General features: G+C 40.2%; 6 protein-coding genes, 1 long non-coding RNA gene and 1 pseudogene across 7 annotated transcripts in view; 2 read left to right on the forward strand and 6 right to left on the reverse strand.

Moving 5' to 3' along the window:
• The window catches only part of pick1 (protein interacting with prkca 1), a 17070-nt gene extending 11589 nt beyond the window's left edge, over positions 1 to 5481 (reverse strand). The window contains exons 1-4 of the mRNA XM_062990939.1: positions 5326 to 5481; positions 3315 to 3393; positions 2385 to 2496; positions 2164 to 2292 (exon numbers count right to left, since the gene is read on the reverse strand). Of these exons, the coding sequence (XP_062847009.1) occupies positions 2164 to 2292; positions 2385 to 2496; positions 3315 to 3343 (270 nt within the window). The 5' untranslated portion in view covers positions 3344 to 3393; positions 5326 to 5481. The remainder of the gene's footprint in view (positions 1 to 2163; positions 2293 to 2384; positions 2497 to 3314; positions 3394 to 5325) is intronic.
• Positions 5482 to 10859: 5378 nt separating this feature from the next.
• On the reverse strand, positions 10860 to 19574 carry LOC134335810 (interferon-induced very large GTPase 1-like). Its single transcript, XM_063018413.1, has 4 exons — positions 19513 to 19574; positions 18821 to 19432; positions 17961 to 18019; positions 10860 to 16245 (listed from the first exon to the last, which is right to left on the reverse strand). Exons 1-4 carry the CDS (start codon positions 19514 to 19516, stop codon positions 11584 to 11586), a joined length of 5337 nt encoding a protein of 1778 aa, XP_062874483.1. The 5' UTR covers positions 19517 to 19574; the 3' UTR covers positions 10860 to 11583.
• Positions 19575 to 24228: 4654 nt separating this feature from the next.
• On the reverse strand, positions 24229 to 30288 carry LOC134335883 (zinc finger protein 883-like). Its single transcript, XM_063018507.1, has 4 exons — positions 30262 to 30288; positions 28281 to 28390; positions 26223 to 26348; positions 24229 to 25808 (listed from the first exon to the last, which is right to left on the reverse strand). The coding sequence occupies exons 2-4, from the start codon at positions 28378 to 28380 to the stop codon at positions 24499 to 24501; spliced, it is 1536 nt and encodes a 511-aa protein (XP_062874577.1). The 5' UTR covers positions 28381 to 28390; positions 30262 to 30288; the 3' UTR covers positions 24229 to 24498.
• Positions 30289 to 41039: 10751 nt separating this feature from the next.
• On the reverse strand, positions 41040 to 83732 carry LOC134302761 (uncharacterized; the record flags this gene model as incomplete). The annotated part of the gene is made up of 15 exons (XM_062987964.1): positions 41040 to 41300; positions 41593 to 41817; positions 42273 to 42434; positions 45010 to 45062; positions 45161 to 45258; positions 45444 to 45750; positions 50397 to 50488; positions 55466 to 55594; positions 60566 to 61558; positions 61664 to 61759; positions 68461 to 68583; positions 73320 to 73413; positions 75168 to 76275; positions 76656 to 76763; positions 82081 to 83732. Coding segments are annotated over 15 exons (5400 nt in total), but the record flags the coding sequence as incomplete, so codon positions are not given.
• Positions 83733 to 89918: 6186 nt separating this feature from the next.
• Positions 89919 to 97348, forward strand: LOC134302771 (serine/threonine-protein kinase PRP4 homolog). Its single transcript, XM_062987976.1, has 20 exons — positions 89919 to 90166; positions 90417 to 90468; positions 91408 to 91505; positions 91729 to 92167; positions 92360 to 92767; positions 92958 to 93150; positions 93299 to 93379; positions 93479 to 93568; positions 93721 to 93891; positions 94080 to 94169; positions 94295 to 94348; positions 94449 to 94543; positions 94656 to 94706; positions 95200 to 95572; positions 95658 to 95834; positions 95923 to 96035; positions 96159 to 96190; positions 96409 to 96637; positions 96802 to 96909; positions 97018 to 97348. Exons 1-16 carry the CDS (start codon positions 89940 to 89942, stop codon positions 96027 to 96029), a joined length of 2706 nt encoding a protein of 901 aa, XP_062844046.1. The 5' UTR covers positions 89919 to 89939; the 3' UTR covers positions 96030 to 96035; positions 96159 to 96190; positions 96409 to 96637; positions 96802 to 96909; positions 97018 to 97348.
• On the forward strand, positions 93315 to 93762 carry LOC134336270 (uncharacterized). Its single transcript, XR_010015707.1, has 3 exons — positions 93315 to 93379; positions 93479 to 93568; positions 93721 to 93762. It is a non-coding gene; the product is annotated as an uncharacterized LOC134336270 (long non-coding RNA).
• A 1900-nt stretch (positions 97349 to 99248) lies between the features above and the next one.
• LOC134302779 (interferon-induced very large GTPase 1-like) lies at positions 99249 to 109872 on the reverse strand. Its single transcript, XM_062987988.1, has 3 exons — positions 108948 to 109872; positions 107309 to 107364; positions 99249 to 105620 (listed from the first exon to the last, which is right to left on the reverse strand). Exons 1-3 carry the CDS (start codon positions 109870 to 109872, stop codon positions 100770 to 100772), a joined length of 5832 nt encoding a protein of 1943 aa, XP_062844058.1. The 3' UTR covers positions 99249 to 100769.
• Positions 109873 to 112029: 2157 nt separating this feature from the next.
• Positions 112030 to 121537, reverse strand: LOC134302787 (golgin subfamily A member 6-like protein 22; annotated as a pseudogene).
• Between the last annotated feature and the right edge of the window lie 359 nt (positions 121538 to 121896).

Raw genomic sequence — 121896 nt, forward strand, 5'->3', positions numbered from 1 at the left:
GTACACACCTGTACACACACACTGACCTGTACACACACTCACACTGACCTGTACACACTCACACACACACCCGTACACACTCACACTTACCTGTACACACCTGTACACACACACTGACCTGTACACACTCACACACACCCGTACACACACACACACACACACCCGTACACACTCACACACACACCCGTACACACTCACACACACACCTGTACACACCTGTACACACACACTGACCTGTACACACACTCACACTGACCTGTACACACTCACACACACACCCGTACACACTCACACTGACCTGTACACACCTGTACACACACACTGACCTGTACACACTCACACACACCCGTACACACACACACACACACACACCCGTACACACTCACACACACACCCGTACACACTCACACACACACCTGTACACACCTGTACACACACACTGACCTGTACACACACTCACACTGACCTGTACACACTCACACACACACCCGTACACACTCACACTTACCTGTACACACCTGTACACACACACTGACCTGTACACACTCACACACACCCGTACACACACACACACACACACCCGTACACACTCACACACACACCCGTACACACTCACACACACACCTGTACACACCTGTACACACACACTGACCTGTACACACACTCACACTGACCTGTACACACTCACACACACACCCGTACACACTCACACTTACCTGTACACACCTGTACACACACACTGACCTGTACACACTCACACACACCCGTACACACACACACACACACACACCGTACACACTCACACACACACCCGTACACACTCACACACACACCTGTACACACACACTGACCTGTACACACTCACACACACCCGTACACACACACACACACACACCCGTACACACTCACACACACACCCGTACACACTCACACACACACCTGTACACACCTGTACACACACACTGACCTGTACACACACTCACACTGACCTGTACACACTCACACACACACCCGTACACACTCACACACACACCCGTACACACTCACACACACACCTGTACACACACACACACACACACCCGTACACACTCACACACACACCTGTACACACCTGTACACACACACTGACCTGTACACACTCACACACACACCCGTACACACTCACACACACACCCGTACACACTCACACACACACCTGTACACACACACACACACACCCGTACACACTCACACACACACCTGTACACACCTGTACACACACACACACCTGTACACACACACTGACCTGTACACACTCACACCCGTACACACCTGTACACACACACTTACCTGTACACACACACTGACCTGTACACACACTCACACTGACCTGTACACACTCACACACACACCCGTACACACTCACACACACACCCGTACACACACACACACCTGTACACACACACTGACCTGTACACACACACACACCTGTACACACTCACACACACACCCATACACACTCACACACACACACCTGTACACACACACTGACCTGTACACACACACACACCTGTACACACTCACACACACACCCGTACACACTCACACTTACCTGTACACACCTGTACACACGTACACACCTGTACACACACACACACACCTGTACATACACACACTGACCTGTACATACACACACTGACCTGTACACACACACACACCTGTACACACTCACACACACACCCATACACACTCACACACACACCCGTACACACACACCTCTGTACACACACTCACACCTGTATGCACACACTTACCTGTACACACACACACCTGTACATACACACACTGACCTGTACACACACTCACACTGACCTGTACACACTCACACACACACCCGTACACACCTGTACACACACACCTCTGTACACACACTCACACCTGTATGCACACACTTACCTGTACACACACACACACCTGTACATACACACACTGACCTGTACACACACTCACACTGACCTGTACACACTCACACACACACCCATACACACTCACACACACACCTCTGTACACACACTCACACCTGTATGCACACACTCACCTGTGTACACACACACACACTCACCTGTACACACACACTCACACTCACCTGTACACACACACACACCTGTACATACACACACTGACCTGTACAGCCTGGATCATTTTCGCCACCTCCACTTTAGTTTTTCCCTTCACGGCTTTTCCGTTCACCCCCGTGATCTCGTCTCCTGCTGCTAGTGTTCCATCCAGCGCTGCAGGTGTGTTATCAAACACCTACAACACACACACACACACACACACACACACATCAGTTCTGTTCGGTAATAATGAAGTAATAATGAGTGATGTTAGGGGGGGCGTTGTACCTGCACTATGTAGAGACAGGGGCAGTACTGAGCTCCTCCACCTATACTGATCCCAATCAGGTTCTGAGCATCTTTCTTCAGCGTCACTGTTCCAGGAACTGTAGGAATACCACTGCAACACACACACACACACACATGAGTACCATAACTACGACTTCTTTATAACACGATTCTGGGAAGATGGGACGGGGCAATTTCAGACTTGAACGGGGGTATAAAAAAGGCACCCAGAAAAGATCCAGTCCTGAATGAGCAGAGACGGACTTTATCTCCACCACTGTAAAACGCTCCGCCCTGGTTTTGGTTCCTAGATAATAACAGACACAGCGACTACAAAGAACAAACACCGTGGCTGGAACGTGTCTGATTTGCGGTCAGGTTGTTTTTTCTATATGTTCTGTAGCTACTTAGGCGTCAGTTAAACCATGCCAACCAAATGCCCACAGATAATGATGACGATGACACTTCTGGCGTAAACACGGGTAGTGTTAGCACCTCTGTGCTTTCCTGATAGCAGAGGAGTTTGGCATGTAGGAAAGGAGCAGGAGTGGATGGTGGCTTGTTGTTCCCGCTGCTTTCAGGTCATCCTGCAAGTCTTTTTGCGGGACTGCTGGTTCTTTCTGAGCTTCCTGATCATGAGCCTGAGAGCTAAATGAGATTGTGTGCTGCTCCTGTCTGGTGAAGATTTATGGTTCCATGATCTTTCTACTTTCTTCACCTTCATCATGACTGATCCTCACTGTGTGAAACACTCTCAACCAATCACAGCGACTTTTAGAATCAAACCCGGGAGCACATTCGTACCAGAACATCTTACTGAAGGGTATTTTTGTGATTATAAGTAATAACGTTTATATTTAGAGTGAGGACGTTTTTACTGGAATGACTGGAACTGGTTTCTGTATGAATGAAACGTTCGAGTGTACTCACAGTTTATCTTCCTCCAGCTCGTAATCCATCGTGGTACTGATTCTTATACCAGCATCTGATCTTCAGGACCTCTGTGGACCTGGAATCACACATCAACATCATAAACAACCTCCACATCTACATCTACATCATCACTAGTGCTGAGTACATTCGGTATCCGTCTTTGATTCCTCATACCGGATGGATTATTCAAATACTGTCATTATTATTAATACAACGGCTGTAGCTTTAACAGGCAGCAAATCGTATAATAACATCGTTCGCCACTAAAAGATTAGATACAGCTCACGTGTCAGCATGACGGTGTTAACAGATGAAAGAGGTTTACTCGATATGGTGACAGAAATAAACAAAAACAGATGGAGGATGAAGAGAGGAGGACCAAATACGCACCGGGCGAACCTGCCAAAGAAATAAGGCAGACTGTCGAGTCACGGCTGTTACAAGCATCGACATTACGAACGCAGTAACGATCCACACACACAAGGACACGATTCCTCTCCAGACTTTCAGAGCAATAATTACAACTCTGGATTCCGAATTTGTCTTACAGGGCGAAAATACTTCAGGTCAGTCGATCAACCAGCGTTATAAGTGACCTGGAAGCGGAGAGATTTTCTATAACAGACCTGTGGTCAGGTTGTACGGTGGAGTTTGCAAACGTCGTGTTGTTGGTTAAAGCGAGAGCTGAGGGTAATTGTACAATACTTAAGAATTAAATAAGCAATAAACATCGTATTTATTGCACCTGTTTCACGTGTACTGATTCCATCATATATTGTGTCATGTCGTGGTGCCGAGCAAAGCTTATAGTCCTCAAAACCTTCCCTATATACATGCTGAAATTTAAACTCTTTATATTCTATGTACTCGTGAGAGTAAAATCAGCCACAGACGTATAAAAAGTCCCAGTCATACAAAAAATAAAACATACCATGATCAACTTTAACATCCACTGCGTCAACATTAACGTTCACATCAGCATCATCATCAGCCTCCCAAGTAACATCAAGATCAGCAGCATCAGCATCAGCCTTCACATTATCATGATCAACCTTACCAACATCATCAACATTATTAACATCATCGATAACATTAACATCCACCACATCATTAATCTCCATATCAACATCATCAGCATCATTTACGTGTTCAGCATTTAGCAGACGCTTTTATCCAAAGCAGCTTACAGTAGTGTGACAGTATGCAATCTAAACAATTTAGGGTTAAGGGCCTTGCTCAAGGGCCCAACAGCAGCAACCTGGCACTGGTGGGGCTTGAACCAGCGACCTTCTGATTACTGGTCCAGTACCTTGGTACCACAGGCTCATCTCAAATTTCCAAAGTACATCTAGATGACCCCCCCCCCCCCAAGACTTTTGAGTACTACAATATTATATATAAAGACGTGGGTCCTGTTACATCTGGTACAAAGCTAACACTGCATTCCACAATAAGAACATCCTGAAACATGTGGTAGTGTGATTGTAAGGGGCTGCTTTGCTTCTACAGGACCCTCTGGTCTAATACTAGTTGGTTAGAGGTGCATCCTACACACAGTACCTCCAGGATGTATATTAGAACCACCATGGAAGACATGAGCGTTATCTTAACTTAACATCCAGCAGGTGTGTTGGGGTGACCTGGACAGAAGTGAGAATTCAAAGCAGCCTACAAGTGCGGCATATTTATAGGAACCTTTATAACCATTAAGACATGAATCTGTAAAGCTAGGGGGTGTCCATTAACTTTTGACCCTTATATAGAACAGAACAAAAGCTCTCAGTATCTAAACTGAGCGGTTTTTTCATCAGAACCTGCTATAGCGCGGATGTAATACAAATTAATTTGTGTACACTACCCTGGTGCACTACCCTGTACTGTTTATACGCGGCTGTGCGCACTAGTTCTAGTGCACTAGATTACCGTAGAGACCGTGAATGAGACACAACCCGATAGCTTAGCATAGATTCATCCTACTCTGCTGATATAGCGATATAAATCATCTTACCGCGGTTATATTTCCTCTGTATAGCTGGACTGATACACCGATTCCGCTTTATTCACATCCATATACCGACAACCGTTGCATTTATGTATTTATTTGTATTATAAGAGTTTATACGCGTTAACAGCTGTTCACTTTCCTCCTCCTCCTGTCTGACTCTCTTCCGCCACACAACCGGATCTTACACTGTCACCATGGTAACGCTCATACTAGCTTATTACGTCGTAATGTGTACAATGAATATATTATTTATATTTTATTATATTATATTAATATTTATTTTTCATTTGCATGGATTTTAATTTAGATTTTGGTAGTTTATTTTATTATTTATTATATTTACATTTTTATCACTTTATCCAAAGCGACTTACAGTACAGTGACTGTATACAGTCTAAGCAATTAAGGGTTAAGGGCCTCGCTCAAGGGCCCAACAGTGGCAACCCTGCAGTGGAGGGGCTCGATCCAACGACCTTTTGATTACTAGTCCAGTATCTTAATCACTAGGCTACAAACTGCACTGCATTGCACTGAAAAATACCCAGCAGTGAGGCTACAGCACTAGTCACTGTGCCAACCCTGCTATATTTATACTTAAACATGTATTTGTTAGCTCGGTGGCTCGGTGGGTAGCACTGTCACCTCACAGCATGAAGGTCCTGGGTTTGATTCCCAGGTGGAGCGGTCCGAGTCCTTTCTGTGTGGGTTTCCTCCCACAGTACATACTCAAGACATGTAGTGTGTAGCCTCCCACAGTCCAAAGACCTGCAGTCAAGTTGACTGGAGATACAGAACTGCCCAAAAAGGAGGACATCAGACCCCAAAAAGGAGGAACATCAGACCTTAAAAAGGAGAACATCAGAACTTAAAAAGAAAGACATCAGACCCCAAAAAGGAGAACATCAGACCCCAAAAAGAAGGAAATCAGACTCCAAAAAGGAGGAACATCAGACACCAAAAAGGAGGAACATCAGGTCCCAAAAAGGAGGACATTAGACCCCAAAAAGGAGGAACATCAGACACCAAAAAGGAGGAACATCAGGTCCCAAAAAGGAGGACATTAGACCCCAAAAAGGAGGACATCAGGTCCCAAAAAGGAGGAACATCAGGTCCCAAAAAGGAGGACATCAGACCCCAAAAAGGAGGAACATCAGGTCCCAAAAAGGAGGAACATCAGGTCCCAAAAAGGAGGACATTAGACCCCAAAAAGGAGGACATCAGACCCCAAAAAGGAGGACATCAGACCCCAAAAAGGAGGAACATCAGACACCAAAAAGGAGGAACATCAGGTCCCAAAAAGGAGGACATTAGACCCCAAAAAGGAGGACATCAGACCCCAAAAAGGAGGACATTAGACCCCAAAAAGGAGGAACATCAGACCCCAAAAAGGAGGAACATCAGGTCCCAAAAAGGAGAACATCATACCCCAAAAAGGAGGATATCATACCCCAAAAAGGACTTTAGACCTCAAAAAGGAGAACATCAGAACCCAAAATGAAGGAAATCAGACTCCAAAAAGGAGGACATTAGACCCCAAAATGGAGGATATCAGACCCCAAAAAGAAGGACATCAGACCCCAAAAAGGACTTTAGACCCCAAAAAGGAGAACATCAGAACCCAAAATGAAGGAACATCTTACCCCAAAAAGGAGGACATCAGATCCCAAAAAGGACTTCAGACCCCAAAAAGGAGGACATCAGATCCCAAAAAGGACTTTAGACCCCAAAAAGGAGACCATCAGACCCCAAGAAGGAGAACATCAGATCCCCAAAAGGAGAACATCAGAACCCAAAATGAAGGAACATCAGATCCCAAAAAGGAGGACATCAAACCCCAAAAAGGACTTTAGACCCCAAAAAGGAGGACATCAGACCCCAAAAAGGAGAACATCAGACCCCAAAAAGTAGGACATCAGATCCCAAAAAGGACTTCAGACCCCAAAAAGGAGGACATCAGATCCCAAAAAGGAGGACATCAGACCTCAAAAGGGACTTTAGACCCCAAAAAGAAGGACATCAGACCCCAAAAAGGACTTTAGACCCCAAAAAGGAGAACATCAGAACCCAAAATGAAGGAACATCTTACCCCAAAAAGGAGGACATCAGATCCCAAAAAGGACTTCAGACCCCAAAAAGGAGGACATCAGATCCCAAAAAGGACTTTAGACCCCAAAAAGGAGACCATCAGACCCCAAGAAGGAGAACATCAGATCCCCAAAAGGAGAACATCAGAACCCAAAATGAAGGAACATCAGGTCCCAAAAAGGACTTTAGACCCCAAAAAGGAGGACATCAGACCCCAAAAAGGAGAACATCAGACCCCAAGAAGGAGAACATCAGATCCCCAAAAGGAGAACATCAGAACCCAAAATGAAGGAACATCAAACCCCAAAAAGGACTTTAGACCCCAAAAAGGAGGACATCAGACCCCAAAAAGGAGAACATCAGACCCCAAAAAGTAGGACATCAGATCCCAAAAAGGACTTCAGACCCCAAAAAGGAGGACATCAGATCCCAAAAAGGAGGACATCAGACCTCAAAAGGGACTTTAGACCCCAAAAAGGAGGACATCAGACCCCAAAAAGGACTTTAGACCCCAAAAAGGAGGACATCAGAACCCAAAATGAAGGAACATCAGACCCCAAAAAGGACTTTAGACCCCAAAAAGGAGGACATCAGATCCCAAAAAGGACTTTAGACCCCAAAAAGGAGAACATCAGAACCCAAAATGAAGGAACATCAGACCCCAAAAAGGAGGATATCAGACCCCAAAAAGGACTTTAGACCCCAAAAAGGAGGACATCAGACCCCAAAAAGGAGGACATCAGAACCCAAAATGAAGGAACATCAGACCCCAAAAAGGAGAACATCAGAACCCGAAATGAAGGAACATCAGACCCCAAAAAGGACTTTAGACCCCAAAAAGGAGGACATCAGACCCCAAAAAGGAGAACATCAGACCCCAAAAAGGAGGACATCAGACCCCAAAAAGGACTTTAGACCCCAAAAAGGAGGACATCAGAACCCAAAATGAAGGAACATCAGACCCCAAAAAGGAGAACATCAGAACCCAAAATGAAGGAACATCAGACCCCAAAAAGGACTTTAGACCACAAAAAGGAGGACATCAGACCCCAAACAGGAGAACATCAGACCCCAAAAAGGAGGACATCAGACCCCAAAAAGGACTTCAGACTCCAAAAAGGAGGACATCAGACCCCAAAAAGGAGGAACATCAGATCCCAAAAAGGACTTCAGACCCCAAAAAGGAGGACATCAGAACCCAAAATGAAGGAACATCAGATCCCAAAAAGGACTTCAGACCCCAAAAAGGAGGACATCAGACCCCAAAAAGGAGGACATCAGACCCCAAAAAGGACTTCAGACCCCAAAAAGGACTTTAGACCCCAAAAAGGAGGACATCAGAACCCAAAATGACCTCTTTTTTTATTTGAATGTCATTATATTGTATTCCTTTGGGCATCAACCTTTTTGTTTCATAAAGACGTGGCTTACAGGCTTTTAGAAATGTGTTTATTAATATTTCAACGTCACTATCAGTAAATACCTTGCTGAGCAACAATAGCCGCATGACTTCTGCTTTCACGTCAGGATCTGTTGCAGGTTGAAGCTGAACTCTGCTGGTTTTGTGTTCAAATCACAACAAAAGCTGGATGGTGACCAACAAAAAACAGCAGCTGTTGTGATTTATGTTGGTTTATGTTGTGTGTGGTGGGACTCATGACAAGGTGAATGAGGAACTCAAGTCTGCTTGCCTTCAGTGTTACCTGTGGGGCTTTAGGACCCAGCAGGCTGCTCTCAGGTAATGTACTGGAGGAGAAGGTACACAGATCATTCAGTCATTGTGGTCGTTCTGTGGTTTAGTGAAGGTGACAGGTCTTAGCTGGCATTTATTTCTGCTATTTACCTGTAAGACTCCATATGAGACGACTGCTGATGGTTGGAAAAAGCTCCAGTGTGAACATCGAGTTAGATAAATGAAACAAACGACCAAAAATGAATTCCCACAGTTGTAGTCTTTTTATTCTGTCATGTTTCATAACACCAACACCAGGTAGCATTGAATTATTAGCATGCATGTTTATAGTGGCGTATTTTCTATTAATCACATTTATATTTTTGGCATTTAGCAGATGCTCTTATCCAGAGTGACTTACAGAAGAGCTTCCATAGTGAACCTTTTCCTAATCTAGTTGCACTGTCACCTCACTGGTTGATCAGATGGGGGGGTTGTGTTTCTTGGACTGTGGGAGGAAACCGGAGTAAACCCACGTGTGGGTTTACTCCGGTTTCCTCCCACAGTCCAAAAACATGCAAGTGAGGTGAATTAGAGACACTAAATTGTCCCTGACTGTGTTTGATATAACCTTGTGAACTGATGAATCTTGTGTAATGAGTAACTACCGTTCCTGTCATGAATGTAACCAAAGTGTAAAACATGATGTTACATAAACAAACAAACAAACAAACTCTAGTTGAAGTACATGTTAGTTCTCAGCTTAATTGCTTAGTAAAATAATAATAATAATAATCCATTTTATTTATGGCGCCTTTCAAAACACTCAAGGACACCTTACAAAAGCAAGAAAGTAACAGACATCAATAAACCATTAAAATCTAATAGAAAAATCAATAAAGATAAATACAATAAACAGTCAAATGTAATCACTGTTAAACAAATACTGGGAGTAGTAGTACCAATCAAGTTCGAAAGATTAGTAGTAGGCTAGCTTGAAGAGGTGAGTTGGGATTTAAAAGTAGAGAAACAATGGATAGTACAGCTATGGATTGGGAGGGTGTTCCAGAGAGAGCACGCCCATAGTCGACAGGTGGACAGAAGGAATAGAAAGCTGGAAGGATGAGGAAGACCTTGGAGTGCGACTGGGATTGTAGACTTGGAGTAAATGTAACAGGGTGCTAGACCATGTAGAGCTTTGAATGTGAATAATAAGATCTTGAAGTGTATGTGATAATTTACGGGGAGCCAGTGAAGCTCTCTGAGAACTGGAGTGATGTGATTAGTTGAGGGTGACCCAGAGATAATCCGTGCAGCGTAGTTTTGGACTAGTTGTTGTTTTTGTAATGATTTTTGAGGTGATGTTACCAGCGCATGGACGAGAATGGCAGTACTTGTTTGACTGAGGAACGGGCGTAGGCGGTTGATATTCCTTAAGTGGAAGTACTCAGATCGTGTAATGTTATTGATGTGTGCTTTGAAAGAAAGATGACTGTCAAGAACAACACCCAGGCTTTTAACCTGGGAAGAAGGCGAAACGACGGGGTTTTCAACAATTGGGTTTTGGCGAGAGTGGTCTTAGTTAAATTTAGGAGAATTTGGGTTTTATCTATATAAAGCTTCAGGAAGTTTTTAGAGAACCGGTTTTTAGTTTCGCTTAAGCAGTCAGATCGGGTAGAAGATGGGAGGACAGCATTAGGTTTAGTGGATAAGTATAGTTGGGTGTTGTTATATCGGCAGTACTGGATAAATGATAAATAATGAGAGAGAGACCGAGATGTACCGTTGGCACAACAGGTGCATGTTTACTAACGTTTTCCACCGTTTTACAACCGCTCAGGAGGAGGGAACAACATATCCCAGCATTCAGTGCATTACTACAACTACAGTATAACAGAAAGGTCAAAATACATCACAGGTGTCATCAGCCTAACAGTGGAATTGGATTTTATGATGGAATATTTAACCAACAGGTAGAAGGTAAATTATAAATAAGAAAGGTCCTAGAACAGAGCCCTGCGGGACACCACAAACAACTTCAGATGGGTGAGACGACGTTGAGTTGAACGAACTGGCTACGACCATTGATATGTGAGAGACTTAGATGTTCGGACAGACAAGGGAAGCTCGTTCCACCACTTGGGTGCAAGTACAGAAAAGAGCCTTGATGCTCGTCTTCCTTGAGTTTTGGGAGGAAAATCAGGAGGTTGCGTGGTACAGAGTGGGGTTTGATTAGACCTCGAAGGTAGCTTGGGGCTGCTCCATTTTGGCTCACAGCTACAGGAGGCCAGTGAAAAGACCAGCAGTGGGGTGATGTGGCAGCGTTTAGGTTGATTGAAAACCAATGATGGTTTATAGGTCCATGATCTCAGACAGAAACACCAGAAACAGCAGACAAGCTCCCAGCCATTGTACAAGTCACTTTTGTTCTCAGTACATCTGAACATGTTGTTTTATCCATGTAGATGTTTGTAACATTTAGTGCAGCAGCTTAATTCTGACCTCTACAACTCACGTAAGCTCTTGATAGCTTTATCTTTGGTAGTTAGTCTCCATTCTGGAGGAATCTGACCACGTCCAGCGAACTGTTTCTCGTAATGCTTTTCCAGGTTCTCCTGAAACCTACAAACGAACCACTTCCAGTACGGCATCTCGGAGTCATCACGGCAAATGTTCCACTTGGCATATTCTCCACCTGCTTCTCTGTAATCTTTATACTTCAACACTTTACCTTCTGTATAAAAATTTAAATCATCATCTGAAACAGCGGTCGTGCAGCATTCGAGTCCCAGATTATTATAAATCGTAAACGACCACCCATTGATTCCACAGTTACGATGGAAACGGACATCATGATCTCCAGTATGACCTTCTAATGTGTTGGTGCAGATGGCACTGCAGAATGGACACTGTGCCCAGCAGCACTGACAAAGCTGCTCAATCATGGTCTCGTTCGGTTTCTTTCTGAACATTTCCAGTCTGAGGTCGGAGCCCTGCTGAAAGTTGGCACATAACTTTGACCCGACAGCATCCAGATGTTTATTCATGGCATCCTGAAGAAAATGAAGGTCTGTGATTTCCTTCTGTTCAGGATACGATTCTTCTTTAAACTGAAGTTCATCCTTTAGCTCTGTGGATAAAAGCTGCAGCCATGTGTTGACGTCTCCATTACGGTTATTGGCTTCTTCAGTGACTTTTTTGACAGAATCCATCACAAACTTTGCTGTAGACTTGATGTTACTCTTGAGAGTTTTCAGAACTATGTCTGTAGTTTTTTCCTCTAAAAGATACTTCTTGACTTCCTTTGTAATGAAACTAGCAAAGTATTCTCTGGGTTTGTGAATGTAAGCTATGTAGTCCTCAAAGTTTTCCTCCAGTGCTAGTGATGTCAGAATGTGCTTCTCCAGATTCGATCTGTTCCCACGAAACGCTGAAACGTCACATTTCATTTTCTCAGTCACATCGAGGGCGGTTTTATCATAAGCAGCCTGTAGGATAGAAGGTTCGAGCTTATCCACCATGAGTTTACCAAACACTGTAGCCAAGGTGGTACCAGCGCACAAGTCCTTAAAGATGTTGAAGTATTGAGGCTTCTGTTTCTCCAGGTACATCCTGATATCATTGGCCTCCTTGAATTGTTCATGTAGTTCACCGAATCGTTCAGCAGTGAATGTACACACATGGAGACAAAGATCTAATGTGAATTCCTTCTTGAGTGAATATGTGGAGGTCTGGGATTGATGTGCTTTGACTTTATCTTTGATTAAGGTTATAATCTCTGGAATGTAGTTCTGACTGTATCCATGTTCTGCGATTGGTTTGCTCCTTATTAACTCCTCAGCATCTTTGATAATACCGTCAATAAGGTTTCTTAATGACTTGTTATCCTCTGAGGTTAATCCACTAGATCTGCTCTTTTCTTCAGATGGACTGCACACGCCACCTTCAACCAGTTCACCATGGCTATCATCATCATCCTCTGTGGAGCGTAGATCTCTCTGACCCGGCTCTTCTCTCTTGTTAGAGATGATGTACTCCGAATAATTTCCTAACGTATCAAGTTGTTCATAAGCAGCTTGGTTCTGGCGTTCAGAAATGAGATTGAGCTCATAACCTTCCATCAAGATCTTTGTCACATCACCCCAGATATTGATGTCTGATATCAATGCAACTGAGAGTGAATCTTGGTTCAGGTCATTGACACATTGAGACCAGATACCGTCAAAGTTCTCCTTCAGTGCGTCTTCGCTGATTTCTTTACCTTTCAAATCTAAAGCGAGGATCTTGCTTCGGTTGTACAGCTCATTTCTTCTCCTTGTCTTCTCACGGTCGACTTTTTCTCTAGCAGCTTTCAGACGAACAACCTCATACAATTTTCTTTTGGTTCCTTCCACAAGGTCATTGTAAATATTCTTAATTTTTACCTCAAACCTTTCTCGCCACTGGATCAAAATTTCCTTGTCTTGGTCCTCATCGAAGAAGCTCTGGACTGATTTATCCACTTTGAGCTTTGTGTCTTCCATGGCATCCGTGATGTCCTTTATATCTACTTTAGAAGACGTGTCATTGCTGACTCTGTTGTACAGTTTGTTCTCAGTTGCTAACATGGCGCTCCTCAGGCTCCAGGTCCATGTACAGTATTTATTCTCTAGTCTTCTGTATGCTGCGATCTCCAACGTGTTCTTAAAGCTGAACACAAAGTTCTCGTTCAGAAGTGCCGTCCATACATTTGTGAAATGGGATTTGAATTGAGAGAGATTCATGAGACGCTTTTCGGATACTTTAGAGAGAATGATTTCTCTCAGGTCATGAACGTTTTCACTGTATAAGTTGTAAAGCTGTGCAAAGTACCTGACATCACTCTGTATGTCAAATTCAATGATGTGGCTAAAGCACTCGGCATCACATTCTTCCTCCTTAGCAGCGAGCCTGGTCATCTCGTCCAGTTTCTCCAGCAAGCGCCTTCTCCCTTCCATGGTTTTCTCCCCTGCACTGATGTCTCCGACATTCTGATGCACGAACATGCAGCTGGGACTCAGTCTGACCTTCTTCATCCTCAGCATGGCTTGGACAACAATCTGAAGGATGTCCTGCATCTCAGCAGGGTTCTCGCCGAAGATGTTGATGAGCGTTAGGTTTCCAAGTCCTACAACGAATGTTGCGAGTTCATTATCATGACGTGTAGTCGTCTTTCCAGCCAGCTCTAAAGCTCGGAGACCTTCAGTGTCAACGACTAGAACATAGTCAAACTTCAGCTCATCCTTCTTCTCCTTTGATACTCTGACCAGCTGCATGAAGGCTCCTCGGGTGCACCTTCCAGCGCTGACTGCAAACTGGAGACCGAACATGGCGTTCAGCATGGTGGACTTTCCAGAACTCTGGAGTCCCAGAATCGAAAGCACAAAGACTCTCTGGTCTCCCACTTTCTTTATGAGTTCGTCTATAACTGCTGAAACCCAGATCAGAGGAACATGAGCAGCATCACCATCCATCAGCTCCAGCGGGTATCCAAGGAGCATGATCTGTGCCGCAAGTTCCGGAAGGGATGATACGTCTTCTTCTGCAGATTGTAGACATATAAAGGACTCGTATATCTGGCTCATCTCTCTGAGAATGTGTTCCAAACCAAAGACTGTAGAAGCATTGGCTTGTTTGGACTCCCCAACACTTGAGTCTTCATGGGATGTGTGATCTTTGGTGGAGTTGTCGAGCAGAATTGTAAGCCACCTGAGAAAGTATCTCTTTCTACTTTCATCTGATGAATCCAGCGTACGAATGAACAGCTTCATCAGCTTGGTGATCCCACACTTACGCTGCTCCTCACGGATCTTGTTCATGTCGGCTCGTATTTCACCCCTTCGTGTCTCTATGTCTGTCCCTTGAAGTCGATGCAGCTCCTTGTTCTTTTGGGACCACTTATGCCACGGTGTTCCCTGACAGGGCAAATGTGTTTCTTTCATTTTGGGCAGATCCTGTGTGCTCAACATATCCATCATCTGAACAGCCACGGCTTTTCCTATCTGGCACTCCTCATCCTTCTCGTCTACTGTAATCCCCCTGATTTCACCCACGTTTTCGAGTCTGAATGTTGATGGAGATTTAAGAAAACACTTTTTGATGCTATTTCTGAGATCATTAGATACATCTGCCTGATTTCTTTTCTTGAGCCCAATTCTAAACTTCATCTTCTTCCTGGTAACACCTTCTTTACTATTACAGAGCAGACAAATGAGTGGTTTTGGGCTTTTACACAGATTCTGCAGTATACCATTATTTTTTATACTCTTCTGATCAGGTAAGAGAGCCACATTCACAGTGGACATTTTTGTCAGAATCTCCATTTGCTTAGGATTGTCTTCAGCATCACCGTGGAGGTTGCAGAACGCAACACACTCAGGAAAACGATCATCGGCATTCCCAGACGGATAGTACCAAGCGATCTCCACCATACTGTCCACCAGAAGACGCTCTGTGCTGCTCCCTGGGCTGTTCCGGTGAAAGAATGTGTCATGCTTCTCATTGATCAAGCTGCTGATCAGCTGAGACTTGGATGAAGATATGGCGCCATACCTGAAGAACGCCACCATTGGGGTTTCGGCTTCAGAAATTGGCATGGTTCTGCTGGTACTTTTACCCGAGACCACCCAGCTCCTTTTGATTTGGCGGAAGCACCACAGGGGGAACTCGATTTCTCTGGTGAAGGGATTCGGCACTAGCAGAGGCAAAGCAAACTGACACTGTGAAAGCTTAGTCATTAATGTCTGCTTTAGGAAGCTATCAGACTGGTGGAACACCGTCATCTGGACGTCCATGGGGTGATCACGGAATGTGCTGTCTGCAGAATTAAAAGTGGATAGGGGAATCTCATCAAGAAAAAATGAAAAACTCTCCTCCTCAGCTTCCTCTGTACTGGGTGAAATGTCCTCCTGCTTCCCGGTGACACAAATCTCTCTTGCTTTGTAATTTACCATCATCAGTTTCTGTAAGAACGTTGCTGCTGAATCTGAGCGAGGCTCTCGGCTCTGCAACAACTGAGATGTTATCTGAAGAACGTCGTCCAGTGTTATTTTCTGGTCCAGATTTCCCAGTAGTCTTGTGAAGAGTTTCTTGTATTGATCACACTGGTCTGGTAGGTCAGCTGATGCTTCAGATCCTGGTGTTGTGACCTGTTAAATGAAGACAGCTGCTATTATAAATTACAAACATTTACAGTGCTATGAGAAATGAATTACCTGATTTACTCCATGATGTACTATGATATTATGCAAAGAAGAGATCAAAAAAACACATTCTGTTGAACAAAGTTACCCAACATGCCTATCACCATTGTAAACATCTTTTTATTTCAGCAGCCCAGTAAAATATACACACCGAGCAGGTATAACATTATGAGCACTGACAGGTGAAGTGAATAACACTGATTATCTCTTCATCACGGCACCTGTTAGTGGGGGGGATATATTAGACAGCGAGTGAACATTTTATCCTCAAAGTTGATGTTAGAAGCAGGAAAAATGGGCGAGCGTGAGGATCTGAGGGTCATGGGCGGCCAAGGCTCATTGATGCACGTGTGGTCCGATCCAACAGACGAGCTCCTGTGGCTCAAACTGCTGAAGAAGTTCATGCTGGTTCTGATAGAAAGGTGTCAGATACACAGAGCATCACAGTTTGTTGCGTATGGGGCTGCAGACCAGTCAGGGTGCCCATGCTGACCCCTGTCCACCACCAACAATGGACATGTGAGCACCGGAACTGGACCACGGAGCAATAGAAGGTGGCCTGGTCTGATGAATTACGTGGATGGTCGGGTGAGTGTGCAGCGCTTATGCACTATGGGAAGAAGGAAGGCGAGCCGGCGGAGGCGGTGTGGATGTTACTCTGACACGTAGCTCCTACCTAAGCATCGTTACAGGCCATGTTCGCCCTTTCATGAAGACGCTTCCCTGATATCTGTGGCCTCATTCAGCAGGATGATGCTCCCAGACACAAAAGGTTTGAGGAGCACAACAACCCGTTTGGCCTCCAGATTCCTCAGATCTCAATCCGGTTGAGCATCTGTTGGACGTGCTGGACAAACGAGTCAGATCCATGGAGGCTCCACCTCACATCTTACAGGAGTTAAAGGATCTGCTGCTGACATCTTGGTGCCAGATACCACAGCACATCTTCTGGGGTCTAATGAAGTCAATGCCTCATACACAATATTAGGAATGTGGTCATAATGTTATGCCTGATCGGTGTATATCCCAGTCTCAAACCTTACAAAGTCAAGCAACATCTTTGCGAGAGCACTATGCAGTGATCTAAATATTCTACCAGTCCAAAAGAGCAGAGAAGAGTTGAAATATGTCAAGGTTACGCGCTTACCACAGTAAACGTCTACAGGACTCCAGCAAACCACAGTAAAAACCAATCTCAACACATTTAAGAAACTTGTAACAGAGTTACACAGAAGTGGGCAACGTGTTCCCTCACATCTTGGTGGCATCTCATCCAGAAACTATTTATTTGGACAACTCAAGGCATCTCATTGTAAGAAGATTACAATAACATCCAATTTGTAGTATGGTACAAAATATTCTTGGTGAGAACGCCACATCATCTGTCCTGTCACTGGATTATGCAGCAGGACGAAAATCCGAGTTTTAAAAATCATGTTTAAATCTGAATAGAAAGAGAGTTCAGTTTTTGGAGTGGCCCAGTCCAGGTCCTGACTGGAACCCAGTAGAGATGCAGCAGTGTGTCAGCTCTGGAGATTCCCGCACAGTGATGTGATGATTCTGATCACATTATAGAAACTGCTGATGAATTGTTTTTACACCACAGTAACTCCCCTGTTTCCCTTTTCTAGATGTTCTAGGTTGATTGTGGAACCACATACCTTTAGTTCCTTTGGTGGATCCTCATTAATGTCCGGCACTTTTTGTTGACGACCATAACCTACAAGTGATAAAATACAGCGGATTCAGACAGTGTTCAGACCTGCTGATTGTTTGCTCACTTTATTGTGTTGTGAATCAGATTTTAAACGGATATAATTGAATATCTGTTCTTAACATGGCTTACACTGATCAGCCATAACATTAAAACCACCTCCTTGTTTCTACACTCACTGTCCATTTTATCAGCTCCACTTACCATATAGAAGCACTTTGTAGTTCTACAATTACTGACTGTAGTCCATCTGTTTCTCTACATGCTTTGTTAGCTCCTTTCATGCTGTTCTTCAATGGTCAGGACCCCACAGGACCACCACAGAGCAGGTATTATTTAGGTGGTGGATCATTCTCAGCACTGCAGTGACACTGACATGGTGGTAGTCTCACTGTCACTGCTGGACTGAGAATAGTCCACCAACCAAAAACATCCAGCCGACAGCGCCCCGTGGGCAGCCTCCTGTGACCACTGATGAAGGTCTAGAAGATGAGCGACTCAAACAGCAGCAATAGATGAGCGATCGTCTCTGACTTTACATCTACAAGGTGGACCAACTAGGTAGGAGTGTCTAATAGAGTGGACAGTGAGTGGACACGGTGTTTGATTCACTCATACAGACTACAGTCAGTAATTGTAGAACTACAAAGTGCTTCTATATGGTAAGTGGAGCTGATAAAATGGACAGTGAGTGTAGAAACAAGGAGGTGGTTTTAATGTTATGGCTGATCAGTGTATATCTCAATACAAATAGATGGGTGGAACAACAACAATGGCACGCTGCCCTGCCCTGTAATACACACATACCTCTGTCCTGACTGTGCAGAACATCTCGGCTCTTCAGTGCCATGTTGTACATCTCAGCAGAGTAGCTGGATGCACCGTTTTCCGAGACCATGATGTCGATCTTCTCCAGCAATATTCCTAATTCTGATTGGTTGTTCATGCTCTTGCTGCATGTGTGGTACCAGCCTCCACATTTCTTCATCAGCTGGTCTAGAACCGGGTTTTTCTTCAGGTCGTCTACGATGGTGTCACACTTCTCCTGGCTCTTATAGGTGAAGAGCATCATAGCACGAGAGAGAGCATCTTTTCCAAACGTTCTCACCAGCCACTCCAACCCCACTTTATCATCATCTGTTAACTGACACAGTACGAAGATAAACGCCTGGATTTCATTTTTATTGACGAGTTCACTGAAGAACCGGTCCACAGTGTGTTGGGGGAGGTCGGACTCTCGCAGGCCGAGCAGGTTGATCACAGAGACGCTGCGTCTTGCTACAATCCTCGATACGGGAACGATTTGAGAGATATCAACACTTCCTGAAACTGGTTCATCTCGTCCAAGAAGAATATTTTCAGGTCCAAACTGGACTGCAGAGGCATTTCCAAACAGCACAACTGTGAGATTCTGATGGGCTGGAATAAAATAACACAGTTATAAAGCACAAATAATAAAGTCATGTAAGAAACTAAGAATCAGTTCAGTTAATTCTTACCCATCTGCTTGACTGATGGTTCCAGTCACTCCTTATTCCATTCGTAAAGTCTGATGTTCTCAGTGACCTAAAACGAATGCATTTCCTTATTAGTTATAGCTGAGTATGGGAACTTTAGTACTGGAGTTCTTGTTTAAGGGTTCCACACTTTTGTCATTTTGATTTTTAGATTCATGTCTAAAAATCTTTTTACAACCCCAAATCAGAAAAAGTTGGGACAGTATGGAAAATGTAGATAAAATAAAAACACATTTGATGTCAGACAGGATGAACCTGAGATATTTCATCTTCTGCTCGACTTTCATCTTCTGCTCGACTTCCTTTCATTTATTAATAAACATCCATTCCTGCATTTCAGGCCTGCAACACATTCCAATAAAAGTTGGGACAGTAAAGCATTTACCACTTTGTAATGTTGTCGTTCCTTTTCACCACTTAAAAGAGGTTTTGGCGCCGAGGAGACCGAGTGATTTAGTGTTTCAGCTTAAGATGTGTAACAGTACGGGGGGTCATCGGGATCGACCACAATACACATTTCCACTGTGTGATGGTCCATCCTAGATGCCTCCGAGCCCAGAGAAGTCGACGCCGCTTCTGGACGTGGTTAACATAAAGCTTATTTTTTGCACAGTAAAGTGTTAAGTATGATTAGTGCAGTAACTCTGTATTGTAGAGCTGATAAAGGTTTGATAAACTAATCCCTCACCCATGTGGTTATATCAGCTAGTGTTGAGTGGAGGATCTTGATGTGGCGCCGTCTGAGGGATGGAAGATCACGAGCGTTCAGATTAAGCTCGCACCCTCCACCTTTACACACTGAAATTCCTCCCGATTCCTTGAATGGTTTCATGATATTCTGCACTGTAGAGGGAGAACATGCAAATCCCTTCCAATCTTTCTTTGAGGTTCATTGTTTTTAAACATTTCAATCATTTTCTCACACATTTGTGGACAAACTGGATCCTCTGATCATCTTTACTCATCAGAGACTCTCAGCCTTTCCTGGATGCTGCTTTTGTACCAAACCATGATCACAATCACCTGTTTAGAATCACATCATTATTTAGTGTTTTCACCTCATTATTAGCCCTAAATTACCCCCGTCCCAACTTTTTTTGGAATTAATTGCAGGCCTGAAATGCAGGAATGGATGTTTATTAATAAATAAAATGAAGTTGAGCAGATAAAAGATGAAATATCTCAGGTTCATCCTGTCTGACATCAAATAAAAGTCAAAGTCAATGTAGGGAACTCTGTGTTTTTATTATTATTTGCATTTTCCATCCTGTCCCAACTTCCTGTGATTTGGGGTTGTAATATTATTAATAATAATTATTAAATAATTTGTATTGTTATATTAACAACAATAATAATACTGACAATATGATGATAGTATACACTGATCAGCCATAACATTAAAACCACCTCCTTGTTTCTACACTCACCGTCCATTATATCAGCTCCACTTACCACATAGAAGCACTTTGTAGTTCTACAATTACTGACTGTAGTCCATCTGTTTCTCTGCATGCTATGTTTACCCCCCTTCAATGCTGTTCTTCAATAATCAGGACCCCCACAGAGCAGCTATTATTTAGGTGGTGGATCATTCTCAGCACTGCAGTGACACTGACATGGTGGTGGTGTGTTAGTGTGTGTTGTGCTGGTGTTAGAGGAGGTTGTAAATACCGTGTCCACTCACTGTCCACTCTATTAGACACTCCTACCTAGTCGGTCCACCTTGTAGATGTAAAGTCAGAGACGATCGCTCATCTATTGCTGCTGTTTGAGTCGCTCATCTTCTAGACCTTCATCAGTGGTCACAGGACGCTGCCCACGGGGCGCTGTCGGCTGGATGTTTTTGGTTGGTGGACTATTCTCAGTCCAGCAGTGACAGTGAGGTGTTTAGATCCACTCATGCCAGCACAACACACACTAACACACCAGCACCATGTCAGTGTCACTGCAGTGCTGAGAATCATCCACCACCTAAATAATACCTGCTCTGTCGGGGTCCTGTGGGGGTCCTGACCATTGAAGAACAGGATGAAAGGGGGTAACAAAGCATGTAGAGAAACAGATGGACTACAGTCAGTAATTGTAGAACTACAAAGTGCTTCTATATGGTAAGTGGAGCTGATAAAATAGAAACAAGGAGGTGGTTTTAATGTTATGGCTGATCGGTGTATAATAACAATTCATATTATTACATTGACAATAATAAAAATAATAATGATGGTAATAAATAATAATGACAACAATAACAACAAAAACACTATCAACAATAAAAAATAATACAATTATTATTATTAATAATAATAAAAATAATGAAGGAGCAGCATATGGTTATTGATTAATGGTTATTGATTTACCAGTTCTTTCATTTAGATAAATATTGTATCACATACATTAATGACACAAAAAGTTTAACATCTCACTGTAGTGTAACACTGCAGCTTTAACTGATTTATTCCTCATATAATATTGTTTATTTTAATCTACATTATACATGAATGGTGTTTTACTGTAATCAAACGAAGCATTATAAAGAAATGATGTCTGTAAGTATCGATTACTAACAGCACTAACAATCATTATAAATAATAAGAAGAATAAGAAGAATAAATAAGAAGAATATTTATAGTAAACAGAGATTCAGCAGGTTTTGGTTGAAGCACTTTATAAACACTGATCACTTCCTCAAACACAAGAATCAGAAGTTCAGTCTGATAATCTAATCTAAACTTATATTAGAAGGTAAATGTATATTAATATTATTAATATAATAAATAATAAATAAATAAAGTTACCAGGATGTTTCTTCTGTTTCTGCTGCTGCTGCTGCTGGAGTTTTATCAGCTTTAGTTTGTTCCTCTGTAAAGTGAAAGTATTTCGTAGGCTCCCTGAAATCACGTGATACACACACACACACACACACACACACACACACACACACACACACACTCACACACTCACTCACCCGAGCGCTTATCGCTGTTTCGAAACAGCGAGTATTGAAAACAAAACAAACCCAACAATTAGAACGTGCATGCCGATCATTCTGAGTAATCGAAGCATTGATTGAAAGGGGGTTGTTCAAAATAATAGCAGTGAGGAGTTCAATTGGTGAAGTCATTCATTCTGCAGAAGAACGGGTGTCAGTTTTGTTATTTAAGGTAGGAGGGGGGCAAATGTTGCACAGGTTGGTCATAGCACATTTCCTTCTGAAATACTGGGTAAAATGGGTTGTTCCAGACATTGTTCTGACGAACAGCGTACTTTTATTAAAAAGTTGATAGTAGAAGGAAAAAACATACAGAGAAGTGCAGCAAATTATGGGCTGCTCAGCTAAAATGATCTCAAATGCCTTGAAGTGACAACCAAAACCTGAAAGATACGGAAGGAAGTGTGGAACTACTGTTCAAATGGATCAAATAATAGCCAGAATGGCAAATACTCAGTCAATGATCACCTCCAGAAAGATCAAGGAACATGTGAAGTTACCAGTGAGTATAGAAGATGATTAAATGAAGCCAATTTACCAGCAAGAACTCCTGCAAAGTCCCGTTGTTAAGATAAAGACGTCCTGAATGGGTTCAAATCTGCCAAGGAACACATTGACTGGTCCAAAGAGAAATGGCTCAACATTTTGTGGACTGGTGAAAGCAAAATTGTTCTTTTTGGGTCTAGTGGTCGTAGACAGTATGTCAGACGACCCTCGAGCACTGAATTCAAGCCAAAGTTCACTGTGAAGACAGTAAAGCATGGTGGTACAAAATGATGATATGGGATGTTTCTATTACGTCTATTTATCACATACGAGGGATCATGGATCAGTTTAAATATATCAGAATACTTGAGATCATCATGTTGCCCTATGTCGAAGAAGAAATGCCCTTAAAATGAGTGTTTCAACATGACAATGACCCAAATCATCTTGGTTACAGACAAACAAGATTGAGGTAATAGAGTGACCAGCACAATCCCCTGACTTCAATCCCATAGAGAACTTGTGGGCTGAAATCTGAAACACGTTTTTTTGAGGCAAAACCCAAAATTGCAGAAGAACTGTGGAATGTCGTCTAATCATCCTGGACTGGATACCTGTTCAGAGGAGCCAGAAGTTGGTCGACTCCATGCAACACAGATCTCGGAAACAATTGTTATGCCACCAAATATTCGTTCAGTAATTTAAACTAAAGTGAAACCTCAAACATTTTTAGTTTATAAATACATTTTTTGAGTTTTTAAAGAAAAATGCTGCACTGCTATTTTTTTGAACAGCCTAATATTCATTTTTCTTAACTTTCTGTAAAGGATGAACACAAACTGACTAAATTTAGTTAATGTTTTGATTTAGAATTGAAAGTGTAGTATTTTCAGTGCATTTGCATTTATGGAAATAAAAGTTATTATAATGATTTTGTGCTTTATTCCATTTTTTAAAATCACTGCTATTTTTTTGAAGACTACTGTACATACTGGGTTGTTTGCTAGCGTCCTCTTAAAAGGCTGTCGTATCAATAACAGTAAAACCTTCACAGATAGAACATAATGACTTTTAAATAGCTGACCACTGTAGTGACCACCATGCATGAAATGGTTAATCTGACGGCATGGTGACACTGCTTCAGTAGTAACACTGTTAAAGAATCATTTTAAGGAAAAGTATCACCTGTATTTACCTCATTTCTTTTATTAAATACAAAAACAAGCTGAAAAACAAAAATACACAATCACATTTTCATTTTATTTATTGAACAAAATGTATCCACTAGTAACTGGTCAGCAGTGGTTAAAACAGAAAGTCACTGGCTTGTGAAACTTTATTTACATTTTCGACATTTAGCAGATGCTTTTACCCAAAGTGACTTACAGTAGAGTTACAGCATAAAGTCTAAGCAATTCAGGGTTAAGGGACTTGCTCAAGGGCCCAACATTGGCAACCTGACAGTGGTAGGGTTTGAACCAGCAACCTTTTGATTACTAGTCCAGTACCTTAACCACTAGGCTATTATTTAAACCACTATTTGATGGTTCTGCCTCACACGTGTGTCTCCTGAGTGTGGAGAAATAAGCAAAGCAGTGTCCACACTTGGAGCAACAATACAGTTTTTCTCTAGTGTGAATGCGCTGGTGGTGTTTAAGATGACCGCCCGTACTGAAACCCCTCCCACACTGCGCGCACTTGTGTGATTTCTCTCCGGTGTGAATGCGCTGGTGTCTTTTAAGGTTACTCTGGTGAGTAAAGCTCTTCCCACACTGTAAGCAGCGGTGCGGTTTCTCTCCGGTGTGAATGCACTGGTGACTTTTAAAATGATCATGCGAGTTAAAGCTCTTCCCGCACTGCGAGCACTGATAGGGTTTCTCTCCGGTGTGAATGCGCTGGTGGAGCTTTAGATGAGTGTGTGTATTAAAGCTCTTCCCACACTCTGAGCACCGATAGGGTTTCTCTCCGGTGTGAATGCGCTGGTGTCTTTTGAAACTACTCTGCTGCTTAAAACTCCTCCCACACTGTGAACAGCAATACGGTTTCTCCCCAGTGTGAACGCGCTGGTGTATCTTAAGGCGATTGTGTGTATTAAAGCTCTTCCCACACAGTGAACAACAGTAGGGCTTCTCTCCGGTGTGAACGCTCTGGTGGATTTTGAGATTACTGTGTGAATTGAAGCTCTTCCCGCACTGCGAGCACTGATACGGCTTCTCTCCGGTGTGAATGCGCTGGTGTATTTTCAGATTACTCTGCTCAATAAAACTCTTCCCACACTGCGAGCACTGGTACGGCTTTTCTCCAGTGTGAATGCGCTGGTGTCTCTTGAGACTGGTCAGCTGACTAAAGCTCTTCCCACACTCCGAGCACTGATACGGTCTCTCTCCGGTGTGAACGCGCTGGTGGATTTTCAGAACACACTGATCGATAAAACTCTTTTCACACTCCGAGCACTGGTGCGGTTTCTCTCCGGTGTGAATGCGCTGGTGGAGTTTAAGATGGGTGTGTGTGTTAAAGCTCTTCCCACACTGCGAGCACTGATACGCTCTCTCTCCAGCGTGAACGCGCTGGTGTTCTTTGAGAGAGTGCCGAGAGCTGAGAGCGTTAACCCCGTCGGTACCAGAGGACGTTTGCTGATTACCGGAGCCTCTGGTGGGCGCCAGATCCTCACGTTCGGTCTTGATGACGATCCCCAGGGTCTCGAATCGGTCAGTATGGCACGTCTGGGTTTGAGTGTGGAGGTGATTTGGGGTGGTACAGGACAGTGGACACGAGGAGCAGGAGGAACCGTCGTTCAGTTCTACAGCTGAAAATATAAGCACATAAAGATTATATTATATACTGGGTCAGAGCATCTCCAAACCTGCAGCTCTTGTGGGGTGTGTCCCGGTCTGCAGTGGTCAGTGTCTATCAGAAGTGCTCCAAGGAAGGAACAGTGGTGAACCGGCGACAGGATCATCGGCGGCCAAGGCTTAGTCATTTTTTTGTAATGAATAATTACATGTGGTTGCACAGAAGTTACGTGACTAAAGACATTTTGGGCATCTGCGACTTAAATCCTACTTAAGTTGGGCAACAACCTTCTAAACATCTGTAACTTTCCATGATATTATTATTGTTGTTATTATTGTTGGTGTAGTTGGTACTATCATGACTACTAATGATTCCTCATTAACTAAAATGTTATTTTGCTTTGTTATTAAGACAAAAAACGTCTTACCGGGTTCATCTTCTTCATCTTCCTGCTTCTTTACAGGCGTCATCTGGAAACCTTCACTCTGCTGGTCCTCTGGGGTGAGATGTTCCTCAGAGGTGACGTGTTCCACAGGGATTAAGCTTCCTTCACCTGAAATTCCATCAATATGTGAAGAAGAGACTCAACAGCTGGAGGGAATTTAAATTTGTGTTTGTTGTTCCAATCACAAATCGTAGTAGACTAAAAGCTTCAGCACAGGACAGTACGGTACAGTACAGGTTCGCTCCCTACTCCCTACACAGTTTAAAGTTCACTTCATTTGAACGTTCTCGTTACCTTTGGATCCGAATCTCACTTAAAATGGTGGAATACCCTACGTAGTGCACTTCACAGGAACGACCGGGGTGAATGGAACGCTCCTACAGAATCGGCGCTAATGGTTGAAAGACGCTTTCTGAACCAATCAGAGCTTCTGATTGTAATTGTTAGTAAGAAATGCTGTTATTTGCATTTATTCAGTTTGCGTCACACAGATGACGCGGTAATGAAACGCTCGATCGGCTTTCTAACCACTTCCTGTTTTACTTCACAACCGGGAAAAGTTTGGAGGTTTTTAATTATAAGCACATTTACAAAATAACGGATTCTGTTCCTAATGGGACGCACGCTTATAAATGTAATAGCATCTGGAAGAACAGAAGCTAAGGTAAGCAGCGGTCATGATTGTTTTTGCTGTGTTTGGGATTTTGGCCGCTGTGCCGTGATTTATCGAGCGCTTTTGTTCTGTAATGAAAACAAAATGTATCAGTTGAAGCTTTTAACTGGAACCTTCTTGTTACAGAAATTACATTCATTTACACCAGTGGTTCCCAAACTTTTTCTGTCACGCCCCCCTTTGGAAGATGAAAATCCGTCACCCCCCATCCCCCTCCCCAACAAAATGCTGACAAAAATAGGCCGATTTTGACTTTGTTGATATAACTTCAAAGATCATGAATGTTCCTTTCACCTTTATATCAGTCATTTCTGTTGTACTTGACTTCATCGAACCACTTTTTGACATCACTGAACTGCTCCTTCAATCAGTCAACAAAAAACACTTTGCAAAAAAGATAAAGTTCAATCTGTGCCAATTTGTGAGAGTTCAAGTCTTATCAGTGTATTAGTGGCTGTTTTTCTTTTTTATCCCTGTCAAATACCTCTCCATTCTGTACATCTAGACCAGGAGTTTACACACTTTCATGGCTTGAGATCTACTGTTTCAGTCTACAGGTCATCACCATCTACTTTTTACAGTCCCCTCATCATTTTTCAAAAAAGCTTTGAATCTGTTTAAAATGCGCTTCAGTTCCTGTATTGATATTCAGATTTACAGAGCAAGTGACTGATAAATCACACTGACCTTATTCTGATGATTTGCTCTGAATGGTATCAGTCAGGTTTATGTATCTGGACAGGAGCTGCTGATGCTCAAGTAGTTTTTCAGGTGTTTATCAGTAAGGATGGACCCATATTTAGGGAAAAGGCTGATTCACACATGTAGGTTGAGCTGACACAGCTGTCAATCATGCGGAGTCCCGCTGATCTGTTTAAATAAAGCTGATTTACCAGCTACTGTGTGATAGATGTATTGGGCTCCTCTGATCTAGACTCTCTGTTAGAATGAATCCTGACACACCTGAAAACACGGTTTGTTTATCGTCCACCGTAAAAAAAAATTCCGACGTTAAATCATTGGTTCCGCGCTTCATTTCAGTCAGACGTGCCCCCCTGTCGTGCTTCTGGACCCCCACACTTTGGGAACCACTGATTTACACAATGAGGAGGAAAGTAAAGACACGAAGTAAAACGGCTAAATACACTCGCTAATCTGTTGTTGTTTTTATCTGAACTTACAGATTATTTCTTTATTTCTACACTACATATATGTTTTGTGTTTATTATATTGACTCGTGACTCGACTCGAACTCTAGCCTGAAGACCCGTGACTCGATTCGGACTCGTATTTTATGACTTGTGAACATCTCTGACTGTAGCACACTGTCTGGTGATAAAGAGGCATCATGCTCCACATTTACTTACAGTAGTAATCGTCATCTTCATCTTCTTCCTTTATTATCGTCTTCTGGAATCCATTCTGTAGATCCATTGGGGCGACGTGTCCCTCTTCTTCTGACTGCATTATTAAACATCTAATAGACAGACAGACAGATAGACGTTCAATTATTTATTTGACGCTGGATGATTTTATAGACACAAGGATTACAGAACTCCATCATCCTCGAAGAGAAGTTTGTTGTACAGTCAGCAGATTTAACTGAAAACATCAGACAAACCATAATCTAATACTGAACAATAGATCTAACATTATGACCTCTCTGTGTGGAACGCAGAACCAGTGGACCAGGGGTGCCCACACTATCGTGGCTTGAGACCTACTACTTCAATCGACAGGTCATCACAATCTACTTTTTAAGGTCGGCCTCATCAGTTTCTTATATTGATATTCAGCGAGTGATAAATGATTATTTTTATACTGATTCTCAAGCAGCTTCCAAGTGTTCATCAGTAAGTGTGGAGCGATATTTAGACTTTATGTAGGAACAGGTGGATTTATACAGGTAGGCTGATCCAAAAGATGCTGGTAGTCAAGTATGTGGCTCATTTTCTAATGTTTGGATATTTTACCTCAGCCAGCAAGTTCCTAAACTGTCCAGCAGAGGCGCTTGAGTTCATATGAATGTCAGATTGTAAAAAAGGTTAAAATCTCTCCGTCAGCTTCTTCCACGTATGAATGAAACCGCGTCTCTGCAGCATCTCTGCGCCGCTCTCATCTTCACTAACAGTGGAGGCTACAAATGGAAAAATGCAAAAATGGCGCAAACTGGCTACTGACGAATGAAAACTTTCTAGTTTTATGTGCTAGGAGGTGGAGTGACAACACACAGATAAAACAGAGTATAAAAATATCACCACCAGTGCCATCAGGACCGAGACTTTTACAGTACTGTGACCATACACCGATCAGCCATAACATTAAAACCACCTCCTTGTTTCTACACTCACTGTCCATTTTATCAGCTCCACTTACCGTATAGAAGCACTTTGTAGTTCTACAATTACTGACTGTAGTCCATCTGTTTCTCTACATGCTTTGTTACCCCCTTTCATGCTGTTCGTCAATGGCTCGTCTATTGCTGCTGTTTGAGTCGCTCATCTTCTAGACCTTCATCAGTGGGCACAGGACGCTGCCCACGGGGCGCTGTCGGCTGGATATTTTTGTTTGGTGGACGATTCTAGGTCCAGCAGTCACAGTGAGGTGTTTAGATCCACTCATACCAGCACAACACACACTAACGTCCTGTGGGGGTCCTGACCATTGAAGAACAGGGTGAAAGGGGGTAATAAAGCATGCAGAGAGACAGATGGACTACAGTCAGTAATTGTAGAACTACAAAGTGCTTCTATATGGACAGTGAGTGTAGAAACAAGGAGGTGGTCATAATGTTATGGCTGATCAGTGTATATTGTCTAACCTTTCGATTACTAGTCCAGTACCTTAACTGCTAGGCTACAACTTAACGTTTTATGACATGTTTCAGGACTTGATGAGCAGCCTGATTAAATAAACATTAAAACTATTACAAAATAAGAATAAAGAATAAAGAATAAAGCTCGTTATTGAGGGAGACTGGACATTTCGGACTGCACTTCCAGTATTAAACACACTGGATAAAAAGTATTTCCTCCACTTATTCTGTTATATATTTTATAGATCTGGTTCACTTATTTACTTAGATAATCCAAATACGTTTAATATTAGACACAGAAATCAGTTCGGATCAATTGATTCATTTAGCTGATTTGGTTCAAATGAATCGGTTGATCAGTACTGAATCATACACGATGCTATCAGCTGGCAGTTTGTGCGTTAGCGAGTTAAAGCTCCTTAAATCCTCAGATTAAACTTTAATTATGAACTTTAAACTCTACTTGTATTATTAATCAGAATGAAGTTAAATCATTTAAATGCATTAAATACATAAATACATATTTTACCTACAGATGATTCTGTAGCACCAGCAGTAACCGTGCTGAATCCGCTTCTTCTTCTTCTTCTTCTTCTTCTTCTACTCCTGCTGGTGGATCTACAGCGTTCAGGTTTATTAGCGCCGCTGCTGGACTGTAGTGTCAGTGCAGATATCGACATTCATTCATTCATTCCTTACTTCGTTCAGTCAGTCATTCATTCATTCCTTACTTTATTCATTCATTCCTTACTTTATTCATTTATTCATTCATTCCTTACTTCATTACTTTATTCATTCTTTCATTTATTCCTTACTTTATTCATTCATTCATTCATTCCTTACTTCCTTACTTTATTCATTCATTCATTCATTCCTTACTTCCTTACTTTATTCATTCATTCATTCCTTACTTCCTTACTTTATTCATTCCTTACTTCCTTACTTTATTCATTCATTCATTTATTCATTTCTTACTTACTTCATTTAGTCATTTATTCATTCATTCAGTTATTCATTCATTCCTTACTTCATTCATTCCTTCATTCAATCAGTCATTCATTCCTTACTTCATTTCTTACTTCATTCCTTCATTCAGTCATTCATTCCTTACTTCATTCCTTCATGCAGTCATTCATTTCTTACTTATTTCATTCATTCAGTCATTCATTTATCTATTCCTTCATTCAGTCATTCATTTAGTCCTTCATTCATCCAGCCATTCATTCCTTACTTCATTCATTCCTTCATTCAGTCAGTCATTCATTCCTTCATTCAGTCAGTCATTCATTCCTTCATTCAGTCAGTCATTCATTCCTTCATTTATTCATTCCTTTATTCAGTCAGTCATTCATTCCTTCATTTATTCATTCCTTCTTTAATTCATTCAGTCATACATTCCTTTATTCATTCAGTCAGTCATTCATTCATTTAGTCATTAGTTCATTCCTTCATTCATTCCTCCATTTAGTCATTCATTCCGTCATTCATTCCTTTATTCCTTCATTTATTCCTTCATTCATTCATTTCTTCTTTAATTCATTCAGTCAGTCATTAATTCATTCATCCCTTCATCCATTCCTTCATTCAGTCATTGATTCCTTCATTCAGTCATTCATTTATTAATTAATTCCTTCATTCAGTCATTCCTTTATTCATTCCTTCATTCAGTCATAAATTCAGTCAGTCATTAATTCATCCCTTCATCCATTCCTTCATTCATTCCTTCATTCAGTCATTCATTTATTAATTAATTCCTTCAGTCATTCATTCCTTTATTCAGTCATTCATTCAGTCAGTCATTAATTCATTCATCCCTTCATCCATTCCTTCATTCATTCCTTCATTCAGTCATTCATTTATTAATTAATTCCTTCATTTAGTCATTCCTTTATTCATTCCTTCATTCAGTCATAAATTCATTCCTTCATTTATTCATTAATTCAGTCATTCATTCCTTCTTTAATTCATTCAGTCATTCATTAATTCCTTTATTCAGTCAGTCATTCATTCATTTAGTCATTAGTTCATTCCTTCATTCATTCAGTCATTCATTCCTTTATTTATTCCTTCATTCAGTCATTAATTTCTTCTTTAATTCATTCAGTCATTAATTCATTCATCCCTTCATCCATTCCTTCATTCAGTCATTCATTCCTTCATTCAGTCATTCCTTTATTCATTCCTTCATAAATTCATTCCTTTATTTATTCATTAATTCAGTCATTCATTCCTTTATTCAGTCATTCATTCAGTCAGTCATTAATTCATTCATCCCTTCATCCATTCCTTCATTCAGTCATTCATTCCTTCATTCAGTCATTCATTTATTAATTAATTCCTTCATTTAGTCATTCCTTTATTCATTCCTTCATTCAGTCATAAATTCATTCCTTCATTTATTCATTAATTCAGTCATTCATTCCTTCTTTAATTCATTCATTCCTTCATTCATGCAGTCATTTAATTAGCTTCAATAAGCCATCAGTGTATCAGAATCTAAACATAATTCAGCCCTGTATTCCTTATATTACTGAATATATTGTTGTGTTGATGCTGTGAGCTTCATCATGTAACAACCTGAACAGGAAGAAGATATTTCATGATCTGTTGCTGCATTTTGAACCAAATCAGCCTGCTTGTTTTAGAGCGAGTGTGTAGTCATTATACCATAAAGGAGGTTTTTATCTCCTGTCCAGAAATACATGGGAGGAGCTTGTCAATGATCTCAAGGGAGCTGGGAGCAGAGAAATGCTGGATATGACCCCAAGAACACCATCCCCACTGGGCATTTCTTTGCCTCCAAACACGGCGAGTGGAGTTGATGCCAAAGAGCTCAATTTTGGTCTCATCTGACCATATCACATTCTCCCAAGCTTTCTCTGAATCATTCAGGTGTTCATTGGCAAACTTCAGACGGGCCTGTACATGAGCCTTCTTGAGCAGAGGGACTTTGCGGGCACTGCAGGATCTCAATCCATTACGGCGAAGTGTGTTACTAATGGTTTTCTTGGTGACTCTGCTCCCAGCTCCCTTGAGATCATTGACAAGCTCCTCCCGTGTAATTCTGGACTGACCTCACCTTTCTCAGAATCATTCTTACCCCACCAGGTGAGATCTTGCATGGAGCTCCAGAGTGAGGGTGATTGACTGTGATCTTGTATTTCTTCCATTTTCGAATGATCGCACCAACAGTGATCTCTTTCTCACCAAGCTTCTTGCTGATGGTCTTGTAGCCCATTCCAGCCTTGTGCAGGTCTACAATCTTGTCCCTGACGTCCTTTGATAGCTCTTTGGTCTTGCCCATGGTGGTCGAGAGATTTAAACGGAAGAAACTGATTCTGTGACAGGAGTCTTTTATACAGGGACAGGACTAATTAACTAATAACCGGTCTGTGGGGGTCAGAATTCTTGCTGGTTGGTAGGGGATCAAATACTTATTTCCCTTAATTAAATACAAATTAATTTATAACTTTTATTTAATGTTTTTTTTCTGGATTTTTTGTTGATATTCTGTCTCTCTCTGTTAAAATAAACCTTCCATAAAAATTATAGACTGTTCAAGTCTTTGTAAGGGGGTAAACTTACAAAATCAGCAGGGGATCAAATACTTATTTCCCCCACTGTATATACAGTGTATCACAAAAGTGAGTACACCCCTCACATTTCTGCAAATATTTCATTATATCTTTTCATGGGACAACACTATAGACATGAAACTTGGATATAACTTAGAGTAGTCAGTGTACAGCTTGTATAGCAGTGTAGATGTACTGTCTTCTGAAAATAACTCAACACACAGCCATTAATGTCTAAATAGCTGCAACATAAGTGAGTACACCCCACAGTGAACATGTCCAAATTGTGCCCAAATGTGTCGTTGTCCCTCCCTGGTGTCATGTGTCAAGGTCCCAGGTGTAAATGGGGAGCAGGGCTGTTAAATTTGGTGTTTTGGGTACAATTCTCTCATACTGGCCACTGGATATTCAACATGGCACCTCATGGCAAAGAACTCTCTGAGGATGTGAGAAATACAATTGTTGCTCTCCACAAAGATGGCCTGGGCTATAAGAAGATTGCTAACACCCTGAAACTGAGCTACAGCATGGTGGCCAAGGTCATACAGCGGTTTTCCAGGACAGGTTCCACTCGGAACAGGCTTCGCCAGGGTCGACCAAAGAAGTTGAGTCCACGTGTTCGGCGTCATATCCAGAGGTTGGCTTTAAAAAATAGACACATGAGTGCTGCCAGCATTGCTGCAGAGGTTGAAGACGTGGGAGGTCAGCCTGCCAGTGCTCAGACCATACGCCGCACACTGCATCAACTCGGTCTGCATGGTCGTCATCCCAGAAGGAAGCTGACGCACAAGAAAGCTCACAAACAGTTTGCTGAAGACAAGCAGTCCAAGAACATGGATTACTGGAATGCCCTGTGGTCTGACGAGACCAAGATAAACTTGTTTGGCTCAGATGGTGTCCAGCATGTGTGGCGGCGCCCTGGTGAGAAGTACCAAGACAACTGTATCTTGCCTACAGTCAAGCATGGTGGTGGTAGCATCATGGTCTTGGGCTGCATGAGTGTTGCTGGCACTGGGGAGCTGCGGTTCATTGAGGGAAACATGAATTCCAACATGTACTGTGACATTCTGAAACAGAGCATGATCCCCTCCCTTCGAAAACTCCTCAAGTGGAAGGTGGAGGAGTTCAAGGTGTCTAACATCCACCAGCTCCGTGATGTCATCATGGAGGAGTGGAAGAGGATTCCAGTAGCAACCTGTGCAGCTCTGGTGAATTCCATGCCCAGGAGGGTTATTTATTTATTTATTTATTAGGATTTTAACGTCATGTTTTTACACTCTTTGGTTACATTCATGACAGACACACGGTAGTTAATCGTTACACAAGTTTCATCACTTTTCAAGTTTATATCGAACACAGTCATGGACAATTTTGTATCGCCAATTCACCTCACTTGCATGTCTTTGGACTGTGGGAGGAAACCGGAGCATCCGGAGTAAACCCACGCAGACACGGGGAGAACATGCAAACTCCACACAGAAAGGACCCGGACCGCCCCACCTGGGGTTCGAACCCAGGACCTTCTTGCTGTGAGGCGACAGTGCTACCCACTTAGCCACCGTGCCGCCCCCCAGGAGGGTTAAGGCAGTGCTGGATAATAATGGTGGTCACACAAAATATTGACACATTTGGGCACAATTTGGACATGTTCACTGTGGGGTGTACTCACTTATGTTGCAGCTATTTAGACATTAATGGCTGTGTGTTGAGTTATTTTCAGAAGACAGTAAATCTACACTGCTATACAAGCTGTACACTGACTACTCTAAGTTATATCCAAGTTTCATGTGTATAGTGTTGTCCCATGAAAAGATATAATGAAATATTTGCAAAAATGTGAGGGGTGTACTCACTTTTGTGATACACTGTATATATATATATACAGTGTATCACAAAAGTGAGTACACCCCTCACATTTCTGCAAATATTTTATTATATCTTTTCATGGGACAACACTATAGAACTAAAACTTGGATATAACTTAGAGTAGTCAGTGTACAACTTGTATAGCAGTGTAGATTTACTGTCTTCTGAAAATAACTCAACACACAGCCATTAATGTCTAAATGGCTGGCAACATAAGTGAGTACACCCCACAGTGAACATGTCCAAATTGTGCCCAAAGTGTCAATAGTGTGTGACCACCATTATTATCCAGCACTGCCTTAACCCTCCTGGGCATGGAATTCACCAGAGCTGCACAGGTTGCTACTGGAATCCTCTTCCACTCCTCCATGATGACATCACGGAGCTGGTGGATGTTAGACACCTTGAACTCCTCCACCTTCCACTTGAGGATGCGCCACAGGTGCTCAATTGGGTTTAGTCCATCACCTTTACCTTCAGCTTCCTCAGCAAGGCAGTTGTCATCTTGGAGGTTGTGTTTGGGGTCGTTATCCTGTTGGAAACTCCAGTTTTCGAAGGGAGGGGATCATGCTCTGTTTCAGAATGTCACAGTACATGTTGAAATTCATGTTTCCCTCAATGAACTGCAGCTCCCCAGTGCCAGCAACACTCATGCAGCCCAAGACCATGATGCTACCACCACCATGCTTGACTGTAGGCAAGATACAGTTGTCTTGGTACTTCTCACCAGGGCGCCGCCACACATGCTGGACACCATCTGAGCCAAACAAGTTTATCTTGGTCTCGTCAGACCACAGGGCATTCCAGTAATCCATGTTCTTGGACTGCTTGTCTTCAGCAAACTGTTTGCTGGCTTTCTTGTGCGTCAGCTTCCTTCTGGGATGATGACCATGCAGACCGAGTTGATGCAGTGTGCGGCGTATGGTCTGAGCACTGACAGGCTGACCTCCCACGTCTTCAACCTCTGCAGCAATGCTGGCAGCACTCATGTGTCTATTTTTTAAAGCCAACCTCTGGATATGACGCCGAACACGTGGACTCAACTTCTTTGGTCGACCCTGGCGAAGCCTGTTCCGAGTGGAACCTGTCCTGGAAAACCGCTGTATGACCTTGGCCACCATGCTGTAGCTCAGTTTCAGGGTGTTAGCAATCTTCTTATAGCCCAGGCCATCTTTGTGGAGAGCAACAATTCTATTTCTCACATCCTCAGAGAGTTCTTTGCCATGAGGTGCCATGTTGAATATCCAGTGGCCAGTATGAGAGAATTGTACCCAAAACACCAAATTTAACAGCCCTGCTCCCCATTTACACCTGGGACCTTGACACATGACACCAGGGAGGGACAACGACACATTTGGGCACAATTTGGACATGTTCACTGTGGGGTGTACTCACTTATGTTGCCAGCTATTTAGACATTAATGGCTGTGTGTTGAGTTATTTTCAGAAGACAGTAAATCTACACTGCTATACAAGCTGTACACTGACTACTCTAAGTTATATCCAAGTTTCATGTCTATAGTGTTGTCCCATGAAAAGATATAATGAAATATTTGCAGAAATGTGAGGGGTGTACTCACTTTTGTGATACACTGTATATATAATATAAAATATCTATATCTTCTATATGTATCTTATTTTCTCATTTCTATTTACTGTTTATTGTTTACCACTTTGGCAATAGTATATACATATACAGTGGGGCCAAAAAGTGTTTAGTCAGCCACTGATTGTGCAGGTTGTCCTACTTAGAAAGATGAGAGAGGTCTGTAATTTTCATCATAGGTACACTTCAACTATGAGAGACAAAATGAGAAAAAAAAATCCAGGAAATCACATTGTAGGATTTTTAAAGAATTTATTTGTAAATTATGGTGGAAAATAAGTATTTGGTCACCCACAAACAAGCAAGATTTCTGGCTCTCACAGACCTGTAACTTCTTCTTTAAGAAGCTCTTCTGTCCTCCACTCGTTACCTGTATTAATGGCACCTGTTTGACCTCGTTATCTGTATAAAAGACACCTGTCCACAGCCTCAAACAGTCAGACTCCAAACTCAACCATGGCCAAGACCAAAGAGCTGTCGAGAGACACCAGGAAGAAAATTGTAGACCTGCACCAGGCTGGGAAGAGTGAATCTACAATAGGCAGCAGGTTGGTGTGAATAAATCAACTGTGGGAGCAATTGTAAGAAAATGGAAGACCATTGATAATCTCCCTCGATCTGGGGCCCCAGGCAAGATCTCATCCCGTGGGGTCAAAATGATCATGAGAACGGTGAGCAAAAATCCCAGAACTACACGGAGGGACCTGATGAATGACCTGCAGAGAGCTGGGACCAAAGTAACAAAGGCTACCATCAGTAACACACTACGCCGAGAGGGACTCAAATCCTGCAGTGCCAGGCGTGTCCCCCTGCTTAAGCCAGTACATGTCCAGGCCCGTCTGAAGTTTGCCAGAGAGCATATGGATGATCCAGAAGAGGATTGGGAGAATATCATGTGGTCAGATGAAACCAAAATGGAACTTTTTGGTAAAAACTCAACTCGTCGTGTTTGGAGGAAGAAGAATGCTGAGTTGCATCCCAAGAACACCATACCTACTGTGAAGCATGGGGGTGGAAACATCATGCTTTGGGGCTGTTTTTCTGCAAAGGGGACAGGACGACTGATCCGTGTTAAGGGAAGAATGAACGGGGCCATGTATCGTAAGTTTTTAAGCCAAAACCTCCTTCCATCAGTGAGAGCATTGAAGATGGAACGTGGCTGGGTCTTCCAGCATGACAATGATCCCAAACACACCGCTCGGGCAACGAAGGAGTGGCTCCGTAAAAAGCATTTCAAGGTCCTGGAGTGGCCTAGTCTCCAGACCTCAACCCCATAGAAAATTTGTGGAGGGAGTTGAAAGTCCGTGTTGCCCAGCGACAGCCCCAAAACATCACTGCTCTAGAGGAGATCTGCATGGAGGAATGGGCCAAAATACCAGCTACAATGTGTGCAAACCTGGTGAAGACTTACAGGAAACGTTTCACCTCTGTCATTGCCAACAAAGGTTATGTTACAAAGTATTGAGTTGAACTTTTGTTATTGACCAAATACTTATTTTCCACCATAATTTACAAATAAATTCTTTACAAATCCTACAATGTGATTTCCTGGATTTTTTTTTCTCATTTTGTCTCTCATAGTTGAAGTGTAGCTATGATGAAAATTACAGACCTCTCTCATCTTTCTAAGTAGGAGAACTTGCACAATCAGTGGCTAACTAAATACTTTTTGGCCCCACTGTACAGTGTATCACAAAAGTGAGTACACCCCTCACATTTCTGCAGATATTTAAGTTTATCTTTTCATGGGACAACACTGACAAAATGACACTTTGACACAATGAAAAGTAGTCTGTGTGCAGCTTATATAACAGTGTAAATTTATTCTTCCCTCAAAATAACTCAATATACAGCCATTAATGTCTAAACCACCGGCAACAAAAGTGAGTACACCCCTTAGTGAAAGTTCCTGAAGTGTCAATATTTTGTGTGGCCACCATTATTTCCCAGAACTGCCTTAACTCTCCTGGGCATGGAGTTTACCAGAGCTTCACAGGTTGCCACTGGAATGCTTTTCCACTCCTCCATGACGACATCACGGAGCTGGCGGATATTCGAGACTTTGCGCTCCTCCACCTTCCGCTTGAGGATGCCCCAAAGATGTTCTATTGGGTTTAGGTCTGGAGACATGCTTGGCCAGTCCATCACCTTTACCCTCAGCCTCTTTAATAAAGCAGTGGTCGTCTTAGAGGTGTGTTTGGGGTCATTATCATGCTGGAACACTGCCCTGCGACCCAGTTTCCGGAGGGAGGGGATCATGCTCTGCTTCAGTATTTCACAGTACATATTGGAGTTCATGTGTCCCTCAATGAAATGTAACTCCCCAACACCTGCTGCACTCATGCAGCCCCAGACCATGGCATTCCCACCACCATGCTTGACTGTAGGCATGACACACTTATCTTTGTACTCCTCACCTGATTGCCGCCACACATGCTTGAGACCATCTGAACCAAACAAATTAATCTTGGTCTCATCAGACCATAGGACATGGTTCCAGTAATCCATGTCCTTTGTTGACATGTCTTCAGCAAACCGTTTGCGGGCTTTCTTGTGTAGAGACTTCAGAAGAAGCTTCCTTCTGGGGCGACAGCCATGCAGACCAATTTGATGTAGTGTGCGGCGTATGGTCCGAGCACTGACAGGCTGACCCCCCACCTTTTCAATCTCTGCAGCAATGCTGACAGCACTCCTGCGCCTATCTTTCAAAGACAGCGGTTGGATGTGACGCTGAGCACGTGCACTCAGCTTCTTTGGACGACCAACGCTAGGTCTGTTCTGAGTGGACCCTGCTCTTTTAAAACGCTGGATGATCTTGGCCACTGTGCTGCAGCTCAGTTTCAGGGTGTTGGCAATCTTCTTGTAGCCTTGGCCATCTTCATGTAGCGCAACAATTCGTCTTTTAAGATCCTCAGAGAGTTCTTTGCCATGAGGTGCCATGTTGGAACTTTCAGTGACCAGTATGAGAGAGTGTGAGAGCTGTACTACTAAATTGAACACACCTGCTCCCTATGCACACCTGAGACCTAGTAACACTAACGAGTCACATGACATTTTGGAGGGAAAATGACAAGCAGTGCTCAATTTGGACATTTAGGGGTGTAGTCTCTTAGGGGTGTACTCACTTTTGTTGCCGGTGGTTTAGACATTAATGGCTGTATATTGAGTTATTTTGAGGGAAGAATAAATTTACACTGTTATATAAGCTGCACACAGACTACTTTTCATTGTGTCAAAGTGTCATTTTGTCAGTGTTGTCCCATGAAAAGATATACTTAAATATCTGCAGAAGTGTGAGGGGTGTACTCACTTTTGTGATACACTGTATATACAGTGAGCGAACATTCGAACAGCGGACGGTGTTTTTCAGGTGTTTTCAATATTAAAATGACCCCAAATAAGGTGCAGAGAGAGCGCAGAGCATTTGTTGTGTTGTATAATTACTCCTGCCAGTAGGTGTCACTGTGTATCAGACAGAAAGGACAGTGAGTGAGAGAGAAGAAGGAATTTGGCTCAGTAAAGTATTCTTTCTTTCGTACAATTACACCTACAAAATACAACACTACTGAAATAAAGGATATGTATTATGTATTTATATAAAAGAAGGAAATGTATTATGGTGTATGGTGCAGCACAGGTACTGTACTGAAATGTGATGTGTGTTTATGTACAGTACGACTGTGTATTGTTGTTTATTATTGTTTATTACAGTAATGTCTATTCTATTATTAAAGATTTAAGGGAAAATTTACTCGTATTTATAACAAAAAAAAGAGCATTTAAGACATTAGAGAGGTTAGGGGTAAGGGGGGGTTTGGGAGGTCCGGCACGGATTAATTCTGTTTACATTATTTCTTACGGGAAAAATAGGTTTAACTAACAAACATTTTGACTTAAGAACAAACAGCCCTTCAGAACCAGTTACATCCGTAAGTCAAGGGTCGACTGTATTAAGCTCTCCAACTATGAATGTCTCATTAGTTGATAGGACTAATCTGAAAAGAAAATCTTGAAGAAACTCAGAATTAAAGACCAGAGGGCTGGTAAATACAAACCTTATTTCTGAAAGAGTTGGGACATCGTGTAAAATGCGGTAAGATGAGGTAGTATAATGTGGTGTATATAGGTAAATTTTAAAAGTTCGAGCTTTGTAAAGATTAGATGGTGGTTAGAAGTTTTCTGTTTACATTTTTGAAATGTGTCTCTTTGGTGCAAATAACTGAAACAATAAATGATGAATTACTTTTTTCTACAGTGCCATGCCATGTTTTATTTTAATTCATCAGCTTTGAAATGTAAAAAATAATTCATTTTGGCATGACAAATAAAACATGAAACAATAAAATATAGTTGTGGTTCCTTTTTTCATGGCAATCTGAAACCTGTATATGGTAATCCTTGTTCATCTGGAAATGTTTCCCTTATGCAGTTGACAACACAGGAGGGGATTGGTATTCTGTTGTGTCTTCCTAGGTATCCCCAGTTCCAGCGGAGAAATTGTCTGTAAGCAGTGTACCTAAATTTTCTGGAAAAGAGGTCAAATATTACTTATATACAATAAAAAAAATCGCATTCTTATTTTCTATGCCAGTGTTTCTGAACCCTGGTCCTGGAGGAACACTGCCCTGCACATTTGAGTGGTTTCTCTACTTTAAACACACCAACTGCAGCTCTGAAAGGACTTGTTAATTAACTGATTAGTGGAATTGGGTATGTTGGATGAACGGAAAGCAATAAATGTGCAGGGCGGCTGGACCATTCTCAACCAGGACCATGGTTGAGAAACACTGGTCTACACTACCGTAGCCTACACTTACTCGTGTTGTGTATGCAATTGTTGTGCATCCTCCATGTAGTCTTGTCTATAAGCATAGTATGCTGTTCTTAGTACATGTACATCCAGACAGACCATGGGAAATCCAGGATGCGCGGTAATGCACGGCACGCTGGCTTCCTCACGAGTCTGAAGGGTCTGGTCGTAGTCGCTGCAGCAGACACTTTCGTCAGCTGTTAACATGGGAATACACGACGAGCAGGCACACCTAGGGCGAGTGGGGGTAGGCAGATGAAACTATTAGAACAGATTCTTCAATTGTGTGTTCCATTGTGGAGATAGCATTCGTCATAGATATACCGTTCTCAATCTGAGTCAACATCCGCTTGTAAACAACAACACGTGTACGGATGTTTTGCGTTTACATTTTTAATTTGGTCATGAGTTATTACTCAGCCGATTTTAAGCAAATTAGGACGTCTTATTTACGTGATCCAAATGCGGCGCCTACTGTAAGTATGAAAACCTTAAATGAGGGAGAATTTAATGGAGAACGTGCCCCAGTAAAAGTACAAGCTAGTAAAATGAGAAATATAACCAGTAACTATCCAGCTAATCAAACACCCCTGCTATAATTAATAGTTAAGAGAGAAGATTGTTTTTAGTAATACTTTTCACTTTTAGGATTAGTTTTCAGTAGAACGTATAACAAAAGGTTCTTACCAGTCGGAATTCCCAATTCTGACGACTGGGTCAGGTTGTTCTTCGCTCTTTGGTGCAGTTTCTTCTGTCTCTGGCTCAAATCGAAATGGTTGAATTTCCCTGTTATGGTATACAGGCACCCCCACTGTCACTGCAGATTCATCCTCTTCAGTAAATTCAGCACTGGAAAATTCGCAGTCCAAGTCAGTCATAATGGTGTTCAATCGCGACGTAGTTCACTGGAATTTCCGGAGCGACCTCGGGGGTTTTTCCGTCAATTTACTTGAAATCGTCAATTTTTAAGTGAATTAAACAAGTTACAGTGGAACCTTGACTTACGAGTGACCCAACTTACGAATTTTCCGAGATACGAGCCGTCACTTGGTCGATTTTTTGCTTTGTGATACGAGCCGGGATCTGAGTTACGAGCTCAGCTGAGTTCAGTTTTCGCAATTATGTTTAGCGATAAAGTGTAGCATAGTGTGTACGTTAAATTTAGCAATATATTGTAGCATTAAGTGTGTAGCGAGTAAGTTAAGTGATAGAGCACGAAATGAAACACTCCCCCCAACTTCCTCCGCCAATCTCCACCTGATCTTCGTCTGATTTTTAAGGTAAACACACTTAATAAAACAAGTTTATTTCTTTACATTCTCTTTTATTATGTATTATTATTTTTTTATACATTGTTATTTATAAAGTACATTTTTCTTATTTAAAAACACGTAACAAAAAAATCGGTGTGGTTTTTGGGGGGCTGGAACGGATTAATAGCGTTTCAATTCATTTTAATGGGAAAATTTGATTTGATATACGAGAAAATTGAGTTACGAGCTCGTAAGTCAAGGTTCCACTGTATTTACATTTTAATTCACATTTATGGTTTTTAAGTACCTAAAATATTGTGAAATCTTTAGAGAGGTCCATTAGGTGGTACAAAGAAAATAGTAGTTAATCTATGGAAAGATAGTAGACACCACACCTCATGATGAACAAAATATGGAAGGAGTCGGTACTTTAAATGGTTTTATCTTGATTCATTCGAAGTACATTCTTAAATAAGAAAAGTAAAAAGTAGTAAAAAATTTACAGGAAGAAGTGAAATAATAAGCTAATAAAGTCAGGAAGTGTGCTGTACCAAGTACAGTGGGGCCAAAAAGTATTTAGTCAGCCACTGATTGTGCAGGTTGTCCTACTTAGAAAGATGAGAGAGGTCTGTAATTTTCATCATAGCTACACTTCAACTATGAGAGACAAAATGAGAAAAAAAAATCCAGGAAATCACATTGTAGGATTTTTAAAGAATTTATTTGTAAATTATGGTGGAAAATAAGTATTTGGTCACCCACAAACAAGCAAGATTTCTGGCTCTCACAGACCTGTAACTTCTTCTTTAAGAAGCTCTTCTGTCCTCCACTCGTTACCTGTATTAATGGCACCTGTTTGACCTCGTTATCTGTATAAAAGACACCTGTCCACAGCCTCAAACAGTCAGACTCCAAACTCAACCATGGCCAAGACCAAAGAGCTGTCGAAGGACACCAGGAAGAAAACTGTAGACCTGCACCAGGCTGGGAGGAGTGAATCTACAATAGGCAAGCAGGTTGGTGTGAATAAATCAACTGTGGGAGCAATTGTAAGAAAATGGAAGACATACAAGACCATTGATAATCTCCCTCGATCTGGGGCCCCACGCAAGATCTCATCCCGTGGGGTCAAAATGATCATGAGAACGGTGAGCAAAAATCCCAGAACTACATGGAGGGACCTGATGAATGACCTGCAGAGAGCTGGGACCAAAGTAACAAAGGCTACCATCAGTAACACACTACGCCGAGAGGGACTCAAATCCTGCAGTGCCAGGCGTGTCCCCCTGCTTAAGCCAGTACATGTCCAGGCCCGTCTGAAGTTTGCCAGAGAGCATATGGATGATCCAGAAGAGGATTGGGAGAATATCATGTGGTCAGATGAAACCAAAATGGAACTTTTTGGTAAAAACTCAACTCGTCGTGTTTGGAGGAAGAAGAAGAACCCAAGAACACCATACCTACTGTGAAGCATGGGGGTGGAAACATCATGCTTTGGGGCTGATTTTCTGCAAAGGAGACAGGACGACTGATCCGTGTTAAGGGAAGAATGAACGGGGCCATGTATCGTGAGATTTTAAGCCAAAACCTCCTTCCATCAGTGAGAGCATTGAAGATGGAACGTGGCTGGGTCTTCCAGCATGACGATGATCCCAAACACACCGCTCGGGCAACGAAGGAGTGGCTCCGTAAAAAGCATTTCAAGGTCCTGGAGTGGCCTAGCCAGTCTCCAGACCTCAACCCCATAGAAAATGTGTGGAGTCCGTGTTGCCCAGCGACAGCCCCAAAACATCACTGCTCTAGAGGAGATCTGCATGGAGGAATGGGCCAAAATACCAGCTACAGTGTGTGCAAACCTGGTGAAGACTTACAGGAAACGTTTCACCTCTGTCATTGCCAACAAAGGTTACGTTACAAAGTATTGAGTTGAACTTTTGTTATTGACCAAATACTTATTTTCCACCATAATTTACAAATAAATTCTTTAAAAATCCTACAATGTGATTTCCTGGATGTTTTTTCTCATTTTGTCTCTCATAGTTGAAGTGTAGCTATGATGAAAATTACAGACCTCTCTCATCTTTCTAAGTAGGAGAACTTGCACAATCAGTGGCTGACTAAATACTTTTTGGCCCCACTGTACATAAATTTTTTGCAAGGTTGTATTTTACCTCTTTGCACTTTCAGCGCATGGAGTGCTTGACTTATCCGGACCTTCCCAAGGCTATGGAAAAAGCAAACATAACGATAAATAATTATTTACTATTATTATTTTATTATGAATTCAGACAATTTAAGTGGGTGATACAGACTAGTACATACCAGGGTGTCGTGAAGTGAACTATGTTCAGAAGGTTTGGACATTGTTCGTACATAGACTTCTGAGTCATCTTCTGAACATGAAGAATCTCCACTGTATTCTTAAAAAAAAGGTTAATAATTATTACATTTTTGAGATTATTTCTGGTTAGACTTGATTGTGCCATTTGTTCAGATTAACCTGTTCTATCAATATAGTTAAATCTGTAATTTAAATAGTCAGAAACTGGTTTCAAACTAATGTTATCACAGGCTGGTCATATTGTGAAATGAGATGATATATTACTGTTTAAAAAGTCTTCAGCTCTGCAGATGTACAGCGTAATCCGTTGATATGCTTTTCCCGAAGCCTCTTTGTATCGCTTGATTGTGAAAGACCTGTCTGTTCCTGGAATATTTTTTATTTCTTTGCCATCAGGATATAACATGTTGAACGGGCCATGTTTCAAGTCCGGGATAAAATCTTTTAGCTTTTTTACAGATGTAGCAAGAAGCTGTTCTGAAGACCAACTTGGCTCAACAGGAAGGGACATGGTCTTCCCTCTTACAGGTTTTAAAACATCATCCGCTCTTCGCATAACTCCAACATTAATCTGAAGTAAAATTATAATAAAAGGGCAATAAGCAGCAATATGATAAAATAATATATATATATATATATATATATTTATATATACAGTATATACAGTGTATCACAAAAGTGAGTACACCCCTCACATTTCTGCAGATATTTAAGTATATCTTTTCATGGGACAACACTGACAAAATGACACTTTGACACAATGAAAAGTAGTCTGTGTGCAGCTTATATAACAGTGTAAATTTATTCTTCCCTCAAAATAACTCAATATACAGCCATTAATGTCTAAACCACCGGCAACAAAAGTGAGTACACCCCTAAGAGACTACACCCCTAAATGTCCAAATTGAGCACTGCTTGTCATTTTCCCTCCAAAATGTCATGTGATTTGTTAGTGTTACTAGGTCTCAGGTGTGCATAGGGAGCAGGTGTGTTCAATTTAGTAGTACAGCTCTCACACTCTCTCATACTGGTCACTGAAAGTTCCAACATGGCACCTCATGGCAAAGAACTCTCTGAGGATCTTAAAAGACGAATTGTTGCGCTACATGAAGATGGCCAAGGCTACAAGAAGATGCCAACACCCTGAAACTGAGCTGCAGCACAGTGGCCAAGATCATCCAGCGTTTTAAAAGAGCAGGGTCCACTCAGAACAGACCTCGCGTCGGTCGTCCAAAGAAGCTGAGTGCCCGTGCTCAGCGTCACATCCAACTGCTGTCTTTGAAAGATAGGCGCAGGAGTGCTGTCAGCATTGCTGCAGAGATTGAAAAGGTGGGGGGTCAGCCTGTCAGTGCTCAGACCATACGCCGCACACTACATCAAATTGGTCTGCATGGCTGTCACCCCAGAAGGAAGCCTCTTCTGAAGTCTCTACACAAGAAAGCCTGCAAACAGTTTGCTGAAGACATGTCAACAAAGGACATGGATTACTGGAACCATGTCCTATGGTCTGATGAGACCAAGATTAATTTGTTTGGTTCAGATGGTCTCGAGCATGTGTGGCGGCAATCAGGTGAGGAGTACAAAGATAAGTGTGTCATGCCTACAGTCAAGCATGGTGGTGGGAATGCCATGGTCTGGGGCTGCATGAGTGCAGCAGGTGTTGGGGAGTTACATTTCATTGAGGGACACATGAACTCCAATATGTACTGTGAAATACTGAAGCAGAGCATGATCCCCTCCCTCCGGAAACTGGGTCGCAGGGCAGTGTTCCAGCATGATAATGACCCCAAACACACCTCTAAGACGACCACTGCTTTATTGAAGAGGCTGAGGGTAAAGGTGATGGACTGGCCAAGCATGTCTCCAGACCTAAACCCAATAGAACATCTTTGGGGCATCCTCAAGCGGAAGGTGGAGGAGCGCAAAGTCTCGAATATCCGCCAGCTCCATGATGTCGTCATGGAGGAGTGGAAAAGCATTCCAGTGGCAACCTGTGAAGCTCTGGTAAACTCCATGCCCAGGAGAGTTAAGGCAGTTCTGGGAAATAATGGTGGCCACACAAAATATTGACACTTCAGGAACTTTCACTAAGGGGTGTACTCACTTTTGTTGCCGGTGGTTTAGACATTAATGGCTGTATATTGAGTTATTTTGAGGGAAGAATAAATTTACACTGTTATATAAGCTGCACACAGACTACTTTTCATTGTGTCAAAGTGTCATTTTGTCAGTGTTGTCCCATGAAAAGATATACTTAAATATCTGCAGAAATGTGAGGGGTGTACTCACTTTTGTGATACACTGTATATATATATATATATATATATATATATATATATATATATATATTAGGGCTGTCAAAGTTAACGCGATAATAACGCATTAACGCAATCTCAATTTAACGCGATTAAAAAAAATAGTGCCGTTAACGCAAATTCTAGTTCATGTTGAGACTTGACTGGTAGAACCAACGTTTTAATGTCGGACTTGCCACCGTTGTTCATTTGCGGTTTGTTAAAATAATATAACTGAGCGTCGTAGGGATGCACTTGCATAATAAAGAAATAAATACACGGTATATTCACAAGTTGTCGGGAGCAAAACACTTCATTAACTTAATCTGTTACGGCACTGAATACCGGAGTCAAGCACGCTAGTCCATGAACTATGGAAGCCCCAAAAGGGTCAAAACACACTCACTTCGTGTAGAAACGTCCACTTTTCACATTTCACTTAAAAAACCTTGTTTTCTATAACATTTACACAGATTTTATTTAATGCGATTAATCGCGATTAACTATATGAAAAATCGCGATGAAATCGCGATTAATCGCATTTTTTAAAAAAAAAGAAGAAAACAAGGATTTTTAAGTGAAATGTTACAGTTAAAATGGTGAACAGATTTGATGCTAAATGTACTTATGTTAAAAACTGCTGGGACAAGAGAAAACTGTAAGGGAGTTTTATTCACTCACATACTAGGCAGTAATACTATCCAGCAGAGACCCTCGACTTCGTATATACAGTGTATCACAAAAGTGAGTACACCCCTCACATTTCTGCAGATATTTAAGTATATCTTTTCATGGGACAACACTGACAAAATGACACTTTGACACAATGAAAAGTAGTCTGTGTGCAGCTTATATAACAGTGTAAATTTATTCTTCCCTCAAAATAACTCAATATACAGCCATTAATGTCTAAACCACCGGCAACAAAAGTGAGTACACCCCTTAGTGAAAGTTCCTGAAGTGTCAATATTTTGTGTGGCCATCATTATTTCCCAGAACTGCCTTAACTCTCCTGGGCATGGAGTTTACCAGAGCTTCACAGGTTGCCACTGGAATGCTTTTCCACTCCTCCATGACGACATCACGGAGCTGGCGGATATTCGAGACTTTGCGCTCCTCCACCTTCCGCTTGAGGATGCCCCAAAGATGTTCTATTGGGTTTAGGTTTGGAGACATGCTTGGCCAGTCCATCACCTTTACCCTCAGCCTCTTCAATAAAGCAGTGGTCGTCTTAGAGGTGTGTTTGGGGTCATTATCATGCTGGAACACTGCCCTGCGACCCAGTTTCCGGAGGGAGGGGATCATGCTCTGCTTCAGTATTTCACAGTACATATTGGAGTTCATGTGTCCCTCAATGAAATGTAACTCCCCAACACCTGCTGCACTCATGCAGCCCCAGACCATGGCATTCCCACCACCATGCTTGACTGTAGGCATGACACACTTATCTTTGTACTCCTCACCTGATTGCCGCCACACATGCTTGAGACCATCTGAACCAAACAAATTAATCTTGGTCTCATCAGACCATAGGACATGGTTCCAGTAATCTATGTCCTTTGTTGACATGTCTTCAGCAAACTGTTTGCGGGCTTTCTTGTGTAGAGACTTCAGAAGAGGCTTCCTTCTGGGGTGACAGCCATGCAGACCAATTTGATGTAGTGTGCGGCGTATGGTCTGAGCACTGACAGGCTGACCCCCCACCTTTTCAATCTCTGCAGCAATGCTGACAGCACTCCTGCGCCTATCTTTCAAAGATGTGACGCTGAGCACGTGCACTCAGCTTCTTTGGACGACCAACTCGAGGTCTGTTCTGAGTGGACCCTGCTCTTTTAAAACGCTGGATGATCTTGGCCACTGTGCTGCAGCCCAGTTTCAGGGTGTTGGCAATCTTCTTGTAGCCTTGGCCATCTTCATGTAGCGCAACAATTCGTCTTTTAGGATCCTCAGAGAGTTCTTTGCCATGAGGTGCCATGTTGGAACTTTCAGTGACCAGTATGAGAGAGTGTGAGAGCTGTACTACTAAATTGAACACACCTGCTCCCTATGCACACCTGAGACCTAGTAACACTAACAAATCACATGACATTTTGGAGGGAAAATGACAAGCAGTGCTCAATTTGGACATTTAGGGGTGTAGTCTCTTAGGGGTGTACTCACTTTTGTTGCCGGTGGTTTAGACATTAATGGCTGTATATTGAGTTATTTTAAGGGAAGAATAAATTTACACTGTTATATAAGCTGCACACAGACTACTTTTCATTGTGTCAAAGTGTCATTTTGTCAATGTTGTCCCATGAAAAGATATACTTAAATATCTGCAGAAATGTGAGGGGTGTACTCACTTTTGTGATACACTGTATGTCAGATTGTAGGTAAAAATTTCTCCATCAGCAAACATTGTAGATCAGTGGTGCTTCAGGTGGGATAAGGCGTAATTATTGTAACAGACTTTTCTGTGGTTGTATCGTGACGATGGTTTGATTGACGTTTCTACACGAAGTGAGTGTGTTTTGACCCTTTGGGGCTTCCATAGTTCATGTAATTAGCATGCTCGGCTAACGCGCTGACTCTAGCTGTGCGCTATTCGGTACCGTAACAGAAGGAGTCAATAAAGTGTTAAATGCTCCCGATAATTAGTGAATATAGCGTGTATTTATTTCTTTATTAAGCGAGTGCATCACTACCACGCTCGGTTACATTATGTTAACAAACCGCAAATGAAAAACGGTGGCAAGTCTCAACATGAACTACGGATGACTCGCAGGGCCAAATAGAATTTGCGTTAACGGCACTATTTTTTTTAATCGCGTTAAATTGAGATCGCGTTAATGCGTTATTATCGCGTTAACTTCGACAGCCCTAATATATATATACATAGAAAGAAACTTTGTAATAATGAAAATACATAAACAAAGGCTACCTTTACTGTTGTTTTGAAGAATGGTTTTCTGTCCTTCTCTTTTAAATCTCTAAATTTAAGGAATGCATCAAGGGCGGTTTCTCCCGATGTTCCTGACAGAACATATGTAATGTAAACAGTATATACAAATTATTTTGATAAAAACACACACACACACACACAGTATCTTCCTTCATTTGTACCTGCACTGGTGCTGGCCTGACATTCAGAGATCTTTCCTGCTGCCTCTTTCAAAAAAACGATGTTTTTGCCACATGCACTGCAAAATGTATAGCTTTGGCTCTCTATCTTGTACCCACAAAAGGGACAATACATGTTCATCTATAACACCAGTGAATTAAGTAGCATTAATTTATCTTTATATGTGACAAGTTTCACTGACTGTCTATGACTGTCTATGCCACAGGTGTCAAACTCACGGCCCGCGGGCCAGATCCGGCCCGCCACGTCATTTTATGTGGCCCGCGAGAGCTTAAACGACTGTACGATTGTTGTGATGGTTCGAGTCGTTACAGAGACGCGCTTATAATTTAATGGGAGTCCTGCGCCTTTAAATGGCAACCGGTGACATCGTAGCTTTAACCTTCGCTAAGAAGCCATGTGACTTTTACTGCAAAAGAACGCGGGGTAGCGTAGTCAGTAACGTAAACAATAATAAATAAATACAGATAATTATCTTGCAGTATAATACCCAAGCATCGTCTGTAAGTAGTGGCGTTTATATTCTCAGTTGTTAGTAAATGTTTAGTGAGTAAATCACAGCGTTTTAGTTACAAATTTACCGTAATTAAATACAATTGTTACCGTTACCATAGCAATTAGTATCTTTACACAAAATGCTAACTGGTAAGCGCTATTTTACGTTTGGTTAAATCTTATATTGTACCAGATGTAACACTTGACTACAGCTGTGTGCTTTTACTGTATTAAGTTCTTTATTGTTTTTATTGTTTGTATTTTTACTTCATTCTGGTGCACACAGTGTATCACACAGCTGAGAAGCAAATAAACCGACTGTATTCTGAAGGGAGCTGTCTGTCTGTCTGTCTGTCTGTCTAGCTGAGAAAGGGGGATAAACTATTAGTGAGAGCAGAATGATTGTCTTAAAATACACTGTAAAATCCTACATTAACTGCATCTCTCAAAATGCAGGCTGATTTTGTGACCTGCAAAGTGACACATCCCACCAGTAGATGATGATAATAAATATTTACACTTAATCCCAAAATGTACAAGAAGATAAGTAAGAAAATTAAGCAGAAGGAGGAAATTTAATGAAAGTGAAAACAAGTTTGTGCTTCAGGAAGAGAAACCGGTGGGTCTCTTGTGTTATGAGGCCGTGTCTGTGGTAAAGTAGGACAATATAAATGCAGAATTCAGCCTCCAAGAAAAACAACAGATTGAAATCACAGCAGGATACGTTACAACCTCGGCCCTTTGAGGGCCACAATAATGCTGATGTGGCCCTCGGTGAAAATGAGTTTGACACCCCTGATCTATGCTAACACTACAGATATAGTTACGACCAAAATTAATTATACCCATGCCCAGTTTGGATTAAAAGTATTTTCCCTAAGAATTTCATTTGATAAATAGGTTCCTTCTGGCTGAAAGTAACAATTGACATAAATTGTAAGATATTGTGCTGGAGATATTAGTGAAAAAATGTACTTACATTTCAGTAAAATTGCTGTGTCTAAATTTATTTATAACCTTTCTCAGTCATCAATGGCAAAGCCTATATATGCAATCACAGAAATCAAAGAGTTCATATAATTGCTTTATGCATGTCTCTACTGTGAGTAACCTGGGGCAGTGGTAGCCTAGTGGGTAGAGCTGTAGGTTACCAACTAGAAGGTTGTGGGTTTGAATCACGGCTCTGCCACTGTTTTTTCCCTGTGCTTTGACCCCAGCTTCCATACAAGCAGGAATACGTGGAAACAAAAACATGTACTTGGACTTTACATGTGTAATTGTATATACAGGTGCTGGTCATAAAATTAGAATATCATGAAAAAGTTGATTTATTTCAGTAATTACATTCAAAAAGTGAAACTTGTATATTATATTCATTCATTACACACAGACCGATATATTTCAAATGTTTATTTCTTTTAATGTTGATGATTATAACTGACAACTAATGAAAACCCCAAATTCAGTATCTCAGAAAATTAGAATATTACTTAAGACCAATACAAAAAAAGGATTTTTAGAAATGTTGGCCAACTGAAAAGTATGAAGATGAAAAGTATGAGCATGTACAGCACTCAATACTTAGTTGGAGCTCCTTTTACCTGGATTACTGCAGCAATGCGGCGTGGCATGGAGTCCATCAGTCTGTGGCACTGCTCAGGTGTTATGAGAGCCCAGGTTGCTCTGATAGTGGCCTTCAGCTCTTCTGAATTGTTGGGTCTGGTGTATCGCATCTTCCTCTTCACAATACCTCATAGATTTTCTATGGGTTTAAGGTCAGGCGAGTTTGCTGGCCAATTAAGAACAGGGATACCGTGGTCCTTAAACCAGGTACTGGTAGCTTTGGCACTGTGTGCAGGTGCCAAGTCCTGTTGGAAAATGAAATCTGCATCTCCATAAAGTTGGTCAGCAGCAGGAAGCATGAAGTGCTCTAAAACTTCCTGGTAGATGGCTGCGTTGACCTTGGACCTCAGAAAACACAGTGGACCAACACCAGCAGATGACATGGCACTCCAAACCATCACTGACTGTGGAAACTTTACACTGGACCTCAAGCAACGTGGATTCTGTGCCTCTCCTCTCTTCCTCCAGACTCTGGGACCTTGATTTCCAAAGGTAATGCAAAATTTACTTTCATCAGAGAACATAACTTTGGACCACTCAGCAGTTCTTTTTGTCTTTAGCCCAGGCGAGACGCTTCTGACGCTGTCTCTTGTTCAAGAGTGGCTTGACACAAGGAATGCGACAGCTGAAACCCATGTCTTGCATACATCTGTGCGTGGTGGTTCTTGAAGCACTGACTCCAGCTGCAGTCCACTCTTTGTGAATCTCCCCCACATTTTTGAATGGGTTTTGTTTCACAATCCTCTCCAGGGTGCGGTTATCCCTATTGCTTGTACACTTTTTTCTACCACATCTTTTCCTTCCCTTCGCCTCTCTATTAATGTGCTTGGACACAGAGCTCTGTGAACAGCCAGCCTCTTTAGCAATGACCTTTTGTGTCTTGCCCTCCTTGTGCAAGGTGTCAATGGTCGTCTTTTGGACAACTGTCAAGTCAGCAGTCTTCCCCATGATTGTGTAGCCTACAGAACTAGACTGAGAGACCATTTAAAGGCCTTTGCAGGTGTTTTGAGTTAATTAGCTGATTAGAGTGTGGCACCAGGTGTCTTCAATATTGTACCTCGTCACAATATTCTAATTTTCTGAGATACTGAATTTGGGGTTTTCATTAGTTGTCAGTTATAATCATCAACATTAAAAGAAATAAACATTTGAAATATATCGGTCTGTGTGTAATGAATGAATATAATATACAAGTTTCACTTTTTGAACTTTTTCAACTTTTTCATGATATTTTATGACCAGCACCTGTATGATAAATGCATTCCATATACCCTAAATTATCCTTAAAACACCATGACCATTTTAAAAAAATACTTTTTATAGGGTTTTTGAGTCAAAAGGCATGAATATCTCTGCATTTTTTTGTAAAACTGTAAAAGAACAACATAAAAACTGCTCACACTTGTCATTGACATCTTTAGCTCAATGTATTTTGCTGTTTTTAATCATGTTTATGTAATTTTCAGCCAGAAGAAATCTTTGGGTCAAATAAAATAGAATGGATTATGATAACTAGCTAATACATTATAAATACACTGTTAAATGGCTTAATATATTTTGCTATTATATTAGCAATTTGGCAAGCTAGTCAACACTGATACTGATAAATATTCATTCATTAAGGAAGGTAAATCTGGATGTATGAAGAAATAAAACCAGTGAAAACTAACATACGCATCGTGTCCACCTACCTTAACCTTTTTCTACAAAAAAAAAAAACGGGAAAAGGGGTGAATTAGCTAGCACCGCACGAGGCAGATTTAGTGTGCTAAATCTTTTCACATCCACTCAGCAATTCCACAAAAATACACAACATAGCCTTAAAACATCCAGTCAACAAATTCTAATAACAAATCGCTTCATATTTAATTATTTTCATAACTTTTTACATGGTATAATGTTTTAATTACTCTTCTATAACGTGAAATATAAAAATATACAAATAAAACCTGTTACATTTACACAGTTAAACATCCTACACTACAAAAAACTTACTTTTGATTCGAATTATTTTACTGAACGTTAACTTATCTCCATTCCTCTTAATTTTGCGTCTTCAGTGTGTGATTCTTGCTTCTTCTGGTGCAATAGTCATAAAGATAAAAAATTAAAAAGCGTCCCTAAAGGTCGGGAGCATTTCCGTTGTGGCAATGTCGTTGTGTTGTGGTTATTAAATTCAATAGTTACTCAATTGTTGGTACCCAAGAGTCAAAGAAAATCACTCTTCAGTGGGGTTCACAATGACCCCACACAGAGGGGTACACAAAATCATCCCACTACCCACATTGTGTCGTGCCAAATCTGCCAGCTTGTAAAGCGTTTAGGCACCTCAAAGGAACGTTTGCACCCTTTACTATTCATTAAGATCTCTTTTGACATGGATCTTTTCAGGCCATTGGACTGATCTGAATGGACGGACTCATTCCAGACTCATTATTGCTGACGAACGATGTACACCGGTATCCTGAAGCAGCACTGGTGCAAAGAAAGTGTTTGAATCTGACAGGAGGGAAGGTTCCTAAGTCCTAAAGATATACAGGATGGTAAGAGGTCAGTGAGGCTCAGGACTCTGTGGAAACAAGCTACTGGATGCTGCTTGTCAATAACAAGTTCAACCCTTTAACATTCATGACTTCTTATGATGATGATGATTTTAGTGTAATGGTAGTAATTGTGAATTTAGAAGTGATACATTATAATAATACATAATTAATATTACTAAAAGCTAAGAAATAAAAAAAATATCTTACTGAGTTCGTCTTTATCTTCAGGTTCTTCCTTCTTCACACACTTCATCTGGAAACCTTCATTCTGTTGATCCAGTGAAGCGAGGCGTTCCTCAGAGGTGACGTGTTCCTCAGGGATTAAGGTTCCTTCACCTGAAATTCCATCAAAATTTCAGAATCAAAATTTTAGTTGAGTTTTCTCAAAAGAAACTCAACAACTGAAGGAAATGTAAGTTTAAAGGTTTGGTTTTACAATCACTAATAAATCCTACTTAGATTAAAAACTTAAATCCAGACTGGAGTGTATCAGCACAGGACAGTACGGTACAGTACAGGTTCTAATCCCACTATCCACATTCTCTTATTATTTCTACTGATTAGTGACTCCAATACTAACCATACTGTACTGTACCACACTGTACTGTACCACACTGTACTGCACCACACTGTACTGCACCATACTGTACTGTACCTCACTGTACTGTACCGCACTGTACTGTACCATACTGTACTGTACCATACTGTACTGTACCACACTGTACCATACTGTACTGTACCGCACTGTACTGTACCGCACTGTACTGTACCACACTGTACTGTACCACACTGTACTGCACCACACTGTACTGTACCACACTGTACTGCACCATACTGTACTGTACCACACTGTACTGTACCGCACTGTACTGTACCATACTGTACTGTACCACACTGTACTGTACCACACTGTACCATACTGTACTGTACCGCACTGTACTGTACCACACTGTACTGCACCACACTGTACTGCACCACACTGTACTGCACCACACTGTACTGCACCATACTGTACTGTACCGCACTGTACTGTACCGCACTTTACTGTACCGCACTGTACTGTACCATACTGTACTGTACCACACTGTACTGTACCACACTGTACCATACTGTACTGTACCGCACTGTACTGTACCTCACTGTACTGTACCGCACTGTACTGTACCATACTGTACCACACTGTACTGTACCACACTGTACCATACTGTACTGTACCGCACTGTACTGTACCGCACTGTACTGTACCACACTGTACTGTACCATACTGTACTGTACCTCACTGTACTGTACCGCACTGTACTGTACCATACTGTACCACACTGTACTGTACCACACTGTACCATACTGTACTGTACCGCACTGTACTGTACCTCACTGTACTGTACCACACTGTACTGTACCATACTGTACTGTACCTCACTGTACTGTACCGCACTGTACTGTACCACACTGTACTGTACCATACTGTACTGTACCGCACTGTACTGTACCGCACTGTACTGTACCACACTGTACTGTACCATACTGTACTGTACCTCACTGTACTGTACCGCACTGTACTGTACCACACTGTACTGTACCATACTGTACTGTACTGTACCACACTGTACTGTACCATACTGTACTGTACCTCACTGTACTGTACCGCACTGTACTGTACCGCACTGTACTGTACCATACTGTACTGTACCACACTGTACTGTACCATACTGTACTGTACCTCACTGTACTACACTGTACTGTACCATACTGTACCATACTGTACTGTACCTCACTGTACTACACTGTACTGTACCACACTGTACTGTACCACACTGTACTGTACCACACTACCATACTGTACTGTACCACACTGAACTGTACCACACTGTACTGTACTATACTGTACTGTACCATACTGTACTGTACCATACTGTACTGTACCTCACTGTACTACACTGTACTGTACCACACTGTACTACACTGTACTGTACCATACTGTACTGTACCATACTGTACTGTACCACACTGTACTGTACCATACTGTACTGTACCATACTGTACTGTACCACACTGTACTGTACCATACTGTACTGTACCACACTGTACTGTACCATACTGTACTGTACCATACTGTACTGTACCATACTGTACTGTACCTCACTGTACTACACTGTACTGTACCATACTGTACTGTATCACACTGTACTGTACCACACTGTACTGTACCTCACTGTACTGTACCACACTGTACTGTACCACACTGTACCTCACTGTACTGTACCACACTGTACTGTACCATACTGTACTGTACCACACTGTACTGTACCTCACTGTACTGTACCATACTGTACTGTACCTCACTGTACTGTACCTTACTGTACTGTACCTCACTGTACTTTACCACACTGTACTGTACCATACTGTACTGTACCACACTGTACTTTACCACACTGTACTGTACCACACTGTACTGTACCATACTGTACTGTACCATGCTGTACTGTACCATACTGTACTGTACCTCACTGTACTGTACCACACTGTACTGTACCACACTGTACTGTACCACACTGTACTGTACCGTCGCGGACAAACTTTACAGTGTACACACTTGAGTGTAATTACAATATTTCAATGTTTTATTATAAAAAGATGTAACAATCTGAACGTCAAACATTGCTTATCTTATCTGATCTATAATAAATATGCATAAGTTTAAATGCATGTGTATCAATTACACTTTAACACAAACATTAACACAACATTTTGGCATTGTAATCTCTCTCTGCCCACACAAAACAGAATAATAGCGGCTAAACACTTCAATATATTTCAAAAGTTAACTGCTTAGTTTATAGTTACAGATATTTCTTAAAAGTGTATGAACGTGTACGATTAGTTCTGCCTGTAATCCAGAATTAAGTTCTATACCGTAACAAAAAATATGAATGTAAATGTTCATGCTGCGATGACGGTGATGTAAAATAATGTTAAAATAATTCAAAGTCCAAACATTTGAGTGGTTAACGAGAACGCTACTTTACATGTCACACAAGCTCAGTGCAAAACACGAACACGGAAACGGTACAAATCCGATCTCTTCCCTACACACTCGCTCCCTACGCCCTATAGTGCACATAATATTCTTAAAGGGCCAGACAATATATTTTATAATTCACATTACACGACAGGTGAGACGTTCTTTTTTCTTAATATAGCGCTTTTATTTAGGAAAAAATAGTTCTTACATAGGCAGGAAAATCTATGGCAGACAAGAGTCAGAACAGCGGATTGGGCGTAACGTTATTATTACTGTTTGCTCCTTTTTCTCAACACTTGTGCTCGATTTACACTGAAGATATATTTAGTAAATAAGTACATGTCAGCGCATGCACACGCTTGTGTTCATTTCCGGTTGAACTGATAAAAAATGTTGATTTTGAAAAATTAAAAGACGAGCCGTTATTCAGTTTCTGCTTGTTAGCTCACAGCTAACGCTAGCCAGTCTACGGCTCTGGCCAGTGTGGCTCTTCACTCGACTCTCTGTGTTATCACCCCACAGCCAATCAGCGAGCTCCAACCGCCTACCCCTCCCATCCCTCCCTCACTGTGGATGCGCGCATGTCCTAAAGTCTCAGTTTTCAAGGTAAACCTGAAGCAGAAATTCGGCGCGTCACATTTAAAAAATACCGTCACCATTTTTGAATACCGTCACCATTTTTGAATACCGCGGTATACGGTAATATCGTCATACCGCCCAACCCTATACTGTACCACACTGTACTGTACCACACTGTACTGTACCATACTGTACTGTACCATACTGTACCACACTGTACTGTACCATACTGTACCACACTGTACTGTACCATACTGTACCACACTGTACTGTACCATACCTCACTGTACTACACTGTACTGTACCATACTGTACCACACTGTACTGTACCATACTGTACTGTACCACACTGTACTGTACCACACTGTACTGTACCATACTGTACTGTACCACACTGTACTGTACCATACTGTACTGTACCACACTGTACTGTACCATACTGTACTGTACCTCACTGTACTACACTGTACTGTACCATACTGTACCACACTGTACTGTACCATACTGTACTGTACCACACTGTACTGTACCACACTGTACTGTACCATACTGTACTACACTGTACTGTACCATACTGTACCACACTGTACTGTACCATACTGTACTGTACCACACTGTACTGTACTACACTGTACTGTACCTCACTGTACTACACTGTACTGTACCATACTGTACCACACTGTACTGTACCATACTGTACTGTACCACACTGTACTGTACCACACTGTACTACACTGTACTGTACCATACTGTACCACACTGTACTGTACCATACTGTACTGTACCACACTGTACTGTACCATACTGTACTGTACCACACTGTACTGTACCATACTGTACTGTACCATACTGTACTGTACCATACTGTACTGTACCTCACTGTACTACACTGTACTGTACCATACTGTACTGTACCATACTGTACTGTACCATACTGTACTGTACCTCACTGTACTACACTGTACTGTACCATACTGTACTGTACCACACTGTACTGTACCATACTGTACTGTACCTCACTGTACTACACTGTACTGTACCACACTGTACTGTACCATACTGTACTGTACCATACTGTACTGTACCTCACTGTACTGTACCATACTGTACCACACTGTACTGTACCTCACTGTACTGTACCTCACTGTACTGTACCACACTGTACTACACTGTACTGCACCACACTGTACTGCACCACACTGTACTGCACCACACTGTACTGTACCGCACTGTACTGTACCGCACTGTACTGTACCATAGTTTACTGTACTGTACCTTACTGTACCGTACCTTACTGTACCACACTGTACTGTACCACACTGCACCACACTGTACTGTACCTTACTGTACTGTACCACACTGTACTGCACTGTACCGCACTGTACTGTACTGTACCGCACTGTACTGTACCACACCGTACTGTACTGTACCGCACTGTACTGTACCACACCGCACTGTACTGCACCACACTGTACTGCACCACACTGTACTGTACCATACTGTACTGTACCATACTGTACTGTACCACACTGTACTGTACCACACTCTACTGTACCACACTGTACTGTACCATACTGTACTGTACCACACTCTACTGTACCACACTGTACTGTACCATACTGTACTGTACCATACTCTACTGTACCATACTGTACTGTACCACACTGTCTGGTGGAAAAGTGTCATCATGCTCCATGTATACTTACAGTAGGAATCGTCATCTTCATCTTCCTTCTTTATTACTGTCTTCTTAGAACTTTTTCCACATTGTGAGGACTGATATGGTTTCTTGCCAGTGTGAATGTGCTGGTGGATCTTGAGATCACCTTGTGTATTAAAACTCTTCTCACACTCCGAGCACTGATTTGGTCTTTCTCCAGTGTGAATGCGCTGGTGGGTTTTGAGATTATTCTGTACATTAAACCTTTTCCCACACTGTGAGCACTGATACGGTTTCTCTCCGGTGTGAATGCGCAGGTGTCGTTTGAGAGTACACAGTTGAATAAAACTCTTTCCACACTGTGAGCACTGATACGGTTTTTCTCCAGTGTGAATGCGCTGGTGGATTTTCAAAACAAACTGATCAATAAAACTCTTTCCACACTGTAAGCAGTGATACGGTTTCTCTCCAGTGTGAATGTGCTGGTGCAGTTTGAGATGAGTCTGTGTATTAAAGCTCTTCTCACACTGTGAGCATTGGTAGGGTTTTTCTCCAGTGTGAATGCGCTGGTGTCTTTTGAAACTACTCTGTTGCTTAAAACTCCTCCCACACTGTGAACAACAGTACGGTTTCTCTCCAGCATGAATGCGCTGGTGGATCTTGAGCTCACTCTGTGTATTGAAACTCTTCCCACACTCTGAGCAACAGTATGGTTTTTCTTTAGTGTGAATGCGCTGGTGAGTTTTAAGATAACTGCTTGTATTGAAACTCTTCCCACACTCCGAGCACTGATGTGGTTTTTCTCCGGTGTGAATGCGCTGGTGGGTTTTCAGAACAAACTGATCACTAAAACTCTTTCCACACTGCGAGCACTGGTACGGTTTCTCTCCGGTGTGAATGCGCTGGTGTCGTTTGAGAGTACACAGTTGAATAAAACTCTTTCCACACTGTGAGCAATGATAAGGTTTTTCTCCGGTGTGAATGCGCTGGTGGATTTTGAGACCACTCCGGGTGCTGAAGCTCCTTCCACACTGTGAGCAGACGTTTCCTTCTTCCTGTGTGGGACTGAGAGAGGTGTTAATGCTGACAGTACCAGAGGACGTTTGCTGATTACTGGAGCTTCTGGTGGGCGTCAGATCCTCACGTTCAGTCTCTGTGATGTTCACCAGAGTCTCACATCTGTCAGTATGGCACGTCTGGATTAGCTTGTATGTGGTGGAGCACCGGACACTGTTCATTGCTACAGCAGAAACAATAATATAATAAAAATACATCATTTATAGAGTTAGAGTAAATATATTCAAAACACTTTGTAATATCTAACCCAATAACAAGTTTAACCCTTTAACATTCATGACTTTTTATTATGATGATGGTGATGATTAATTTTATTAATGGTAGTGATAACTAGTGTTGGAACCAATCCGACACTCTGTATTGGGATCGGACCGATATCGGCCCAAATCACTGGATCGGATATCGGAAGAAAAAAAAAAAGTGTAATCTGATCTGATACTGTTGCTTAATGTCAATAACACTTAAAGTAAATAAACCTTAATGTAAAAAAACACAATGTAAATAACACTTAATGTATAATAACACTTAATATATAATAACCCTTAATATATAATAACCCTTAATATAAATAACCCTTAATATAAATGACACCTAATATAAATAACACTTAATATATAATGACCCTTAATATATAATAACCCTTAATATAAATAACCCTTAATATAAATGACACCTAATATAAATAACCCTTAATATATAATAACCCTTAATATAAATAACACTTAATATAAATAACACTTAATATAAATAACACTTAATATAAATAACACTTAATATAAAAAACACTTAATATAAATAACACTTAATATATAATAACACTTAATATAAAAAACACTTAATATAAATAACACTTAATATAAATAACACTTAATATATAATAACACTTAATATAAAAAACACTTAATATAAATAACACTTAATTTAAATAACACTTAATATAAATAACACTTAATATAAAAAACACTTAATATAAATAACACTTAATATATAATAACACTTAATATAAAAAACACTTAATATAAATAACACTTAATTTAAATAACACTTAATATAAAAAACACTTAATATATAATAACAATTAATATAAATAACCCTTAATATAAATAACACTTAATATATAATAACCCTTATTATAAAAAACCCTTAATATAAATAATACTTAATATATAATAACACTTAATATATAATAACACTTAATATATAATAACACTTAATATATAATAACACTTAATATAAATAACACTTAATATAAAAAACACTTAATATAAATAACACTTAATATAAATAACATTTAATATAAATAACACTTAATATAAATAACACTTAATATATAATAACACTTAATATAAATAACACTTAATATAAATAACACTTAATATAAATAACACTTAATATAAATAACACTTAATATAAAAAACACTTAATATAAATAACACTTAATATATAATAACACTTAATATAAAAAACACTTAATATAAATAACACTTAATATAAATAACACTTAATATATAATAACACTTAATATAAAAAACACTTAATATAAATAACACTTAATTTAAATAACACTTAATATAAATAACACTTAATATAAAAAACACTTAATATAAATAACACTTAATATATAATAACACTTAATATAAAAAACACTTAATATAAATAACACTTAATTTAAATAACACTTAATATAAAAAACACTTAATATATAATAACAATTAATATAAATAACCCTTAATATAAATAACACTTAATATATAATAACCCTTATTATAAAAAACCCTTAATATAAATAATACTTAATATATAATAACACTTAATATATAATAACACTTAATATATAATAACACTTAATATATAATAACACTTAATATAAATAACACTTAATATAAAAAACACTTAATATAAATAACACTTAATATAAATAACATTTAATATAAATAACACTTAATATAAATAACACTTAATATATAATAACACTTAATATAAATAACACTTAATATAAATAACACTTAATATAAATAACACTTAATATAAATAACACTTAATATAAATAACACTTAATTTAAATAACACTTAATATGAAAAACACTTAATATATAATAACAATTAATATAAATAACCCTTAATATAAAATAACACTTAATATATAATAACACTTAATATATAATAACACTTAATACATAATAACACTTAATATATAATACCACTTAATTTAAATAACCCTTAATATAAATAACACTTAATATATAATACCACTTAATTTAAATAACACTTAATATAAATAACACTTAATATATAATAACCCTTAATATATAATAACCCTTAATATAAATAACCCTTAATATAAATGACACCTAATATAAATAACACTTAATATATAATAACCCTTAATATATAATAACCCTTAATATAAATAACCCTTAATATAAATGACACCTAATATAAATAACCCTTAATATATAATAACCCTTAATATAAATAACACTTAATATAAATAACACTTAATATAAATAACACTTAATATAAATAACACTTAATATAAATAACACTTAATATAAAAAACACTTAATATAAATAACACTTAATATATAATAACACTTAATATAAAAAACACTTAATATAAATAACACTTAATATAAATAACACTTAATATAAAAAACACTTAATATAAATAACACTTAATATAAAAAACACTTAATATAAATAACACTTAATATAAATAACACTTAATATATAATAACACTTAATATAAATAACACTTAATATAAAAAACACTTAATATAAATAACACTTAATATAAATAACATTTAATATAAATAACACTTAATATAAATAACACTTAATATATAATAACACTTAATATAAATAACACTTAATATAAATAACACTTAATATAAATAACACTTAATTTAAATAACACTTAATATGAAAAACACTTAATATATAATAACAATTAATATAAATAACCCTTAATATAAAATAACACTTAATATATAATAACACTTAATATATAATAACACTTAATACATAATAACACTTAATATATAATACCACTTAATTTAAATAACCCTTAATATAAATAACACTTAATATATAATAACACTTAATATATAATACCACTTAATTTAAATAACACTTAATATAAATAACACTTAATATATAATAACACTTAATATATAATAACACTTAATATATAATAACACTTAATACATAATAACACTTAATATATAATACCACTTAATTTAAATAACCCTTAATATAAATAACACTTAATATATAATAACACTTAATATATAATACCACTTAATTTAAATAACACTTAATATAAATAACACTTAATATATAATAACACTTAATATATAATAACACTTAATACATAATAACACTTAATATATAATACCACTTAATTTAAATAACCCTTAATATAAATAACACTTAATATATAATAACCCTTATTATAAAAAAACCTTAATATAAATAACACTTAATATAAATAACACTTAATATATAAAAAACACTTAATATAAATAACACGTAATATAAATAACACTTAATATAAAAAACACTTAATATAAATAACACTTAATATAAATAACACTTAATATAAAAAACACTTAATATATAATAACAATTAATATAAATAACCCTTAATATAAATAATACTTAATATGAAAAACACTTAATATATAATAACCCTTAATATAAATAACACAATATAAAAAACACTTAATATATAATAACACTTAATATAAATAACACTTAATATAAATAACCCTTAATATAAATAACACTTAATATAAATAACCCTTAATATATAATAACCCTTATTATAAAAAACCCTTAATATATAATAACCCTTAATATAAATAACCCTTAATATAAATAACACTTAATATAAATAACACTTAATATAAATAACACTTAATATAAATAACCCTTAATATAAATAACCCTTAATATAAAATAACACTTAATATAAATAACACTTAATATAAATAACACTTAATATATAATAACACTTAATATAAATAACCCTTAATATAAATAACACTTAATATATAATAACACTTAATATATAATACCACTTAATTTAAATAACACTTAATATAAATAACACTTAATATATAATAACACTTAATATATAATAACACTTAATATATAATAACACTTAATACATAATAACACTTAATATATAATAACCCTTATTATAAAAAACCCTTAATATAAATAATACTTAATATGAAAAACACTTAATATATAATAACCCTTAATATAAATAACACAATATAAAAAACACTTAATATATAATAACACTTAATATAAATAACACTTAATATAAATAACACTTAATATAAATAACCCTTAATATAAATAACACTTAATATATAATAACACTTAATATAAATAACACTTAATATAAATAACACTTAATATATAATAACACTTAATATAAATAACCCTTAATATAAATAACACTTAATATATAATAACACTTAATATATAATACCACTTAATTTAAATAACACTTAATATAAATAACACTTAATATATAATAACACTTAATATATAATAACACTTAATATATAATAACACTTAATACATAATAACACTTAATATATAATACCACTTAATTTAAATAACCCTTAATATAAATAACCCTTAATATATAATAACACTTAATATATAATAACAATTAATATATAATAACACTTAATACATAATAACACTTAATATATAATAACACTTAATATATAATAACACTTAATACATAATAACACTTAATACATAATAACACTTAATATATAATACCACTTAATTTAAATAACACTTAATATAAATAACACTTAATATATAATAACACTTAATATATAATAACACAACATAAATAACCCTTAATATATAAAAACCCTTAATATAAATAACACTTAATATACTGTACAGTATAATAACACTTAATATATAATAACACTTAATATATAATAACACTTAAAATAAATAACACTTAATATATAATAACACAAAGTAAATAACGTTTAATATAAATAATACTTAATATATAATAACACTTAAAATAAATAACACTTAAAGTAAATAACACTTAATATATAATAACACTTAAAGTAAATAACACTTAAAGTAAATAACACAATATATAATAACACTTAAAGTAAATAACACTTAAAGTAAATAACACTTAATATATAATAACACTTAATGTAAATAACACTTAATATATAATAACACTTAATGTAAATAACACTTAAAGTAAATAACACTTAATGTAAATAACACTTAAAGTAAATAACACTTAAAGTAAATAACACTTAATATATAATAACACTTAAAGTAAATAACACTTAAAGTAAATAACACAATATATAATAACACTTAAAGTAAATAACACTTAAAGTAAATAACACTTAATATATAATAACACTTAAAGTAAATAACACTTAAAGTAAATAACACAATATATAATAACACTTAAAGTAAATAACACTTAATATATAATAACACTTAATGTAAATAACACTTAATATATAATAACACTTAAAGTAAATAACACTTAAAGTAAATAACACTTAATGTAAATAACACTTAAAGTAAATAACACTTAAAGTAAATAACACTTAATATATAATAACACTTAAAGTAAATAACACTTAAAGTAAATAACACAATATATAATAACACTTAAAGTAAATAACACTTAAAGTAAATAACACTTAATATATAATAACACTTAATGTAAATAACACAAAGTAAATAACACTTAATGTAAATAACACTTAAAGTAAATAACACTTAAAGTAAATAACATTTAATATATAATAACACTTAAAGTAAATAACACTTAAAGTAAATAACATTTAATATATAATAACACTTAAAGTAAATAACACTTAATATATAATAACACTTAAAGTAAATAACACTTAAAGTAAATAACATTTAATATATAATAACACTTAAAGTAAATAACACTTAATATATAATAACACTTAAAGTAAATAACACTTAAAGTAAATAACATTTAATATATAATAACACTTAAAGTAAATAACACTTAATATATAATAACACTTAAAGTAAATAACACTTAAAGTAAATAACATTTAATATATAATAACACTTAAAGTAAATAACACTTAATATATAATAACACTTAAAGTAAATAACACTTAAAGTAAATAACATTTAATATATAATAACACTTAAAGTAAATAACACTTAATATATAATAACACTTAAAGTAAATAACACTTAAAGTAAATAACATTTAATATATAATAACACTTAAAGTAAATAACACTTAAAGTAAATAACACTTAATATATAATAACACTTAAAGTAAATAACACTTAAAGTAAATAACATTTAATATATAATAACACTTAAAGTAAATAACACTTAAAATAAATAACACTGGTGCTGTTAAACGAGCCAAAAAATGTTGCTAAATGTTGTGTGTGTAAAAGTGAAAATAAAAACAGCAGTTGTGCGTAAGTGTGATGTTGTAGCTTCTGTATTCATTCCTGTAGAATATTAGTTTCAGTCTGAGCATCATTATTTAGATAGCTAGTTTACCCATGGTGCATTGAGACATGTATGATTACTGCTTAGTTGTTTGAGAATGAAATGACGTATCGGATTGGTATCGGTATCGGCAGATACTCAATTTGCAGTATCGGTATCAGACATAAGAGTGGTATCGAGCCAGCCCTAGTAACAATGGTAGATGTAGCAGGACTAGTGATACAATTAATATTGCTAAAAGCTAAAAGTAGGTCATAAACACGCTACAATAACAAATGATCCTTATTAAATTATAGATGTTATTTTGTTTAAAATATAAAAACGTCTTACTGAGTTGGTCTTCATCTTCCTCCTTCTTCACAGGCTTCATCTGGAAACCTTCATTCTGTTGGTCCACCAGGGTCAGGTGTCCCTCAGGAGTGACGTGTTCCACAGGGATCAAGGTTCCTTCACCTGAAATTCCATCGATATGTGAAGAAGAACCTCAACAACTGAAGGGAATTAAAGTTTGTGGGTTTGATTTTCCAATCACTAATAAATCCTAGTTATATTAAAACTTAAATCCAGACTGGAGTGTATCAGCACAGGACAGTACGGTACAGTACAGGTTCTAATCCCACTATCCACATTCTCTTATTATTTCTACTGATTAGTGACTCCAATACTAACCACACTGTACCATACTGTACCACACTGTACTGTACCATACTGTACTGTACCATACTGTACTGTACCACACTGTACTGTACCACACTGTACTGTACCTCACTGTACTGTACCTCACTGTACTGTACTATACTGTACTGTACCATACTGTACCGTACCACACTGTACCACACTGTACTGTACCACACTGTACTGTACCACACTGTACTGTACCATACTGTACTATACTGTACTGTACCATACTGTACTGTACCACACTGTACCACACTGTACTGTACCACACTGTACTGTACCTCACTGTACTGTACCACACTGTACTGTACCATACTGTACTATACTGTACTGTACCATACTGTACTGTACCACACTGTACCACACTGTACCTCACTGTACTGTACCACACTGTACTGTACCATACTGTACCACACTGTACTGTACCATACTGTACTGTACCACACTGTACCACACTGTACTGTACCACACTGTACTGTACCACACTGTACTGTACCATACTGTACTGTACCATACTGTACTGTACCACACTGTACTGTACCATACTGTACTATACTGTACTGTACCATACTGTACTGTACCACACTGTACTGTACCACACTGTACTGTACCACACTGTACTGTACCATACTGTACTATACTGTACTGTACCATACTGTACTGTACCACACTGTACCACACTGTACTGTACCACACTGTACTGTACCTCACTGTACTGTACCTCACTGTACTGTACCACACTGTACTGTACCACACTGTACTGTACCATACTGTACCATACTGTACTGTACCACACTGTACCACACTGTACTGTACCACACTGTACTGTACCACACTGTACTGTACCATACTGTATTGTACCTCACTGTACTACACTGTACTGTACCTCACTGTACTGTACCTCACTGTACTGTACCACAATGTACTGTACCATACTGTACTATACTGTACTGTACCACACTGTACTGTACCTCACTGTACTGTACCACACTGTACTGTACCACACTGTACTGTACCATACTGTACTATACTGTACTGTACCATACCACACTGTACCACACTGTACTGTACCACACTGTACTGTACCATACTGTACCACACTGTACTGTACCACACTGTACTGTACCTCACTGTACTGTATCACACTGTACTGTACCACACTGTACCACACTGTACTGTATCACACTGTACTGTACCACACTGTACTGTACCACACTGTACTGTACCTCACTGTACTGTACCACACTGTACTGTACCACACTGTACCTCACTGTACTGTACCACACTGTACTGTACCATACTGTACTGTACCACACTGTACTGTACCTCACTGTACTGTACCATACTGTACCTCACTGTACCACACTGTACTGTACCACACTGTACCTCACTGTACTGTACCACACTGTACTGTACCATACTGTACTGTACCACACTGTACTGTACCTCACTGTACTGTACCATACTGTACCTCACTGTACCTCACTGTACTGTACCACACTGTACTGTACCACACTGTACCTCACTGTACTGTACCACACTGTACTGTACCATACTGTACTGTACCACACTGTACTGTACCACACTGTACTGTACCACACTGTACTGTACCTCACTGTACTGTACCATACTGTACTGTACCTCACTGTACTGTACCTTACTGTACTGTACCTCACTGTACTTTACCACACTGTACTGTACCATACTGTACTGTACCACACTGTACTTTACCACACTGTACTGTACCACACTGTACTGTACCATACTGTACTGTACCATGCTGTACTGTACCATACTGTACTGTACCTCACTGTACTGTACCACACTGTACTGTACCACACTGTACTGTACCACACTGTACTGTACCGTCGCGGACAAACTTTACAGTGTACACACTTGAGTGTAATTACAATATTTCAATGTTTTATTATAAAAAGATGTAACAATCTGAACGTCAAACATTGCTTATCTTATCTGATCTATAATAAATATGCATAAGTTTAAATGCATGTGTATCAATTACACTTTAACACAAACATTAACACAACATTTTGGCATTGTAATCTCTCTCTGCCCACACAAAACAGAATAATAGCGGCTAAACACTTCAATATATTTCAAAAGTTAACTGCTTAGTTTATAGTTACAGATATTTCTTAAAAGTGTATGAACGTGTACGATTAGTTCTGCCTGTAATCCAGAATTAAGTTCTATACCGTAACAAAAAATATGAATGTAAATGTTCATGCTGCGATGACGGTGATGTAAAATAATGTTAAAATAATTCAAAGTCCAAACATTTGAGTGGTTAACGAGAACGCTACTTTACATGTCACACAAGCTCAGTGCAAAACACGAACACGGAAACGGTACAAATCCGATCTCTTCCCTACACACTCGCTCCCTACGCCCTATAGTGCACATAATATTCTTAAAGGGCCAGACAATATATTTTATAATTCACATTACACGACAGGTGAGACGTTCTTTTTTCTTAATATAGCGCTTTTATTTAGGAAAAAATAGTTCTTACATAGGCAGGAAAATCTATGGCAGACAAGAGTCAGAACAGCGGATTGGGCGTAACGTTATTATCACTGTTTGCTCCTTTTTCTCAACACTTGTGCTCGATTTACACTGAAGATATATTTAGTAAATAAGTACATGTCAGCGCATGCACACGCTTGTGTTCATTTCCGGTTGAACTGATAAAAAATGTTGATTTTGAAAAATTAAAAGACGAGCCGTTATTCAGTTTCTGCTTGTTAGCTCACAGCTAACGCTAGCCAGTCTACGGCTCTGGCCAGTGTGGCTCTTCACTCGACTCTCTGTGTTATCACCCCACAGCCAATCAGCGAGCTCCAACCGCCTACCCCTCCCACCCCTCCCTCACTGTGGATGCGCGCATGTCCTAAAGTCTCAGTTTTCAAGGTAAACCTGAAGCAGAAATTCGGCGCGTCACATTTAAAAAATACCGTCACCATTTTTGAATACCGCGGTATACGGTAATATCGTCATACCGCCCAACCCTATACTGTACCACACTGTACTGTACCACACTGTACTGTACCATACTGTACTGTACCATACTGTACCACACTGTACTGTACCATACTGTACTGTACCACACTGTACTGTACTACACTGTACCTTACTGTACCACACTGTACTGTACTACACTGTACCTTACTGTACTACACTGTACCTTACTGTACCACACTGTACTGTACCTCACTGTACTGTACCACACTGTACTGTACCACACTGTACTGTACCATACTGTACTGTACCATACTGTACTGTACCATACTGTACTGTACCTCACTGTACTGTCCCATACTGTACTGTACCTCACTGTACTGTACCACACTGTACTGTACCACACTGTACCTTACTGTACCACACTGTACTGTACCACACTGTACTGTACCATACTGTACTGTACCTCACTGTACTGTACCTCACTGTACTGTACCTCACTGTACTGTACCTCACTGTACTGTACCACACTGTACTGTACTACACTGTACCTTACTGTACCACACTGTACTGTACCACACTGTACTGTACCACACTGTACTGTACCTCACTGTACTGTACCTCACTGTACTGTACCATACTGTACTGTACCACACTGTACTGTACCACACTGTACCTTACTGTACCACACTGTACTGTACTACACTGTACCTTACTGTACCACACTGTACTGTACCTCACTGTACTGTACCACACTGTACTGTACCACACTGTACCTTACTGTACCTTACTGTACTGTACCTCACTGTACTGTACCACACTGTACCTTACTGTACCGTACCATACTGTACTGTACCTCACTGTACTGTACCACACTGTACTGTACCACACTGTACCTTACTGTACCTTACTGTACTGTACCTCACTGTACTGTACCACACTGTACCTTACTGTACCATACCTCACTGTACTGTACCACACTGTACCTTACTGTACCATACTGTACTGTACCTCACTGTACTGTACCATACTGTACCTTACTGTACCACACTGTACCTTACTGTACCATACTGTACCATACCTCACTGTACTGTACCACACTGTACCTTACTGTACCATACTGTACTGTACCACACTGTACTGTACCATACTGTACTGTACCACACTGTACTGTACCCCACTGTACTGTACCACACTGTACTGTACCTTACTGTACTGTACCTCACTGTACTGTACCACACTGTACCTTACTGTACTGTACCTCACTGTACTGTACCATACTGTACTGTACCACACTGTACTGTACCACACTGTACTGTACCTCACTGTACTGTACCACACTGTACCTTACTGTACTGTACCTCACTGTACTGTACCTCACTGTACTGTATCACACTGTACTGTACCACACTGTACTGTACCATACTGTACTGTACCATACTGTACTTTACCACACTGTACCACACTGTACCATACTGTACTGTACCACACTGTCTGGTGATAAAGAGGCATCATGCTCCATATTTACTTACAGTAGTAATCGTCATCTTCATCTTCTTCCTTTATTATTGTCTTTTGGAATCCATTTTCTAGATCCACAGTGCTGGTTTGTTCCTCTTCTTTTGACTGCATTATTAAACATCTAATAGACAGACAGACAGACAGACAGACGTACTTCATTTCCACTCTAGGATAAATGTAGATGCTACACAAGCAACACAATAAATCAACCCAGGTATAAACACTCCACATTTTTACACATTTAGACACAGTGCAACAGCAGAAGTATAGAAACACAAGTGCAGAAGACAACAACCTCTCTGTGTGGAACGCAGAACCAGTGGACCAGGGGTGCCCACACTATCGTGGCTTGAGACCTACTACTTCAGTCGGCAGGTCATCGTGATCTACTTTTTAAGGTTGGCGTCATCAGTTTCTTATATTGATATTCAGCGAGTGATAAATGATTATTTTTATACTGATTCTCAAGCAGCTTCCAAGTGTGCATCAGTAAGTGTGGAGCGATATTTAGACTTTATGTAGGAACAGGTGGATTTATACAGGTAGGCTGATCCAAAAGATGCTGGTAGTCAAGTATGTGGCTCATTTTCTAATGTTTGGATATTTTACCTCAGCCAGCAAGTTCCTAAACTGTCCAGCAGAGGCGCTTGACTTCATATGAATGTCAGATTGTAAAAAAGGTTAAAATCTCTCCGTCAGCTTCTTACGCGTATGAATGAAACGGCGTCTCTGCAGCGTTCCTGCCTGAAGCGTTTCTGGTTTCTTTGTGCTCGGTTGTGCTCTCATCTTCACTAACAGTGCAGGTTATAAATGGAAAAATGCAAAAATGGCACAAACTGGCTACTGACGAATGAAAACTTTCTAGTTTAGTGATGCCTTTCTAGTTTTATGTGATAGGAGGTGGAGTGACAACATACAGATAAAACAAAATATAAAAATACCACCACCAGTGCCATCAGGACCGAGACTTTTACAGTACTGTGACAGTACACCGATCAGCCATAACATTAAAACCACCTCCTTGTTTCTACACTCACTGTCCATGTTATCAGCTCCACTTACCATATAGAAGCACTTTGTAGTTCTACAATTACTGACTGTAGTCCATCTGTTTATCTACATGCTTTGTTACCCCCTTTCATGCTGTTCTTCAATGCTCAGGACCCCCCACAGAGCAGGTATTATTTAGGTGGTGGATCATTCTCAGCACTGCAGTGACACTGACATGGTGGTGGTGTGTTAGTGTGTGTTGTGCTGGAGTTTTTAAACACCGTGTCCACTCACTGTCCACTCTATTAGACACTCCTATCTAGTCGGTCCACCTTGTAGCTGTAAAGTCAGAGACGATCGCTCATCTATTGCTGCTGTTTGAGTCGCTCATCTGCTAGACCTTCATCAGTGGTCACAGGACGCTGCCCACGGGGCGCTGTTGGCTGGATGTTTTTTGGTTGGTGGACTATTCTCAGTCCAGCAGTGACAGTGAGGTGTTTAAAAACTCCAGCAGCACTGCTGTGTCTGATCCACTCATACCAGCACAACACACACTAACACACCACCACTGCTTGCTCTGTGGGGGTCCTGACCATTGAAGAACAGGGTGAAAGGGGGTAACAAAGCATGTAGAGAAACAGATGGACTACAGTCAGTAATTGTAGAACTACAAAGTGCTTCTATATGGTAAGTGGAGCTGATAACATGGACAGTGAGTGTAGAAACAAGGAGGTGGTTTTAATGTTATGCCTGATCGGTGTATATTGTCTAAGCAATTGAGGGTTAAGGGTCTTGCATAAAGGCCCAAACGTGGCAACCTGGCAGTGGTGGGGCTTGAACCAGCAACCTTTCGATTACTAGTCCAGCACCTTAACTGCTAGGCTAAGATTCGGTTCATTGGAAACATGAAGATCAAGATCAGGCTCACTGATGGAAACATGAAGATCAGGCTCACTGATGGAAACATGAAGATCAGGCTCACTGATGGAAACATGAAGATCAGGCTCACTGATGGACACATGAAGATCAGGCTCACTGATGGACACATGAAGATCAGGCTCACTGATGGAAACATGAAGATCAGGCTCACTGATGGACACATGAAGATCAGGCTCACTGATGGAAACATGAAGATCAAGCTCACTGATGGACACATGAAGATCAGGCTCACTGATGGAAACATGAAGATCAAGCTCACTGATGGAAACATGAAGATCAGGCTCACTGATGGAAACATGAAGATCAGGCTCACTGATGGACACATGAAGATCAGGCTCACTGATGGAAACATGAAGATCAGGCTCACTGATGGACACATGAAGATCAGGCTCACTGATGGACACATGAAGATCAGGCTCACTGATGGAAACATGAAGATCAGGCTCACTGATGGACACATGAAGATCAGGCTCACTGATGGAAACATGAAGATCAGGCTCACTGATGGACACATGAAGATCAGGCTCACTGATGGAAACATGAAGATCAGGCTCACTGATGGACACATGAAGATCAGGCTCACTGATGGACACATGAAGATCAGGCTCACTGATGGACACATGAAGATCAGGCTCACTGATGGAAACATGAAGATCAGGCTCACTGATGGACACATGAAGATCAGGCTCACTGATGGAAACATGAAGATCAGGCTCACTGATGGACACATGAAGATCAGGCTCACTGATGGAAACATGAAGATCAGGCTCACTGATGGACACATGAAGATCAGGCTCACTGATGGAAACATGAAGATCAGGCTCACTGATGGACACATGAAGATCAGGCTCACTGATGGAAACATGAAGATCAGGCTCACTGATGGACACATGAAGATCAGGCTCACTGATGGAAACATGAAGATCAGGCTCACTGATGGAAACATGAAGATCAGGCTCACTGATGGACACATGAAGATCAGGCTCACTGATGGACACATGAAGATCAGGCTCACTGATGGACACTAAACATTTCGGACTGGATTTCCATAATCGATACTCATAAGTTACCAGTATTAAACACACTGGATAAAAAGTATTTCCTCCACTTATTCTGTTATATATTTTATAGATCTGGTTCACTTATTTACTTAGATAATCCAAATACGTTTAATATTAGACACAGAAATCAGTTCGGATCAATTGATTCATTTAGCTGATTTGGTTCAAATGAATCGGTTGATCAGTACTGAATCATACACGATGCTATCAGCTGGCAGTTTGTGTGTTAGCGAGTTAAAGCTCCTTAAATCCTCAGATTAAACTTTTATTATGAACTTTAAACTCTACTTGTATTATTAATCAGAATGAAGTTAATCATTTAAATGCATTAAATACATGAATTCCTATTTTACCTACAGATGATTCTGTAGCACCAGCAGTAACCGGGCTGAATCCGCTTCTTCTTCTTCTTCTACTCCTGCTGGTGGATCTACAGCCTTCAGGTTTATTAGCGCCGCTGCTGGACTGTAGTGTCAGTGCAGATAAAGACATTCATTCATTCATTCATTTAATCATTAATTCCTTTATTCATTACCTCATTCATTCATTCCTTTATTCATTCATTCATTCATTTATTCATTCATTACCTCATTCATTCATTCCTTCATTCCTTTATTCATTACCTCATTCATTCATTCCTTTATTCATTACCTCATTCATTCCTTCATTCATTACCTCATTCATTCATTCCTTTATTCATTCATTCATTCCTTTATTCATTCATTCCTTGTCATTCATTACCTCATTAATTCAGTCATTCATTCATTCCTTCATTCAGTCAGTCATTCCTTACTTCATTCATTCCTTCATTCAGTCATTCTCTTCTTCATTCATTAATTCAGTCATTCATTCATTCATTCCTTCATTCATTCATTTATTCCTTCATTCATTCAGTCATTCATTCCTTCATTCAGTCATTCATTCCTTCTTTAATTTATTCATTCATTCAGTCATTCATTCCTTCTTTAATTTATTCATTCATTCAGTCATTCATTCCTTCTTTAATTCATTCATTCATTCATTAATTTAGTAATTCATTCATTCCTTCATTTATTTATTCCTTCATTCATTCAGTCATTCATTCCTTCTTTAATTCATTCATTCAGTCATTCATTCTTTCTTTAATTCATTCAGTCATTCATTAATTTAGTCATTCATTAATTTATTCATTCAGTCATTTATTCATTCAGTCATTCATTAATTCCTTCATTCAGTCATTCCCTTCTTCATTCATTAATTTAGTCATTCATTCATTCCGTCATTCATTCCTTCATTCAGTCATTCATTCCTTCTTTAATTTATTCATTCATTCATTCCTTCTTTAATTCATTCATTCATTCATTCAGTCATTCATTCATTCATTCCTTCTTTAATTCATTCAGTCATTCATTCATTAATTTAGTCATTCATTAATTTATTCATTCAGTCATTCATTCATTCAGTCATTCATTCATTCAGTCATTCATTCATTTAGTCATTTATTCATTCAGTCATTCCCTTCTTCATTCATTCATTTAATAATAATAATGCATTTTATTTATAGGCGCCTTTCAAAGCACTCAAGGGCACCTTACATCTTACAGAGCAGTTACACAACAATACACAGACAATAAAAAAAAGAAGAGTAAGCAGGAACAGATACTGTGGAATCCTACATTTCCCTCTAAAGAGAATCGCGGTACCGCCTCCTCATCCTGTGACACGAGCTTCGCAGATGTAAACAATCTCAGGTGAAGTGCACTGATTCAGCTGGGGGAAATCAGCAGGTTGTTGCGATGTCTCCGTCAAGCAAAGGAAGTCATATCCATTTGTCAGTTCCATGATAGCCAACCCAGCCAGGCCAGGCGAAGGTGGCCCGGGGGAGGGAAGCCGGAATCGGAGTCCAAGCAATTCCATAGCTGCACACAGCAATCGGCGTCTGCATCTTTCAAAATTATCCAGCACCATCCAGTACCCAACAGACGCTGAAACCATCCGATAAAAAAGAAACGGAGCAACAGGAGCGGCGGCGACCACAAAAAGACGAAGGCAAAAGAAAAACATGACAAAAAATACAACAAAACACAGCAAAACATGACAAAATACAGCAACGGCAGCGGCAGCCAAATGGCACAGCGTTCACCATCACCATGACAATGATCTAAAACGAATTAGTTATTAATTAGTCATTCATTCATTCATTCCTTCATTCAGTCATTCATTCCTTCTTTAATTTATTCATTCATTCAGTCATTCATTCCTTCTTTAATTCCTTCATTCATTCATTTATTCCTTCATTCATTCAGTCATTAATTCCTTGTTTAATTCATTCAGTCATTCATTCATTAATTTATTCATTCAGTCATTAATTAATTAATTCATTCATTCAATTAGCTTCAACAAGCCATCAGTGTATTAGAATTTACTATATTTATAATCATTCAAACAGAATCCTATTCAACCCCGTATTCCTTAAATTACCGAATATGTTCTTCAATGGTCAGGACCCCCACAGAGCAGGTATTATTTAGGTGGTGGATGATTCTCAGCACTGCAGTGACACTGATGGTGTGTTAGTGTGTGTTGTGCTGGTACAATGAGGAAAATAAGTATTTGATACACTGCTGATTTTGCAAGTTTTCCCACCTACAAAGAATGGAGAGGCCTGTAATTTTTATCGTAGGAACACTTCAACTGTGAGAGACAGAATCTAAAAAAAAATCTAGATAATCACATTGTATGATTTTTAAATAATTAATTTGCATTTTATTGCATGAAATTAGTATCTAGTCACCTACCAACCAGCAAGAATTCTGGCTCTCACAGACCTGTTAGTTTTTCTTTAAGAAGCTCCTCCTATTCTGCACTCATTACCTTTATTTATTGCACCTGTTTGAACTCGTAACCTGTATAAAAGACGCCTGTCCACACACTCAATCAATCACACTCCAACCTCTTCACTATGGTCAAGACCAAAGAGCTGTCTAAGGACACCAGGGACAAAATTGTAGACCTTCACAAGGCTGGGATGGGCTACAGGACAATAGCAAGCAGCTTGGTGAGAAGGCAACAGCTGTTGGCGCAATTGTATTAGAAAATGGAAGAAACACAAAATGACTGTCAATCTTCCTCGGTCTGCTGCTCCATACAAGATCTCACCTCGTGGGGTAAGGATGATCCTGAGAAAGGTCAGGAATCAGCCCAGAACCACACGGGAGGAACTGGTCAATGACCTGAACAGAGCTGGGACCACAGTCTCAAAGATTACCGTTAGTAACACACTACGCCGCCATGGATTAAAATCCTGCAGGGCACGCAAGGTCCCCCTGCTCACGCCAGCACATGTCCAGGCCCGTTTGAAGATCACCAATGACCATCTGGATCAGGGGTGTCAAACTCATTTTCACCGAGGGCCACATCAGCATTATTGTGGCCCTCAAAGGGCCGATTGTAACGTATCCTGCTGTGATTGCAGTCTGTTGTTTTTCTTGGAGGCTGAATTCTGCATTTATATTGTCCTACTTTACCACAGACACGGCCTCATAAAACAAGACGCACCGTTTTTCTTCCTGAAGCACAAACTTATTTTTACTTTCATTAAATTTCCTTTTTCTGCTTAATTTTCTTACTTATATTCTTGTACATTTTGGGATTATGTGTAAATATTTCTTAACATCATCTACTGGCGGGATGTCACTTTGCAGTTTGCAATCATTCTGCCCTCACTAATAGTTTATTCCCCTTTCTTAGCTAGACAGACAGACAGACAGACAGCTCTCTTCAGAATACAGTCGGTTTATTTGCTCCCCAGCTGTGTGAGACATTGTGTGCATCAAAATAAAGTAAAAATACAAACAATAAAAACAATAAAGAACTTAATACAGTAAAAGCACACAGCTGTAGTCAAGTGTTACATCTGGTACAATATGAGATTTATCCAAACGTAAAATAGCACTAACGAGTTAGCATTGTGTGTAAAGATACTAATTGCTATAGTAACGTAACAGTATTTAATTACGGTAAATTTGTAGCTAAAACGCTGTGATATACTCACTAAACATTTACAAACAACTGAGAATATAAACGCCACGACTTACAGACGATGCTTTGGTATTATATTGCAATATAATTATCTGTATTTATTTATTATTGTTTACATTACTGACTACGCTACCCCGCGTTCTTTTGCAGTAAAAGTCACATGGCTTCTTAGCGAAGGTTAAAGTTAGTTGCCATGACTACGATGTCACGGTTGCCACTTGAAGGCGCAGGAGTCCCGTTAAATTATAAGCGCGTCTCTGTAATGACTCGAACCATCACAACAATCATACAGTCGTTAAACCTCTCGCGGGCCACGTCAGATGACGTGGCGGGCCGGATCTGGCCCACGGGCCGTGAGTTTGACACCCCTGATCTGGATGATCCAGAGGAGGCATGGGAGGTCATGTGGTCAGATGAGATCAAAATAGAGCTTTTTGGTATCAACTCCACTCGCCGTGTTTGGAGGAAGAAGGAGGATGAGTACAACCATCCCAACCGTGAAGCATGGGGTGGAAACATCATACTTTGGGGGTGCTTTTCTGCAAAGGGGACAGGATGACTGCACCGTATTGAAGGGAGGATGGATGAGGTCATATATAGTGAGATTTTGGCCAACGACCTCCTTCCCTCAGTAAGAGCACTGAAGATGGGGCGTGGCTGGGTCTTCCAGCATGACAATGACCCGAAACACACAGCCAGGGCAACTAAGGAGTGGCTCCATAAGAAGCATTTCAAGGTCCTGGAGTGGCCTAGCCAGTCTCCAGACCTGAACCCAATAGAAAATCTTTGGAGGAAGCTAAAACTCAATGTTGCCCAGCGACAGCCCCGAAACCTGAAAGATCTGGAGAAGATCTGTATGGAGGAGCGGGTCAAAATCCCTGCTGCAGTGTGTGCAAACTTGGTCGAGAACTACAGGAAACGTCTGACCTCTGTAAAGGTTTCTGTACCAAATATTAACTTCTGTTTTTCCATTGTATCAAATACTTATTTCATGCAATAAAATGCAAATTAATTATTTAAAAATCATACAATGTGATTATCTGGATTTTTTTTTAGATTCTGTCGCTCACAGTTGGTGTACCTACGATAAAAATTACAGGCCTCTCCATTCTTTGTAGGTGGGAAAACTTGCAAAATCAGCAGTGTTTCAAATACTTATTTTCCTCACGGCATGAGTGGATCAGACACTGCTGGACTGAGAATCGTCCACCAACCAAAAACATCCAGCCGACAGCGCCCCGTGGGCAGCGTCCTGTGACCACTGATGAAGGTCTAGAAGATGACCGACTCAAACAGCAGCAATAGATGAGAGATCGTCTCTGACTTTACATCTACAAGGTGGACCGACTAGGTAGGCGTGTCTAATAGAGTGGACAGTGAGTGGACACGGGGTTTAAAAACTCCACTCATACCAGCACAACACACACTAACACACCAGCACCATGTCAGTGTCACCGCAGTGCTGAGAATTATCCACCACCCAAATAACAGCTGATAAAATGTACAGTAAGTGTAGAAACAAGGATTCATGCTTTGCCATAACGTTCGGTGAAAGACAAAAACAAGCTGAGAACAAAAGTTTAAAAATTCTCAATTTATTTATTGAACAAAAACAAAGAAATCAGGTACAAAGTAACCCTGTGGTAAAAATCAAAAAGTAATTGGCTTGTACAACTGCAGAGCCTGAACGTGGAGCAAATGCTGAACATCATAATGAGAACATCTGGTGAGTGTTTTGGGATTGTGAAATAAACAGGTTGGTTATTTGGCACAATTTGATGGTTCTGCATCACACATGTGTCTCCTGAGTGTTGAGAAATAAGCAAAGCAGTGTCCACACTTAGAGCAACAATACAGTTTCTCTCTAGTGTGAATGCGCTGGTGTATTTTGAGATTACTCTGGGTACTGAAGCTCCTCCCACACTGCGAGCACCGATACGGTTTCTCTCCGGTGTGAATGCGCTGGTGGGTTTTGAGACCACCTGGTTGATTAAAACTCTTTCCACACTCTGAACAACAATACGGTTTCTCTCCGGTGTGAATGCGCTGGTGGGTTTTGAGAGCACACTGTAGCCTAAAACTCTTTCCACACTGTGAACAACAATATGGTTTTTCTCCGGTGTGAATGCGCTGGTGGACTTTAAGATGACTCTGTGTTTTAAAGCTCTTCTCACACTGTGAGCACCGATACGGTTTCTCGCCAGTGTGAATGCGCTGGTGGATCTTGAGCTCACCCGGTGTTTTAAAACTCTCCCCACACTCTGAGCAACAGTATGGTTTTTCTCCAGTGTGAATGCGCTGGTGGGTTTTAAGATTACTGCTTGTATTAAAGCTCCTCCCACACTCTGAGCACCAATATGGTCTTCCTCCGGTGTGAATGCGCTGGTGTTGTTTGAGATGACTCTGTACAATAAACCTTTTCCCACACTGCGAGCACTGATACGGTTTCTCTCCGGTGTGAATGCGCTGGTGTGTTTTGAGAGTGCACTGCTGACTAAAACTCTTCCCACACTCTGAGCAACAGTATGGTTTCTCTCCGGTGTGAATGCGCTGATGGGTTTTCAGAACAAACTGATGATTAAAACTCTTCCCACACTCTGAGCACCGATACGGTTTCTCTCCGGTGTGAATGCGCTGATGGGTTTTCAGAACAAACTGCTGATTAAAACTCTTCCCACACTGCGAGCACTGATACGGTTTCTCTCCGGTGTGAATGCGCTGGTGTATTTTGAGATGGCTCCGGGTACTGAAGCTCTTCCCACACTGTGAGCACTGATACGGTTTCTCTCCAGTGTGAATGCGCTGGTGTTTTTTGAGATCATTCCGGGTACTGAAGCTCTTCCCACACTCTGAGCACTGATACGGCTTCTCTCCAGTGTGAATGCGCTGGTGTTTTTTGAGATCATTCCGGGTACTGAAGCTCTTCCCACACTCTGAGCACTGATACGGCTTCTCTCCAGTGTGAATGCGCTGGTGTTTTTTGAGATCATTCCGGGTACTGAAGCTCTTCCCACACTCTGAGCACTGATACGGTTTCTCTCCGGTGTGAATGCGCTGGTGGGTTTTGAGAGTGCACTGCTGATTAAAACTCTTCCCACACTGCGAGCACTGATACGATTTCTCTCCAGTGTGAATGTGCTGGTGTCTTTTAAGGTGACCCCGGGTACTAAAGCTCTTCCCACACTGTGAGCACTGATACGGTTTCTCTCCAGTGTGAATGCGCTGGTGTCTTTCGAGACCACTCAGGAACCTGAAGCTCTTCCCACACTGTGAGCAGACCTTCCCTTCTTCCTGTGTGGGACTGAGAGAGGTGTTAATGCTGACAGTACCAGAGGACGTTTGCTGATTACTGGAGCTTCTGGTGGGCGTCAGATCCTCATGTTCAGTCTCTGTGATGATCCCCAGGGTCTCACATCCGTCTGTATGGCACGTCTGGGTTTGATTGTGATTGGCTGAGCACCGGACACTGTTCATTTCTATAATAAAAGATAGAATTTATAGTGTTAGAGTGTTTAAAGTAGGGCTGCCACTAACGACTATTTTTCTATCGATTAATCTATAGACTATTTCATCGATTAGTCGATTAATCTAAAGTTAATTAATCCAGAATCTCATTTAAGCTTCTTTTATTTGAACACTAAACTGTGCAGCATAATAATCGAACACAGAACTGAATGTAAACAGGGTTTATGTCCATATTAAACCGAGTGCAGCTCGTGCCACGTCTCATTACAGAATGAGCCCAGATTCTAACCTCCACATTCACTCAACACTTACTTCACATTCTAAACCATGTAAACACAGTGGTGAGAGCTCCGGCGCATTCACACGAGAAGCTTCTTGTGCTTTGAGTGCCGCGGCAACCGCAAAAATCGCAAACTTAACCCAGCAAAGTGCGCTTAATCTCGCGATTAAGAAGCGTATGAAATGGCCGCTCAGGTGGCGCAGCGGTAAAAACACACGCTGGGACCAGAGCTGGGATCTCGAATACATCGTATCGAATCTCGACTCTGCCCGCCGGCTAAGGCCGAGCAGCCACATGAACAACGATTGGCCTGTTCAGAAATGGGCGGGACTAAGCCGGATGTGCTCTCATGACTGGTGCAATTACACCCTCTGCTGGCTGATTGATGGTGCCTGCACAGAGACGAGAAAAGAGTGCTGTCGGGGTGTGTCTCTCCGTACACGACGCTGAGCTGCACATACATATATATATTCAAAAGAGAAGCGTAATGAAACAATATAGACATGCTGCTGTGGTACCATCAAAGCTTTACACAGTGACCAAACCAGCTTTTAGTTCTGTACCAGTTTTAAGTATCACCAAACTTTGGATGATTTGGGTCGTGGAGAACTTTGATCTTTTCTTTGAAAGCTCTACAATCGTCCTCTGACGGCTGCAGACGGTGTTTTTTAAGACAACCGCCGACCAGTGACCAGAGCAGATACGACTGAGGTCCTGCACACGGCGAGTCGTGCTGAGGGAATCATACGAACGCTTATATGAACGGAGACATTGTAGAAATTAAACAAAAAAAGTTTCAAAAACGATGCATCTACTATGTCGACCAATCACGGCAGCCCTAAACAAGTGTACTGATTGCTGCTCATCAATAACAAGTTTAACCCTTTAACATTCATGACTTTTTATGATGATGATGATATTTATTATATATTTTTATCATGAGGTATTAATGATGGTTGTAGGGTAGGTCACAAAATGTTACAATAAAATTTAAACACAAATATACTCTTATTTTGTTCATAATATAAAAATGTCTTACTGAGTTCATCTTCAACTTCCTTCTTTTTTACAGGCTTCATCTGGAAACCTTCACTCTTCAGGTGATCCGCAGAGGTGACGTGTTCCACCGGAATTAAGGATCCTTCACCTGAAATTTCATCAAAATGTAAAGAGGAATTTCAACAACTGAATGAAATGTAAGTTTGTGGGTTTAGTTTTCCAATCATAAATAAATCCTAGTAAGATCAAAAGCTGGAGTGAAGCAGCACAGGTTCCAATCCATCATCCACTTTCTCCTATTATTCCCACTGATTAGTGACTCCAGTACTAACCACACTGTACTGTACCTCACTGTACTGTACCTCACTGTCTGGTGGAAAAGACCATACAGATCCATATTTACTTACAGAACAAATCATAATTTTCTGCTTGTATTGCTTTCTTCACAAATCCTTTCTTTTGTAGATCCACAGGAGTGACTTGTACGTCTGCCGATTGCATTATCAAACATCTAATACTGTAGATAAATAGACAGAGGCATCTTATTTCTCTTTAAGGGGAAATTCAGGTGATACAGCAGCAACACAATAAATTCACTCCTCATATTTACACATTTACACACAAAACACCTTCATCCTAAACATAACTCCAAATCTGGAATTCTGGATCTGCAGCCAGACACTGAAAACTTGGAACCTCTTTCAACAAGGGGTAACTAGGATGAGCCAAAATTTACCGGGCACTCGGTAAAGTCCCGACCTTGTAAAGATAAGCTGAATCATTTAAATTTAAATTTGTACCTGCAATTCTAATGCACACTTCACCGACCCACTGCCAAGTGACTCATAGCTACAGACAAAGAAGGATGTAAGGACTGAAAAAGTACTACCAACACATACTGTACATGTATAACACAAGTAAAAGAGGTGAGAGGACATGTCCCACTGTAAAACCCAGTGTAGAAGAGAGGAACATGTGATAGAAGGTGGAGTGACAACATACAGATAAAACATAATATAAAAATACCACCTGCAGTGCCATCAGGACCGAGACTTTTACTTTTATTTACATTACTTTACAGCTTTCAGGACCTCATGAGCAGCATTTTTTTGACTGAATCATTAGAAACGTCAAGATCAGGCCTGTCATTAAAGAAAACTGTAGTTGTAGCCTAGTGGTCAAGGTACTGGACTAGTTATCGAAAAGCTGGGCCCTTAAGTAAGGCCCTTAAGCCTCAATTGCTCAGACAATATACTATCACAGTACTGGAAGTGTCTGCTGTAAATGAAGCTGAACATTTTGAACTGCATGCAGGTCGTAAGTTACCAGTATTAACTTAAGCATTCTCCTACCTAATTTATCCTACTATTGAACACTTACATGTTTCAGATCATCTAACTACAGTTAAAACTACCATAAAATACCATAAAATAGTGAAGAAACTCGATTTCAGAAAACTCGGAATCGGTTCTGATCAATTGATTCATTTTTCTGAATCGGTTTAAATGAATCGGTTGGTCAGTACTAAGGCGAGTCTAAAAGCGAGCACTTTGTGTGTTAGAGAATTAACGCTAGTCAAATCCTCACAGCTTTATTGCTAATTAGAATGTAATTATTAATTCAAGTATAATAAATAAATAAATAAATGTTGTATTTACAGATGATTCACGTACGACACCAGCTGTCGTTGCGTCTCCGTCTTCATGCTTGAATGAATCGTTCAGGTTCATTACCGCCCCTACTGGACCTCAGTCTGAGTACACATCACTTTTAGTTATTTATTTAATTTTACACAATGTGCTTCATTCTGTAACAAACTGGAGATTAAACCCTGGTTAATTATAAACTATACAAGATGACTGTAGTGGCTGAATGTAACTGCTATTAGAGGGCTTTTGAATTCATGCTGATCTAAACTGGTCATACTGACTAATCAGCTAAACCATCAATACAACTATTACAACATGATGAACCAGCTAAACCTTCAGTACAACTATTACAACATGATAAACCAGCTAAACCATCAATACAACTATTACAACATGATGAACCAGCTAAACCTTCAGTACAACTATTACAACATGATAAACCAGCTAAACCATCACTACAACTATTACAACATGATAAACCAGCTAAACCATCAGTACAACTATTACAACATGATAAACCAGCTAAACCATCAGTACAACTATTACAACATGATAAACCAGCTAAACCATCAGTACAACTATTACAACATGATAAACCAGCTAAACCATCAGTACAACTATTACAACATGATAAACCAGCTAAACCATCAGTACAACTATTACAACATGATAAACCAGCTAAACCATCAGTACAACTATTACAACATGATAAACCAGCTAAACCATCAGTACAACTATTACAACATGATAAACCAGCTAAACCATCAGTACAACTATTACAACATGATAAACCAGCTAAACCTTCAGTACAATTATTACAACATGATAAACCAGCTAAACCATCAGTACAACTATTACAACATGATAAACCAGCTAAACCATCAGTACAACTATTACAACATGATAAACCAGCTAAACCATCAGTACAACTATTACAACATGATAAACCAGCTAAACCTTCAGTACAATTATTACAACATGATAAACCAGCTAAACCATCAATACAACTATTACAACATGATAAACCAGCTAAACCATCAGTACAACTATTAAAGTAAATAGCACTTAATATAAAAAACACTTAATATAAATAAAACTTCAAGTAAAAACCACTTTGTAAGGGTTCCTGCAGTGCCGGGTGAACTTACCTCTGGTTTCCAGCGTCGCAGGAATTACAGAGTCACTGGAACTATATAAGGCCTTAAATTAGAGGCCTTCTAATTAAGGCTGACAACCTGCAGCTGTGCCTGCTTATTTAAACAGGTACTGTGCAGCCACAGGTTGTCTGTCATGCCTTTTGTTCGGTTCGGTTCGGTTCGGTTCGGTTCGGTTCGGTTCGGTTCGGTTCGGTTCGGTTCCATTTAATTTAATTTAAGTTGGCCTTTTTCCTTTTTATTCACAGATTGGCTCCTTCCCAGCGGTGGTGAAGACGCCAATCTGATTCCCTGAACCTCAAACACGTGAGTTCGGTTTTCTCTTGTGCTCTACAGATCGGCTTCTTCCCAGTAGTGCTGAGCGCGAGGCGATCGGGGTTCGCGGCTCAGCTGGGTTTGCCCTGGTTATGTTGTTTTGTGTTTTACTATTCCAGTGGTCAACGGCACCCTGTTTATTATTTTCTGTTATTTCAATAAAATCATTTATTTTAATCTCTGCATCCTGGGTCCTGTTTCTCCCTTCATAACACACTTAATATTTATATAGCATATATAACACTTAAAGTAATTAACAATTAAAAAATAAAAATCCCAATATTAAAAACCTCGACATTTAACGTGACGATGCAGATTCAGAAGTCTTTGTGTTAAACCAAACCAGTGCAATTATAGATAATGTAAAATGATGTGTGCATTGAATAGGTACTGGGGATGTAGGGTTTTTTTTTATTTATTTGGGGGGGGGGGTAGGTTTGTGAGATGGACACAGGGGGCAGAAGGGGGAATGGGGGCAGAACAGAAAGAGAGTTGAGGATCCTGAAAGGCTGGTGGATGGTGCTGTCCCTCAGTCGGCTGGTCTTGGCTCGGAGACTCCGCGGTCTCCTTCCTGATGGGAGCAGACTGGAGAAGCTGTGTAGTGGGGGGGGTGGAGTCACCGGCCATTTGCTTTACTTAGTTTGGTGTTTTCTTCAAATAACATCATCTGTCATCTGTCAATAGTTCTGAGTTTAACACGTCAATCAGGGAGGAGAAACGAGCCAAACTAGATGATTTAAATACAGCTTATTTTAAACCAAGTATTTAGAGACTCAAACTAAATCAGACCATTAAAGGGTTAAAAGCTCCGCCCGCTCTGTTAAACCCTCTTCAGTTTTGCTTCAGATGAATTCTGTGGTTAGAGGTTTTGGGCGTATAGCTACGACTTGAATGTGTTTTTTTTTATTTGCATTTTCTATACTGTCCCAATATCTACAGATATTTAATGCTTTGTCTTCCACTTTATTTGAACTCTTAACATACATACACATGCATTTCAGGCCTACAACACAATGCAAAAATGTTGGGACGGGGGCAGTTTAGGGTGAGTAATGAGGTAAAAATGAGGTAAATTGGCACAAATCATGTTCAGAGGGAAGAAAATGTATTTTGTTTTATAAATTCCTATGATGTGAAGAGCTGGTTTTTCTGGAGGTTTGGGGTCGGCTCCATTGTTAAGGTGCTTTACAGGCTTCATATTTTTTTAAAATTCTGACCGCTTACATTTTTATTAACAGCAATTACTTTTACTTCTACTTTTAATATTTAAGTACTTTTAATATCAGAAAATTACTTTTGATACTGAAGTACATTAAACATCAGATACTTTAAGACTTTTACTCAAGTAATCTTCCAAAAGGCGACTTTTACTTCTATCAGAGTACATTTGTACCTGTAGTGTTACTTCAGCCTGGCTTTCAGCTTCTTTATACACCTGAGGTGAGGTTACAGTGATGATCACTAACGGCTCAGATAAAACAAATAATAAACACTTATATTTATAATAAACTGTGTGTGTGTGTGTGGGGGGGGGGGGGTTAAAACCATTTTAATAACATAATGATAAATAAACAGACGATAAGGTTCAGACACGCCCATATTTGGTCATATAGAGGTACACCGTTCCACCTCAGCCCTCTGCCTCCTTGTGCCATTGTGACATCATCACTCTGATGTCACCGAGGGTTCTAACAGTGAGCGCTTATGGAACGAGAGCTCAGTTGAGTTGAACCTTCAGTGTGTGCACATCACTCTCATCATGGCTCCTGAACAGAAGAGATGTGCTACCCACCGTCCCGCCCCAGTGCAGTGCTTTCTGGGTATCCCGTGTCGGCGCTGGCCGCACAATCGAGTTCATCCTCAGCCCTTCCAGGACGTCTGTGCCGGAGAGGCCGAATCGAAGGGCGGCGTGGAGGCCAAGAAGCAGATCGTTATGGAGGGATATTTGTACAAGAGAGGCAGTAACGTCTTCAAAACATGGAACAGGTCTGTAGAGAGAGAGAGAGAGCAGATGATCAATCATTTAAGTACTAATGAATCACCTCTAATCATCACAGTGATCACGTCCTACATATTTCCTACAACTGTACCGACTCAGACTGATCGATGTCGTGTTCAATCAGAAACACACCATGATCTCAATCTGATCTGTTATTACATTATTCTATTATTTACAAGAATAAATCTAATTACAGTATCATGCACTTGTTTTATTTCTATTATTTCTGTTCTTCAGGCGCTGGTTCCTGATCCAAAACAACCAGCTCATGTACCAGAAGAAGTTTGAGGTCAGTCACGTGTCCTCTATATCAAATCAAATGTTTTATCTGCAGTAAACTTCAGCTTTTTCAGCTGCTTGTCAGGAGTAATTGTGGTTTACGCTGCTGATTCCAGTTCAAATGATCCAGCAGGAGTGAATCTAATGATGGAAGCACTGGCAGCTGAAATATTAGGGGTTGTATTTAAAATAAGCAGCGTGGTGTAAACCATGAATATATACTGTATATACAGCGGTACATTGAAACTCAACGTCAACTGGTTCTGGGAGTGGTGTTGAGTTTTAAAGACGTTGAGTTTCGAGGTATTTTTCCCCATAAGGATGTTTGGGGAACCTGTTAATGCGTCCGTGGTCCCGTGGAGCTGCAGATATTTTAGTCTCATGTAAAATAATGAGGTTGTTTTTGACACTTAAACACTGAAAATAACACAAATCTAATATAAACACACTGAAATACAATTACTAACAGTTAAACATCAATACAAATACAGTAAAAGCTGCACTTTAGTTTTACTTCTTTATTGTTTCCTGATGCTTCCTAATGCTGGAGATGATTGATGTTGGAATACCGTATTCCCTTCAGCACCGGCGCATTCACATGAGACGTCAAAATATAAAAAAAAAATAAAAAAACTGAACATGTTGAGTTTAAGGGAAACGTTGAGTTACAAGGTATTGCTGTGTATATAAAAAAGGGGGCGGCACAGTGGCTGTATCGAGTAACTACCGTTTCTGTCATTAATGGAACCAAAGTGTAAAACATGACGTTAAAATCCTAATTAATAAATAAATAAATAAATAAAAAAGGAGAAATGACTCAAACTGTATAAAAAGAATCACGTGTAAGGACTCGTTTGCTAAAGTTTGAGTCGTTTTGCTTGTGCTTTGATATAAACTGGTATTTTATTTTAAGGTAAAGATGTTTGATAAACTATTTGCCCCCCAGCAGACCCCCACTGTGGTGATGCAGGATCTACGTCTGTGCATGGCTGAACATTATAAGAGCATCGGACGCCGTTTCTGCTTTAAGGTGGTTTCACCTACAAGGTGAGTCGAGTTCACCATCAGCCATGAACATTCATTTTAATTCTTTAAGCACGTGCTGTGTACATGTTTATGTGTGTGTGTGTGTGTGTGTGTGTGTGTGTGTGTGTGTGTGTGTGTGTGTGTGTGTGTGTGTGTGTGTGTGTGTGTGTGTGTGTGTGTGTGTGTGTGTGTGTGTGTGTGTGTGTGTGTGTGTGTGTGTGTGTGTGTGTGTGTGTGTGTGTAGGAAATGTGTATTACAGGCTGAGTCAGAGGAGAGAAGAGCAGCCTGGATCAGAACCATTCAGAACATCGTTGTTAAACCTGCCGATAACAGAAGAGACGTCGGGATCAGAACCACTCAGAACATCGTCGTTAAAACCGGTGATAACAGAAAAGAGGCCCGGATCAGAACCACACAGAACATTGAAACTAAAACCGGTGATAACAGAAGAGACGCCGGGATCAGAACCACACAGAACATTGAAACTAAAACCGGTGATAACAGAAGAGACGCCGGGATCAGAACAACTCAGAACATCATCACTAAAACTGGTGATAACAGAGGAGACGCCGGGATCAGAACCATCCAGAACATTGAAACTAAAACCGGTGATAACAGAAGAGACGCCGGGATCAGAACCACACAGAACATCGTCACTAAAACCGGTGATAACAGAAGAGACGCCGGGATCAGAACCACACAGAACACTGAAACTAAAACCGGTGATAACAGAAGAGACGCCGGGATCAGAACCACACAGAACATCGTCACTAAAACCGGTGATAACAGAAGAGACGCCGGGATCAGAACCACACAGAACACTGAAACTAAAACCGGTGATAACAGAAGAGACGCCGGGATCAGAACCACACAGAACATCGTCACTAAAACCGGTGATAACAGAAGAGACGCCGGGATCAGAACCACACAGAACATCGTCACTAAAACTGGTGATAACAGAAGAGACGCCGGGATCAGAACCACACAGAACATCGTCACTAAAACCGGTGATAACAGAAGAGCGGCCCGGATCAGAACCACACAGAACATTGAAACTAAAACCGGTGATAACAGAAGAGACGCCGGGATCAGAACCACACAGAACATCAAAACTAAAACCGGTGATAACAGAAAAGATGCCGGGATCAGAATGATTCAGAACATCGTCATTAAACCTGACAATGACAGAGGAGACGCCCAGATCAGAACCACTCAGAACATCATGACTAAAACCGGTGATAACAAAAGAGCGGCCCGGATCAGAACTAAAAGGGAAATAAATGTAAGAAAATGCTGTCCCATAATTAAAACCTTCTAAACACGTCATTTCATCTCGTTTGTTCATTTAGTGACGTCGATGGATTTTTTAGCTGTAAAAATAATAATAAAATAATAATAATAATAAAATAATAATAATAATAATAATAATAATAATATCTTAGTGCACCTCGTCTGTATCGTGTGTTCGACAGGAGCCGTACAGGAAGCCGTCGTTCTCATCACCATCGTCCGGTGAAACTCTGAAGTCCATTTCCATCACATCCCAGTTAAACAAGGTGGTGGATCTAACAGCAAAGCAGGAAGGATTCAGCAGCTCTGAATCTCGAGGATCTGAACACGCTGAGAGAGACTCACTACGTCTAAAATCAGTCTCTGGATCCTCAGGTGGGTTCGAGACCCCGGTCGGGCTCTAACGAGAATGCTTCTATTGTGTAATCATCTGTTCCACCTTTCTTCCTCTTTCTGATTAATTCCTGCTCCACCCTAAACCTCGTACCCCTGACCGTCCACTTCTGACCCTGCCTCTGTACAGCTGAGATGAGTCCTGGTGAGATTGTACTGGAACCTGCTGCCGAGTACGATTCCTTCTCGGATGCGTCTCTACTGCGCAGTGGTGAGTACGAAACGTAGAACTCATTTCTAATAAAGATTTACTCTGTGATTGTGTGTAAGATGTAAAGTGATAACACTAACACAGAATACCTCTTTTAAGTCGAGATCGTCGGAGTCGGACGGACGCCACATATCAGAGAAAGCCTGGAGGAGGAACTGAGCACGTTCTCCAGCTACTCCATCCACACAGGTCAGCCAGACGTCTTTTAAGCTCACGCGGGACACATAACATGACGTGGCGGCCGGATTTGAGTTTGACACACGTGTTTTATACAGTTGTTCTACATCTGACGTGTTGGAGATCAGTTACTAACAGTGATTTAATGACGTTTGTGTAAACAGTAGCTGGTGATAAGAGCAAAACTTCAGTCCAGAGGAGGAGCAGCTCTCCTTCTAAAGTTCTGAACAGATTCACAGCTTTTATAGAACGAATCTTCTCTAGTGCTGGTGAGATTGTACTCGAACCTGCTGCCGAGTACGATTCCTTCTCCGATGCGTCTCTACTGCACAGTGGTGAGTACGATACAGCGCGACCACTACAAGCGTTTTTATTCAGAATGAAATATTAATGTAACAGATTAAAGTTTTGAGTGAAGGATCCAGTTCAGGTTTGATGTAGAACTCATTTCTAATAAAGATTTACTCTGTGATTGTGTGTAAGATGTAAAGTGATAACACTAACACAAAATACCTCTTTTAAGTCGAGATTGTCAGGCGGACGCCACATATCGGAGAAAGCCTGGAGGAGGGACTGAGCACCAGCACGTTCTCCAGCTACTCCATCCACACAGGTCAGCCAGACGTCTTTTAAGCTCACGGGCCTCGAGTTTGGCACACGTGTTCTATACAGTTGTTCTACATCTGACCTGTTGGAGATCAGTTACTAACAGTGATTTAATGACGTTTGTGTAAACAGTAGCTGCTGATAAGAGCAGAACTTCAGTCCAGAGGAGCAGCTCTCCTTCTAAAGGTCTGTCCAGCCTGTCCAGCCTCACATCTTCTCTACTGCTGCATTAATAACTGAGAAAAGTAGACTTTATATCAGATTAAAAACACGCCCTGTTTTACAGAGGACTTTCATAGACGGTACAGAATGGGGGAGCTCCTGGGGAAAGGCGGCTGTGGTTCGGTCTACGCAGGACTCCGGAGGACTGATGGACAAGAGGTGAAATATTTACTCGGCTCTGCTCAGCGCCACACAAGCAGCGTTCATCATCACAAGCTGCTTCGTAATATTCCTTTATGATTTTATTCACTTTGTTCTGCGTGTTTAACAGGTCGCTATAAAGTTCGTCCTGAAGACGACCTACGACGAATTCATCACCATCGTAAGGAACATTTTTACACTTGTGAAATACTCCAGCATCATCCAGATAAAAAAAACAAATATAGAGCAAAACTAGGTGTCCATAAACTTTCTAACATTAACTAACACACCATACTGAGTCAGGATCCAGATACAGATTACATTTACATTATCAGCATTTAGCAGAAGCTTTTATCCAAAGTGACTTACAGTACTGTGACAGTATACAGTCTGAGCTGTTGAGGGTTAGGGGCCTTGCTTAAGGGCCCAACAGTGGCAACGTGGCAGTGATGGGGCTTGAACCAGCGACCTTTCGATTATTAGTTCAAAACCTTAACCACTAGGCTACAACTGCCCACAATACATCTATCTGTCTGTCTGTCTGTCTGTCTGTCTGTCTGTCTGTCTGTCTGTCTGTCTGTCTGTCTGTCTATCTGTCTATCTGTCTATCATGCCACTAGGTCTGTTGACTATTGGTTCCAATCCCACACTAACCACGTCTGCTTCTATTTTAGCCTGGAGAGAAGAAGAGCCTCCCAAAAGAGGTGGCGTTAATGCTGATGGCGTCCAGGCCACCTCGCTGTGACCACGTCCTAGAGCTTCTGGAATGGTTCGACACTCCCGAGTGTTACGTCCTGATCCTGGAGCGACCCGCCCTCTGCGTGGACCTCTTCGAGTACCGCAGAGACCACGCCCTTCCTGAACCTCTGGCTCAGATCATCATGCGGCAGGTGGTTCTCGCTGCACGTCACTGCCAGGATCGCGGGGTTCTTCACCGAGACATCAAGGAGGAGAACCTGCTGGTGTCTTTGGACAGATTAGAAGTGAAGCTCATCGATTTTGGGTGTGGGGACCTGCTCAAGTCGAGCCCCTACAGGAGATTTTCAGGTAATTGTACCTCAGAGGTCAGCAGTTATGAGACACAGATGAAAGCTGTGTGTGACCCTCACTGACCTCTCTCACTTTTACTCAGGCACCATGTTATACGCTCCACCTGAATGGATCAAGCGAGGTAGGTATCATGGCTGCCCTGCAACAGTCTGGAGTCTGGGGATCTTACTGTTCGGTTTAGTGTGTGGAGAGCTGCCCTTCTGGAACGAGAGGGAGATCATTGCTGGACGCCTGAAGTTCAAACCTGGTGTGTCTGAGGGTAAGAAGATGCAGGACGTTCACATTTAGACCCGTGTACACACAGTTTCCATCAGGATTCTGATCTGAACCCATTACTGCACCCACAGCCTGCCGTCATCTCATCAGGACCTGCCTGAGTAAAAGTCCAAAGAAGCGGCCCAGCCTCGAGAAGATCCTGGAGCACCACTGGTTTCCAGAGAGCCTCAAGAACTAAGTCCAGGTCAGTCCGAACAGATAGGAACAGACCTCAATGGATTTAGCTGAGAGACTGTGTTAGCATGTAGCTCAGATCACGTGTGTTGTGATTAATTATTAATTATTAATCTGTGTGTTTATTCTACAGGCAGCTGTAGAGATTTAGCAGACAGATCATAGGTGAGCATATCAGGGTCTGATGTTTGCTTCCATGTAATGTTGGAGAAACTCAGCAGGACTGGTGGAGATCAGCGATATTTTGTGGATCGGCTTGACGAGTCAGTCGACTGAATAATCCAGTTTCATCCATTTCACCCATTAGATCTTTATTATCCTGATTATTATCCTGATATCTCATTAACACATGATGGAAATTCATCTGACCTCATTATTTACAGCACCACAGCACAGGTCTGCTACAAGAACCAGATCCAGAGAATTCCAGCTGAGGTTCAGATCACCTCAATTCCTCAGTACCATCAGTGCACCACCACAGTACCATCATTGTAATCAGTGCACCATCAGTGTACCATCAGTGCACCATCACAGTACCATCAGTGTACCATCACAGTACCATCAGTGTACCATCAGTGCACCATCAGTGTACCACCATGCCAGATCAGAAAGGTGAGCGCTGGAGAAAGTAGCTTAATAAAGAATTAATCTCACAATAATAATCATCACCTCATTTCAAACATGCTTCCAATCTGGAGACTAAACTCTTCTTCCTAAAACATGGATTCACCACTAATGATGGATTTGGGTATATGCTTTGGGTTATTGTCTTATAGAAACGAGTCTAACCTACTGGCAGAAGCAACCGGATTTGGGCACCTTGATACCAGGCAGGAAACGGAACACAGCCCTAAACCGTCACTGAGCCGCCACAACGATCTACAGTGAGTCTGGAAATGAATTCTGCTCACGTTTAACACATTTTTATTGGACTTTGATTTTAATTGTTATTTAACTGTCAGTTTATTATTTTGTGTTCCTGCTATCTACAGGTCAACAACCTCGTCTGTCCTGTCCAGTCCTGAAGACACTTCCACCTTCTCCGTCTGGTTTATGAGACGAGAGCTGAAACTAAACCAATAAAATGTCTTTAAAACTGTGAAGCGCGGTGAAGGAATCATTATGTTTTAAGTCACTATTTTTCTCCAGGACCTAAAAACTGAGATCAGAATGAATCTAAATTCTTCTACTTTAAATCAAGACGTTTTATAAGATGATGTGACTGCAGCGCTGCATCACCTGAACCTTAATACAACCAGGAGATTCGTTTCCCCGGCTGGACTGTAATGATCATTTAATGTGTTTAATAAAACTGGGCTTTTATTTGTGTGTTTTTATTTTACTCACTTTTATAAATAATTGATGCAGAGATTTAGATACACGATACTGCCAAAAGTATTCACTCCCCCATCCAAGTCACTGAATTCAGGTGTTCCAATCACTTCCATGGCCACAGGTGTATAAAACCGAGCACCTGGGCATGCAGACTGCTTCTACACACATTGGTGAAAGAACGGGTCGCTCTCAGGAGCTCAGTGAATTCCAGCGTGGTACTGTGATGCCACCTGTACAACAAGTCCAGTGGTGAAATTTCCTCACTACTAAATATTCCACAGTCGACTGTCAGTGCTATTATAACAAAGTGGAAGCGATTGGGAACGACAGCGACTCAGCCACCAAGTGTTACCACGTAAAATGACAGAGCGGGTCTGCAGAGTCGATCACTACAGAGCTCCAAACTTCAACTATTACAACATGGTAAACCAGCTGAAACATCATAGTGAAATTAAAACCATATAATCATTTTTCATTCTTATTCATTTATGTTAGATTCGTGGTGGGTCCAGCACCACCTGTAAACAATTAAACTAAATCAAACCAAAGCTTAGCTTATTTAAATAGTCAACCTAGGCAATATCTAATTTTTCTCTGTTCATTTGTCACGTGAGGCACTTTGTGTGTAAGATTAGTTTGCTTATTTTAAGTAAAACACCTTTATTAGTCACTTATAAATGTGTTAGAAGTGTTTGTTTGAACATCAGTCTCTCACCATCTTTATAAGAAGATTAATAAGCAGTTGAGAACCACCATGCACCGACCAATCCTCTGTACTAATGATCAAAATCAAATCTTCTACCTAAACTTTTGTTCTAAGAGGGTTTCAGCATGTTTGTAATCCTGTTATCTACTATGCTGATCTCTGCTCTGACCAAGGAGATCGAAGCTAACCCACGCCCCCTCCGACACGTGAGCAGCAGCCGTATGCATCGTATCACCCACACATTGACGAGTGTTGTGCCACCTAGCGTTGTGTACGGAGGGACACACCCTAAGAGCACTCCCTCCTTATCTCTGTCCAGGCGCCTCTAATCAGCCAGCAGGGGTCGTAATCGCACCATTCTGACAGAGAGAGACCCATATCCGGCTTTGATCCCGCCCATCTGAACAACAGGCCAATCGTTGTTCATGCAGCCGCTCAGCCCAGTCGGAAAGGCAGAGCTGAGATTCGATATGATGTATTCGAAACCCCAACTCTGGTGTGCTAGCGTACTTTACCGTTGTAGCTTTTTGACTCCCTGTTTACTTTTGCTTTGGCAGCTTTCCTTTTTTCAAAAAATTGAAAATTGCTAGCCATTAACTACACCATATAAATACTGTCATTTCTGATTACATGGTAGCAACTTATTTAAGGATGGAAATCCAGTAAATAAATCAATATGAATGGCTTACTAATGATGGTTATTATTAAGTGATTTCCCCTCTAATTATTGAAAATTTTACCTGTTAAGTAACACACCACCACCATGTCAGTGTCACTGCAGTGCTGAGAATGATCCACCACCTAAATAATACCTGCTCTGTGGTGGTCCTGTGGGGGTCCTTACCATTGAAGAACAGCATGAAAGCAGGTTAAAAAAGCATGTAGAGAAACAGATGGACTACAGTCAGTAATTGTAGAACTACAAAGTGCTTCTATATGGTAAGTGGAGCTGATAAAAGCTCCTCTCATGTTGTTAGCAAAGGACCTGATAATGTCGCTTTCTCTGTGTCGCGTGACTCTGTTTTTCCCTTCCTTTGCCATGCTCGATAGGTTTCGGTAAGAGGGATGCGTGGATGTTGTGGGACAACAGTGGATAATTTGTATTATTTCAAATATGTTGATGATTAAACTAATTGTCCTAACGATCACAAGATGCATTTATCAACAAAACCACACCACCAATATTTTAACTCTTTTATTTGATCTGAAAAGATGGGGCAGGAGAAAAATGCATTATTTGGTCATTTTAATAATAAACCAACTTTTTCTACGACTACATTTACATTTTGTCTTAGGACAAGTGTAGTTTACACAACAAGTGCATAGGTTAATTGAAATTTCATGGGTCCCCCAATTCTATATTGTAGTCAGCCACACACATGAATACTAACAGGGACACCATTTACCATCATATCCACATAGGCATAGTAAAACATTACTTATTACTGTTTTACACATTACAATTACAATTACCAGCCATAATTTCCTTCATTTCAATTCTGTGCATTAATATCCTTAACAGCTTACCTTAGTAACTACACAACAAGTCTACATAAAACTTCAACAGCAATCAAGAATTAGCTGTATGATTAATAAACCTGATTAATCATTAACTAAATGACTACAAACCCAATTTCTGACATTGGCTAACTATAATACTATAATAATAAACACAATATCAATATAAACACCTAGAATCTGATAACTGCCACACAGATCAGGGTGTCATGTTGGGTATAAAAGGAGCACCAACCAAACGGCAAGTCATTACAAGCAATGATGGCTCATTTTTCCCCCCCTGTGAAGTCCATGGTTGTTTTAGCAAGACAATGTAAGCCTCATTCTGCATACGCTCCAACACTGAGGCTGTATAGAGGCCTGCCTTCAGTCCAGTCCAGTCTCCTGTTGTAAACATTTACTGCAGAAGTCCCCAACCACCAGGCCATGGGTCATTTATTACCGGGCCGCACACATACAATAGAATAGAATAGAATAAATAATTAGAGATTGCTACCAGAGCAATTACATTTTTAATACTCTTTGGGTGTTATTGTCCGCAATCACCACTAGGTGGGAGCAGCGTCTCGATGCAGCGAAAAAGCTCAGGATTCACATCGATTTTCCATTCTACAGTTATTCTATATTAAATCCTCTCGACCCGTCGATCCGTGAAATTATATCTTATATGAAAACGGTCCGTGGTGCAAACACAATCGAGCATCATGTAGAAGAGGATTAGACGAGGGTGTCCACAGTCGATTGATTAGCTGAAGTCTCTTATCAAGCAAGAATGGTAAAAAATTTGACTTGCAAAACTGCAACAATTATTATTCTTAATTTCCACACGGTCAATAAAGTTTAGTGGGGAAAAAAAACACGCCCCTGTCCCAACCTTTCTGAGTGTGTTGCAAGCATTAAAGCTGAATATTTTAATATTGACAAAATACATTGGAAATAAAGTGGCATTGTGGTGCTAGTGAGTGATGATGGGGACGTGGTTGTGGTCCCTGTGGTAGTTGTTGAAATTGCTATGGTTGTTAATGGTGCAGATAAGGTTGTTGGTGGCATGGTGGTGCTGCTTGTAGATACTGATGATGTGGTTGTGAAGGTAAGGTGAGATAATTGTTGTGACCGGGTCTGTAGATGTTACTGGAGAGGACGTGGTGAACATACTATTGAATCATGAATTATCGTGATCATCCATCACAGCTCACTTAAGCTCTCGATAGCTCTATCTCTGGTGCAGTTCTTCCATTCTTGAGGAATCCCAGTGAATTTTTTCTTGAAATGCTTTTCCAGGTTCTCCTGAAACGTACAAACGAACCACTTCCAGTACGGCATCTCCGAGTCATCACGGCAAATGTTCCACTTGTCATATTCTCCACCTGCTTTTCTGTAATCTTTATACTTGAACACTTTATCTTCTGTACGAAAATTTAAATTATCACTTGAAACAGCGGTCGTGCAGAATTCAAGTCCCAGATTATTTTTAAACATAAACGACCACCCATTGATTCCACAGTTACGATGGAAACGGACATCATGATCTCCAGAATGACCTTCTAATGTGTTGGTGCAGATGGCACTGCAGAATGGACACTGTGCCCAGCAGCACTGACAAAGGTGCTCAATCATGGCCTCGTTCGGTTTCTTTCTGAACATTTCCAGTCTGAGGTCGGAGCCTTGCTGAAAGTCGGCACTTAACTTTGACCTGACAGCAGCCAGATGTTTATTCACGACATCCTGAAGAAAATGAAGGTCTGTGATTTCTTTCTGTTCAGGATACGATTCTTCTTTAAACTGAAGTTCATCCTTTAGCTCTGTGGATAAAAGCTGCAGCCACGTGTTGACGTCTCCATTACGGTTATTGGCTTCTTCAGTGACTTTTTTGACAGAGTCTATGACAAACTTTGTTGTGGACCTGATGTTACTCTTGAGAGTTTCCAGAACGTCTGTAGTTTTTTCCTCTAAAAGATACTTGTCGACTTCCTTTGTAATGAAACTAGCAAAGTATTCCTTGGGTTTGTGAAGGTAAGCTATGTAGTCCTCAAAGTTTTCCTCCAGTGCTAGTGATGTCAGAATGTGCTTCTCCAGATTCGATCTGTTACCACGAAACGCTGGAACGTTACGTTTCATTTTCTCAGTCACATCGAGGGCGGTTTTATCATAAGCAGTCTGTAGGATAGAAGGTTCAAGCTTATCCACAATGAATGTACCGAACACTGTAGTTGAAGTAGCACCACTACACAAGTTCTTGAAGATGTTGAAGTATTGAGGCTTCTGTTTCTCCAGGTACATCCTGATATCATTGGCCTCCTTGAATTCTTTGTGTATCTCGGAGAATCCCTCACCAGCAGAGCTACAAGCGTGTAGACACAGATCCACAGTGAATTCCTTCTTCAGGAGATATTTAGGCGTCTTCGTTTCATGAGCACCTACGCTTGTTTTGACCGATTGAATGATTTGTTGAATGTAGCTGTGATTATATCCGAGCCCTTCGCTGGACATTCTCTGAACTTCTTTGTCAGTCTGTTGGCAGGTCTCTTTTACAAGAGCTCTTAGCTGGTCATTATCCCCGAATGAGAGCATCTCTGTTACAGGAACGCTGTCTGTCTGTTCATGCCTCTTAACCACCGCTGAATAAAGGGTTCTGCCTGCGTTGGTAATAAATCTGCGAGTCTGATTAAACATACCAGATTTCTTCTTTTCATCCTCTGTTGGAGGCTCGTCTGCTTCATGTTGCCCTAAAAGCTTTTTAAAGATGACGTAGTCTGAATAGTTTCCCAGAACATCCAGTCTGCAGTAGTCTCCCAGATTCTGCCGCTCACACACAAGTGCCAGCTCGTAGGTTTCAGACAGAATCTTCGTCACATCTCCCATGACGTCAATTTCCACGACAGAAGGGGCATCCTGGTTTAGCTCAGTGACCCATTTGGACCACACGTCATCGAATCCACTCTTGAGAGCATCTTCATCAGTGTCATTGTTCTTTAAACCGCAGGCGAGTTCCTTGCTCAGGTTGAAGAGCTTATTCTCGTAGTTTTTCTTCTCCACGTCTAGCCTTTCTCTCGCGACTTTCTGTCTACAGACGTGATCCAGCTTCTCTTTCGTTCGTTCCACCAGCTCACTGTAGAGATCCTTGATTTTTCTCTGGAACCTCTCTCGCCACTGGATTAGAATTTCTTTATCGCCGTCGTTGCTGAAGAAACGACCGACGGCCCGATCGACTTCCTCCTTCGTGTCTTTGATCTGCTCCGCGAGGTGCCTTTCATCGATCCTCAAAGACGCTTCATTGCTGACTCTGTTGTACAGTTTGTTCTCGACTGCTAGCATGGCGCTCCTCAGGCTCCAGGTCCACTTACTGTATTCGTGTTCTAGTCTCCTGTAGACAGCGATCTCTAGAGTGTTCCTGAAGCTGAACACAAAGTTCTCGTTCAGAAGTGCCTTCCATAAATCCTTGATACTCAGCTTGAACTCTGACAGTGTCATCCCACGATTTGTGGAGATCTTTGAGAGGATCATTTGTTTCATTTCGTGAACGTTTTCGCTGTATTTGGGGTTTGGTGGTGCCATTGGTGGATTCCCCTCCCAGAGTTGTGCAAAGTACCCGACATCCTTCTTTACATCAAACGCAATGATGTCGCTAAAGCACTCTGCATCACATTCTTCTTCTTTAGCAGCGAGCTTGGTCATCTCGTCTAGTTTCTCCTGCAAGCGCCTTCTCCCTTCCATGGTTTTCTCCCCTGCACTGATGTCTCCAACATTCTGATGCACGAACATGCAGCTGGGACTCAGTCTGACCTTCTTCATCCTTAGAAAGGCCTGAACAACAATCTGAAGGATGTCCTGCATATCAGCAGGGTTCTCGCCGAAGATGTTGATGAGTGTTAGGTTTCCAAGTCCTACAACAAATGTAGCGAGTTCGTTATCGTGACGTAGGGTCGTCTTTCCGTCCAGCTCTAAAGCTCGGAGACCTTCAGTGTCAACGACTAGAATATAGTCAAACTGCTGCCCTCCATCCATTTCGTCTGATACTCTGACCAGCTGCATGAAGGCTCCTCGGGTGCACCTTCCAGCACTGACTGCAAACTGGAGACCGAACATGGCGTTCAGCATGGTGGACTTCCCAGAGCTCTGGATTCCCAGAACTGACAACACAAAGACTCTCTTGTCTCCCACTTTCTTTATGAGTTCATCTATAACTGCTGGAACCCAGATCAGAGGAACATGGCCGGCATCACCATCCATCAGCTCCAGCGGGTATCCGGACAGCATGATCTCTGCAGCTATCCGAGGGAGGGAGCAAAATGCCTCGTCGTGTTCGGCCGTTCCTTTAGTGCTTTGTGTGGATTTAAATGATTCATAAATCTGACCCATTTCTCTAAGCAGATGTTCCACACCAAAGGTTACAGCATTCAGGTCTTTGGAGATTTCCTCCAGTTTAGCTTGGTCTTCATCAAGCACTGGTGATTTAGCTTGTTTCTGCTTCGAGACCATGGACCACTGTTCATCATATGCATGAAGAAGTGCAGACACTTGATCCGACGTCAAGCTGTCCAGAACGATTCCAAGCCACTTCAGGAAGTACTGTCTTTCGTTTTCTTCTAGCACCCTCAGATGATCAGAAAACATCTTTATTAAAGGACTGAAAGCGAGTTCATGTTGCTGGCTACGGATTTGAGTCATTTGCTGCTTTATGGTGGTTTTGTGTTCCTCTGGGTGTCCTATTAAGTGGTAGAGATTTTTGTTCTTCTGACACCAATCGTGCCACAGCTTTCCCTGACACGGCAAGTGCTTCTCTTTGATGGTGGTCAGTTTTTCTTGGTTCAGGAGGCTCAGTGTCTGGTTTGCTTTATTCTTCGCTTTCTGACATTCTTCATTCTCCTCATCCACGACTATATCTGTAAGCTTGGCGACGTCCTCAAGTTTAAAAGTTTTAATTTCAGACTGTGAATCATGTGTGCAGCATTTGTGAAGAATTAGTTTTAATTCCTCAGCCACATCAGACTGACTTCTGCCTTTCAAACCGATACTGTACTTTCCTTCCCACAGTTCCTCTACATCTGAGTCGCTGTCAGTGAGAAGAAAAATGAGAGGCTTCGGGGATTCGGAAAGTTTCTCAATTGTCTTGCGATTACCGTCATCCTCTCCCAGGGTGGACAGAAGTACAACGTTTACTGTGGCCATTTGTGTCAGCATTTCACGTTGGACGCTGTGGTTTCCAGCATCTCCATGAAGATTGCAGAAGGCAGTGCAGTCATTAAGCCAATCAGATCCTCCAGAAGGGCAATACCAGGCGATTTCAACAACTCCATCCATCAGAAGCCGGGTTTTACTGCTCCGGAGGCAGTTCCTGTGAAAGAACGTATCATGTCGTTTATTGATCAGGTTGTTCATCAACTGTGACTTGGACGATGACAAAGAACCCAGTCTGAGGAACGCCACCATTGGAGTTTCCACTTCAAACATTGGTTTGCATTTGCTTGTGGTCTTTCCAGTACCATCTACTGACATCCAGCTTTTTTTGATTTGCCGAAGCGCCCACAGTGGAAGTTCAATTTCCCCAGTGAAAGGGTTTGGTATGATTAGTGGAACAGCGTACTGGCATTGTGAAAGCTTGGTTACCATTAACTGTCGGAGAAAGTTGTCTGAACTATGAAAAGCGGCCATCTGAATGTCCATGGGATGAATCTGAGACTGCTCTGATGACGAACTATTCCCAGCCTTCTTTTTAAAAAGGGCAGAACATATATCTTTTGAAGCTCTTGTATTGGGTTGAGTTTTGGTCTCAGGGCTTTCTGATTGAAACGTGATGCATCGTGCTTTGTAGTCCATCATGAGCAGCTTTTCCAGGAAGGAATAAACCAAGTCTTTTTCTGCGACCGGCTTATGGGTCTTCACTGAGGATGTTCTTATTGTAAGTAAGTCTGAGGTCAGTGTGTTTTGGGCACCAAGGTTTAGTCTGCGGAAGAGTTGTTGAATCTTTGCTTTCTTCTCTTCTCTTTCACGTTGAGGTTTTCCACATCCTGGTATTCCCCACTCTGGTTCCTGACTCTGTATAGGAAACAGAATTGTATCTACATATAACCATCTTTACATTTAAACAGTTTAACAGCTAAAGTCATCTATTCATGTTTTTAATAGTTCTTTCCGCATTAATTACAAAATAACTTGGTCTGGCTCCACAGTATCTGAGTGAACTTATTGATCACTACAACCCAGCACGTTCACTTGGTTTACAAGGTTCAGGGTTACTTATAGTTCCTAGAATTAAAAAGATCACGGCTGGTGGAGGAGCATTTTCCTACAAAGCTCCACCCCTTTGGAATAATCTTCCTCCCTCTGTCTGGGACTTGGACACGTCTCAATGTTCAAGTCTAGATTGAAAACAGATTTATTTACTCAGGCTTTCTGTTGTTTGAACATCCCTATAAAAGATGTAGTTTTTAAGGCAGCATCTGATATTGGGATATTAAGTTGGCCGATACTTTCTGAGGGCCCTAAAAACTGGTATAAAAAACACAAACTCTCTCTGCCTTCAGTGGTGAGTGTTGGCCAGGGCCTACAGACCTTAATGTAGACTTTATGTAGTCTTACCAATTTGCACTTCATACCCAGTCCCAACATCCTGGGCTCCGAGCTAACAGGAGATGTAGGACGAATGGTTCAACATTACAGCCAACAACGCTTATCCACTACAACCATTGGTCATGCAGTTGATGGCACACAGCCGTCCCATAATAATACAGTTAAGCCTACCTGGTAGGCAGTTAAGACAGAGAGGCTCAAACGGTTGTATATCATACACACAAGACACACAAGTCTCAGCTCGCATCGCATCGTCTGTGAGACATCTCACTATGGATGTCAGCTCATCATCTAAAACTCAATCCCAGCAAGACAGAGCTGTTACTTACTCCTGGAGATCAATCTCCAACCCAGGACCTAGTCATCTCTCTTGATGACTCCCAGATTAAACCATCTGATAATGTAAGAAGCCTTGTTGTTGTCCTGGATACCCAGCTGACCTTCTCTCCTCATGTAGCCAACAAGACAAGATCGTGCCGGTTCCTCCTCTACAACATCAGGAAGATTCGTCTATTTCTCTCCATGGAAGCTACCCAGATTCTGGTCCAATCACTTGTAATCTCACGGTTGGACTACAGCAACTCCCTCCTGGCAGGAGTTTCCATGTCCACTATTAAACCCATTTAACTCATCCAAAATCATCAACCAACCTAAACACTGCCACATCACCCCACTGCTGCGTTCTCTTCACTGGCTTCCTGTAGCTGCACGCATTCAGTTTAAAACACTGATGCTCGCCTACAAAGCCAAAAATGGACCAGCCCCAAGCTACCTCTGAGGTCTAATCAAACCCCACTCTGTACCAGTTAACCTCCGAGCTACCGGTCTCACTCGACTTGATCCCTCACCCAGGACTCAAGGAAGACGAGCATCAGCATCAAGGCTCTTTTCTGTTCTGGCACCCAAGTGGTGGAACGAGCTTGCTCTGTCTGTCCGAACATCTGAGTCTCTCAACGTCTTCAAAAGACGAATAAAAATCTTCATCGCCTCTTAACTAATCACTTAAGCTGATATGTACTCACTTACTAATGCTCTTATTCATTTCTTATTTTCTTAAAAAATGTTCTAACAGGGTTTCAGCAGATTTGTGTTCTTAGACTGTTGTGGATAATAGTGTCTAAAATGCAGAAAATCTAAATGTACAAAGAACATACCTTTTTGTTTTCATCTGGTTCTGAATTCTCTTTTGGAGTCATCGTCTTGACACGGGCTAAAATAGAACAAAATAAACTACATTAATTATATATAATCGAAAATAGAAATAAACGCCTTTATTTGTCATATATACATATACAGACAGTGTGGAAGCCGGGGTCAGAGCTCAGGGTCAGCCATCGTACAACATCCCTGGAGCAGAGAGGATTAAGGGCCTTGCTCAAGGACCCAACAATGGCTGCATGGCAGAGCTGGGATTCGCACTCTCAACCTTTTAGTTGATAGCCCAACGCTCTACCCACTAGGCTACCACCGTCCCTGGTAAAACCCAAATCTAAACCCAATATACAACACTTCAAAATTAATTTTAAATTATGGGTTTTGTTATGCATTTAAAGAAAAATGCATTTTGGCCCTACCTGGCCCCATGAGGAAAAGTAATTAGCTACTAAATCATCCAGTTAACCAAATTTAACCAGAAATGAACCCAATTTCTGGTTAATTTGGTTAACTGGCTGATTTAGCCACATCAGGGTATAATTACTGCCAGACTTGTCGACTCTAAACATCACTTGAAGAGAACCTTGAAGCAGGCTAGGGTAGAGATGGGGACTGAGTCACAAACAATGACTCATTTCAAATGACTCAGACTCGACTCACGACTCGCAAAAAAATGACTCATAAACAACAAGAGTCCCTAGTGTCAGCAGCATGTGTTAACATTAGTTACGTCTCACAATTATATATATATATACCCGCAACGCAATGTGTAAATGTTCCAGCAGCTTCCGGTGTAGTGATGAAGCGTCGCTCCCTACTCCCTACACAGTCTGAAGTTCACTTCATTTAAACATTTTCGTTCCCTTTGGATTGGAATCTCACTTAAAATGGTGGAATACCCTACGTAGTGCACTTCACAGGAACAGCTGGGGTGAATGGAACGCTCCTACAGAATCGGCGCTAATGATTGTAAGAACCGCTTTCTGAACCAATCAGAGCTTCGGATTGTAATTGTTAGTAAGAAATGCTGTTTGCGTTTATTCAGTTTGCGTCACACAGATGACGTGGTAATGAATCGGCTTTCTAACGACTTCCTGTTTTACTTCACTACCCGGAAAAGTTTGGAGGTTTTTAATTATAAGCACATTTACAAAATAACGGATTCTATTCCTAATGGGACGCACGCTTATAAATGTAATAGCATCTGGAAGAACAGAAGCTAAGGTAAGCAGCGGTTATGATTGTTTTTGCTGTGTTTTGGATTTTGGCCGCTGTGCCGTGATTTATTGAGCGCTTTTGTTCTGTAATGAAAACAAAACGTATCAGTTGAAGCTTTTAACTGGAACCTTCTTGTTACAGAAATTACATTCATTTACACAATGAGGAGGAAAGTAAAGACACGAAGTAAAACGGCTAAATACACTCGCTAATCTGTTGTTGTTTTTATCTGAACTTACAGATTATTTCTTTATTTCTACGCTACATTTCCAATATATGTTTTGTGTAGATTATATTGACTCGTGACTTGACTCGGACTCTAGCCTAAAGACTCGTGACTTGATTAAGACTAGCCTAAAGACTCGTGACTTGACTCAGACTCTAGGACTCTAAGACTCATGAAAGAAAATGACCACCTACCATCTAGCTGCCTCTTGCTGTCAACGTCATTTCTGAGCGTTAAGGCTGCGTTGTACATCTCAGCAGTGTAGCAGGGCTCGGTGTTCTCCTGGACCATGAGTTCGATCTTCTCCAGCAGTGTTTTCATCTCTACCTGGTTGCTCATGCTCTTGCTGCATGTGCAGTACCTGCCTCCACACTTCTCTGTAATCTGCTCTATGAATGAGTCCTTCATCAGGTCGTCTATGATGCTGTCGCCCTCCTCCTCCTCTCTGTCGTACGTGAAGAGAACCATCACGTAGGGCAGCACATCTTCTCCGAATTGTCCTTGCAGCCAGTTTATCTTCAGCTTATCGGACTCGGTTATATTGTCTAGTTCCAGAACCAGGATGAAAGAATGAATGTTGTTTTCACGGACTAACCCTCCAGTGATGTGCTCCACAGGGTCCAGGTACAGCGCATTCTCATGCAAGTCCATCATGTCGATTACTGACAAGTGGCGTCCTGATACTATTGCTTTTAAAGGGAAATTCACCTGTGTTGGATGAACGTGGTCGGGTCCCAGCAGCACATTTTCACTTCCAAATTTGATAGCGGTCGTTTTTCCAAAAAGCACCACAGTTAGAGGAGATAATGGTTCAGATCCCGTTGGGTGCATTTCTGCTTTGCCATCTTCTTGAAATGCTTGAACAGCTCTGTCAGGACCTTCTATGTGGCCTTCAGCTTGGCTTGATTCAGATGTTACTTTAGTCCTTTTTGGACTCATTTGAAATGGTTCCATGTCTGTGTCTCTGGAAGCTATACTGGTTGTGCCTTCAGGTCCTTCACCAACGTTGATCATCTCAGTGAGATTATCTTGTAGTGGTTTAGGGTCACTCATGTTGGATTCTTCAGACATCGCACTTGTCGTGTCTTTATGTCCATCTGATGAAAGTGCTTGTGCCATGTCTCGCAACTGATCACTGTCCACTTTCTATAACTGTTCATGAAGGTTCATTTCAGCCTGGATGGTGACCTCGTTTTTCTTTCAGACTTCATGAACCTGAAAAAAAGATCATATGAACATTTATCACCCTGGTTGCGTTACGCCTCACTTTTAGGATACAACCCTCCACCGTTGACCGAAGAGCTTCGCAACTGACTCCAACACATGATCAGTACCGACTGCATCTTTTCACCTGCACGAGGCGTGTTCATGTGCGGATCAGCCTTGTGTACAGAGTGCCACACCCTGATCAATGCATTATTCCTCAATCAGCCAGCAGAGGTTGTAATTGTATCAGTTATGAGGAACCCTGGTCCAGCTCATCCCACCCTGTGAACAACAGCCAATCGTTCGATACGATGTATTCAAGATCTCAGCTCTGGTGTGCTAGCGTGTTTTACCGCTGCGCCACCTGAGCGGCCCAAATATCAGCTCTTTATTCAAGAGATGTAATAAAGAGACGTAATGTGAGGATAACTGACATTTTTAATGGAATTAAATTTAGATTTCATATCTGCTTCTTCTACAGTTTTTATAACTTTTTGAAATATATTTGATTGTTGTTTGCTTCTTACTGCAGAGTTCGTTCATGCAACTTCTTTCTTTCTCTCTTTCATGTTTGGATGTTTATTGGCCAAGAACAAGAAATACCATATTACAAGATAAATAAATAAATGACGTCTCGGGCATCAGGCGATCATCCAGTATAAACTAACATGACCATGGCGGTGAACAACGTCCAGTACAGAAATCTCTTCCCCATAATGTTTAAGGTACTGGACTAGTAAGCAGAAGGTTGCTGGTTCAAACACTACCAGGTTGCTGCTGTTGGGCCCTTGAGCAAGGCCCTTAACCCTCAGTTGCTTAGACAGTATACTGTAAGTTGGATAAAAGCGTCCGCTAAATGCTGAAAATGTAAATGTAATTTCAGAAAATTAAAATACAACCCGTTTTTCAATTTCTGTTTGTTTGTTATTTGATTTTTAATCTTGAAACAAAAATGAAAACTGAAACCTTTTAAATTTTGGGATTTGAGGTGAAAAACAAATGATTTTGCTTGCATTGCGCCTGCCCTGCATGAATGTAACCAAAGAGTGCAAAACATGAAGTTAAAATCCTAATAAACAAACAAACATCACAGTAAGGTGGTCCTGGGTTCCTTTCTGTGTGGAGTTTGCATGTTCTCCAGTGTCTGCGTGGGTTTCCTCCGGGAGCTCCGGTTTCCTCCCACAGTCCAAAGACGTGCAAGTGAGGTGAATTAGAGACACTAATTGTCCATGACTGTGTTTGATATTAAACTTGACCTGATGAACTGATGTGTAATGAGTAACTACCGTTCCTGTCATTAATGTAACTAAAGTGTAAAACATGACGTTACAATCCTTGAACCAACCAACCCCGGGTCTCCTTTACTGCTTTATCATTTATACTCATGTTTACTGTACTGAAGCCTGTAGAGTTCGTACTAAACTACACTACACACACTGTTAATATAAACTATTGTGTATAAAGTAAACTACACTACACACACTGTTAATATAATATTATAAATGAACTACACTTCATTTTACTTTACTTTCGGTTCTGATTACACAGCGTATGAAAGCTAAGTGCGCAATAGAAACTAATGTATTGTGAAGAAGAAACAGTTCGGATTGAAGTTTTACAAACATAAATGAGTGATTGGGATTAAATCAGTGAAAGCAGTGAGTGACTCAGATAAACTCTAACATTAATAATTCATGTTGTTTGTAAGTGTGATCTGATCACTGCGCTTCATTTCCTCCGAAAACAAAACTAACAGATGATTAAATCTCAGATCGCTTCTCACATTTCTAATATTTAATGTTTTATTACCTTAAACTTTATCTGCTCAGGTTTTATTATTGACTCACTGAGTCTTATTTAATAATAAAACGTTAGAAATAAAAGGAATAAACCGGTACCTGAGTTCTGCTGGTTCTCCGGGTCTCAGGAAGTGTTTAAACCGAAAGTGTTGAAGTTTGTTTATGAGCTGAAGTCTCTCACTGTTTAAACCAATCAGCAGCCTGGACCTGGAATCTGCTGGGGGTTTGTGGTTAGTAAACATACAACCTTCTGATAATCAACCTTCTGACTTCAACCTGGAACACAGTTTTACGTAGAACACGTAGATTACAGTTTTAATGTAGCTGTAACATTAAAAGCTGAAGAGTTTATACTCGTAGTGCTAAAATAGAAACGTTTTCATTATATTTTAAATAAGCCCAGATTTAATTTACAACCCCAAATCAGAAAAAGTTGGCACAGTATGAAAAATGTTAATAAAAACAATGTAAGAGTACACTTTTATTTGATGGCAGACAGGATGAACCTGAGATATTTCATGTTTCATCTGTTAAGGCAGGGCAAGTTTATTTGTATAGCACCTTTCAAACACAGTGGCAATTCAAAGTTCTTTACATAAAGAAAAAAGTAAAAGCATTAAAACATTCCTGAGATCTAGAACCTCTGAAAGACTTCTTGCAAACATTTATTTACAATTAAAATAACATGCAATTAAAACCAGAGAGATAAAGTGCTTTAAAAATTAAGAACATGAAAGAAAATATAGTGAAATAGCTTATAAAAAAGTAAGTGGCCCCAAAGAAAGAATACATTTACATTTAGCAGACACCTTTATCCAAAGCGACTTACAGTACAGTATACAATATGAGCAATTGAGGGTTAGGGGCCCAACAGCAGTAACCTGGCAGTGGTGAGGCTTGAACCAGCGACCTTTTGATTACTAGTCCAGTACCCTAACCACTGGACTACTGCTTGGATGGCATGAATACACTGCTTTCATTTCCAACACACGGGTGTTTATCATCTCATAACACCCCCTGGTGGGAGCAGCGTCTCGTTGCAGCAAAAAAAAGCTCATTTGTGAGTAGTATACTGTAGTTATTCTATTTTCAATTTTTAAGTCCCTCCGCCCCAGTCCATGAAATTATATTTTATATGAAACTGGTCCATGGTGCAAAAAAGGTTGGGAGCAGTTGGTCTCAAATTTAAGACTTTTAGGTCTGAAAGCCTCAGATAAATGCTAGAAACAGTGCTTTATACTATGTAGCTCCCAGTGTGAGCAAGGGGCATGTCTCACACAGGGCTAGCTTTAGCTACATAAGAGGTACACAATGTGTAAAATAAAAAAGAAAGTATTGGATCATCTGACCATGAGCTTGCTCGACATCCTATTCCTAAACCATGGGCATGTACGTATATTGAATCACTCCCTGTCTCCTTTGTAGCCTTAATATCATTCACATGCACTTAATATCAGCCTTTTTACAAGACTTTGGAGTGTGTCTGTGGGAATATGTGCCCATTCAGTGAAAGTCAGTGAGGCTCACAATTCAAGTTTAATTCAAAAACAGGAGTAACTTTTGCAAGATTAAACATGCTACATAATTTGTTCTCCTGGATTGACTGACTAACTGGTTTCGAACTCAGTCCAATTCTATCATTGTTCAACATCTGAAGAGACGCAATTGAGGTGAATCTTTAACAAAATCAATCACATATTATCACCCAACTTTTAAATTGATGCGTGATATATTATTTAAGCTGTATTTAAGCCCCACTCTCTGTACACATTCTCTGTAATGGGACGATTACCTTGCTTTTCGTGGCAGGAGAAACCGGTTGTGGTTAAAAACAAACTAAATCTTCCAGGAGCTGCAGTACTAATCAATGCTAACACTCAGGGTTATTTAGGTAAACATCATATGTATTTGGTATGGTAGTTGGCCAGGGGGCGTATCTCCCTTGCTTGCTTTTCGAAGAGATCTCATTGTAATCCACTTTGTCTTAAGTGCATCACTTTTTGCTCTGCTTTTGCATTCATGAAGCAATTGATTCTTTTACTGAATCGACTCATAGCTGTTTTAGCTTAGACTTCGACTGCATGTCAGTCAAATGGTGGAACAAGCAGCTGGTTAACTAGCAGTGGTCGTGGTCCCTTCTAGCACTCACCCCCTATTAGCCATAGCTAGCGTTCTAGAAGAATCAGAGTATCCCCTTTCGCCCTTTTCTTGCCATGTAGTCTTTTCTTCCTCCCCACCAAGTGGGTGCCTTCCCCTTCCTTTCATTCTTCCCTTGGTCACAAGCACCCACTCCCTGTTTCTCCAATTCTTGCTATTGGGCTATAGATGATCAACACTGATGGGTGACTGGCTTAATACAAAATGTTTGACGTATCTTCCACCATCTACAACCTTTTCATCCTGATCTATATTGTGGAGACTCAGGTGCCACCTTGAAACACTGGGCTTCTAATCCATTGCAATGCTAAACACACTGGCAAGTCAAAACAGTAGCTTCTATTATGATGTCTATTGTTGGACTTGTTTCTATTTGTTTTATTAATAGAAGAAGATTAATGATTGCATGTTGGACTGATTATTAAAGAATCTAAAATGAAGAACATAGATCATGACAGGTCACAACGGAATTAACATCAACTTTATTGTAATCATTAAAATTATGGTAATCAGTTACAGTTCTAAATTCATATTCTAATCATCAGATGTACATAAGTAAGATATAAGTGCTGCATCAGGTAAAGTTACAGTTCTAAATTCATATTCTAATCATCAGATGTACATAAGTAAGATATAAGTGCTGCATCAGGTAAAGTTACAGTTCTAAATTCATAAGATATTAGTGCTGGAATGTTAGACGGGGCTGTACTTCCTCACCCAGTGTACCAAATACCACCACATCCGCTTCCAATTCTTCCCTAAATTTAACAGCATCATACCCGACTTTAACTCCCTCCCAGACCTTGACAAACAAAGCTACCAAATTCATTAAACTTTTGCCTGCAGTCTTAAATGAAAACGACATTCAATGTGTTTCATGTTTAAATAAAATCATCAAGATAAGATAGTCGCTACTCATGTTGTACACAGCATGATGAAAACATTCTTTCTTTGAATAACAGTGAATGTCAACATCAACAAAGGTACAGAAAAGTGACTTGAGCGTTTAACTTCTTATTCTTGTTCAAGAAGATGAAAATGTCGGCAGGGTCTAAGGAAAGGGCAGACCTCTATGTAGACACTATGTCCCAGATTTAGAGAATTGTCACTATAAATAAGTCATCATTTTGTTCATGTGCCTATTATTTTTTAAACGTGTTTATTGTTAAAACTGTATCAGCGCGTTACATGCCTACCTAATTGTGGAGCTGTTCAGATCACAGAGTATCTGTGGCCCGTTACACCACTACTATACAAACCATACCATTCCTCATTTATTATTACAGTATACAGTGTGAAAAAGTAATTACCCCCTTTTTAAATGGCGCTGTTAATGCATTTGTCACACTTACTGATTCCAGGTAATTAAAGAAAACATGATATTACACAAAGAGAACTTAAATAAAGAACACATTTTAAAATGTTATGTACCATCAAAGTCAAACAGTCACCTTAAAGTTTATACATGAACACTATGCCATGATCTAAGAAAATCTTTTTTTTTTTAAACTAATTTATAGACTGTAAAACTCCACCTACCCACAATGAGTCATTATCCTCAAATGGTAAAGTAAAAGGAAGTAAAGGAAATTCCTTAAAAGTAAAGGAAATTGTCCAGAAGTGGCCAGGTTGAGGGCTCAGTGACAACTTATCCAGAAAGTCCCAAAGAATTCCAGAAAAAATTCTGAAGAAATGAACTTTTCTAGCCTTATCTATAAACAATGTTCATGACATCACAGCATAAGATAAACTCTTTAAATATCAAATTCACTGAGGAAAGCAAAAAAAAGGAAGAACTTCAAATATCCTTTAACAGATCTGAGTAATCTGTTCTACTTTGTTTTAATATCTAAGTGTAGAACATATGCAAGCTTCATCATAAACTCTCACTGGATGACACAACTCCAACCTTCAGTTTCTGCTTGCAGAATTGCATTTTGAAGCAACTCCTGGAGGAGATGTCCTTCAAACTCTTTCAAAAACAATTTCTGATACAAGACCCTAAGTTTTAGTGTTAATTCAGTAAATTGCTCAGCTTGATCTCTAGCTTCACTTTTATATTTGTTTTTCATACCCTCCAGTTCCTGATCAAAGTTCTTTTTCATTCCCTCATGCTCTTGTTCTTCTTTCTCCTTTCTGTCTTCATCTTCTTTCTCTCTCTCTTTGATCTCTTCCTGTCTTTCTCTTTCTATTTCCTCTTGTCTTTTTCTCTCTTCTTCTCTTCTCTCACTGTCCTCACTGGTTCTTCTTCTCTCCCACTCTTCTGTTCTAATTCTTTCTCGTTCTTCATACTCTTTCTTCATTTTTAATTTGTATTCCTCATACTCTCGCTCTCTCTGCTCTCTTTCTCTTCTTTCAGTTTCTTTCAATTCTTCTCTTTCCTCTTCTCTTTTACGTCTTTCATCTTCTCTTTCCTTCTCAAAGTTTCTTCTTATTTGTTCTTGTTTTTCTTCCTGTTCTTTTACTTCTTTATCATGTTTCTCTTTTGTTCTCTTGTGTTCTTCTTCTCTTGCTCTCATCTTCTCCTTCAATTCCATTTCTCGTTCTCTTAGTTTTCTCTCAATATCGTCTTTTATCTCCTTTTTATCATTTTCAGCCTCCTTCATTTTCCTCCTCCAGTTCTCCTGTTCTTCTTCTTGTTCTTTTCTTCTCTTTTGTTCTTCCTCGTCTCTCTTTTTAATTTCTTCATTCTGTCTGATTTGTAGTTTCTCCATTGCTTCTTTTTGTTCACGTTCAAACTTGATTTTTTCTCTTTCTGCTCTCCTCCGGTCCTCCTCGTCTTTTTCAGCTTGCTGCTTGAGAAATGTAGCATTTTGCTTTTCCATTTCCTTCCTCATCTCCTCCAACATGCGATCATTCTCTGCCTTTTGTTGTTCATCCTCTTCTGATCTTCTTAGATCCTCCAGCCTTCGTTTCTCCTTTTCTTCTTCTTCTTTTTTCTCAAACTCTCGTCTCAGAGCTTCTTCCCTTTCCTTAAACACTTTTTCTCTTTCACATCTCTCCTGTTCCAGCTTTTCTTTCTCTTTCTCCAAACTGTTCCTTATCTTCTCCAGCTCTTCTTCATATTTATATCTCAGAACATCTTTTTCAGCCTGCATCTGTTCCTCCTTCTCTTTCAGTATTTCTTGTTGTTTCTGCTGGATGGAATTTTCTGCCGCCTCAAACATATCGTTTGTAAAGTAATTGTTTCTGTCATACTTTATCATTTCTTCTATCATTCTGATAAGATCATGAACTTGTGTACGATCGTTCTTTTCTTTATTATTGAACACGTGAACTCTTCCACCACAGTCCCTGATTAGTTTATCCATGTTTTTATTACCATTGTTAAATTCCTCCAAAGTCTGACCTTCCAGATCATCTCCGTGTGTAAACAGCACTATGGTGTACTTTGCTGCCTCAGTACCAAACATTTTCTTGATCAGATTAAGTGTGTCCAGCTCTTCCTGTGTGATTCTTTCTACTTTTAACACAATGATAAAGGCGTGAGGTCCAGGAGCAGAGAGTGAGATACATTTCACTATTTCTTCAACTGCTTCTATATTCGACAATGTGGTGTCAAAAAGTCCTGGAGTATCAACAACAGCAATGGATTTACCCTCAACTTCTCCAAGTCCCTTATGGCAAATATCTGTCACAGAATTAGAACTGGCTTTACTTTGAAATTCTTCTCTTCCAAGGATGGTGTTTCCTGTTGAGCTCTTTCCATTTCCTGTTTTCCCAACAAGTACAATTCTCAGACTCCCAGGATCAGTAGATTCACCTTCAGCAGCTGAAAATAGAGAATTTTTGTTTGTGGTCTATGAACATTTCAAGCCTACTTTTTTAACCAGAAGGTGAATAAATGATAATGAAAAGACATGTATTATTAAAAATGATATTATTATTTATATATTATATTTTCAGCATTTAGCGGACGCTTTTATCCAAAGCGACTTACACAATGAGCAATTGAGGGTTAAGGGCCTTGCTCAGGGACCCAACAGTGACAACTTGGTGGTGGCGGGGCTTGAACCGGCAACCTTCTGTTTACTAGCCCAGTACCTTAACCACTGAGCTATCACTGCCCATTATTATTATATTATTTTATTATTATATATTATTTTATTATATTATTATTATTATTATTATTATTATATTAATAAAAAGATAAGCTAAGATAGAACAGACACTAGGAGTCAGGACTTAACATGGAGGATGACGACATTAACTAGAACAAACAGACATGAACTAGATATGAACATTAACAGAACAGTAAACATTACAGTAAGCCAAAACAGAAGACAGGACAGGAAACAAGACAAGTGCCAAGACAGAGAGCTGCAGTAAGCATAAACTAATAATCTTAGTGATAAACACAGGGACAAATTAAGGAGAGGAGACAGAGACATGAGGGGGGTATACACAAAAACAAACACAAAGTATACTTTTATTAAAAGTTTCCTCCAGGCCACCCAAGAAGGACGGGTCCCTGCTGAGTCTGGTTCCTCTCAAGGTTTCTTCCTGTATTGTTAAGGGAGTTTTTCCTGCCACTGTCGCCCTCGACTGTTCAATATGGGTTTTTGGTCTGTTGGTCCTGGATTCTGTAAAGTTGCTTTGAGACAAAGGGTGTGTTCGAAAAGCTAGCTCTCTCTCTACATAGACGCATTTTACGTCATCCTGTGCGCGCTCCCGAGAAGGAGGCTGTTCGAAATCCTAGATGCCTTAAAATCCTCACTACTGAGGCATCTTATTATTTCAATGTTATTTTGGCTCAAGAACGAGTGAGCATCCGACGCTGCCTTAGTGATCAAGACAATCCCAGCATTCATGGCTGACGGGGCGGAGAAACGAATAGAGTTATTTTCAAACGTAAATAAAATATTACTGATTTTTAACTTGTATAAACTTGTACCGAGTGTTTTTATTCGCAAGTTCGGGCTTGTCAGGAAATGTAACTGTTATCGGTACATGAAGGGAGATGTTATTGACGTTAGCGTGGTGTGCTACCTCAGTTTATTGGTTTTAATGGCGAGATGCTAAATGCTAAACGCGAAATGCTAAACCCGATGTTATCGCTGTCTAAGTAGTGCGTTCGAATAACCTGCCTTTTAAGTCACTGACTTATTAGAATCCTCTCTACTGAGGCAGCTGCCTATGTAGACAGTAAGACAGCAAGGCAGCTCCCTAGGTTTTCGAACACACCCAATGTGTATTGTAAAAAGCGCTATATACATTCATTTGACTAGGGCGGCACGGTGGCTCAGTGGGTAGCACTGTCGCCTTAAAGCAAGAAGGTCCTGGGTTCGATCCTCAGGCGGGACCGTCCGGGTTCTTTCTGTGCGGAGTTTGCATGTTCTCCTTGTGTCTGTGTGGGTTTCCTCCCACAGTCCAAAAACATGCAGTCAGGTTAATTGGAGACACTGAATTGCCGTGTGTGTGTGTGTGTGTGTGTGTGTTGTGTGTGTGTGTGTGTGTGAGTTGTGTGTGTGTGTGTGTGTTGTGTGTGTGTGTGTGTGTGTGTTGTGTGTGTGTGTGTTGTGTGTGTGTGTGTTGTGTGTGTGTGTGTGTTGTGTGTGTGTTGTGTCTGTGTGGGTTTCCTCCCACAGTCCAAAAACATGCAGTCAGGTTAATTGGAGACACTGAATTGCCTTATGTGTGTGTTGTGTGTGTGTGTTGTGTGTGTGTTGTGTGTTGTGTGTTGTGTGTGTGTTGTGTGTGTGTGTGTGTGTTGTGTGTGTGTGTGTTGTGTGTTGTGTGTGTGTTGTGTGTGTGTGTGTTGTGTGTGTGTTGTGTGTGTGTGTGTGTGTTGTGTGTGTGTGTGTTGTGTGTTGTGTGTGTGTTGTGTGTTGTGTGTGTGTTGTGTGTGTGTGTGTTGTGTGTGTGTTGTGTGTGTGTGTGTTGTGTGTGTGTTGTGTGTGTGTGTTGTGTGTGTGTTGTGTGTGTGTGTGTTGTGTGTTGTGTGTGTGTTGTGTGTGTGTGTGTTGTGTGTGTGTGTGTGTGTTGTGTGTGTGTTGTGTGTGTGTGTGTTGTGTGTTGTGTGTGTGTGTTGTGTGTGTGTGTGTTGTGTGTTGTGTGTGTGTTGTGTGTGTGTTGTGTGTGTGTGTGTTGTGTGTTGTGTGTGTGTTGTGTGTGTGTGTGTGTTGTGTGTGTGTTGTGTGTTGTGTGTTGTGTGTGTGTTGTGTGTTGTGTTGTGTGTTGTGTGTGTGTTGTGTGTGTGTTGTGTGTGTGTATGTCCTGCAATGGACTGGCGCCCCGTCTAGGGTGTTACTGTGTGCCTTGCGCCCATTGAAAAGCTGGGATAGGCTCAAAAAATCACTGCAGGCAGAACAGTGTTATCATAAACAGCCCTAAAACTTTGAAATAATCTCCCAGGCTTTGTTGGTGTGTGGCTCCTGGGGGTCTGAGGTCTGGTGCAGTCTGGTGATCTCATGATTTGTCCCACATGCTGGCCTGGTTTTTATGTAACATGTTTGGACATCTGGCTGTGCTGAGTTCATCCTACTCGGATCAGGATTATACCCCCAAGTTTATAACTAGGTGTTCATGGTCATATAGATTTGTGGTGGCCCAAGCATACTTTATTTTTATTATTTATGATTTTGTTCATATTTAACATGTCATATTTAAACAACATCTTCTGTTTTTGTTCACCAAGATCATTCTAACGTGAACCTTTTCACCCATGTGATGGGACGTGATGGAAATTTGCAGTAACCGCACTCACAATGTCCATAACTCACCAGCAGACTTTAATCTACCACAGACCAAACTGAAAATGATAAAATCTGATTACTTTCATTACTCTTTTTGTTCATCTTTTTTTAAAATTCTTTTTAGTGTAATTTCACAGCATCTCATTATGCCACCAAAGTAGGATGGATAACCTTCTTGAGTCTGATTCTCCCTTGAAATATGTAGGGAAGATTTTTGACCTGGAATCTGTTGTTTTAAGTTGATTTATGACAATATCTATTGTGAAAAACACTTCAGAAATAAATGTGAATTTTAAAAAAATGCTTAAAGTAAAACATCTGTAATCAGCACTTTATTAATGAACAGAAATATATGTACTCACATGTTTGCTGTTGATGTTTCTCTAGCTGCTTGATTCTCTCCTCCTTTTCAGACAGTTTTTTCTCCAGTTCTTGTTTAGCTTCATCTCTTATCTTATCATGGTCTTATCTCTTTGTGCTGCAACGTACATCAGGAGAGAATAAAACTTGTTGGTAGTCGCCATCTTCTTTACTTGATCCAACAGAGCTGGTACCTGCTGGAGTCTTTCACTCTCTCTTTTCTGTAACATGATGTATCTACCACTGCACATGCTGAGAAGTTCTTCTGTTTCTGAACTTTGTTTAATAAAGTTTATTGCTGCAGTTTCATCAGTGTTACTGTTGCTAAAGAGGACGATGGTGTGGTCATTCATTCTGGAGCTGAAGATCCTCTGGATCAGCTTGATTTCTGTTTTATCTTCATCTTTAAATGGACCAACAGGTATGATGATGATGAAAGCATGAACTCCAAAGAGATACACACTGAAGAGTCTCTCGCATCACTTCCTCTTCTGAGAGCTGAGTGTTGTAGAGAGTCGGAGTCTCTACCAGTGTGACCTGGTATCCACTCACCACACCCTTCCTCATTAAACACTCTGATCTGGGATCTGATATCAGTTCTGTCTGCTTCAGAATGAGATCTGATATTGAAGATTTTAGTTCATCACTTCCACACAGCACCAAGTTCAACACTGGTAATGTAGAGACTCCTTCTGGTGCTGCAAAGATAAAACAAACTGTGATGTGGTAAGAGTGTTGCCTTTGTTTATTAATGTGCACATTTAAAGTTCGATCTTATACACCAATTATTCACTAGCACCAATTATTATTAGGGATGTAACGATGCACCACAAGACAGTTAAAAATCAATTCACATGTGTAACAATTCAAATCGGTTTACATGTATAATGAATCGATATTCACTTTAAACAGCAGAGGGTGCTGGC

This window comes from Trichomycterus rosablanca, chromosome 2 (assembly GCF_030014385.1).
Source record: "Trichomycterus rosablanca isolate fTriRos1 chromosome 2, fTriRos1.hap1, whole genome shotgun sequence".
NCBI classification, from domain to species: Eukaryota; Metazoa; Chordata; class Actinopteri; order Siluriformes; family Trichomycteridae; genus Trichomycterus; species Trichomycterus rosablanca.

Excerpts from the sequence above, each read along its gene's own strand:
- LOC134335883 (XM_063018507.1), bottom strand. The coding sequence starts at position 28,380 with ATGCAGTCAGAAGAAGAGGGACACGTCGCCCCAATGGATCTACAGAAT. Across the intron at positions 26,349-28,280 it reads TGAAGATGACGATTACTACT|GTGAAGGAAGCTTAATCCCT; the intron begins GTAAGTAAATGT and ends ATGGAATTTCAG. Across the intron at positions 25,809-26,222 it reads AGATGAAGAAGATGAACCCG|CTGTAGAACTGAACGACGGT; the intron begins GTAAGACGTTTT and ends TTATATTTTCAG.
- LOC134302779 (XM_062987988.1), bottom strand. The coding sequence starts at position 109,872 with ATGGCACAAGCACTTTCATCAGATGGACATAAAGACACGACAAGTGCG. Across the intron at positions 107,365-108,947 it reads CAGCAAGAGGCAGCTAGATG|CCCGTGTCAAGACGATGACT; the intron begins GTAGGTGGTCAT and ends GTTCTATTTTAG. Across the intron at positions 105,621-107,308 it reads AACCAGATGAAAACAAAAAG|AGTCAGGAACCAGAGTGGGG; the intron begins GTATGTTCTTTG and ends TTTCCTATACAG.
- LOC134335810 (XM_063018413.1), bottom strand. Across the intron at positions 18,020-18,820 it reads TCTGCACAGTCAGGACAGAG|GTTATGGTCGTCAACAAAAA; the intron begins GTATGTGTGTAT and ends TATCACTTGTAG. Across the intron at positions 16,246-17,960 it reads ATCCACCAAAGGAACTAAAG|GTCACAACACCAGGATCTGA; the intron begins GTATGTGGTTCC and ends TTCATTTAACAG.
- LOC134302771 (XM_062987976.1), top strand. The coding sequence starts at position 89,940 with ATGGCTCCTGAACAGAAGAGATGTGCTACCCACCGTCCCGCCCCAGTG. Across the intron at positions 92,768-92,957 it reads GAACTAAAAGGGAAATAAAT|GAGCCGTACAGGAAGCCGTC; the intron begins GTAAGAAAATGC and ends TGTGTTCGACAG. Across the intron at positions 94,707-95,199 it reads ACGACGAATTCATCACCATC|CCTGGAGAGAAGAAGAGCCT; the intron begins GTAAGGAACATT and ends CTTCTATTTTAG.